The sequence below is a fragment of the Pteropus medius genome, unplaced genomic scaffold (genome assembly GCF_902729225.1).
Source record: "Pteropus medius unplaced genomic scaffold, Ma_sr-lr_union100, whole genome shotgun sequence".
In the NCBI taxonomy this organism is placed as follows: Eukaryota; Metazoa; Chordata; class Mammalia; order Chiroptera; family Pteropodidae; genus Pteropus; species Pteropus medius.
This window is the reverse complement of record NW_024345479.1, coordinates 4,495,182-4,611,288: the sequence shown is the minus strand read 5'-3', so window position 1 is coordinate 4,611,288 and position 116,107 is coordinate 4,495,182. Positions and strand designations below refer to the sequence as shown.

Here is a 116,107-nt window from a genome sequence, read left to right as displayed (position 1 = left end):
ATTAATCAATCACCCAGAAGTACAAGGTGTAGCAAGATGGGTAATGGGAGATTCTGATCTGGGGGTGGGACAAGTTTCCTTTTAGAAGGGACCAGATGAGCTGAACTCTGAATTCAATGAAAGGTCATGGATGGGATGAAAGTACTCTGGGCAGAGTGTCACGGTGTCAGCAAGTACAAATGGCCTGTGGTAGCACATGCGAAAATCTGAAAGAAGGCTAGTGTGCTTACAACACAGAGTGCAGAGGAGAGGGATGCGAGATGTAACCAGGGACATGAAGCAGAGACTAAATCGCTTTGTTCTCTGTCCTCTTCCCTCCGCTATATTACTCTTCATCCCTGTTGATTATTGAGGGAAGGCAGTGTACGGTTCTGTTAAAAAAAAAAAAAAATTCCACCAAGTAAATTTGAAGATCTAATTGGTTTTATTAAGCAATTCATGAATCAGGCAGCATCCCACCTAGCAACTACAAGGGCATGGAATGCTTATAGGAAGAAGGGTGGGGCAAAGGAGCTATTGACAAAAGAGAAGAAAAGATTATTTTTGGGCTGGGACATCTTTTTGGTGGGAAGGGAAAAGGAAGAGTTTTTTATTATACAGGGTTTTTAACCCTTTCTTTGTGGATGGAGAGGGCCCAGATGACAGATTACCTCAGTGATGCTTAACCAGAAAATTCCTGAGAGATTGATTAAGATTACATTTCTGGGAAAGGTTGAAACTGCAATTAGATCAGGCATGAGGCCATTTTGGGCCTGCGTTTTTCTCTTTAACAACTCTGTCCAGGTAAATCTGTTGTATGGAAAAGGGCTGGGCAGGGAAGGAAAGACACGATAAGGGTGGGGAGAAGGTTGCCTTGGGTTGTCTCCATTAGGGGAGGTGAAGAGGAGAGGGAATGGGCCTGCCAGCACAGCCAAGAACAAGAGTTGGGATGGGACAGGAAGGAGAGTGGTCAGGATGAGGCATCTTCAGGGGATTATGAGCCTCCTCTTTACGGTGGAAGCACCTCAGGTCCCAGCTGCCTTACCTGCTAAAGGACAAGACAGAGTTGCCCTGGTGGTCACAGGCAGAACAGATCTTCTGGTTGTTTCTGTCTGACCCTTTTTGGTAAGGTCTGTTTGTTTGTCTGAGTCCCCTCTCTAGATTATAAGCTCCTTGCAGACAGGGTCTGTGTCTTATTCAATATCATATCTCCCAGTGCCTGATGCAATTAATACTTGTTAAATGAATAAGTGCAAACAAACAAATCGTATCGTAGAGGTGACTTGGAGAACAAGGAGACCGTCCCCAGCTACTGGGGACCCAGCTCTGAAGAACTGAGCCTTGATCTATGTTATTGTCAGATTCTTCCAAGGACCAGGATGAGGGTGGGGCACATTCTGATCCATAAGAAGGGCAACTCAAAACTCAGAAACTTTAAAAGCAAGCCATGTGACGTTCTAGTTAAAAATGTAGCTCTGCAGTGGACGGCCTGGCTTACAGTCCTGCTTCTGCAACTTCCTAGCTCTGCAATCTTGGACATTCCATTCTGCCTCACTCTTTTCATCTTTACATCTCACGTAAAATGGAATGAATCGATACAGGCCTGATGTGAGAATGCAGAGAGCTAAGCCTTTTAGAACACTGCTTGGCTCACAGTAAATGCTCCATCAATGTTAGTGATTGTTACCTAGGAAGGAGACAGAACCTTGGTCCCTAACCCCCAGCACAATAACTTAGACCCAGAGCACCTGACAGCACATCTTGCAGAAATGCCTGAATGGGGACACTCTGATGGCCTCTTCCACTGAGCCTACCCACATCAGTCTCCAGATCAGCCGAAGGCCCTTTGCCTTTGTGAAGACAGAGAAGTGCAGACCTCAACATCTGGGCTGACCACCACTTGCTACACAGTGTCCTTGGGCAAGGCACTTTCTTAATGTCCCCGAGCTTCTGCTTTCTCATTTGTAAAAACGGGATCGCTAAAACCAATCTGCCAGGGTTGTTGTGGGCAATATGTGCCCAGCACCCAGTAGGTCCTTCTTCAGGTGTATGGAACTTGGGCAGATCTGCCCTTCTCTCTCATCCTTGTTCCTTCTTCCCCCTACCCCCCCCCCCCCCCCCACCTTGCAAACTGAGCAGGAGACCAAGTTCCTGGATTCCTGGACTTCTTGCCACTAACACCCAAACCTTGGGCAAGAGTTACACCCTCTGTAAAGACCAGCTCCATCCCTAGCTGCCAGAGTTAGGGTTCACTGGGGCACTCTGTCCTTGTGACCTCAGATGACTCCCCACAGGCTCTCTGCCAGAACATCTAACAGTCCTAAGGTGAACCCCACAGGAGGAGAGGGACTTTTGCAGCCTGAGTGCTGGGCGGGGCCTTAACCTACTGGGGGCTGGGATGGAAGTGGGAGGTGGGATTTGCATTCCATTTCCGGCTCCATCTTTAGGCACTTGGCTGATCATCCAACTTGCTTACTTACTGGCACAAAGAGAGGCGAAAGTTTAAAGAGAGATAGGATTGTGTCCTGAAAATTTGAGTGTAGGGAGAACTAGGAATTTCTACATTTCTACCACAAAGGCACTTTGCATGCAGGTCCTGAGAACTTTGGTATTCCCATCTCTGGAAAGCAGACTTGAGCAGTCAGTAAGAACTCCCTATAGGCGACAACACAAAGCCACCTGTGCTCCCCTTCCCCTGCCTCATCAGTGAATTTGGAAACAAGGCTGAAAGGGCTAATTCCATCGAAAGGTCAGCATTTGAATCTAGTACCTCCTGGGGCTTGTGACCCTGGGCAAGTCATGTGATCTGAGTCTTAATTTCCCTGTTGTAAAATGGGGATAATCATGGAGTGACTCAGTGTGAAGATTAAACTAGGAACACAAATGGAATGCAGAAGGGGACTTGTTTCATTCAACAATAAACGTCTAAGGACTACTGTGTGCCAGGGTCTATATGCTAGGGACATTAATAAATAAGTTGAACTTGGTCCCCATCCTCATGTCGCTTACAGGACAGTAGGGATGGCAGACATTGAGAGGGATAGTGCGGAGTAATAGTTAAGGAAACCAGGTTGGAAACCAAGCTCCACCATTCACCAACTGGGTGACCCTGGGCCAGTTCAACTCTCTGTGCCTTGATTTCCCAACAGTAAAATAGGCCATGCACCCAGGTCATAGAATGGTGAGGATTACATGAATTGACATATGAGAAAATATTTACAGCACCTGCTACGTGCTCTGGCAGCGCACACATGATCAGTGTAATAAAAAGAGCTGCGGGATTTGTAATAAGGCAAGAGATGATATCAAGGCTGAGCTTGCCCAGCAAATGGGAGATGTGTGTTCTTGAGGAAGGAGGTCCCAAGAAAAGAGCAGGGTGTGTTGGAGAGCTGAAAGAATGAGTGAAGAGTGAAGACTGGGGTGGGGTGGGGGGCCTGCATGAGATGAAGTGGAACAGCAAGCCAGTTTCAGGAGTTGGGACACTGTGAGTTATTGTCATGGGTTTTAAGGATCAGGTTGGCAGCTTTAAAGCATTCGTTTCCCTTTGTATATGTGGAAACATGACACACGTGTCCTGTTCATTAATGTACCCCCAGCCCCTGGCACAGGGATTAGGATAATTCCTTGCTGACTCTCACTCCCTCTCTGGTTTCCAGCCCCATGGCTTTCAGATCACTCCGGACTTTTAAATTTGCAGGCTGTCTTCAAGAAGTGGAGCAGGGGAGCCTTAGGAAGGACTGACATTAGTCCCAGGCCTGGGGACACCTATATTCTCCCCACCCACACAGCCCCTTTGGAATCCCATGAGTCAGGTGTGCCTGGGCTTGAATTTGGGAGAGTAATTTCTCCTGAGTGTTGTGAGCATTCAACAATGAGTGCAGGTACTGGGTACAGTGCTGATTTGTAGTATGTTCTCAGTAAATATAAGCTTCACCTCTTTCCTTTCTAAACAGAATACCCTCTCCTCATCACCAGGATGGGAGGGCAGAAAGAGGGTAGAGGAGTGTGGCTGGGAACAAACTCTTAGGAAGCAGAGGAGAAAGTGGGTATTTTATTTACAACACCACTCGCAAAGGGGCAAACTGTTCGGTTCTCAACTCACTGTTTATAGGGTAGGGGAGTGGGAGAGTCATTCCTGGCAATCCGCTGTAACTTGTAACGGGGGAAGGGTTCCAAAGGCCGGGACGGGGCGCTGTGACTCCGCCTGCAGGGCAGAGGGCACCTAGGTACGTGCACGTGGGAGAGAAACAGGAATTGCTCTCCTTGGTCTGGGTTATCCGGTGCCTGCCACAGGGTTTATGGACTAAGAACAGAATGAGAGCCGGAGGTGAGGGTGCATTTCTGCACATCTCAGGGATCAGAGCCCTGGAGGCGGCGACTGAGAGGCCACAGCCCTGGCACTCCTGAGTGCGTGGGCGGGGACTTACGCAGCGCCCGGCAGCTGCTCTAATGAGGGTACCCCCCCCACCCACGCTCCTCCAAAGGGCTGCGCTCCCTGCCCACCCTCCTACCCTTTACCGCGACTCCCGATCCCACCTTCGCTAACGCTCTGGGAGCCTTCGGGACAGCCCGGAGGCGTGGCCCGCGGGAAGCCCGCCCCTTTGATGTGCGCCGGCGCCGCGGTGATTGGACAGTCGCTTGTGACGTGCGAGGACTGCGGTGGGCGCGGGTGCTGCGGCAGCCGCAGCGCCAGCCGCGGCTCGGGCTCCGGCTCCCCGGCATTTAAAGGGGACGCGGCGGCGGGCGGGGGGGGATGGAGGGCAGGTGGAGGGTACGGCCCAGACGCACATCATCCACGGCCCTTCGGGACCGGAGGGACTCGTGAGCCGGACCCCAGAAATCCGGGGGTGGATAAGACACCGCGTCCCCTCCAATTCCCGTAAGCACCCCTGCTCCATCCTGAGCCCAAATACCTCAGCTAGCCCCTCTCCCCACTCTTTACTCTCCAAACTCAGCCGGGACAGACCTCTACCGCCGACGCTCCCGACGTGAGTCCTGGGCTCCCCAAGATACGGGAAGGCTGGGGTCCCAGTATGGAGTGGGGGCAGTGTGGAGTTTGAGGGCGCTCTTTACGTGTGTGTCAGTGGGGGAGTTCCTGGGGCGGAGGAATGAATCCCCTTTCTTTCTCCTGCGCTAGGATTGTGCTGCTCGGATAGCCCTCGGTTCCTGACTCGGAAAAAGCCAAAGAATCGGTGCCCCTTTGCCCACCACTAGTCCCCTCGGCCTCCCGAGCTGCGCACCCCCCCCCCCCCATTGGAGCGAAGCACCGCCAGTTGGGGGTATGCCTGCCTTCCAGCCACCCTAAAATATCTCCCCCATTACACATCGGCAGCTGCCACCTCCCTGCCCAGTGAGGATCCCCTCACAGCGGGACAAACCCAGAGGTGACTCCTGGTCCCAGCTTCCTTGCTGGCACCAGGGCTCCAGGTCATCACCTTCAGCTACTCAGGACTGGAAGCTCACAGCCCAAGGGGTCTCCAGAGCAATAAGGGAAGCTTTAGCTGCAATTTTGCCAAGAGTCACCAGAGCCCCCTAAATTCTAATCTTGATTCTGATACTGTGTGGCCCAGGATGTTACCTTGACCTCTCTGGGCCTCTGTTTTTCCTATTTGCTGCTGGTGGTGAGCAAGGAAGAGATTGGTGAAGCATGGGACTGCTGTCTGGGGGAGGAAAAGAACTCCACCTTAGTGTCCGTATCTAATTTCTAGTGATTGATACAAGGAGACCTGGTCTTGTTACTGTGGTATCTCTGGGGTCCTTGTCCTTCCCCCACCTCCATTCTGTACATTTCCTGTGGGAAGCTGCCCTGAAACTGTAGGCTCTGTCCATCCACTAAGAGGAGAATTTCAAACCCGGGGCCTGATTCCTTCCCTACCCCCAGGGGACCCTCCCGTCCAATCCCACAGATGTCATCCAAGAGCATTTGTGTAAAAGGGGCGGGGGAAGCGGGGAGGAATCTGGTTATCCGGTATGGAATCAGGGAGGCAGACATCACTTTTAGATGGGACTAGTTATAGACTCTGTGCCACTCCGAAGAAACCCTTCTCTCTCTGCTCTAGCCTGCAGGAGAAGCTCAGAGATTCTGTCCCATTTTTCTTTGAGGGACTCTTTTTCGTGACCACGAAACGATTTGATCACTCAGGACAAAGCTGCTAGAGGTGAGTAAGTAACCTCTTTAAACATCACTCTCACGGGACCCAGATTCGAATGGGCTCAAGGTCCCTCCAACTACTGTGGGACTGTGGGGGTAGGGGTGGGATGTCACAGCACAGTCTTCTTAGTTTCCAGGGGAAGAAACCCAGGATGCCTGGCTTTCTGCTCTGGGGACTAAAAGAAACAAGGGCAAATTACCAAATAATAAATGTTTAACTGATTTCCCTAAATACTATTAGTAGTGTATGAGAAAAGTAACTATTTCTTTTGCTATGAGAAATGAGAAGTTTTGAAGATGATTAAAAATCCAAATATTCTACCAAATTAGAAAAAGAAACAAGTGCAGAGTAAGGAGATCCTTTTCTATGGGATGAAAGTCAGTCTCTGGGTGGCTGCTAACCACCCTCTGTATCTTTGTATTAAATCCTGCTTTTCTACGTGCCTGGCGTGTCTGTCCCTATTTGCTTTTACAACGGGGGTGGAATCCCGTGACCCTTCTCCTAGCCCCAGGTGGGACATGTGTTACTACCCAGGATTCTGGAAGACTGGAACTCCTTCCAGATAAGGCCTGGGGACAGCCCGCCAACCCTCCAGCACCTGCCATTCCCTTGTTCCCTGTGCCTCCCAACGGTTCCCATCTCTCCTCTCCCAATCCCCTCCCTCTTTTCCTCACTGACTCATTTGGCCTGACCATATTTCCTAATTCCTAGATTAAAAATACTTAGAGAAAAGGCTGAGACACATCCCATCCCAACTGAGAGTTTATAATATATATGTGGTCAGGGAGTGGGGAGAGATGGAGTATGTCAAGATAGAGGGTGATAGAGCCCCTTTCTCTGTCTGTTCCCTGCTCCTGGGATGTCCCAGTCTCTGTCTTGAGGGCAATGGCTTCTCCCTGCTGTCCTGGCATGGTCTGGGGAGTGTCACCTTGACAAAATCAGAGGGGTTTCCAGTGTCACCCATTTTCACCACCAGAGGGCAGCAGCCCGACCTTTGCGCCTTTCCCTGTCTAGTCTCCTGGCTCTAGTGTCTTTCCAGATCTGTTCCAGCTGCCTCTGCTCTCTTATTGAACCCCAGGATTGCGAGTGTGTATGTGTGTGTGTGGAGGGGGGTGAAGGGAAGCACTAGGAGCTGTGGGTGGTGTCCTTTGTAGCTGTGCTGGTGAAAGCTCCACAAAACCAAACCCTATCCCCAAAGCCACATAGCAAAGTCCAGCAGAAATTGCAGTCCGACTCTCCAGTCTACCGAGGCCCTGAAAGCACCAGGGAAGCCAGTCCCAAATCACCTGTGGTGCTCAGGGGTCTGGGCCCCCCAGCTGTGGTGCAATGAGCCTGGTCATCTGCCTCTTGTGAGGACAGAGGGCAGGCAAGGCTGTGGCCAGTTATTTATGAACCAGGTTCTGCCCCATGGGAACAGCATGGCCACGGGCAAGTTATTTAACCTCTCTGAACCCTTCTCATCTGCTGAATTTAAGGGACTATGATGAGCCGTGAGAGAACATGAGTGAAGGTGATTTGTAAACTATGATGTACTGTACACAGAGGTAATGATCATACTAGAGAAAAGCACTGGTTTCAGACGCAGATCTGGTTTTGAGATCTGTCTCTGCCACTTACGGTGGGTGACCTTTGAGCCAGTCAGTTTACCTTTCTGGGTCTCCAATATATCATCTGTAAACTCTCCAGCATCTTAGTGGATTGCTAAAAGGATGCCTAGCAAGGGCTCCGATCTGTAAGTGCTCTGCCTATCTGAGGGGTTGTTTTTACTGAGTCCCTGGGAATCGTTCCTGGGGCTCAGCAAAGGGGATGAGGCTGGGTCTGGGCACCCTCAAACAGACCTTATATGGTTATCAGGAGCTCTGGACGACAGCTAGAGGCCAACAGAGTCCCTACAGGTGGTGCTCAGGGTGATGTACCAACAATGAGCGGGTGTTTTCCAGTTGCTGGCCTCCGATGCCTGTCTAGGGTAAGTGGGTCCCTCCAGGGGTCTGTTAGGATGAGGCCTCAGCCCCCATGTCCCCATCATAGGGTGGGAAGAACCCTAACCACTCCTTCAGGCTTGCTTCCACTAACGGGGATAGCTCCACTAGGGGCCTCCACTAACTCCTAGAAACTTCCATCCCAGTTGAGGGATCCTGATGCTTTACATCCTCAACTCCAGGGACCTTGGGCCACTGAGAGTCCCAGATGGATGTTGCTAAGACCAGAGGGTGGGTGACTCTAGGATGAGGTCAAAGGGACAGTTCTATTAGGGAGGCAGAGAGCCAGGTTCGAATCTCAACTCTGAAATTATGAGCCTGGACTTCAGTTTCACAAGCTGTGCCAGGCCGTAAACATCATAGGAATATTAGAGAGGGGGAGTTAGGAATACTCCAAAAAGAGGAGTGGCTCTGACCAGACTAATCGGGGTGGGAAGCTGGAGGGAGAAAGGCAGTGCGGTGGATATTCTGAAGCTGTGCATGATCTGTTCACTGCTCCTCTGTCCTGTATAGCTGCTGGCAGCCAGAGGTGGCAGAGAGGCTGCTGAGGGCTTCTGCTATCTCCATGTGCTTGCCTTTCTTTGTGCCCTCACACTTGCCCTGTTGTCGCCATCCTCTCCCATGTTTCCCCTTCAACATGGCTCCGGCTCAAGGTTTCCACTTCCTGGAGCTCCCCACCCACACTCTGTCTTCCTGTCCAGTCTGTCTCTATGTTGCCCCAGCATGACTTCCTCCTAGCCTCCTCCCCCACCGCTACCTCATACCACACACCCCCAATGTCCCCACTACCTGTACCCTCCTCCACTGCCTTTTCAGCCACTGCTGCTCTCTTTCCTTTCCCTTACCTGTCTCCCAGGTATGTCGTGGCCTGGCACGGGAGGCTCCTACCTCCTCAAGCCCCACTGCTTCTGCTGCCCGCTTGCTTCGGACTCTGGCAGGAACCCCACCCGCTGACATGGCCCTCCGGGGGAATTGGCAAGTGACTAGTGATGAGCTGTCAGCGCAGGGCCCTAAAACATCCCAGAAAAACTGAGCGCCAGCCCTGCACCCCTGCCCAGAACAATCTGGCTGGAAGCAGCTCCCGAAGAGCCTTCCTGGGTCTTGTACAGTCAAACTACCTATCTGGTTATTCCAAGAGCTAAAATCCAGTTCTCCAGCCAGTGCAGAGGCCCAGACACCTACCCTCCAGGCCTGAGATCTGGTACTCATTGTCCACATGTTTTGGATGGGTCCAACAAGTCTTCCCTGGAGTCTGTTTTCTTATTGTGCACCACAGTCCACAGCCATCAGTCACCGCCCAGAAGAGGACTGTGGAAGCTGTTCCCGTTGGGCAAATGGGCGGTTTCCCTGACTATGTATGTTAGGGAAGAAGGGAGTGGACAGTCCCCTCCACTCTCCCTTTATCCATACCAACAACTGGGGTCACTGGAGGTCTCTAGAAGGTCTAGTTCAGAAACCTCCACAAAGGGTGACCAGTTGGAAGCTGCTCCTCCCTCTTTTAAGCTGACTCTTGTTAAGTCCCAAAGGCCCCAGATGAGAGTAGCAGAAACAGGTGCCAAGGAAAGCCCTTCTGGGTTCAGAGGAGGTTGGTCCTCTGAGAATAAACTCCAGTGAGTTAACTGAGAAGTAGTGCCAAGGGGGTGGGCAGGGAGCTGGGAGTGGGAGCGGCGTCGGGTACTCCCCCAGCTTAACCAGCCTTGGGTCCTCCTCAGGTCTTGGATGTGCCAGCGCCTCTGGCTGTGGCCCGCTAACCAGCCTCTCCCGGGCCGGCAACCGCCGCGCCCGCTCTCGCTTGCTCCCTCCTCCTCCTGCTGCTCTTCTCCCCCCTGCTCCCAGGACGGCGGGATGGCTGCGCAGGGCGCGCCGCGCTTCCTCCTGACCTTCGACTTTGATGAAACTATCGTGGACGAAAACAGCGACGACTCGATTGTGCGCGCCGCGCCGGGCCAGCGACTGCCCGAGAGCCTGCGTGCCACTTACCGCGAGGGCTTCTACAATGAGTATATGCAGCGCGTTTTCAAGTACCTGGGCGAGCAGGGCGTGCGGCCGCGGGACCTACGCGCTGTCTACGAGGCCATCCCCCTGTCTCCGGGCATGGGCGACCTGCTGCACTTTGTGGCCAAGCAGGGTGCCTGCTTCGAGGTGATTCTCATTTCGGATGCCAACACCTTTGGCGTGGAGAGCGCGCTGCGCGCCGCGGGCCACCTCAGCTTGTTCCGCCGCATCCTCAGCAACCCGTCCGGGCCCGACGCGCGAGGGCTGCTGGCACTGCGGCCCTTCCACACTCACAGCTGCACGCGCTGCCCTGCCAACATGTGCAAGCACAAGGTGCTCAGCGACTACCTGCGTGAGCGGGCCCACGAAGGCGTGCACTTCGAGCGCCTTTTCTACGTGGGCGACGGCGCCAACGACTTCTGCCCCATGGGGCTGCTGGCCGGTGGCGACGTGGCCTTCCCGCGCCGCGGCTATCCCATGCACCGCCTCATCCAGGAGGCGCAGAAAGCCGAGCCCAGCTCCTTCCGAGCCACCGTGGTGCCCTGGGAGACGGCCGCCGACGTGCGCCTCCATCTGCAGCAGGTGCTGAAGAAGTGCTGAGACGGCGGCCTGCAGAGGGCGCTCCGGAGAAGAAGGGAGCGAGGAAGTGGGGGATCGGGAAAGACAACCTAGTTTTATAACTCCCTTTTCCCTTTCGCTTTGGTATGTCCCTCGGGGAATTTCTAGAATTCCGAGCTCGTCCACTTGGAGGCTGGGGGAGGGAGGTCGGAGCCGTCCCTATCTATGCAGTTAACACAGCTCCGCTGCCTCCCCCAGATCCAAGGCAAATAGTCATTCTGGAGTCTGGCCCAGCCGGGGTGGTGCGCTTACCGGGGAAGGCAGCAGCGTTTCCAAAAACCTCGTCCTACTAACTGGGAGGAAGGAGTTCCCTGGCAGGGGAGAGAAGGAACATCTCCCATGGCTTTAACTGCTGCCTGGGGCAGAGTAACCGCCCCTCCCCCAGTCTCGGGTCGGGGAGTCCCAGGGCCTGAAATCATCTCGGTTGTACTGGACACCCCATGGAGAGAAATGATGCTCTCCACCGATGGCCCCAGGCCTAGATCTTGCTTCACCAACTGAGACTCCACACTACACCCCCTTTCTTCTTGTCACCCTCCACCGCCCACCCCGTCAGCATCCCCAAAAGAAAAAAAGCCAGAGGGGACAGTTGCCTCTTGGTGGTGGAACAAGGTAGCACACTGTCCGGCTCAGGTCCAGCCAGCCAGGGACCTCACAGCGTGCCACGGTGTCTCCTCTCACCCCAGCCTTGTCTATGCAGCAAGAGACCAGGGACTTAACCAAAGTCACCCCCGCGGGCTGGGCCCTCTGTGCCCCCCTTCTCCCGTGTGGAACAGAAAGCCATGATGTTTTCAATCAGAGCCAGTGAAACCCTAACCCCTCCTCACTCTTTGGTGTTTTAGAGCTATAAAGCAGGTAAAGGGGGAAGAGGTGACTGAGATCTCTGGCGCCGCAATATCATGGGGGAAGGTGGGGGGGTCTCTGCTCTCAGACAGCCCCACTTAAGTAAGGGCGTGGGTCCCTACTCTTGGCGGAGCACCCAGCTCGAGGAATCAAGATTGAACATATAACACGGCAGACAACAGGCAAAAGAACACGGTGTGGTCAATGGTTGCAGAGGGCATCAGCTCTAGCATAGAGGGCAGGTAATGAGGACCAAGGAGATGGGAGAGATACTGTTGCTGGGGATGGGGCTCAATAATTCGCGGGAGCCTTAGAACTGGAGTGCCTTTCTGTCCATCCTCTCTCTGGCCCCCCAGCCCTGCAGGGTAGTGATCAGGAGGTCATCAGAGTTTCATTCAAAGTTGGCACTTGCAGCTGGAGAACTTACCCTCCATGTAATAGTGGTCCTCTCTGGACAAGATCATCAAATTCCTTGGCTTCCAGTTCTTTCCTGTCTGCAGCAGGTCCCTGGACACCTCTCCCCAGGACCCCTTCCCACCACAATGGAAAGGTGCAGATAGCTCACAGCCAAGAGGTGGGCAGGCCTAGTCCAGTCTTGACCTTGGAGCTGCCTTTAGTCTGGGGCTTGAAGTTCACTCAGGGCAGAGCCTGGGTCAGCAGCCTAGAAACCCTGGGACTATCAGCAGCTGGGTCCCACATAGTTTCCTGGGAAGAATCCAGTCCCCTCCGAGCTGACGCCCTCACACCAGCCATTGGAGTAGCGACGGGTGATGCAGATGATGGTTCCCTCAGAGAAGGAGAGCTCGTCGTCCTTCTGGCGGGTGTATGGATACAGTGTCACCACTGCAGGGCAGGAGGAGAGGAAGCTGTGAGATGTGCCTCCTGTCTCATTATGGAGATGCAGGGGCCCACATACTGGATTCTAGCAAGCATCTAAGGGAGAAGGCTGCAGGGGGTACCTTCTCCCAAGCCCTGGGGACCCCTCCCTAGCTCAGTTAACAATACCAGGCTGGCTGCTCTTTCCAGCTTGGTTCTGGAAGACTCCTGAGTGAACATTTGCTCAGTTTATCAGAATATTGGGGAGGACAATAGGCCCATAATGCCTCTGGGATAGAAGAGTGGGGGGAACCCTGGTGGTGGGATCTGGTGCCCTTCAATCCCAGGAGTCAGGTACCTTTCTCCAAGTAGGAAACGGGGACCCAGCTGGGCTCTTCCAGTCCAAGGCCTGGTGGAGGTGGCAGTTCCAACTCATCTACATCCAGGGGTGGAGGAGGGGGCAGGTCCAGGGGCTGGGGTAGTTCTGGGGCTGGGAGGGAAGGCAGAGAGGCTGCAAGTGTGGCACAGGGAACCCCCTCCCACTCACCCCAGGAAACTTCAGTGTTCAAGAGCAGGGTGCTGGAATCTACCCATTTCATGTAATCTTCCTCCAGCCCTTGCCCATGGCCCTTCCACAATGCCTAGTGCAGAGTAGGTACTCTGTAAACACAACCTTTGGACAGTGTAGGGTAGCCAGAATGGCACTAAGCAAGTGACTGTTGGGCAAGTCAATTAAACCTCTCAGACTCAGCTTTATCTGTTAAATGGGAGTGTGCGGATACTGTTAAGGTTAAGTTTGAGAAAATGGATGAGGAGCTTCGAATTCAGGGCCAGGTTATAAAGCAGGTGCTTAGTTATGTTAGTTCACTTTCTCCACTTCCTCTCTCTCCTGTTACCCCTACCTTGGACGAAACGTTCACTGAGCTGGGCCTAATTTGATTCAAGAGGGTGGGCAGGGGTATGGGAAGGTGAGAGCAACCCCATAGTTGAGCTAGAAGGAGAGGGCGGAGCTCCTTACCGAGAGGGGGCATAGAAAATTCCTCCAGCGGAGGGGGCAGGAGGCAGATATCCGGGGCTGGTAGAGGAGGTGGGGCCATGGAGCTGGGGAGAAGTGGGGGTACTGCCTGCGCCTTGGTCGTGGAGACCCCACCAACACCTTCAGCGCTGCTGAAGACCAGAGAAAGAGGGGCTCGGCTAGGTTAGGCAACATCTCCCCCAACTCAGCATCCCCTGCAGCTGGCTCTGCCCCTTTGATCGATCATAAGCCCCGCTCCTGTGAACCCGAGTCTCTCAATTCCAGTAGACACCGTGACAACTGGCTGGAGGCCCCCCTCAATTTCCCCCCACCACTGCCACCGCCAACTTGAATTTGTGGGGCTCACCCGGCCGAGGTCAGGGAAGAGGCAGAGGAGGCTGCGGACAGTTTGCCGTTGGGCACCACCGGGAGCTGCACCGGCTCGGGGATCCGGGGCGGTCTCCTAGGGATGGAAGGAGGGAGGGGGTGTCGCTGGGGAAGAAGGAGGAGGGGCAGCTGGTGGAGGATGAAGATTGACGCCCAGTGCAGAGGTGAGGGTGAGGGAGTAGTTTCAAGATCGAGTGGGTGGTTTGGTTCGCGGTGAGGTCTCACCCTAGGGTAGCGGAGGTGGGTGCGGCAGGCGCCTTGACGCTCTTTCGAGACAGGGTCCCGGTCCGCGACAGCTGCGTGCTCAGATCCTGCAAGGAGGGGGCAGCTCTGACATTGATGGAGACCTCCCTGTAGCCCCCTTCATCCCAGAGAGGAAATGAGAGAGAAGCAGTCGAGAACCGGGAGGGAGAGCATGGGCAGAGCAAGTTCCTACTTCCACTTCCCAGCCCCCTCTCTCACTCCATCCCACCCCACCCCCTCTTGCTCATTGCCTGGGCTTGAGCGCCAAGTCTGCCGCAGGCCCCACGGAAAACCTCAGAGCACAGACGTGGTCTGAAGGCCACTTCCTCTGCATGGCCTCAACGGCTGAGTGGGCCCGTCATCCTACCCTCCTCCCAAAGCATATTAGTGCCCAGAGTGGAGGTCCCTAACTCTGACAGATCTCAACTCCAGCGCAGGGCTGGGGAAGGCATGGGGAAAGGAAAGGACCATGCCATTTAGAGATGTCCTACCTGTCATTTTATTTTTTTATTTTATTTTTTCCTACCTGTCATGTTAGCAGGCCTGTGGAACTGGCTTTGGAGAGTTCAGGGCAGAGAGGAGCAGAAATTTAGAGGAGAATGTGCAAATAACGAGGTGCAAATCCACATGCAAGGGAGCCCTTCTATGACTGATAGGGTTTCCCCAAGAGTGGGTACACAGAGAATAATGTCCTCTGCTCTAATTCACTAGGGACAAAACGAAGGGACTTGAGCCGAGCCTAAAGAATTTAAGTTGGACAATAGGAAGAACTTACTGGTGGTGAGGCCTGGTGACTGAAGGAGAGAGTGTAGTTTCTACTTTTTGGGGAGAAGACATGTTAAGGATATCGAGCGGTCATTTAGATACAGAGGAGCTTCAATCTGACCTGGAATGTTGGAGTGTGGGGACAGGAATTGACAAAATGGATTAAGGTGTGTGTCCTCTCTCACCTCCTAGAAGGAGATGGGCTGAGAAAATGCCAGTCATGCTTCCCTGTCTTCACCATGTCCCCTTCGAGTGGCTGCATCCCCAACCCTTCTCACCCAACAGCAGCTCTAGGGTGACTTCTCAGTGCAGTGACCTCAAACCTCCAGACAGAGGAAGTCGCTATTCTCATGTGGCTGGGGAGCCATTCTCATGCACACCCTGACAACATCCTCCCTTCCCCCTCTTCCCTTCCGCACACACACCCAGCACCCACAGCTCAAATGTCACTCTCAGCAGATCATCTGACTACAGGGTAAAGGCCAAATCTGGAGGGAGGGGTCATGAAGGCTTTTCACGGAGGAGGAGAGGGCTCCTCCTCTAAGGAAGACTTGGGGAGTAAGGGGACCACTTAGGGTGATGGTTTCAGGGAGTGTAGAAAGAAAAGGGCTGCAGGTTGGGACAAGAACGTGGATGTGGACGAGAACTGGAGGCCTGGAGAGAGAGGAGCCATGAAGAAGAAGAAGAGGGTGTGGAGAAACCTCTCTCTACCTTGATCCCGTGGCCAATGTCGTCCAGGCAGCCGAAGTTGAGGGGTTTCCTGTAGTAGGGAGTGAGAGGAGGTAGGCGCTCGGGGGCGATGATTTTCTGGCCGGGGGGCAGCCGCTGGACAGTGGCTAAGGTGCCAATCTCCCTTCGGGCCACCTTTTCCATATGCATGTTCACCATCTGCACGACAGGGTTTGAAATGACAGTGAGGCGGCCTCTGTACAGCCCCTTCCGCTTATGGGTGGAAGAGGGTAGAGGCTTTGGTGTCAGGGGTAGAGGCCATGGGAGTCAGTGAGGTCCAGAGAAAGAGCGAGTTTTGTCCCCAAGGCCAAACAGCATTTGAAAAGAGAGTTGCCAGGGGAGGATGGAGTCACTTTGGAGTAACTTCCTGGTGGAAGAAAATGAGGGTTATTATTAGCTGAGCAGGAACCAGAGGAAAAGAGAAAATACGGCATCTGTGGGGATGCCAGGAAGAGACTGAAGCACTAGGCTGGCCTGAGAGCAGAGGAGGACAACATGGAAGCGACTGAGAATTGTGGCAGGATCAGCTCTCCCTTTGGGGGGATAAATAAGTAAATTAACTTTTCCTTGGGATGTTCTGTGGAGAAACCTACAGCACTGAGAGCGGGGGCACTCAGGTTGTTAGGGCGAGAGGAAAAGACACACCCCACACTGAACATGGGGGCAATGCACAGGCCAGGCTGATGTGTAACTGGATCTGTGCATGTGGTTTATGGGGCAATGAATTCCTCAGCCAAGGATTCAGGAAGGAAGGAGGAGGGTGTGTATAATAGATAGGCGGGGGACACTGTATAGGGCAGTGCGTTTAGGGCTGAAGAGGACCTTGCCAAGCAAGCACTCTGGGTCTATAACGTTTATTTAGTCACTGTCTGTGTTTAGACGGAAACAGGGTGCCTCTTTCCTGGACTATGCAGCCATCGTGATTGGTAGAGACTGCTTTCTACCATGCAAGGTAGAATTTAGAGAAAGAAAGAGCTCTGCCTTCAGGGAGTTCCTAGTCTGATGGGACAGCAAGGCCCAGCACTGAGACATAGGCACAGAGATAAGCTTGGGAAGTGCCAAGGTTCTGTGGCAGAGTCAGGCATTTGGATGTGGAGAAAAGCAGGAAAGAATTTTTTGCTGGAGAAAATGCCCAAGTGGGGCTGTAGAGTTGGAGGCTGATGCAAGAAGCTTTCCCACACCCCTTACCTGGCCCAGCGTGCTCACACGGGCTTCCACCTGCCGCAAGGCGGCTGCCTGCAGGTCTAACATGCGCAGAGTGTGCCCAGCGAGATTGCCCACCTGGTAGGCCACACTGGCCAGGGCCTGGGTGGTAAAGGACATGGTTTCCTCCAGCGCCTTCCTCTTGTCTGTGGCCTGAAATACAAACAGTCCTGGTCAGATGCCAGCACCTTCCACTGATCCTTGGCTGGGCCAGTGGAATAAGAGAGGGTATAGGGAAGGTGGGGGCTAAATTGGGAGAAAGCAGCAACCCTTAGGTGCTTGAAGTGGTTTCTAAATGAATGATGATATAGTAAGAGGAACTCAGAAGACACCGGGAAAGCGAATCTGCAGCCCTGGGGAACGGGTACAGGAGAAGGAAAAGATACCCCTCCTCAAAAAAGCTGAGGATTGACCACCCTCTTGGGGAATAAAGGTGAATAGTAGAGAGAGGAAGGCAATACTGGCTGGAGATGAGATCTTCTTGAACTTAAAACTAACCAACCAACATCAGGCCCCCATCCCAGATCTTCTAACCAGAACCCCTGGGAGGGCGGCTGATGAGTCTATGCCTTTAAAAACTCCCCCAGGTGGATCTTGTGTTCTTTGGTTTGCCCCAGTCTTCCAGTGGATGTTTGGGAAGCAATGATCTGATCCATTTTATAGATAAGGAAATTGAAGCCCAGAGGAGAGTGACTTCATTCATTCATTCATTCATTCATTCCCTCCAGCTTTCCAGTACGTGGAGAATAAAATCCAAACTTCTAACTATGGCCCGTATAGGACCTCACAAGATTGGATCCTGCTTTTCTCTTCATCCTCACCTCCTACCATTTCACCCTCTCATTTACTCCTCTCCAGTCACACTGGCTGTTGAGTTTCTGTTCCTGATCAAACTAAGATAGTTTGTGCCTTAGAGCCTTTGCATTTGCTGTACTTCTTTCTAGAATCCTTAGTACTAAGTCTCAGCTCCTCAGAGACACCTTCCCTCACCATCCTACAATTTACCCCAGCCCCTTCTGTATTGATTCTCTAACATATTTACCCTGTTTTCTTTTCTTCAAAGCACTTAGTACTACCGGCAATTATTTATCTATTTATTTTATTATCTGTCCTCCACCACATACACACAAACACTAAAATGTAACCACAGCGAGGGCAGAGATTTGTCTGTTTTATTCTGGATCCCATCCTGGGATAGTGCTCCCCACACAGACGATACTTAAGAAATATGCATTTGTGAATTAATTAATGGGTTGAATGCAAACCCAAATACTTGCTGGGCATCTTCCCATTGCATTCTGGGTACTGTGCCAGGGGCCGAGCTGGGTCACACTGCCAGTCAGTGATGGAGGAGTGGGCAGGGAGTGACTGAAGAAAGAAGAGGGTTTTTTTAGTCCCGGATCAGACACCATGGGGGCTGGGGCAAAACTTCTCTGGTCATCTGGTTCCCCAGGCAGCTTCCTCATCTCTGGTCGGGTCATGGTGTTGCTGCCCTCTAGCCTGTACCTTTCTCCAGCAGGGTAAGAAGTAAGTCTAGGGCAAGCCTATGGCAAGGCCAGTGGACTGACAGGCAAGGCTACACCATGGAGTCTCCTTGTTAAGAGCACTCAAGTACTCTTCAAGGCCAGGCAGTGGAGAACAGACCAGAACCTATCAAAGCAAAGTGCTCAGAGAGCCTGGGTGCCTCCCATGTAGTCTGAGCCAGGTTTTAGCCAAAGGGCAAACCCAGACTCTCCTGAGCCACCCCTCTTGTCACTCCTCTCAGGAGTCCCTCCCGCCTTTCTCTTCCGACAGCAGTTAAGAGATGCTCATTTGCATGTAATTTACATTTCATCAGCATATGCAACCAATTGCTTTGAAAAGGCAAAGCAATCAACCCAGAATGTTAAAACCAGAAAAGATAGCAGTTCTTGTTCCAGTTCAAGACCTTCCTTTAATAGGTAAGGAAATGAAAGCCCAGACAAAACAGCGACTACTCCTTTGACCTCCACCCTCCCTGGACTGGCATGTGCAATTCATCACTGAATTTTTCCTATCAGCTCAAATAGGAAAAATATCTACTTGGTCCCAGCTCTGGGAGGCTAGAACCTGGGTGCCTACCAACCCCTGGCCTTGGTCTTGGACCAAAGTTAGGTCTCCAGGTCAAGGGTTTGGGATCCATCTTCAGGGCTGACTGTATATTTGTTATGCAAATTACCCCATGGTAAACTCGATGGACCCTGACAGAGAAATCTGCAGTTGACCCCAGCCTGCCCTCCCCCATTCCCCATGGGTCCCCTGACACCTGGTTGTGGTGGAGGGAGTGGGTGGGGGAGGATGGAGGACCTGGGAACCAGGTTTGGTTAAAGAGAAGTTCTGAGAAGTCATGCAAACTCTTCCTAGGCATTTGCTCCCCAGTCAAAGATCCTCGGAGAGGTGAGGAAAGGTAATTGGTTGTGCGGTCATGTAGTTAGTTTTCTTCATGAAGGAAGCAGGCGTCCAGGAATATCGACCTGTGTTAGAGCTTCTGATGCCCTGGGTGTTTTGTAAGGGCTGCTTCACCTCACTAGAATTGATTGTTGTTATGTCTGTGTCTCTCATCCTTCTGATGAATGATGATCATAATAATAAGAATAATAATGATAATAACTGCCATTTATCCTGGCCTCCTTAAGGGGCAGACACTGCGTTAAATGCTTTAATACGTTGTCACATTTAACCCTGTGACCACCGTAAAGGAAGCTATAAGGAAAATTTGCCACAGGACCGATAGTTGGTAGGTGCTGGGGTTGAAAACTGGACTCAGGTATTTGTGCCCTCAAATCCTGTGAGCATACTGTGCGCAAATGAGAACCCACCCAAAAGTACTTTGACATGTGCAGAAGTTACTGAAGGAATGGGAGGACTGCTTTCATCCTTATCGACAGAAGGAGTGCACCTGCCAATATTATGAGAACAGAGCTGGTTTACGAGCCATGTTTCATCTCATGTACAAGTTGGTCATTCAACAACTGCACAGACAGAAATTATACCCTGGGTAGCGTTTTCAGCTAGAGGTTTGGTGGGTGGGCTCTGGAGTCAGAGTGACAGATTCAAATCCACATTCTGCCACAAGCATGGCTGACCTTCGAAGAGTGAGTACTCTGCCTTGATAGGCTTCAGGTCTGTTCTCCACTGACTGGCTTTCTTAACCTCAGCCTCCAGGCCATGAAGTGGGAGTGGTTCTCACCTCACAGGACTGGGGTAAGGACTAAAGGAGGCAATGCAAAGTAAGGGTGCAGAGCATTTTAACTGTTATTATCAATGACTCTCTTTAATCTGCCATTTTCCCCGTGAGCACCTACCTGCTCCTTTTATTATTATTTTTTTCAACACTCTTACTGATCTGCGAGGTCCCTGTGCCTCTTCCCACAATTTGGTTAGAATAGGTTAGAAAAATGAAGTTTTACCCAAGGATAACAGGGTTAGTCTGTAGCTCTTAAGGAAGCGGCGAAAACTGAGGACAGAGAGTCATATAGCACGGCAGGGAGGCAGGGGAGACGACAGGGCTTGGCTTTAGAAGTCAGGAGGCCTGAGCTGACAGCCAGCTCTACTGTTTCCAGGCTGTGTGACCTTGGGCAAGTCACCTCGCCTCCCTGCGCTGCTGTTTCCTCACCTATGAAATAGGAATACTAATATTTGTCGCACGAGGTGGTTATGAGGATCGATGAAACGACAGAGGTGCTCAGTCATTAAGTTTTTCTTGTCCCTCTTCCCTTGATCCGGGAATCTACCTGCTCAGCTGAGACAACCACATAATTTAGAAAACTGTTCTAAAATGCCGCTATCTCTGTCTTTGGCTGGTAGCCTGCCCCCGGCAGTCACGTTGTCCATCCCCCGGCCTCTGCGTCAGACCCCCTCTCTTTAACCCAGCCTAGTCTGACATATTTTCAGTCTCCTCTCTTTCACTGGTTCACCTCGAGTTCATTACAATGTTTGGGAAGTTCTTCTGAAGTCTCACCTAGAGCCAGTCTGAAAATGGAACGATGGCAACAAAATTAGTGTGAGGACAAGTCTTTGGGCCCCGGGGATTGAAGTGCGAGGCTGGGAAGGAGATGAACCTAGGGTGAGACCTGATAACAGGATAGAATAGCACTGCCTGCCCAAACATCTCTGCGGCTTCGGAAGAGAGAAGGGGCACAGTCGGGGCTTGGGTAGCTTGAGATCAGGGTTGAAGTTCAGGGGACTGGGTTGAAGCCAAGGCCTGGAGCAGGAGGATTTCTCTGTCAAAACCCAGGACAAGAACCTGTCAAGATGCCTTCCGCGGTCTTGCCCCGGGGGTGGACCGGGGGCCCCCTGGAGGGGCCAGAGTGTCAGCGGCCTGTGCCCACTCTGCTTACCTGCACATAGTTGTCCTCACAATAATCGGCGACTCGCAACAGGGCGCTGTGGTTGCCCCGCAGAGCCTCCCGGCCCGTGGGTATCTCAAACTCCTGCAGCTGCTGCAGCTCCGCCATTGCCCCCAGCTTCTGACAGGCTCCCCTGGGAGGCGCTGATTTTGTGCCTCACCCTGCCCTTGATTGGTTGCTCTGCCTTCCCTCCCTCTCATTGCTTTTGGTTTCCTCTTCGTGAGAGACCCAAACCTGCTTGCAAAGGGCAGACATGCTCATTCCGGGACAAGAGGAAGTCAGTCCTTGCTCCCTGGGCCCATGCCTCTCTGTCTCCTGCCCAGAGGAAGGGGAAAGCCAGTGGCCCCTTTGGGGGCCCGGCCCCGCAATCCCTCCCAGCAGAGGAAGCCAAGGTCGGGGCAGCTGTGATTGCTCCCTGGGCCTGGGAGAGGCTGTTTGGGGATGGGTGGGGTGGGAGACTGCGGAGGAAGGGGCTGGCCCGCTCTGAAGTGGGAGGTGGAGATAGATTTTCCACTCATGGAAGGGGAGGAAAGGGCAGAGGGTGGGGGCTTCCTTGGGAAGCCCAGGGATGAGTCACCAAGGGACAGGAGAGTGGAGGGTGGAGAGGATATGGGGACCAGTCATGCTGAGGGGCCATGTAGTGGCAGAGCAGCAACAATGGAAAACAGACAATGCAGCAGCAAGAGGAATCAGGCTGTACACCACGAAGATACAGCCAGAGGTCCCCTGAGAAGTGTTATCAAGCCTTTGAAGGGTTCCATGTGATGAAGATCTCATGTGCATGCTCTGTGCCTGATGGAGACCAGACGTTGTGAAATGGATCAAATGTAGTGAGGGACTCAGACTAGACAATAGGAAGGACTTGGCTTTGAGAAGCACCAGGTTCAATTTTCAGATGAACTGGTCAGGTTTAGGAAGCAGCGGTGGATAAATAGAGCACTAAGCCGGCCTCAGGAGGTAAGTGCTCTATTTCCTGCATTAACAGGGGAGCTGGACTAGATGACCTCCAGGATCCTGTCCCAATCTCAAATGCTTAGAGTCCACAGCTGTGAGTGGGACTCGATCCTGGAGCAGGGGGAGTTAGGATGGACTCTAGGCCTCCTTCCTGCCCCTCCCGCCACCTAGGCTGTGACTCTAGAGGCAGGAAAAAAAGAAGATCACTCACTGACCGTATTGGTCCCTTAATATCTGCTTTTCAAGAGGGTATTTTTGTTATTGGATAGGCTTCAGCCTGAGCAGGAGCTCAGTGTCTGTCATCTCGGGTGGTCCTGGGAGGAGACCCAGAGAAAGATCAGGATATGGGTCCTATTCTGGGGATAGGCTGAGGGAGACCTATGCCCAGGGCTCAGAGAGAGGCATGGAGGCAAAGAAGCATGGACACAAGTGTTCGAGGTAGCCATGGGCCCAAGTGCTAACTGGCACAATCTCTTATGTAGATACATTTTTATCGAATGAGTGAATGAAGAGAGAGCCAGGAGAAACTCGTAAGGTGAAATTATGGGGCTCCAGCGGGGGACACAAAGGCTTCTTGGGTGATGGAAGTTAGGAGCTGATCTAGGACTTGCTTCATTGGGATGAACCGCCTCAGCACAGGCTCAGCGGTAGGGGAGGGGAGAGCTTGGAAGAGAAGGTGGGGGAGGAAACCATTAAGGCTAGAGGGTGAGAACTGGGGAAATAGGCTCTAAGCCAGAGGGGTCAGTAAAGGAGTGGGGCTCACGCAGGGGGAAGGGTGTCTGCTCTGGTGGCAGTGAGGGTTTGGAGGCTCAAGCTGATGGAGGGGCTTAGAACCATGAGCCTGTGATCAGCTTAGGCCTCAGAGATTTGGGCTTCCGGGCCATCTGCTTTATCCAAAGACTTTCAGCTGATGAGGAGCTGGGACGCTCAAACACCATCTTGACTGGTCGGGGACAAGTGACTTGAAGTGCACGCTTTTTCTCGGCAGGTGAGAGGGGCTGAGGTTGTCCTGGGCTGGAATATAGTCTTAGAATTATTGAGATTAGGCACCAGACAGGACTTCCTGATAACTGTGTAGTGATGATGGTGATGATGATAGATGTCTTCAGTGTTCATTATGTGCCAGGTAGTGTATTAAAATATTTTATATGCATTATTTTTTAGTGCTCACAGTAATCGTATAAAGTAGGTACTACTATTATACCCATTTTACAGTTGGGGAAACTAAGACTCAAGGAGGTTAAGTGACTTGCCTAAGGCCACACATCTTGGAAACAGCAAAGCTGGGATCAGAGTTGGCATCTGTCAGCTTCCAAAGCCCTTCTCTAAACCACTAGGGTACACTCTCCCCTGACAGGAGCTGGAGTTTCCTGAAAACTTCTACCTGAGTTGTATGTGGGACAATAATTTTGCTTCCCAAATCTTCCTCACTGAAAGAAACTCCTTTTCCCTCCTCCAAGCTCTGATTCCTGTTTCCTCCATAGACAGGTCTTTATCTGAGGGCAGAGGTTGTGCCTCTCCCATCAAACTGGGAGTGTCCTCTCCTCCTGAGCTTAGACTGGAAAACAAACAATGCAGCAGCAAGACTCAGCTTAGACTCAGGATGAAGGGAGGGTGGGAGGATGCGGAGAACATATGGTGAGCAATGAGGGGCATGAACTGAGGGACACGGCAGGAAAGAAGGTAGAAGTTGAGACGTGGAGAGTGCAGAGGAGGGAGCTGGAAGAGCCCAGGAGATTTGCAATTTCATCTACGGAATCCTTTCCAGGACAAGGTCTCTCTAGTGCAAGATGGCCCAGGAGCTCAGCGAGAAGGACCTATTGAAGATGGAGGTAGAGCAGCTGAAGAAGGAAGTGAAGAACCCAAGAGCCCTGGTGAGCTTCCTCTTTCCTTCCTTACCCCTTCCTGTTCCTCATGGAGTTGGGAAAGACAATGGGGTAGTAGAAGGAGCAGGACGTGCCCTTGGGTTGGGGTAGGATGTGGAAAGAGGCTAGGGTTTGACCCCATGGAAATGCATGGGAGAGAACCTCAGAGCCTGGAGGGATCAGGGGTTTCCAGCCCTGTTTCTGGGCTGGGCCTGGCCCAGTGTCCCTCACAGGTATGAGTCAGGCTTTGTGGTTCTGGGCAAGGAACTCGCGTTCCTCTCACACCTGCCTTCCCTTTCATCTTTCTCCTCTCTGGCCACTGTCTCCATCCTGTTCAGAAGCCTGTTTTCTTGGGGCTGACCAAGTCATAGATCCTGAGCAACAAACAAGGGCCAGAACCATATTTTGCTTTCTCACAGATCTCTAAGACGGGAAAAGAAATCAAGGATTATGTGGAGGCAGAAGCAGGAAATGACCCTCTTCTCAAAGGCATCCCTGAGGACAAGAATCCCTTCAAGGAGAAAGGCACTTGTATGATAAGCTGATGACACTGGAGCCCTTCACCCTGAATGTCTGTCCCTCCTTAGCCCCACTCCTCACCCAGAACCAAGTGTCCTGGGACACCCAAGGCACCAAGGAATTTCCACCTTCTCTTAAGTCACAGAATGAGTAAAGATATCTGGCTGCATGCGTTGTGAATCCATTTCCCAACCCCACTTTCAATTCTTTTCTCCCATGATCTCCTCTCCCTACTGGGTACCTGTTGATCCTGCTTGGAAACCTTCTGATCCTCCCTAGGTTGGCAGTTGGCCCCATGAGTGGTGGGTTCTGAAGAGCCTGCAATACCCTGAGGCCCCAGAGGGCAGGCCTTGGGAGACATTTACTCCTCCTTAGGGACCGCCCCCTCGCCCCCACCCCGCCACCATTTCCCCCCCTCTACTCTCTTCCTAGGAAGCAGCATTTCCATCAGAGTAGTTTAGGTTGAGAGCTGGAGGCGGGAGGTCGTTTTTTCCCCATCTCATGTCCGATCTTGTGGTCTTCCTCACCCCAGACGGCCTGATAACAAGAGTTTGTAAGGTCGTGATTTATTTAATATGATTGAGGGTCTGTTGTGTACCGGGGACCAGAGATAGAAGGGTAAATAAAACTAACGTGGCTCCTATTTTCATGGCATTTAGCAAGAGAAGACATGGAACAGTTTACAGTTAAGTCCGTGTCACTATGGGGAAAGGTAAGTCAGGGGTGGTGTAGACACACACAGCAAGTGTAGACATTCAGGGCAATGAACAAGGTCAATGTGAACTATTATTGCAGGCCAGTGGGGGCAAAGGCAGAACAGGAAGTGGTAAAACGTGAGGCTGGAAAGGGAGAGGGGTCAAGTGTTAAAGGACTTTGTTCCAAACTCAGGTAAGAACTTTCTTCTTCGCCCTTAGGACAACAGAAAGCTTAGGAAGGTATTTAAGTAGCCAAGGGACAGGCTTTGATTAGCAGAAGGGAGGCTGGATCTGACTAAGGGCTGGGGGTACAATGAGGGAGAGACTGATTCTTGGGCCTTGTTAGCAGGGCAATTACTACCTAGAGGAGCCACAGGCAGACACTCATGATACAATGCATTCAGTGCAATATCAGAAAGGTCTGTAGGATATGATGGGAACCCATAGGAGGGCTACCTAATCCATATGAATGGGTGTGTTGCACGAAGTCCTGAGCTGAGTCCTAAAGTGTTAAGTTGTAAATGGGTGGATGGATGGTAAATCTGGTCAAAAGCATAGTACAAAGCAGATGCATAGATATAAGAAGGGGAAAAAAAGGAACCAGGTTTGAAAGCAAACATCCATCAGATTGGACTTGTTGGAATGTCAAGAGATAGGCCTAGATCCTTAAGATTTACTGCTGGAGGGGTGGGGTTGGGGGTGACCAGAGAGGTCTAATTTTCTGTTCTAAACAAACTTATCTTCTGGGAGTGAGTTGATAATGTTTTCATTTGGAAGAAAATTGGCTTTTGGTAAGATCAAAAGGGGAAAGTGGAGGCAGAGGGACAATTAAGAAGATGATTATCGGATCAGGGGAGAGGTGGATTAAAGCAGTGGCCATAAGTCTTGAGAGGGAGATAGGGGTGAAGAGTTCTTTGGGAAATAAAGTTTTCAGATCTTGACATTTCATGGAATTGTCAAGGATGAAGTCCAAGTTGATGGCTTGGGAGATTACTAGGTAAGATTGGAAGCCAAGTATCTGAAAACGAAACTAATACAGTGATAACACAGCTACAAACTCACTCAGCCTCCTCTCCCCAGAGGGCCACAGCCCAAGGGCAGGTCCTGCTCCTACCAGTGAGATCATAGGCCACTGGTCAGTATCCAGGATTTCCCAAAGTGTCCACTCCTTTCCCAACTCCGTCCAGACCCCACTTCTGCAACCTAGAATAAATTCAGCCGCCCCCAATATACTGCACTCAAAAGAAGGAAAAGAAGAATGAGAAAAAGAAAACGTTTATTATTTTTTTAAATTTTTATTATTATTTATGCCTACAGCACCTGGTGTTCCTCCTAGGTGGTCTCCCAACCGAGTACTAACCAGGCCTAATTCTGCTTAGCTTCCGAGATCAGACATGGGGCTCGTTCAGGGAGGCATGGCCAGAGACCAATGACTGGGTATGAATCCATGAGCTTCCATGTGTAAAACAGACTTGCTAACTGCTACACTATGGAACCACGTCCAGAAAACATTTAAATACAATAATTCTTATTTTTTTCAATGGGGAAGGGTAAATATGCCATATGACTCCAGCAGTAAGAAAGAAAAAACAGATGGGGGCTACAGTCGCAGGGGTATGAGCCACGTGGCCATGTCTTCCTTCTTTCATCCACCAGTCCTTGTTCTTCTCCCTTCAGGTAGAATCTCACTGGCTGAAGTATTTAGTCCAAAGGAGTGAATCCAACCTTTATTCCTAAGGAGTTTGAACCCTTGGCAGGGCTCTGAGTAAGATAGCAGTTTCTTCTGTTCACCTTTACTCAGGGCATGACACCCCAGGTGTTCTCCTGGGTCCTCCCATACCCTTCCTGGCCACCTCAAAGTATAATCACAATCATAGGACCCCTGAGCCTCGAGGTCAGTCATGGGCCCAACACTCTGACCCCCCTTTTCTGTCTGTTTTCCTAGTGCCAGAAGGAGCCTTAAATGGCCGAAGGGCAATCTCATTTTCCACTTCAAAGGAATTATAATTTCGTGCCCTGGTGGCAGCATTCCTTCCTTGCCTGCTCGAAACTTCACATTAGCAAGTTGAGAAGATGAGAGAGATCATTCTGAGAGCAGGTCACTGATGTGATCTAAGCTGTCCATCCCTACTTCTATCCCATTCTTGAGTTGTTTTTTTTTTTTAGCCTGAAAGAAAAGCACTGTGTGTTGTTTCTGGTTCAGTTCAGAGCACATCCAGCAGCCCTCTGACCGTACTTCATCTTTGCAAAGCGGTGTCTCCTAGATGGCACCAAACTGAGATTTTACCAGGCCAGTCCAAAGCCATCAGTTTCCAGTTGCTGGACACATGGTGAGATCAGCAAATCCTGTCTACATTAGTCCCTTGCCTTACTTTATTAAAAATTCAGTGGTTACATTTCTAAATAATTTTAGATTTACGGAAGAGTTGCAAAGATAGTACAGGGTTCCTATATGCCTTTCACCCATTAGCTTCTCCTATTGTTAACATCTTACATAATCATGATACTTTTACTAAAACTACAAAAATTAACATTGGTACAATACTATTAACTAAGCTCCAGACTTTATCTGGATTTCTCTAGTTTTTCTACTAGTGTCATTTTTCTGTTCCAGGATTCATATTACACCTAGTGTCTAATTATTTTCAGTGGGAAGAACTCTGGGTTGGAGATAGTATGATCTAGGATACCATGGCCATCTAGAAGACATTCCATAGGTCCACAGATGGCGGTGTTGGCAGGGACATGACAGGCAAGGAATACAAATCCAATTTCTGAATAAGTGCCTATGGCTACACTGTCTGATCCTTCCACTGACCTGACACTAGAGAACTATCTGTTTGCCTGGAGGTCTGGTGTTATATGAGAAGTTCAGGGTTGTCGCCATTGCTGGCCCATGAGTGGAGTTGCATTGCCTTGATGACGGAGAAGCTCATGCTGTTCCACTGGTGTATAAGCTCTATTCCTGACTCTCTGGCTGCTTTGTTTCATGAGCCGTACCTAGTCAGCCCCGTGGGGAATAAAGAGCTTCTGTGGGGTGACTTCTGGTAAACCTGTTCGTGACACTTGAATATTTTTAGTCTCTGAGCTCACCCTAAGGGAGCCAGCCATATAGCTCTCTCCAGATACCCTTGTCTTCTGTCCTTCCATTGTGTCCTAAGACCTGGTCCTCTGACCAGAACCTTAATTGCTTCCCAGGAACGAGATAGGAAGGAATTCCTTTCCCCAAACAACTTCCAGTGCCATCCTTTAGAAGGGCAATTCCCAGAGATAGGGGAACCACTGGAACCCAGACGCTCAGATGTGATTAGGAACGGAATTGGGAAAGTGCGATAAGAAGGGAGGAGAGGTGACAGATTGGAGGGATAATTGCAAAGTAAACTTTTTAGGGTTTAGAGATTGATTGGATGTTGGAGGATGGCCAGGAAACTTCAAGGACGACCTCAAGTTTCTTTCTGGGGTGACTGAGCGAATGGTGGTGTCATCATCTGGAAAGCCCTCCCCACCAGATGACTCTAGGTGATTCCCCTAGGCTTCTCCTCCTTCCCTTTTTGTCCTGTTGAGAGTTGCTGAGAGGTGGACATTGATACTACAAAAGTAGGTGACGCTGCTCAAGATGGCTGCACGGATCGAAATGAGAAAAGGCTAAAAATGGAACTTGGAGAACATCAGCACCTCAGGCTGGGGTGGAGGAAGAAGAGCCATGAAAAGGGCCAAGGAGGGAGGGTCAGAGGTGTGAGGACACCAGACAGAGAAATTTTGATGATCCTGAGCAATAAAATGATACCAAGCCAGGAAAACAGAGGAAGAAAGCGGGAATGCTCTTGGACTCCTGATTTTCTGGTCAATCAACATCGAGCCGAGCAATTCTCGAGGTTCAAATCCTATATTCCCTTCTTTCCACATTCACATTCTCTGAAGATTCCTAGGATGGGATTCCCAGGCCTTCGAAAAAGGGGAGGTGAGGAGGGGAACAGTTGACTGTTAATTCAGGGTTCAGCTCCTGAAGCTGGCCAAACTCAGAATCCTTCCTAGTGATCTGACAGTGCAGCCCCACCCACCTTTGATGCCTTTGGTATCTCGTACTTGCAGCCTGGAGGGATGGGTTCTTGTCTGCGGTAAGCAGAGGTTATTAACCAACCATGACCTCAGGTCCTCTAAGAAAGTTAGAGCCTGCTGCCCCACTCTACCTGAGTAAGACCTGGGGACCAGACCAGCTTTATGTGCTGTCACACAGGGCCTCCTGCTTAGAAGGACTCTGTGCTTGGTTTAACACTCTGCTGTTGCTGTCTTGGAATTCTTAATAATATCTTGAACGGGGACCACACATTTTCATTTCGTACTGGATCCCACCTATTCTGTATTTGGCCCTGTGTAAAGAGACAGAGGCCTGGGCCTGGTGGAGGAGGTAGGACGCTTATCCAGGAGTAGAGTTTAAGGTGGTTCAAAATAGCACCCAAACCATTCTACACCCAGCTTCTAACTCTCTACCATTTCTGAGGGTTAGAAGCTGGGGTAGGGGAGGTGACTCTAGGGTCCCCTTGTCCTTCTAATTTTCCTCTACCAGACCACAGAAATGGGTGAAGTGGGTGCATCAGAGCTGAGAAAACAGAAACCAAGGAAGCCAGTAGGGGAGAGAGAGAGAGGCAAAGAAGTTCAGTGGACCAGCCTCTCCCTGCCCACTCCCCCATCTCATCTAATCGATGCAAATTCTTAAAGATTTTATCTTCTACATCTCTCACATGTTCATCTGTTTATCCCTTTGTTCCCTCTGCCAAACGCTTAGTTAAAGACTCATCACCTCTCACTCCATGATTCAACAGCCTCTTGTGGAGCAACCCTGCCCTCCTCCAGCCCATACTCCACTTGGCTGTTAGTATATTCTCTGTGGCTCTCTTGCTTAAATTCTTCTTGATACTCCATCTCTGTCAGACCAAGTAAAGATTTCTGGGTTTAGTACCAAGGCCCTTCCCACACCCATGGGGCCCTACTTATCTCTGGGGCCTCAGCTTTCCCCACTGCTCACCTCCCCTGCCCCTATGACTCCAGTTGAAACACTTTATCATGCTACCCCTTCTTTAGCTAGCTAATTCACATAGAGTCACAACTAGGTTTAAGCATCACTTCTAGTAAGCTTTCCCTGACTCTCCTTTGTGAGTGAATGACTAGGTCATTCAAAATTAGGTGGATTAGAATTCAAGAATTATTAAAGGGTATACAGTGAACAATGCCTTCCTCCTTTTCTCCCCCTAGTTTCCTCCCTGGAGAAACCAATGTTATCCGTTTCTCACGTAACCGTTCAGAGATGTTTTATGTATATACAAACCAATACATATAAATGTTCTCTCCCTTTTTACATGAATGGTAGCCCTCTCAGGCCATTCTGAGCTTTTGTCTGGATTTCTTGTTTTAATCTTACCTAGCTGGATTTCACTTACCTATGTGTCCACATATACTCCTGAGCCTATTGCTTGTCATTTTACAATCTAATTTAGTCTTCAATTTATCAGTCAGGAGTTCAAGCTCCCTAAGGGCAAAAGTCAAGTCTTTTATTTATTTCCAGCACCTAGAACACGGTAGATGCTCAACAAATGGGTGTTAAATGACTGCGTGTTCTATCATTTACAGGCTTACCATGTGCCAGGCATTGTGATAAGTGTCGTATATGCATTATCTCACATAGAAATTAATAAACAAAGAAGATAATGAATGGACAACCTTGGGAATCTAACATAGAGAAGAGGCCAGACTAAACACAGACTAACTAAATACAGTGGTCCTGGCATTCTGCCCTCTGCTGGTGACTCTGGTCAGTAACAACATACTGCAGGCACCACTTTCTGGAAAATGCTGTCCTTGGGGGCCCTTCACTGGAATAAAACCATTGGAAGGATCTCCTCAGACTGAGGATGTTGAGGAGTTGGAGAGAGAGGTTCTCCCTTGGAAGAGAAGGAAATGCGGAGGGGGTTTCAGAGAAGCTGAGCTAGGAGAGGAAGGACAGGGGAGATGGTGGTGACCACCTAAGTGTTTTACTAACTGGCTTAAGAACAATTAGTGAGTTATGAAATCAGTTTGGAGATTGTGACCAATTTTTAAAAAATAAAAACCCAAATATCAGAGTGTGTTTTTACATGTAGTAAAGGTGAATGTTGTTTCTTAAACTTTTGTTTCAGTTCTGTGTATGTGTACTGGTTTGTGATGTAAAACAGATGTACCGAGGGTCTTGGCAGAAGCAAAAACAAAAACAAAAACAAAACAAAAAATGGCAGCCACTGGAGAAATGATGAGAAAGGTCCTAGTGAGCCAAGTCCTGAGTGAGAACGAGGATTCACAGCAGAATCAAACTTCAGAGCAGAAAGAAGGCCACTTTTGTGGATTCCAAGTCCCATGTCAGTGCAGAAAACTTCCACAATGACAAAGACCTTGGAACACCCCAGGAGACTTCAAGGCGTCAGACACTCAGAATTTCTCAAGTCTGTTCCGTTGATGGATGGCTCAAATTGTTAGAAAGTTCTTCCTGTTCACCTCTCTAACTTCCGTCCATGAATTCTCATTCTCTGCCTCTGTTGCAACCCTCTAAGTTTGTATTCTTCCCCATGTAAGCATGTGTTCTTTTCTCAATTATCTGAGCTTCTTTAGTCTTCACTATTCTGGTTGTCTTTCTAGTAGTCACCATTGCTGGGCCTATCGTGAATCAGATGCAGAGAAAAGGACTTTTTGATTACTATTTTACCAGTTCTTGTAACACTGCTATGCAAAAAGCACCATTGTCCTTTTGCAGATAAGGCTCAGAATATTTATTTTTAATTTTTTCCAACTGTATCGAGATATAATTGACATATAACATTGTATCAATGTAAGATGTACAATGTAATGATTTGATCTATACATATGGCAAAATGATTACCACTATAAATTTACACATCTATCATCTCAAGTTATTACAATTTCGGAACATTTAAATTGCTTACCTAAATGCCCTCAGCCAGTTAATGGCAGGATGAAATTTATCAATGTCTTTGGTGACCCTGGAATTGAACCTGATCCTTCAAATGCTGATCGGCTGGCTCAGAGTTAAAGGATCTTTATCCTGAGTCCTCCTCTGTGGACAAATTTGATTTCCTCATCTGTGATCAGGGCAGAAACATGTCTTTAGATAGGCACATTTTGACTTTTTAAATTGAGAAATATAGTACACATTTGGAATAGTGCATATAACATAACATGTATTTTAACAAATTTTTATAAATTAAGCAACCTATGTAACCTCTATCCGGGACAAGAAATATAGAATATACCCCCAGAAGACTACTGAGGACTCTCTCTCTTCCCAAAAGATTTTTGGGATATTCACTTACATGTGAATTATTTATCTGTTTCGCTTAATAGTTTTACCAGCTAAATTTGCAGCTCTAAATAATAGTTAAGTTTTGCCTGTTTAGGAACTCTATATAAATGAAATTATATTATGTATTCTTTTGCTCAATACTACTTTTTAAAAAAGATTCATCCATTTAATTGCATGTAGTTGTTCTTTTGTTACCGTATAGCAGGGGTTCCCACCCTCAGGCCGCAGACCGTCACTGGTCCACAGCCTGTTAGGAACTGGGCTGCACAGCAGGAGCGAGTGGCAGGCAAGCAAGTGAAACTTCATCTGTGTTTGTAGCCGCTCCCCAGCGCTAGCACCACCGCCTCAGCTCCACCTCAGATCATCGGGCGTTAGACTTTCATAGGAGCACTGGTCCCTGGTGCCAAAAATGTTGGAGATTGCTGCTGTATAGTATTCCATCGTGTAGCCTTACTGAAATTATTTATCCATTTTACTGTGATGGGCATTTGAGTTCCTTCCTGTTTTTGGCTATTATGTTGCCAAAAATACTCTTATACATGTCTCTAAGTACACAAATGCTCACATTTCCGTGTGTGCATGTACGAAAGTGAAATTGCTAGATCACAAGGTATGAGTATCTTTAATTTTAGTAGCTAATATCAACCTGTTTCCCACCAATTTACACTCCCATGAGAGTTTATATTATTCTATAGTCATGCTAACATTCAGCATTGTCATTCTGGTGAGTGCAGTGCTATCTCATTGAGCTTTTAATTTGCATTCTCCTGATGACTAATGATGCTTTGTATCTTTTCATATGTGTATCAGTTATTTTTTGTTAAGTGCCATTTCAAGCAGCCAGCAGGTCCTTTATTTGAGGTGTCATTTCAAGTCTTTTGCTTTTTTCCCATTAGGTTGTCTTTTTTCTTATTGATTTTTAGGAGTTCTTTACATAATCTAGAACAAGTTCTTTGTCACTTATGCATTCCAAACATCTTCTCTGTAACTTACCTTTTCACTTTCTTATTGAGGTCTTTGATAAGAACATAGGATATCATATTAATATAGTGACATATATCAACCATTTAGAACCTTTTGTGTCTTAAGAAGGCTCCTTACCCTGAGGTCATGAAAATATTCTCCTATGTTGTCTTCTAAAAGCTTTATTGCTTTTCCTTTCACATTGTCTATATTTCACATGGAATTTATTGCCGTGTTTAGTGTAACTTGGGAGGAATTTGATTTCATATTTTTTCCATATGGACGCCCATTGTTCCAGCATAATTTATTGGAAAGTAGGTCCTGCTTTTCACTGCCCTGTCCTGCTACTTTTGTTGTAAATCACTTACTTGCCCAAGTGCGTATGGGACTGTACCCGGGCTCTCTATTCTGTTCCATTGGTATGTTTGTCTATCCTTTCACTGGTATCACACGATCTCAATTTTTATAGTTTATGGTTGATAATAAGCTTTAAAATCTCGTAGAGCAAGTCTTCCAACTCTCAAGTACTTTTGAGGCTGGGATCGCTCATACACACAAATCCATTCAAACCTTTTAGGAGTGTGTGTGATGGGGTGGGGATGGGATGCTCAGGGGAGAGATGAGAGCGGTGCAAGGATCCTCTCTGTTTCCATTGCATACTCCCAAGGGGCGGGAACATATAACCCCAATGCCAATCACCCTGTAGGGAGATCACAAGTGCGTCAGCAGGCTCCCAGAGGGACAGACAGCTCTCAAAAATCCTTCTTTGGATACCAGTCCGAAGAAGACAACGCTCCATGTTATCCCAGAGGTACACCCTGCAAGTCACGCGCGCCTGATCAGCGCCCAAAACACTGATCCAGGACAGATTCGCCAATACAGAGATTCACTCGACCTTGCTGGTGATCTCTACAGAGGTTCCTGTCCTCGGCTGGGGAGAAGGAGAGCGTGGATACGATGAGAAATCGCCGGCGTAGGTGCCCCGACCCGCTGAGACGAGCTGACGAACGCATAGCTTGACTAAGGACTTTTTTCTCATTGAAAGACACAGACAACCTCACTGCCTGCTGCCTGAATACCAGACACACTTAAGTATCTGATCCACTCACAGCCGGACTGACCCCTCCAAACCACACCCTCCTCCGCCAGCCTGTCATTCCTTCCCGCGCCCCTTGGCTGGGTGAGACCAGTTCATTCCCGGCTTGTAGAGCAGAAATGTATCGCACTCTGCACATTAGCCAATAGCAACAAGGATTTCCGGCAGCTTTCGGGGGCTGGGTCTCCTAGACCCGAAGACTGCCGAGTTGCCCGCCCGAAGTAGGATCCCCGGTATCCTTCGGGTTCCTCCAGCTGTCACCTCCAGCTGTCACCTGCAGGGTAAAGTCGCGTTCATTCTCCCACGTAAACATTAACTTTTCTGCCCTCTCACGCATGCGCACTGTAACCCTCAGGTCGAGCCTGAAATGGAAGAATCTTGAAAGGGAGGGACCCTACCTAAACGGCTGTCCGGCAGGTCACAGGGGCAACGTCATAGGCGGAGGTGGCCGCTGCCGTCAGCCATTCCCAAAACAGGAATTGTAGAACCAAAACGTTTAGAGAGGTCCCACCGAGATTTGAACTCGGATCGCTGGATTCAAAGTCCAGAGTGCTAACCATTACACCATGGGACCTGCTGGCTCTTCTAGGTGGCCGGAAGCCTCCTCAAGCCACCTAACTAAAGCGCCCGGCTGTCTTTTGAGAATGGTAAGAGATGCGGGGTTCGCCTGGCCTGGGCCCTGGGCTCTAAGCCCGAGGCCGTACAGGCGGGCGGAAACGGAGCAACGAGGGCTTCCGTGTCCCTGACGTTTCTGGTCCCGGGGTATCATCTCGTGTCGCCGCTCTTTCTGCTGTCTTCCAAGGGTCCTAGCCCGGTGTCCCCGGAAAGCCTGGAGGGCTGCGAGCTGGCGAGGGCGCTCTTAGGAGAGCGCGACCCGTGGCGATGGGCCAGGCTGGGGGCCGAGGGCTGGCTCCGGTTCCCAGCATCCCAGCAAGAGGCTCGGCGCCTACATCCTGAGCTTCAAACTTGTTTATTTATTTATTTACAAACGAAGTGCCCTAGAAGGGACATCTTGGCCAAGTGGGGAAGGAAGCGGACTGGTACGTGAAGGAACAGCAGTTCAAGGCCCGAGTGCGCCAAGCACAATTTCTCCAGTTCTACCCGCCTAGAGCCAGCGGTGTCTGCACAAATGTAGAACCTTCAAAGGTTCTGTGTTCTTCTTTAAAAGGTGTTTGGTAGGTGGCCCCTTTCAATACGTCAGATCAGTGAAAAATGAAAAAAGGTTTCTTTGGACTTTTTCATAAGCATTAGTAACAGTGTAAACGCGTAATGATAGGTGGGATTTTATATGCCATTTTGACTCAACAGTTTCACTTTTGGAAGTTTATCCTAAGTGACAACTAGGACGTGTCAAGTGTTGAGGATATACTCACCTGTGTTGTTTATGATAGTAAAGAAGAGAAAATAAAGGTCCGTCAGTGAGAACTGATTAAATATTGATATCTATATAATAAACACTGAGCGGGAATTTAAGGGATAAGTTATTGTATTAACATGAAAAGAAGTACAAACCTAAACAAAACAAAAACAAAAACAAAAATCTACTTACCGATTAGAAGGTATAATAAAATCCCACTTATATACAACCAGAAAAGTTGTATACCTATGTGATGAACACTTGCTATTTATTTGTGACATCTGCCTGACTCTTTTTCTTGAGAGATCCAATTTTGTGTGAGTTTGGGTGACAGCGGGGCTGTCCCCAACACAGACATACTCTCCAGGCTTCTGCAAGCCAGAGTGAAAGTGTGTGTCCTTAGCAGGGACCTTTTAGAACTTGTTCTGCTGTTGATGGTGGCTTGTGATACCCAGTGTCAGGGGAGCAGTGATGGCAGCCATGCTATGTCCACTGGCAGCAGATGTGGTATCCCAACCAGACTGTCCAAGATGCTGACCTGGGCTCGGTTCCTGGTTGCCTAGTTCTTCGTTCTTGCCCATTTTCCTGAACTTTGGTCTCTCTCTGATGCTTTGAGCTATCTGACATCCTGCCAGTAAGTCCCTTTTCTGCTTAAGGTATGCAATCTGTTTCTTGTTTCATACAGTCAAGAACCTGCTTAGTCCAAAGCCAAAAAGGTCTGTTGATAATGGTTAACTCTGGAGAGTAAATGAGGGCCTGTTTTACTGTATTGCGTGAAAATTTCTTTTTATAACTCTTGTATATTGTCGGTAGAAACATTAACAATTTTCAATTTTGAGGACTGAATCAAACTCCCTCTGAGGTCCAATGGTGAGGTAAGGGTGTTCTATTAAGGCTCTATTAAGGCTGAAGTGACTTCGTATCAAATTGACTTAATATTGAATGATTTTAGCGTCTCTGGACCTCAGCTTTCCATCTATATCCTTCTTACAAGGGCTCTTTGAAAGCTAATTGAAATTAAATTTTCAAAGGTTACTGTGGAAACCCTAAAGGGTGATGATCATATCCTTTGGAAACGTGTAGGAGATAGTTCTTTCTGTCCAGTATGAAGGTAAAGGAATGATTTCCACCTTTTCCCACTTCTCCCTACTTCCATTCTCTAGTTTTTCTTTTGCAGTTTCCACCATCTTCTTTTTCAGCTTGAGAAAAATCTTGTCAGGCCAAATGAGACCCTCACTGAAACCCCTCTACTCATGCATTCCTCAAGTAGCATTAAAGGATTATCTCTTACAGCTTTTGTCATTACTCGCTGGAATTAGAGGTAATTGTGTCTTGTGCCTCTGTTTCTCCTATCTTTCCTCCCTCTCCTCCTTGGCTGGGCTGTGAATTCCTTTGGGGACAAGACCCAGGACTTGCTTGGGCCTTGAATGTGGCTAGTGCCCTACCAAACATGTTCATTGAACCTCCTTAGAGGGCCAAGGAGAACTTAGGAGAAGGAAAAAACTTTCTAGTTTTTGTTCAGAGACCCTTTAACGTCACATTTATTAATTTTTTTATGATAACAGAGAAAATGGAGATAATATGTAATCTCCCTGCCCCAGCATAACTAGTTTCTTTTAACATATATCCACGGTGCATGCAATCCCAAAGGTGGCATCCCAAGAAGCGTTGAGGACAGATTCTAAACCTCCATAAGGTGGCCCCTGAAGTGTGGGGGAGCCCCCAGCTCTGCCGGAGGTGGGCTTAGCCTGAGGTAGAGTTCAGCCAGAGGGCTGAATTGCAGCAGAGTGAAATGACACCAATGGTTAAGAAAAAAGGACTGAAGTCCAGGATAAGGGAATTTAAGATATTCTCCTAAGTTTCTCGTGAGACTATAATAATATCATAAATGGATAATGAAGGGAATAATGGGTACAATAATGCTTTCCTTTCTTTCGTTCTAGGTGTATAAACTATTAACAGACAAGGCCTACAGATTTATTTATTTCTTCTTAGACACCTACAGTGTGGCCTCGGCCTCTGGTGGTCTTGGTGTGTTGGCCTTGAACACGAAGTCCCCAGAAGTGGCGCAGCCCTCTACGGGCTCGAATTTTCTTCAGTCGCTCCAGGTCTTCACAGAGCTTGCTGCCCAGACCATTGGACGGGACCTGGCTGTATTTTCCGTCCTTCACAACCTTCTGTCTGTTCAAGAACCAGTCTGGGATCTAGTACTGGCGTGGATTCTGCATAATGGTGATTATACGTTCCACCTCGTCCTCGGTAAGCTCATCTGCTCTCTTGATGAGGTCAATGTCTACTTTTTCTTTTTTCTCTTCTTTTTCTTTTTCTTTTTTTGATGCCTACAGCAGCTGATATTCCTAGGTGGTCTCCTATCCAAGTACTAACCAGGCCCGACCCTGCTTAGCTTCTGAGATCAGACAAGATCAGGCATGTTCAAGGTGGCATGGCCATAGCCTAATGTCTACTTTTCTTAACCCCACATGAGCATATCTTTGCCCCACACCTTTAATTGAAGTGATAGCAAAAACTATTTTCCACCTACCATTGATATTGGTGTCGAGTACTCACAAAATGTGCTGGCACTTCTCAGGGATCACTACAGACATGGCGGTAGCCCCAGTGGCAGTATGTGGGCCTCTTGTGGAAGAGCTAGTCGGCTTCTTTCAGCTATTCCGAGGCCCCTCACAGTTAGCTGGGATAGAATCTGCCTTGCTCTGTGTTCTAACCACCCAGGTTAGGTGATATCCACCACAGATCCTCTATTTAGCCTTGGGAGCTCCAGCTGTGCCACACAAGCCATCAGCGCCCCCTTGTGCAGGGTGACAGGTGATGCCCTGGGTCTCCCAGCTTGCCCCACCCAACCTCTAAGCCCAGCTCCTTGCTCTGGACCTCACATTCCCCAGGCTCTGATGGGGGATATTTGGCCACTTACTTATTTTGAACAAAGCAGCATCCACATTTTAACTTTTTCCTGAATGTTTTCATTTTCCCTTTTTAAAATAATTTTATTTTTTCATATTATAAAGGTAAATCATTTATGATAGAAATGTAGAAAATGCAGTAAAGAAGAAAGATTTAAAAATAACCAAAATCCCAACAAGCATTTTTAATATTTGATGTGTTTCATTCCCTTTATAAAAATGCATTTTTACATAGTCACTCTCACTGTATATATAGTATTTTTATGTTTTGCTTTTGCACTTAACATAATAACATGTTACTTTAAAACCATCTTTCTTTTTCTTTCCTTAAAAATGTTAAAAGTATTTAAATGGATAATACATGACCATAATACAAAATTCAAAAGGTATAAAAAGAAATACATAGATAAATAAAATTCCTGACTATAATTTTCTGTTCTTACAGGCAACTTCTGATACTCTCCTTCTAGAGACAGTTTATTCTTATACAAAAGTATATTTACTTAACACCGTGTCTTGAAGATTGTTTCAGAACCGTACACATAACATATATCTCATCCTTTTAAAATGGTATTTTATCGAGATATTATTTACATAAAGTAAAATGCACAAATATGAACTGAAATCACAATTTTACAACCGTGTGACCATTACCTACATCAAAGTATAGAGCATTTTCATAACATTCCTGCAGAAAGTTCCCTGGTGCCCTTTTTCAGTCATTATCTACCCTGCTCCCCGAAAATCACTACTCTGGTTTCTAGCACCAAAAAAATAGTTTTGCCTATTTTAAAGTAGATATAAATATATAGATATAGGTATAACTATATATCTATATGTAGATAGATGACAAAATGACAGATTGTGGTATACTCATACAATGGGATACTACTCAGCAAGGAAAAAAACATATTATGGATATGTAAAGTGACATGGATGAATCTCAAAAATATTATCTTTAGCAAAAGAAGCCAGACAAATGATACCATTTTGCAGTAACATAAATATTTTCGAGATTCATCCATGTCACTGTATATATCTGTAGCATGTTTTTTATTGCTGAGTAGTATTCCATTGTATGAATATACCACAATTTCTTGGTCCATTCTCCGGTTGATGGACATTTGGGTTGTTTCCACTTCGGGGCCAATATAAATAAAGCTACTGTGACCATTTTTGTTCTCGGCAATATACATAGTAATGGAATTGCTTGGTCACAGGGTAAGCATACATTTAAGTTCATTAGTTGCTGCTAAACAGCTTGCCAAAGTGTCTGTACAATTTTACACTCCCACTGGCAGTGTATGAAAGTTTCAGTTGCTTCACGTCTCAGTTAATATGTGGTATTGTTTGTCTTTTAAATTTAGCCATTCTAGTGGGTGTATAAAGAACTCTCCTTGTGGTTTTCATTTGCAGTTATTGATGGTTAATGAAGTTGAACATTTTTTTAATGTGCTCACTAGCTGTTTGGATGTCTTCTTTTCTAAGTTTTTCTTCAAGTATTTTGCCCATTAAAAATTGTTATTTTATTGATTTATAGAAATTTTGTACATATCCGAGATATGAATCCTTTGTCAAATATTTGTATTACAGATATTTTCTTCCAGTCATGGTTGTCTTTTCACTTTCTTAATAGTGTTTTTTGATTAGCAGGTTTTAACTTTGACCAAGTCAAATGTATTCTATTCCTTTTGTAAATAATGCCTTCTGTGTCCTTGCATGCACAGGGCTGGAATCTTTTTCCAAGTGATAGGACATAGACATGAGCAGTTACACAGATTACTTAGTTACATAATGAAAACTTTGATAATCTCCTAGTAAAATTTAAAGAGGGATGAGGGAAATAGATTTCCTATAGATGATTTGTTTGAAGCTGGAGCAGAAAGGCTGAAGGGTATAAAGGCAGCTAAAGCATCCAAGCAAAGGATTAAGAAAAAGAGTTTTATACAAGTATGAATCCGTGAAGGACATTAAATATGGAGTTGTGCGGAAGAGATGAGGTAGAGAAAGGTGACTTCCTGGGAAGCTGGTGATCCTGAAACAGTTACTGGTGTCTAGAATACAGACTATGTGCCTCTTAAGACTGTAGAATATCAAGAACGGAAAATAGTAGGAACAAATAAGGATGTTGGCATAGGTTAGCGACTTCATGCAGTCTTCAGAATGGTCCCATAAGAGAGACAAGTTTGGGGCAGAGGTGCCCTGTTTTAAAGCAGGTATAATATGGTTTTGCTAGGAGTGGCTTGCAATCCAAGTTTACTGGAAGTCCTATAATTTGGAGCCTTTCAGGGCTGGAAAAGCTGAATTCTCTATCCCACTGGAAAGCACCACCAGAAACAGGAGACAGCGGGAATTTGAGCAAAAAGACCAGCCTATGACATTGCAAAGCTTTAACTATTTTCTGCCCACAATGAGTAAAAACCTGGGGGCAAAAACAGATTATAGATGGTCTTTCTGTACCTTAGATGACTGTTTTGAATAGACTCAAGGCAACCGAGTGCCAGATGATGAGCAAGGCTAGAGGTTTGTGATTACCAGAATGGATTTCCCAGTCTCAAAGACTATGTCTAGACAGGATCTCTGGAATTGACTGGGAATGAAAACCTGTAAGTTTTTGAGGTCTCGTTGGCAATTCAATTTCTTTAAAAATCTGACTAATAATAGCTAATGAGTTTTAACTTCAGTGGCCATCTCCAACTCAAGGGATTACCGTATTCAAGAACTACTTGTGGTTGTAACGTGGTCGTTAGGTAGTTTTATTTACTTGAAGCAAGTAAAGGAGACAGGGGGTTCACATCCAAAGCTCTGCCTCCCTGAAGGGAGGCTTAGCTGTTGCTTATACACTTTTTGGTTAATTATATGTTGATTTCTTCTTTGCAGTTGGCTAGACCTTTCTGGTTGGATAAGGGTCAAACTCATCTGGTTACATCAGAAAATACTGTGTTACATTTTAACACTAGCAAGAATAGCATTTAGTAAGAACCACCCAGACCTTGAGACCCTTGTCTTATCTAATAGTGTACATACAGTGCATGTACTATTGCACGAAGTGACTATGCATGTTAAACTCGGAAGAGCTTTTGCAATACAATCTTTATGACAACAATGGAATGAGGTATGTGTGTTCAATTCCGGTTTGGGAGACTAAAAAATGACAGTCTGTATCAACATCTAAGAAATGTTGAAATAAGGTTAAACTGATTTCTTTACTATAAGACTTCTCAGAGCCCTTACTACATCTAATGTAATGTGAATTACAGTTCTCCAAGAGAGAAATACAGCATGCAATATTTTTCAAAATTATTTGACCGCCAAAATATTTTCATTAAGTTTTATTAATGCCTCATAGACACACCTTCAAAGATCCTGAATGACCTTTGGCCATCTTCAGTGGGAAAGAGTGGAAACCGTAAAGGCAGGACTAGACCAATCGTTGTAGAACCTGTGGATTCCTAAGATAACAGAGAACTTTCCTCAACAACATGTGATAGTTCTTTTCTGTTGATGACGTGGGTCTTGAGTAGTCAGTAACTGGTCTCACGTCACTGGAATTCAGTGGCTTGCTGCTAACTTACATTGCTTTTCATGGCTCCTTGGCATAAGGTCCAAATCCAATCCCTGGCATTCCAGAAAGTGTCTTTGTGGTAGCAAGTGAGCCAGGACAACTGTTGTTCTGGCAGACAGTGGACTACTCAGTGCTCTGTTCCCTCCCTCTGACTGCCTGACTCCCATCTGCCTTCTGAGGCTCCAAATGAGCTCACTCCACAGAGCATTCCTCAGCTGCCCAGGCCATAGTGACTTCTCCCTTCTCTGATTCTTTGACCCTGGCTGCCCAATGATCCTAGTAGACTGAAATGAACCAGGCTGCAACCTCCTCAAGTCAAGGACCCTGGGTTATTCACACTGAGTCCACAAGCTAGAACCAAATAAAAATTTGTGGACAACAGTGATCATCTCCAGCATCAAGTGCCACCAAATAACCCTCAAGGACCCAGCAACCCACCATCCTTTTGACTGAGGATACCAACCCATTATATACTCTTTCATGTGAGAACTAAGGAAATGATGTAAGACACTTTATGTGCAGATTCTTCATAAATGGTAAGGAATCATACAAATAAATAATGATTGTTTTTAATATGGGCTCCGTTTCTCTGATCGGTGATTGGTATATTTCTAATGTCCTTTAGCTTTCCACTGGTCTTTCCAATAGCTGAGCTTGACCCATTTGCCCAACCCACTAGGTGGTTTATTGTAATGTTCATTTTTTCAGGAGTCTATTTTTTGGTAGCTTGACCACATGTTCCACTGTTCCAGATACCAGCAACCAGTCAGCCTAGTGCTTTTCTGATGTCCAGGTGCCTTTATGTGGAACATTGGAGATGGTTCTTGAAGTAGTGGAGAGCTAGCTTGAACTGGACTTGGGCATGCGTGTTGGCCCGGTATTTACTGTAGTTCTTCTCTGGGGCAGCCAGCTTCAAATCCGCCAGTAGAGAATGGTTCTAGTGACCTATAATCACGTCTGGACATGACCCCACGAGCAGACTCCCAAGCCCATCAATAAAGAACTCTGCCAAGAGAGGGAAAGCACGAGAAGGAAATGTGAGCTTCAGCCTGAGACCCAGGACCATATTCTAGGTCTGGGGGAGAGTCAGGAGGAGGGGACATAATTTATATCCCTTAGGAGGTTCAGCCACAGGCCCATGCTGGTGAGTTGGAAGGAAATAAATAAGCTCGTTTCTCAGACAGAGATATGGGTAGAGAGACAGAGAGACACAGATTAACTTTCCAGCTGGAAAGAACTGTGGATTCCAGGACTGAGGGAATCAGAAGGGAGAGAGAGGGGGCAGTTAACCCGCTGCAATTTTCTAGAAAGGATTTCTAGAAAATGAGAATAAGAAGCAAGGTGGGAAAAGAAGGAGGGGAAAGGAAGGGGAAGGATGTCTCAGGAATAGTCTGTGGGAGATAAGAAGTCAAAGAGATGGTGAAGAGGGAGGCGAGAGAGACCATAAACTCCCTAATCTGGAGTGAAAGGAGAAGGAAACCCAGTGGTGCCGGCCAGTGACCACGATCAGTGGAGCATGGCCCTTGAAAGAATAAACTTCTGAGGTCAATTTATAGCCCAGCTCCTTTCCTCCCTCCTCCAGCCTCCCCACCTGAACGAGCCACTCGTTGCAGGCGGGGGTCAAAGCCAGCTCTTCGGAGTCGTTCCGTGTGGGCCAGGAAGAAGTTGACAACGCCACTAGTCACCACACAGTTGGGGAAGCCGTCCAGAGGCCGGAAAGATCCTGATCTCCGGTGAAGACAGTCCCCATTCTCACTCTGCTCCAGCAACAGCTTAAACTGGAACAAGTTTCCAAGCACACTGCCGCCTACCTAGCCCATGGGCAGAGAAATCTACATTAGAGAACACAGACTGAACATTCATGTTGCCTCTGCCAGGAAGCTTTACTGGACTGAACCAACAAGAATCACATCCTTTCTCTATTTACCCTTCATGTTACTCTTTTCTTGCTGTTTCAGCCACAGCACACCTTGCTGGGTCCTTTGATCTTTCATTCCTGCTTATCCCAGAAGATCTCCTTGGTAGGAGCAGAAAGCACTTATACCAAATCCAAAGGGCAGACAATTTCTCTGTTCTGCTTACCCTACTGCAAGCTCACTTTTTCCAAAAGCTAACTCACTCTTTTCTATCAGGAGGAGCAGTATTTGGGTGCAGGCAAGAGGCATTCTGCATGCACAGTGGTCTGTGAATGGAGTCTCCACTGTTGGGGGTTCTTGCAGCTTCTTGCAGTTTATCTCGAGCTATCTTCCTCTCATTCTCCGCTCCTGGCTCACCTCTCTGAGCAGCTATCCATTTCCTCACGGAAGACATGTGCATTTATATGTCTGAGCCCAAGCCAGACAGGAGAAGTGAGCACGTCTATCCCTGAACCATCATTAATCATCCAGGGTGGCACAGTAAAGCCTGCCAATGTCCCCCATCACTTGTTCTTTCCTTCTTACTTTTAGTAAATGAAACCTCGGAGTTTTAAGTGGACTAAATTAAGACAGTTTACTATCCAACTAAAGAGGAAATTTTCCTCACTTCCTTTGCAAGGTCTGACCATGTGGCTAAGTCCTGGCTGAAGGGCAATGATTTAGCATGGATGTCTAGATTACATTCTTAAAAGAAAACTGTTTGTGCTTCACTTTCTTGCTCCCCCTTTCTTCTGGCCATGCAGTCGAGCACCACAAGGATGGCAGAGCAACTAGAGAAGGAAGCTGGTTCAGGATGACCCTGGAAGCAGAGTCAGGTGCCAGCTTGGATGTTGACATAAGCGGGAAATACACCTTCTATCTTGTTTATGCTATTGTGATTTGGTCTCGAGAAGAGTAGCCAAGAGATCTCTTAGTCAATCGAGATGCTTTGGGGACTCTCCACCTGGAGGAAGAGTTAACCGTGGTCACAATGCCACTTACCTTCTTACCTATTTTCTTTATTTTTTTTTAAATGGCTTTATATCCATATATCTTTGACATTAAAATTGTATAGAAGTAAGGTGTACAGCCTGATGTTTTGAAAAGATCACTGTAATCAAACTAATTAACATATCTGTCACCTCTACATAATTACCATTATGTATATGTTGAAAAGATTTAAGATCTATTCTCTTCCCAAATTTGAAGAATGCAATACAGTATTGTTACCTATCACCTTTTTCTTCCCTTTTCTATATGTGAATTGACTTTGGATGTTTTTATTACTTTTTTTTTTAAAGTCATCAGGGATATGTGTGCTTTTAAATCTTTGTACCATTTACATCTTTTCGAATGGTGTGGGACAGAACCTGAGCACTGCTCTCTTTCATCTCATGCCGTTTTAAGAAGGAAGTTAGAAGTGATACATAAATACATCATTTTAAAGATGAAACAAGGTGAATTGGGGGTGGGGATATAAATTGCTCAAAGAAAAATCAACATGGAGGCAGAAAGAGAATTCACATATCTCCTGACGCCTGCTGTGATGCTTTCAACCCCAGAGCCGCGCCGGCTCTTCATCTGCTGCATCGGCCCCTCTCCCTCACCTCCTTTCCCTCTCCTCTTCCCTTTTCTTCTCTTTTCTCCTCACATACATTCCCCTCTTCACTTCTCTTCCCTTTCCCTCTCTTGGCTGTCTCCACAGATAGCAACTGAAGTAAAATTGGTAACTCTCTCTTACCACATCCAGTTCCGTTTTCTCCAGAACCTCCACCAACGTCTCAATCTTGGTCTTTTTGTTGAAGAGAAAGTCATCGTCCACCCAGAGAACATATTTGGTCGTGACCTGAGATATAGCCAGATTCCTACCAGCAAACCAACCCTGTAGGTGGAATGAGGTTAGATCAGTGGTTGCCAGCCCTGGCTACATATTAGAATAATCACCTGGGGAGCTTTCTTCATTCCTAATATCCAGGCTACTCTGTCTCAACCCCAGATAGTGGTGGAGAATCACTGGTTAAAGGGGCTCCATGTCTCAGAGACACTGGAAGAAGGACAGTGACTTTCTAGATCAAAGACTAAAAGACCAGAAAGCTCTTCCTTGGCCTTGTGGCCAATATGGATGGATTTCAGTCCTTTTCCATGTGATAGAGTATCTGTGGCTATCCTTCCATGTCCCCTTATGTTGCCTGGAAGATGTTGGAAGGTGGGACACTCTCGTCTGTATAGTATCCATTTCCTTCTGTGTGTCCTTGAAGGAAGGCATGCGAGAGAGAGAGACAGAGAGAGAGCCACTCTAGTTTGAGTGGAATCGTAGGGATCAGAAGTTTCTCTGCTGTTGGATCTGCCTATCAGACACCTCTAATCACTTAGAAGGACGTTGATCAATATCTAGTGTGAGGAAAGGCAGATTAACCACCCCCTTAATACAGATAAGTGAGAGTGACTTGATTTCTCAGTGAATTTGGAGTCAACAGGGGCCTTGGAGGAGAGTCCCACCCCTTCCCTCTCCCGGACCCTACTTCCTTGGAAAAGCCACTTCAGTGCTTCAGCAGCCCCATCCACAGTAGAACTTGACTCTGGGTCCCTCTTGTCCCAGGACCCAGGAGGCTCCCTATCTGGGAAGGACATACCTTCCCAAAGGGCATGAGGTAGTACTCCACATAGTCGTCATTAATTTTCAAGGGCTCCTTGCTGTCGTCAGCCACGATCACGGTCAAGTCTGGGTAATACTCACGAATGCTCCTGAGCATGGTCATGAGCTTGTGGGGACGGAGGAAAGTTTTGGTGGCGATGGTTACCAGGTCTTTGAGCTTCTTCTCTGGGCAAGAAAGGGTAGATGTCATAGCTCTGTCTTTTAAGAAGCCTCAGTGTCTTAGCTTGCATTATTCTAGTGATTTCTTTATGTCCCAACCTCTCAATTTGTGGGCCTCATGCCTTAGTAGGTGCTTAATAAGAGTTTGTTCATTGGATTAAAAAAATAAATATATTTAAAACGTACTCAATTTGTCTTCTAGTCTAGAGGTCTTCTACTGGTTCTCTTGGCTCCACTACGCCATTTCCTGCTGTCAGTTTGAATGCTTCATTGTGTGGTTGCCTGTCAGCACTTCGCTTACATCTACTTTCATTCAACACTAGGATTTGAGATGCACAGAGCTTTGCCCAATCAGTAGGGAATGTCATGGGACCCCCGAAGGAAAAGAGAAGGTCTAAAGAACTCGAGACTTACCCTTGTCATCAACTGAAGCTCCTAGAGAAAAATCTACTTGGACTTTATGCTCAGGAAGACATGAGTGGAAATAGGTCTACTTGGAGATTGGAAGGTCGGGACCAGATTGTCTAAGACCCCAGTATAGGAAGATGGACTAGGAATCTGCGGATCCTGGGAATAGGAGCAACTATAAAGTTGTGAGATGAGGAGTCAAGAGAGAAAGAGAGAGAAGGAAACAAAACAAGCAAACAAAAATATCCTACTCGAAATGAGCTCACCGACAAAAATTTCAAAACACTCGAGAAAAATCAGCATGAATAACAACAGTCAACAAATCTACCGTGTGCAGATGAACCCACTCCAGATATACTGAAAATAATAGGCACCTGAAAATGATTTTAAATGAGAACGTTTAAAATCTTTAAAGCAATAAATAACAGAATCACACATATTAAAAAAGAAAAAAAGAAACAAAACCAGCTATAAAAGTGAATATTTGAATATGAAAACCACTTAAAATTATTGAAGATCAATGTTAAGAACCAAAAGGGAGACATGACTTCAGATATATTAAAATGTTATGGAAAGCATAAAAGAATGCTATGAACAACTTTATGACAAAAAAAATGGCAATTTTACATCAAGTGGATACTTTTATAGAAACATTTAATGTACATATAGATTTATAACCATTAAAGAAACAGAATTATATTTTAACATTTCTCCCCTTTCTCTCACTCCTTCCCATTTACGTTTCACCCTTAATCTCTAACCACCTACCCTACAATTTAGACCAAAAAAAGGACACAAGGACCAGATAAGTTTTAACAAAACTTCAAAGGACATATAATTCCTATTTTGTTACAATTAATTTCAGAAAATAGTAAAAAGGAAAGTAACCAAACTCAATCTATAAGACTTGTATAATATCGATAACTGTGGATTAAAAAGGGGCCACCTACTAAACGAGCTCAGGGGACGCCTGCATGGCAGGCCTTAGAAACTCATAGACTGTAAGTAACCACATAGGATGGTCTGAACATAAAAATTCCTAACTAAAAGTGAGTCGTGGCAGATAATCACATCCTAGGCTTGGAGTTTCCTTGATAAAGGTCAGTTTTTACTTTAAGTGAACCTGTCTATTGTCTTTTTGCATCTAAGATAACATACCCTTGTATTATCAGAGTACTCTCCTTTTCTAGGTCCCTCAAGGCACACCCACTGCACCAGAGCAGGAGACCACAGACCCCCTCATTGTTATCTTGTTCCCAGAATACCATCTCTACATATGTATTATAAATGTTAATTATTAACTATACTGTACCCACCAATGTAAAAGAAGTATGTGTCTCTCCCTTTAAATTTTTATCTAATCCCAGAGATTTCTCCCACTTTGCTTTCTCCCGCCCCCTTAACCTACCACCAATGGATTTCATGTAACCCTGCTACTAATGTATAAAATAAGCTGCAAAACTGCCATTCTCCAGAGTATTTTCTTAATTCGTTGAGATTTTGCTTCCCAGCAGTTGTTGTCAGTTTGAATCAAATAAACTCATTAAAATTCTCTATAGTTTTGAATGTTTCTTACATCCACATAACAAAACTGGGCAAAGACATTACAGGAAAAGATAGTCTCAGTTTGGAATAAAGATGCAAGAATCCTAATTAAAATGGTAGCAAATTTAATTCAGCATTTAATCAAATAATGCATTGCGATCAAGATGATTTTATTCCAGCAATGCAAGAATACCTCAGCAATGGAAGATCAATCAATGTAAATCACTACATGAAACCAATTGAAGGAGAAACATTATTTTAACATGCAGACAAATTACCTGTTAAAATTCAATACTTTCATAAAAAAATAATAATAATAATTCTTAGCAATGAAATAGAAAATAGAAACAGAACAATGCTTAGCAATAGAAATAGAAGGAAAGAAGGAAACTTTCTTACCCTGCTATATCTACCACACTCCTACATAGCAAACGTTAATGGTATAATATTAGAATATTCTTCTTAAAGTCAAGAACAAGCAAAATTGCCTGCTACTGTTGCTACCGTTCAATACTATACTGGAGACTTTAGCCAAATGCAGTTAAAACAAGAAAAAGAGACAAATTATAAGAATTGGAAAGGAAGAGACAAAAATCATCATCATTTGTCTAAGAGACTCTATACGTTAACAAAAAATAGTCACTAAGAAGAGTGTGACGAGGATGCTGTTTATAAGTTCAACATTCAAAATCACCAGTGCTCTATATACTAGCGACAAGTAATTAAAATAGAGAAGAAAAAGATCCAATTTACAATAATAATAAAAATATAAAGGACCAAAGACTAAATTCAATAAAATATATGCAATTCCTTTATAAATAAAATTACAAAATGAATTACTGAAGAACCTATGAAGATACTGTATGATGGAAACTATAATATGGAGAGATATACCGGATTTGTGATTGGGAATATTCAGCTTCGTAAAGTTGTCAGTTCAGCTCTAATTAATTTATGAACTTATGAAATTCAAATCGAAATCTCAAGGGATTTTAGAGGATCCTAAAATACCAATGGAAGAATGAAGGACCAAGAAGAGCTAAGAAAATTTTGTAAATGAACTACAGTCATCCCGAAGTACGGGATTTGTCTCCACTAGACATAAAACCTATTATAAAGAATACTGAAACATTATGGAATTAGCCCAGTGATAAACAGATCAGTGCAACCTAACAAAGCCCAGATTCAGACACCTGCACATATGAAACTGGGTGTGTGACAGAGTGGCAATACAAGCCAGGCAGGAGGAGATGGGCTATTCAATTTTTGGTGTTGGGACAATGTGCTATTCATACACAAAAGTAGATCCCCATCATATGCCACACATAAAAATACCTTCTAGGTAGATCTAATATCTAAATGTAAAAGCAAACATGTGCCACCTTGGTAAAAAAATACAGAAGGATATTATTATGGCTTCAGTGTAGGGAAGACTTTCTTGAACAAGGCACTAGAAAAATAACCAATTTTACTATACTAAAGGATAAGACTTTCAGATAACAAAGACTCCAGAAACAAAATTGAAAGACACACCACGGACTGGCAAAGGTCCACATCTAGAACTTCATACCATACAGTGTGATAGCTTTTATGAAAAGCTCAGAAATGCATAAAATCACACTGTATGCTCTGTGTGTGTATGCACACGTGCATGTGTGTGGAGGAATAGAAATCTACATATTAAATGTACAAAAGCAGAGAAAAGAAAGATACACAGGATTGTGGTAACTGTAACACTTTATCTTTAAAATAAATCTGAAATCCCCAGAAAAGATTTTTTGTAAATTTTCTTGTGCTATTTCTTTTATTTTTGAGATAGTTACATTAAACAAATATTTTAAATCATTGTCCATGACATTTAAAGCTATTTGAGTAATTTATATTTAGAATAGAATTATTTGGATAGAATAAATTATGTTTTGAATATGTAGGTAACATATTTTTTTAAATGTCAAGTGGTTCCAAATTTTAAATATATAGAAAACAATACCATGAAAATACTTTTTCCCATCCCTGTCTCTCAACTATTTGGGTTTCCCTCAGGAAGCAGCCAATATTACCAATTTCTTATTTATTTGTCCATAATCAAGCAATCATGTACATACATTCTTTCTTCCCTCTTTTTCTTTTACATAAATGGTAGCTTACTCTTCACTCTCTTCTGTACCTTGCTTACATCTTAGAAAGCATTTTGTATCAGAATTTAAAAACCCTAACCTTCCTGGTCCCTTCTTCCTCCTTCTGAATGCCACTACATGGCATTTCATTATGTGGATGGACCACACTTGAGTTAACCAGTGCATCCCACTTTTCAGGTTTTTTCCATTGCAAACAATGCTGCAATAAATAACCTCGAGCAAATATCATTTCACACAGACGTAGGTATCTGTAGGATAATTTCTAGAAGTGGAATCGCTGGCCCAAAAGGTATACACATTTAAAATATTAATACATATTGCCAATTGCCTTCAGAAATGTGCTAGTTTACATTCCTATCAGCAGTTTATAAGACTGCCTGTTTCCCCACTCCTTGTCCAATATTTGTTGATTTGAATGTAGTTTTCGATTGCGATTTTCTTAGTGTGATCCTGAGCATCTATTTAATGGCAAAAGTATTGTGTCAAATTTAATTTTTTGTGATGTGTGCATTTTCCACTGGCTTATTAGGTATTCTTTCCTTATTGATTCACAGATGCTCTAAGTAAAATTAAATCTTCGACTCTAATGTGTGTCAAAGATGGTTTTTCCCAACTTGTGCTTTGTCATTTAGCTTTCCTTTTGATGGATTTCTGCCATAAAAACACTTAAAATTTTATGTATTTTATATTTTAGTATTTTCTTTATGGCTTCTGGGTTTTGTGTTGTATTTAGAAATACCTAATACTCTAGGGTTATTTTTTAAATCCATTTTTTCCTACTACATAAAAAATGAGATATTTGATCTATTTGGAATTTTTCTTGGTAAAAGATATGAGATAGATTCAATGTTTTATCTTTCACATAGCTACACAGTTATCCCACATGATTTCTTGAATAATCTATCTTTCCCCCCCTTAATTTGAAAAGTTACTTTTATCACATGGTAGAATTCTGGATTTCCAATTTATTCCATTGATATATCTGTTCATGCTCCAGTACCACTCTGTTTTGTATTACTATTAATTATTAAAATGTTACAGTTCACTAGGGTTTTTTTTTTCCCCCCAATATAAACCCAACCACATAAGTTAAATATAATTAAGCATTATTAGGGCAGTATGTTCTAGAATTGTTTATCTGAAAACAAAGCTTGTTTGTAAAGTTGTTATTTTGATCAATTCTTCTCCTCCATATCAGAAGGAATCTGAATTTTACTAACAGTTCTACAAGATCCCACCATTTAGACTCAAGGACAAGGGCTTTACCTGATCCAGGGTCGTATAACTTGGGTATGACAGGATGGCGGATGGTTACTGGAAACTTGGCCACTGAGGACTTGAACTCCAAACTCACTGGAGGAAGAAATAAGGTCAGGGTGGGCAGCACAGTGTCTTGGTCACTCTCCACACTGCCCCAAGGAAGCCCAGGCGATAGTGGAGTAAAGGTATGATAGAGAATGTGCTGGCTGGGGGTGAAATTGATGACCGTATAGACTACATGACATTCTGGCTCCTGGGGCAACCTGCTGAATGCCTCTTAAACTCATTTTTTGCTCTGTGAGAATCTGCTAGGGTAGAGTTGGCACAGAATTAGAGGGTCTAGACTAAGTTTGACTGCCATTTATTATCTGAAATGCCTTGGGCAAATCACTTAATCTTCTCCAACTACAAAAGCGGGATACTAATACCTGCCCTATTTTACCTCTCAGGGTCACTCTGTGAAAGGAAATGTTTGAAAATCTGAAGGTAGAAAGAACTCGCTCTTTAGTTTGTGGTCGTGCATACTCTGTCCTATGTTTCATTTCTTTTTGTTGGTGTCCTAGGAATGCATCCTGCGCAGCTAGTCAAAAGAGAAAGGGGTGACTTTCATTCATCCAAAAAGAAAGCGAGGCTGCCCTGAGGGTGGCAGGAATTGTTCTCCCAGGAATTCCTAGGGTTGAGGTGGGAGATGGGTTGGGAAGGCGGAGACAAAGCCATTGCCTTTGAGACTAGGAGTTTTCCCACATTCCTCTTTCCTGTTAGTGCCCAAGACAATAAACGGATGTACAGACTGGTTCCGCCCTCTACCACAACTGAAGTCTTCGGTTTTGAGAGCTGCAGAAGATAGAAAGCAGAATCGGATGATTTCCATAATGATCTGTCCTGCATAATGATCTGTCCTCACAAAGAAAAGAGAAAGCATTTCACCTTTCCTTTCCTTGAGTCATTTCTACGGGGTCAATGACAACGTGGGGATAGTACTGGGTACAATAATTTGGAAGTTAGGTATCTAAGCTTAGAAACAGGAACAAGAGAAGAATCTGAAAGGTAGGCAGGCTTCCTGGATAAGGAAGACTGAGAGGGCCAGGTAGTGCTTTTTGGCTCCGTAAGTATTTTCCGTCTAAGGACAGGTTCTCACCCATGTCCACCCTGTGGTGATGGTACACTGTGCTGGTGTAGGTCATGTGCTGGAGGATAAAATTCAAAAGCTTCTGGTCACTGGTTGAAATAGTCAGCTGCTTCTGGCCTCTGCCCCACACCACACTGTCTGGGATGTCAACGAGGGTGTTCAGTGTCCCCAGAGAAGCTGTCAGGATGACCTAGTTTGGATGAGTAGAAAGACACTGAATGCAAAGACAGGTACATATCCGCATGGCCAGCAGGGGGCAGAGCATATTAGGGTGCCCCTGAAAGCTAAGGTCGGGCTCTGCATGGTGTCACTGCTCCAGCCACAGTAGAGGAGAGTCCAGCCCTGGGGCCTGGTGCATCAGGGCCATTTCTCCTATCTTCTTATCCCTTGGCTTGCAGGATACCATTCTTCTAGATTTATTCTTATTCCCACTGACTGCTCCTTTTGACTTCCGATTGCCAATGCTTCCTCCTCCTCTATCCAAACTCCAAGTGGAGCTTTTCAGGACTTGGATCTGCACCTTTTGGTAGAGGAATTCATCCATTCCCATGGCTTTAAATATCATCCATATGCTTATGGTTTTAAAATGTATGTCTGGGACGTGGTTCCATAGTGTAGTGGTTAGCACGTCTGCTTTACACACGGAAGGTCCTGGGTTCCCGCCCCAGTGGAGCCACAGTCCATGGTCAACGGCTATGCCACCCTGAACAAGCTTGATCCCGTCTGATCTCGAAAGCTAAGCAAGGTTGGGCCTGCTTCGTACTTGGATGAGAGACCACCTAGGAAGAGCAGGCGCTGTAGGCATAAATAATAATAATGATAATAAATGTATGTCTGCAGCTCATTTCTTTCTGAGATCCAGCTGCCTGAATGGTTGTCCTGCTAAGAATTTTCACAAGCAGCTCAAACTGATCTTTAGTACTTGAAACCGGGAGTCCTTATGACTTTGATCATGTTTAGCTTTAATTCTTAGCTCTAGAAATCACCTCTCTCACTCTCTTATTCTCTCTCTCTCTCTCTCTCTCTCGCCTCTCCCCTGGATAATCAGTAACCCCCAAGGCAGCAGAAGACAGTAGTCCAGATCTGACTAATAGTCACACGGTCTTGACCTCGGGTAGGCTAATATCTTGACCTAAGTTATATTTCAGCTCCTGAGCCCTTAGGTGGAATGACTCCCTGGCTACTTTCCCGTGAAACTGGACAGAGGAACTCCAGAAAAGACTCAGAACTGTCCTTGAGACTTGAAGAAATGATTTATTACCCTTACTTCACCTCCGACCAATCAGCTCCCAACACAACCACGAACCCCTAACTCACAGTGTCTTGTGATTTTGCCCTATATAATCTGTAACCTATACTCCATTGGTGAGCCAGGTCTTTGAGCACTAGCTCACCTGTGTCTCCGGGCTTGGTGCCATTTACTTAAATAAACCTTACTTTCTTTGCTGCACTCTCTTTTGGCTTTGATGCATGCTGGCAAACAAATCCCCTTTAGTTCAGCAACAAACTGAACTAGTGATTTTTCTATATCAACCTGTTTTCCACCCTCTCCCTGGTTCTGCTTGCCTCATGAATGGCACCTTCGTCCACTCAACTGCTCAAGTCCCCAAATGGAAGTCATCGTTGTCCTGCTTTCCTTCACACCTACAGCTAATCTGTTAGCGAGTCCCGTCAGCTCTACCTTCAAAATGTAGCTGGAATTGGTCCACCTCTCTCCATCCTTGTTGCTACACCCTAATGCTACTCTCTTATCTGGCCATCTTGTCTTCTGCAACAGCCAGTTATCTTTATGAAAAGTAGACTGGATTATGTCACTCCTGCTGAAAACACTTTAGTCAGTCAATGGACATTTTCTGAAATCCAAATTACAGGCATTGGGGAAAGAGTTGTGACTAAGACAGACTCCTGGCCCTCAAGACGTTTATAACCTGTTGGGGAAGAGAGGCAATAAGCATATAATGGTGCATATAAAGTAATTCAGGTACAGATAAGTGCTATCTATGAAGATAATGGAGTACTGAGAAAGTGACAGAGGCAGATGGTGGGGGCTTAGCTGGGCATGTGGACAGAGAAAGCCTCTGGAGAACAGAGTAGCATTGCAGATTTGCTCACTCATCACCCATTCTAACCTCTGTTTTGCATGCAGAGGTGAGAAAACCAAAATGACATTTCCCAGATTCCTTTTTAGTTAGGGTTCTGGACGGATGGGATTTACATCTCACTGGTCAGATATACTTACAGAAGAACTTGATTTGGAGCTATGTTAAGTAGGGAAAGCAGGGCAGGGCACAAACAATCCATCTTGGTGGTGCTAATCCTGACGGAGGCAACACAATGCAGGAGCCACGGCTGTGGCAGCAGCTGCTTCTTTTAGCAGAAGTAGCAGTGTCTGTGGTGGCCTAGTGCTTTGATATGGTCTTCAAAATCCTCCCTGGAACTCCAGCCACTCCCATGGCTGGAAAAATTGTGCGTTCTACAGGCACCCTTCCCCCTCCTCCCACCTCGGACTCATGTCTGATATTTAATCTGGATGGAGGCTCTGTCAAAATCCGAGACCAGCCACCACTGGGGGAAGAGGGCATAGGCAGTGGCCTGAGGACAGGATACCAGGTGCACAAAGAGGCTGGGAAAAGGACTCTTGCCTTATAAATGGAGGCGTCTGGTCCATCAAACCGGAGACCTGGAGGACACAGGATAAAGGACAAAAAATACCATCTGAGAGGATTCCAAAGGCTCTTGGAGGCTTGCACCTTTTTGGCTAACTCCACATTCTTCCAAAGTCCCTTCAAGTGTCACCTCCTACTTAGGGACTTGAAGGAATGTGCTGACACATTCCCATTTTCCCAGGGTTCTGTTCGATGCTTTCCATCGTCCTTCTTAAACCCCAAAAGTTCTAAAACCTCTGATGTCCATGTTCAACTTTGGTTGGGTGCTGCGAATTAATCCAGTCCCTGTTATCTCTGTTACTGAAGAGAAGGAAGCAATGGACAAATAATGAATCATCCTTGTATGAGGTACCTAGAGTAGTCAAATTCATCAAGACAGAAGGTAGAATGCTGGTTGCCAGGGTGTGGGGGGAGGGGTGGTTAATGTTATATGAGTAGAGAGTTCCAGCTGGGAAAATGAAAAAGTTCTGGAGATGAATGTGGTGATGGTTGTAAACCAATACGAATGTACTTAATGCAACAAAACTGCACACTTAAAATGGTTAAAATGGTAAATTTTGTTATGTGTACTTTACCACAGTAAAAAAAAAAAAAAAAAAAAAAAACAGAATCATCCAAAGTGGCATATCATTTTTTAAATTTCTATTCAAAAACACTAACAACTTCAGATGGATTTACTTTAGCATCTATCTCTGTTCTTATATTATGACTAATTCAAGTTCTGATTCAAACATATCCTCCATTCGTGGCCATAGGTAACTTAATAAACTCCTCTGTGAAACTGGAAAAACAATATTTTCCTCATAGGGCTGTGATGCTGAACTAAAAGAGTGTGTAAAATTCCCTCATGGAAAGGAATTTTAATTAATACAAATATTCCACTCCCTGGAGATGGGCTCATGCTTTGCCTGCTCCCATGATGCTGACGGACATCAAAAAGCCAATTATGTTCTAAGATTCCTTGAGGCACAGATTTCTGTCCTCTTCTGTGTTATCTCACAATCCCAGGGAGGTCACGGTTACAAAAGGCAATCCCCAGTGGTGGAAACAGTGGCACTAACATTAAATGAAATCATGTTAAGCTTCTTGCTTGTGCTGAGTCCACAGCAGGTACCCAATGAATGACTGTTCCCTTCCGCTCCCCACTCCCCCCGTTTGCTGAAGAAGGAATAAGAAAGGTGCCCACGTTCTCTCAGGATGGGGATGTACCTACGTGGGATGAGGGGCATCACCTCCACCCCAGGAACCGGGTACCCGAAGGGGAGGTTGGGAGGAGCCAGCAGGGGCGGTGGGCGGGGAAGCCCTTCTCTGTAAGGAAACAGAATCCTTAGCAACTGTCCTGACATCTGTCCCTGGTTAGTTCTTAAACTAGTGCCTGCGCCCAGAGCCTTGTGCTGCCAGTGAGGAGAAATGGAAAGTAGATTGTTTCCATCTCCCCTCCATTCTCTCCCCATCCCTTATTTCCAGCCTCTAATTCCACAAAGGAATTGAGGCAGTTCACAATAAAACACATAAAAAATAAAAAAGCACGACCAGCAGAAAAGAAGAAACAAAATAATCAGACCGTATGGGCCAACCCAGCGGCAGTAGCCGAACGTCAAACTCACATGTGAACTTCCTGGTAGCCAGGGTATAAAATGATTGCCAATCAAAACTCTGGTCTTATTATCAAAAGAGAAAATCAGACCAACTCCTGAAGAGAAGTAAAAGTTTTCCTGGCACTGAACAAAATTAAAATATATCACAAGAAACTTTTTATGTGAATGGTTATTGTCTCGATATTTTTTAGAGCAAACACAGTGATGATTTTCAGATGGTTTTGTTTTTGTAGCAAACTTCAGTCAGGGACAAATGAGTGCATAACACAATCCAGCAAGACCGATTCTTTGAGGGACTAAGGTAACATAGTTGAAACGTAGCCTCCAGGGATCCAGTTTAACCAAGGATATCACTTAGATCACCTGGAAGAGAGATTAGACTACTGTAGTGAATATTTGTGGAAATATAAAAAAAGGCATAATATAAAAAAGGACATAAATAGGCAATTGACAGAAGAGGAAATACAAATGGCTAATAAATAGATGAAACACGCTTAGCTTCAATATTAACCAGGGAAATGCAACTTTAAAAAACAAATACCTTTTCATTAACGTTTAAAATTTTGTTAGTGAGTGTTGAGTAAGTGGGGGTAAGTAGGGGGTATGTAAGGTACTATGCTTACTCACTCTTAATGAAAGGGTGAATTAATATAGGCCTTCTCAAGGGCAATTTGGCATTATTTATTAAAAGTAGCAGTGAGTGTATCCTATTATGGAGCAGTTCAGGTGCTTGGTAAGGGGAGAAACACTTGTATGTGTTGGAAATGAACGTCTTTATACATAATGAAATAAAAACAATCTAAATATGATATAACATGATTATTTAAATTATATAAATAAAATAATAAAAAAAAGTTTTTAATCTAATATCTTTCAATAGAGGAATGGTTTAATAAAACTCAAGTGTATTCATATTCATAACTGTATAGTAATTAAAAGGAATGAACAAGATGTATAGATAGCTCTTAAAAATATTTAATGAAAAAGCAAATTTCAGAGTGATTTGTTCTTATGTACCAATTACATTAAAACATCACACAAAACTCTAACAGTATATGTTTATATGGACATATACACACATAAATATGTGTGTGACTCTCTGTGTTCATCTCTGTGTAATAATATAAGAAATAGTGTGGAATAATATATACCAAACTCATAATGGCAGATTCCTCAGCTGGGTTGGCAAAGGGAGCATATCATATAAGGAAGTGAAGAGAATGGGGTTGAGGGGATTGGTTCAAGATGACTTTTTTAAAAAAGTAGCATTATCCATGTACTACTTTTTAATTGAAGTATAATATGGAGCTAACACATAGGATCAGATTGACCAATCAGACTCCCATGAATTAGAAATCTTATCTAGTATCAAAGCTCCACTAATAACTTCAAGAGCACACAGAGGTCTTGGGCATCCTGGGTGGATCCCTGGGTCATGCCTTCCCACATCAGACATGCTCTCTCTGGCAGAGAATAATAGATATGATCTCCAAATGAAGTCTTGCTGGATTCCTTCACAGAGCAGGAAGCATATAACTTAAGAAGCATCTCCGTTGTGCACCTACAGAGAGGGGTATAGCTTATGGGACATCTGCCAAGGAGCCAAAGATTCTGGGTTACTTACTATATCTGATCTCTTTGGCTGAAGTCCTAGCTCTGGGAGCACCCAGTGTAAGGAAAGAGACATAGGATCTGTATGCATGAACCTTCCAGTCTGATGGAGGACAGTTTAGTTCTTACAGAGCCCTTAGGCTGATGGGAGAACTACATTTCTGTCTTCAGGAGCCACCAATCAGATGGAAGTATCAAGACACAAGGCTTAGCTAGGCTTTGGGAATGCCCATAGAGCAATGAGCTCTGGAAATTAATAAAAGGCAGTGATTGTCAATCTGGTAGAGTAGGGTGTGGGGAGAGGAAAGTCACAGACTATCTGGAAGGGCCTTCTCAAACTATACCCCTTCTATGACCTCCCCTCCCCCATTATCCCAGAAGAATCACCATTTGCTGTTACCAAAAAGTTGTAGAGTGGCCTACCCACCCAGGTATGCTGGAATAGAACAACTTTCGGGAACCACTGACCTAGGCCAATCAGGCTAGTACTTGTGGAACTGAAAGAGGCAGGTTTCCAGCCTGAAGATGCTACAGGAAATTCAGAGGAAGAGTGTGTGGGACAGAGAAGTGGAAACAATCCTTCTCGACAGGTGTGTTGTGTTAACAGGGCTGAGAGGAGCTGGGCAGGGACATGGTTAGCTCTGGGGGTGTCCTTGTCCGCCTCCTGGCCTGAGAGCATGTGCCCTCTCAGCCAATATTTATTAGAGATGTAATAGCTTGGCTCACACCTGTCTTGCCAGGTAGAAACCCAGGTCTGACTCCTATCCATCCAACAAGATCCAAACCTGCCCCATCCAAAGAAGGAGCCACCAGACTGTCAGCAGTGTCTAAAAGAGTGGAGTGAGCAGCAATGGAGGTTTTGCATCTGAGTGTAGTTTATTCAGAGTGTAGTTAAGTTACAAAGGGGAGTTCCAGACTGAGAGGAAAAGCATGAAGATCTTGAACCCTTGAGGGTTGAGGTGAGGAAAAAAACATAATTAGCTCCAAGCAAGATCTTCCTTCCTGAGCATGCTGGATGAGTAGCAGAACACTTATCCTAAATATGGGACCTCTTGGATACCTCAAAATTGGCTAACATGCTAGCCATTGAATGTTGGTACCTTAATGCTTGGTCTAGCCCACTGTCCACAGCTAAGCTTGGAGACTTTATGCGAAAGGCAAAATCTTGCCCACTTGCTTCCATCAAAGCTGTCAGGCCCAAGATAGGTCACTCCAAAATATCCCACAATGGTATATTGCTTTGAATTAAAGTTACTTGACAAGTAGCCAGTGCCAGAAGGGCATCTTGACTCTCCCTGAATTCAGAAAATAAATCTCTCATATGAAAGATGTCCTCCCCTCCCACCTCCGCCCCCCACCTGGAAGACATCCCTATCACTAAACAGCTCAAATCCGAACAGTCTATAAGCAAACCTTGTAACTCCCTTACTAATTTACTACCCAAGCCCAAATCTTGCTTAGAGTCCTTTCTGCTGAGCACTAACTTCCTTTCTCCTGTCGATTTCAAACAAATTTATTTTTAATTTGTCGAAAAAGTATAAAATGGTTTTTGGTTTGAACATTTCTTTGAGCTTCATTTTAAAATCTAAGCATCACAGTATGATTCTCTTCTGCGCACATATTAAATTGGTTTTACTCCTGTTACTCTAGTCTCGTGTCAATTTTATTGTTGGACCACCCAGAAGAGCTTGACTAGAAGGGAAATTATTTTTCCTCCCCTACAAGGGGAGGAAAAATATACACACACACACACATACACACACACACACACATACATATATGTGTATATATATATAATTTGTAATGTGCTGGAGCTGGCTTGTACTGGCATGGGAAAGCCAACTGTTGAATTTTCAGGAATTTCACAAGCCAGATGTTAAACATAGCCATCAATAAAATTTAAATTACATATACTTAAAATGTAATATAATGGGGAAAAAAGGTAATAAACACTCAGAACTCATCAATTTCTAATTGCTTTACTACATTTTACAAGTATCTCTGCTCTCGAGGTTATTTGCATATATTGTACCTGTATGGTGGAGATATTATAGAATGGTGACGGACTGTGTATATCTTCCCAACTCTGTATGCACTGACGTCGTGTCAATAGCTTGAAATCAGCCCTTGTGTGATTGATTTTTAAACCACAGAAATTGGCAAACACTGAAAAACACTGTCAAAAGCCTCAAAAACCTGTTATTAAACATTTACCACTACTGTTCATACCTCTCCCCCAACATATACAAACACACCTACACACACACTCTCACACACAAATATTCACTCCACTTTTAAAAACACAAATGGTGGTATGCTGTACAAATTTTCAGTACCTTGCTTCTATTTTCTCAGTAAATGAGCCACACCCAGAACTCTGACCAGAGTCACATGTCACTTCATGCCTTATTAGTCATTCACTTCTTGACTGCCAGGCCCTGTGCTAAACTGGGGACAAAAAGAAAATGAAGCCCCATTCCTGGGAGGGGGAGAACCAAGACCTAGACTCCAACAACCAGAATACTAGAATCTTGTTCAGTAACAGAGATGAGGCCAGCTCTGAATGTCGCCTTCTTGACTGTTTCTTTTTAATTCTCAGAGCTGGAAACTGCTCTCTCTCTTAGGATCTGCATCACTCTCTCTGACTGCTATTATAACCTTGAGCTCTTGAGTCCTACCCAATTTGCTGACTACATTCTATGGGCCACAGACTTCCCACATTCACTCAACACAGGGTTCGGGCACTGTGATTATGGCGACCCGTGAAAGCTGTGATGGGACTGGACATGACTCTGGGGGAGGGTGCACTTACTGTATCCTCTATTATATTGTAAGCTCATTGAGAGCAGCATCTAGTTCAGATTTCTCTTTGTACCTAATCCGATGCCTTGCTCAAAGCAAATACCCAGTGTGTTTCATCAGCTATTTGAGAGATTTGAGGCACTGGTAGGAACTGGATGTCTCCCAGCCCATCTAATTCTTTACTTGCATGAGACATGGTTCACATGGGTTTTATCGTTGAGCCGTTTGTTTTTGTTCACACAAAACAATACAGTGTTTATATAATACCATACCTGAATTGCCAGGTATAATATTAAGAGAGGTGGAGACACCCACAGGTGAGGGAGGAACAGGTGAGGACATGGCCGGCAACTTGGCCTTCTCTGTTTACAGTCAGTTCCTTTTTATAATTTCTTCTCCTCAGATCATACTTCTTCCCAATAGTCATCCACCTCATGTCCTCCCTATCTCACCATCTCCAATCTCATGTTCTCCTTTCCCCACCATGCACCTCCTACAGTTTGCACACCTGAGGCATTCCCTGCTAGAGACATCCATGACTTCTTTCTCTCAGCACTCCCCATACTACCAGGACAGACAGAGCCATAATCTTACATAAATGTGCCAGTGTTTCCCCTCACACTGTCTACTTATTCTACAGACCCTTGTTGACCCCTACTCTGTGCCAGGCACCTAGAGTCCTCAACTACAGAAAACACAAATAGTGGTGAAGAGAGACCAGGAGAGTAGGAACTGTGCCGGCGGAAGGCAGATAGAAGGAGCATGGGAACAGAGAACCACCCAGGCTCTGCTTGGCACGAGAGCTTATCACATCAAGTTATGGTTATTTATATACTTTGCTTATCTCCTCTACTATCCTATAATTTCATTGAGTCTACAAACCTGATACAGTTTTAAACTGATACATCAACTCATGCTCACAACAACTCTAGGGACTATTATTATCGCCATTTACAGAGGAGGTTAAGCAGCTTGCCCAAGGTCACCCAGATGGGACATGGAAAGTGCGGGACCTGAATGCCCCCATCTGCCTCCCTTGGCAGCACCGTTAACTACTGAGCCCTAGTGCTCCTTACATAGCCAGATGGGACCAGGGTTCAAATCCATGCTGGAATCACCTGAGTATTCCTCTGTCTTTCTTCTGGGAGTCTTTCATTTGTATGTAGTTTGGGGAGTAGTGGCGGATTCCCCAAATCAAAACTAAAAGGACCCAACTCACCCTTTCTCTTTCTTGAATCATGACTTAGGCTCAGTCAACTGAGCACTAAGGTGGTGACCTGGGGACTGACTGCTCATCATAAAGGCATAGAAGACAATTGTTTCAGCAGAACGAACATTTACCTTCCACCTGACTACTCAACAGGTCTCCCTGCCTTCTCTATACCTTCCATACAATTTATTCTCCACAGAAAAGCCAAAGTGGTATTTTCTAAAAGTATCTCAGGTAATAAGTAATTCGCCACTTTTTAAAACTATTCGGTTCCTTGCATTACCCAGAAAGCAAAATACACACGCCTGGCTTATAATGCCGTCCTGACTAGCCTGGCTTCTCTCTGGGCTCACATATCACCAGCCTTCGCCTGATGTACTAGGCTCCAAGAGCCATGGCCTGCTTTCTTGTCATGCTTCCATCAGGAGAGATCCACCCTGACTTTGGGTCCTGCATTAACTCTCCTTCTGGAATGCTTTGTTATGGGAGACTATGGTGAATTCCTGCTTGATATCCAAATCAGAGTTCAAAGTCAACTTCCTTAATCATCCATAAAATGTTATGTCATCAAGTAGCATTCTACCACAATATTTTAATTTACATCTCCATATAGCACTTATAATCATCGAATATTTAGGTGATTTATGTATTTCTTAATGTATTTTGTATTGCCTGTGAAGAACTATAAAAACGATGATATTAATAATAAATCACAGGTAGAATAATAGGTAATATTTTTGCAATGCTTCTATATGTCAGTTACTAGTTCTTTGTATGTTAATACAATTCACTTTACAATAAGCCTATGAAGTAGTTATCTCTATTTTTCATGTAAGATATTGAAGTACTATGAGGTTAAGTAACTGGACATCCAGCTTGTTCCAAAGTTCAAGTCCTTAATCACGGTGCTAATATATATATTTTAATTATAACATGCCTTCCACTGTAGCTCAGAAATAATTGCTAAAGAAGAAGGAGGAGGGTTAGGAGGAGGAGGAAGGGCCTGCCCAGCCCTTCTGTGCTTCCTTAGACTTTGATTTCTCAGCCTGGTCATCCAACCACCTATGGATTTGGTGAGGTTCCGCCATCCCTCCCACAAATCCCCTTTTAATATATATGATAGCCAGAATCAATTTATGCTCTTTTCAGCCAACAATCCTGGTCAATACACCCTGAGTGTTTCACTCTGAGCCTTGCACACAGCAGGAGGACAGTATGTCCGCAATATAAATGCATGAGATAGTGCAACTTAGTGAGACTACAAAGTCACCTGCTGTGATGGTCTGGGTGGGGGAGGCTGTGTCACCAACACCACACTAACGTTTCATATCGCCTTCACTCCTTTGATCTTTTTTCGTTATGAAATGTTTTATATATGTGAAATTTTGTAAATCTTCATTTAAGGGCTATGCCCTCAATTCTCTTTCCTTATTTTATTCCTAACAGTTTCTCCCAGGGACCCTGCAAAAGTAGGAGCTCCTTCCTTCTCTCTTCAAACCCACACCCTCAGGACACAGAAGAAAGAGCTTTTGCTCTTCCACAAGACCCAAGAGTCCTCATAGTCTACATCACCTCCTCTGAAAGTGTTCGAATTCAGCCTGTCTCCTCGCTTTCACTGCAGGGAGGTCTTTCCGGTCGTAGGCATCCTGAAAGTTGTAGCCCTGATGTTTGGTGTCACATTCGCACTGTTTTTTCGGGAACAGCCTAAAACAAGCAAGAGAATTGTGAACATTATTGGGTGGGTGGGCCGGTGGTGAGAGGGAGCCTGAGGCCTGATCCAGTGTGTCATTCTGAGGTTCTCCTTCCCCATCCCTGCTGGGCTAGTTGGGTTGAGACTCTGGAATCTCAGCGGTGGCTCCTGACAGAGACACAGGGATGGGAAGAAGATCCCTCTCTCTTGAATTATCCCCTGCACCAAACTTCTTTAAACTTGAGAGTCACAGGAATGCCAGTGGCATCTCAGCCCCACCAGAAGAGGAGGCCAGAAGGACGGAAAGGCAGCATCATTCCTGTAGTTTTCGTTAAACGGACCCTCCAAAGTTTTAATGGACTTAGCTGGGAGCTGTAGAGAACAGAGACTGTGCCCTGAATACCAAGCCCTTTTCTGGTCTCACAGTTCGGAATCACTTTATCAGCCAGCACAGGTTCAAGAAGATAGGGAACCATCTGTAAAATGGGCGGAGAGGAGCATGAGAGATGTCAGGCCAAGTTCAAAGAGAGAGAACATGTGATATCTCACCAGATCCCATCGTAGGTAAAGAGGTTCCTGAGACGTTCTTCAGATAGAAGCTTTGGCATCTGGACAACTGGAGCAGGACGAGGGAGCTCTGTTTTGAGGTTGAACTCTTCATAAAGGTATACATTTCCGAACACAACCAAAAGCATGCCAGGTCCTAACATTAGGCAGGACATCTTGCAGAGCCACAGAAATCTAGAGTTGTTGGGGCACAAAAAAGCAAATTCCATTAAAACCTTTTGCCTTGATTATGCATTAAATGACTTGATTATGTAATATGTATGGGAACGTAACTTGAAGAAAAAATGTAAGTTAAACCTCTATCTTATACTATTTACCAAAATTGACTTCTGACAAATAAAAAAGAATCAAGTCACAACAAAGAGACTCAGAAATATCACAAATAAAAGAACAGGCAAAAATATTCTGAGAAAAAAAAGAATAAAATTTGTAATATTAATGTCAGCATGGTTGAATTCAAGGCAAAAAAAAGTATTAAATAAAACATATAGGATCACTTATAAAGATCAAATGTATGATCCACAAAACAGAAGAAGTAGTCATGAATTCTATCCACTAAAATAATAGCACAAAGTACACAAGGCAAAAAAATGGCAAGATAGAAAAGAAGAAGGATTCAAAATACAAAAGTAGTCATAGGTTCTAACATTCTCATATCTCCGTCTTTAACAGGTCAAGTCTCAAAAACATAAAACAGCAAAGCAACTAAATGACAGAATTCATATTCTGTGAAAGAGCTCTTAGAACATTTACAAAAATTGGCCACATACTTGGACACAAAAATAACTGTAAAAGAAACCTTTCAGATCATGCACTCTGACAGCGCAATTAGTAACCTACTAACAAACTCCCTCTCCCAACAATGTGGAATTTTTAAAAAGCTTTCCAAAGCAACTCTTGAGTCAAAGACAAAAGAAGAACAGGAATATAAAGATAATAGATACTACATACCAAAACTATGGAACACACTAAAACTATACTGAGAGAAAAAGTTGAAGCTTTATATACAATTTCTAATCACAAGACAAAACAAAAAAAACTTAAGTAATCAAGTAAGAAGTTTGAAAAAAGACAACAAAATGAATATCAGAAATGCAGAAATAAGAACTTAATTACAGTGCAAATAGAAAGTGGTGAGTTAGAAAAAAACCTAAAATGATATAATTACTAAATCTGAGCACTGAGTAAATATATTTAGAGATAGCTGCCTATTTTATAACCTCTTTTCTCTGAGACTTTTCTTCTGACCCACAGAGGTGACACTCACCAGCCTAGTTTATATTACATGGTACTCCCTGGCCAAGGACTATTAAACCAAGGGTGAACATTTTGTCTGAATTGGGCCAATCAGCTAGAATTTTTTCCTACGAATTGGGAACCAGAGATATTGATCAGCTTATCCTGGTCCCCTGAACTGAGAAGAAAGGGGAAAAGAAAAGAAGAGAGTGAAAAGAAGGTGAGAGACCCAAAGAGAAGCCTAGATCTCGAAAACCTGGAACAAAGAGACAACTTCCTAGAAATACAAAAATGACTTAAACAGACCTGTAAAGTGGGGAAAAAAAAAAACAAAACAAAACAAAACCTGAGGAAGCTGTCAAAGGCCTGTGTACTCTTCCTTTCAGCAAAGCCCCAAATCCATGTTTCACAAGTGAACAACTCCAGCCTGGTTTATTAAAAAAACAGCTTTACAGTGATGCCAATATAAGTACTTACGAACAACGATATAAATATGCTAAATAAATGCTAGCAAATAAAACGCAATGATATGTTAAATGAACAATTCCCCACTAACAAATGGAGTTTTTCTTGGAATGCAAGAATGATTCAATGTTATGCAATTTATTAATAAATTTCACCAACTAAAAATTCAAGCCACGAGAAAAACTAATACAATTATATTGACAGATGATTTTAAAAGCATGTAATAAAATCCAACATTTATTTTCAATTTGTTAAACATCCCTTGTTTAAGAAAGGACCTAGAAGAAATGATGTCACACTAATAATTATGAACACACTTTAAAAAAACTGGAATGATCAGGTGGTCACTACCTTAACCAAGTGACTGAACTTAGTTTAGCATCACTAATAGTGAGACAACCTGACAAAATGTTCCCACTGATGTGGTACGTTATGAAGTACACAATCATTTATGGAGTATTAATGCCAAAAATGTTTAACCAAAATGTAATAAGGCCTCGAGATCTAACTTCTAGTTTATAGGAAATAACAGGGGAAAGATAAGCAAACCGGAAAACACCATCAAGAACAGACACATCAGGATATGAGACATTCTACAAGCCTACTGACCTGGAATCTTCAAAAGGACAATGTTATGAAAAAAAAAACAAAGTGGAGACATGGAGATGGGGACCGCTTTTGATAGTTTAAAGAGACTAAGCAGATCTAACCACCAAATGCACTGTGTGACTTTCATGGGATCATTGTCCCCAAAACGGTTACAAAAGACATTTGGAGGACAATTGTGAGTATTTGAACATAGGCTAAATGTTAGATTATGTTAGGGAATTATTAATTTTTTTTAGGTAAGATGATCCTATTATGATTATACAGGAGAATGTTCTTATTCTTAGAAGTACACTGAACTATTTAGGAGTGAAGTGTTAGGATGTCTGGACTTTCTTTCTATAGCCATGTTTCCCTGAACAAACCTGATCTCGTCAGAAGCTAAGCAGGGCCGGGCCTGGTTAGAATTTGGATGGGAGACCACCTAGGAAGACCAGGTGCTGTTAGGTGTAAAAAATAAAAATAAAAAAATAAGGGATTGTAAGCTGACAAATTCCTTGCAATCTGTGAGGTCAACCAAGGGTTGCCTCGCCAAGAAAAAAAAAAAAAGATGTCTGGAATTTCCCTTTTAAATGGTTTGGCCGTTTGAAAGAGAGGAAGATAAAACAAATATTTATTGTTGGATCTAAGTGGAGAGTGTATGAGTATTCACGGTAACATTCTTTACGTTTGCTTTAGTTTGACAATTTTAAAAATACAGCTTTGGGATTTATAAACAATTAAATAGAAATTCCTCAAGCTAAATAAGAAGAGGTGGATAACTTTCTTAACAAAGCAAAAGATTTATATTTCAAATCAAAAGCCAGCATTATGTTTAACAGTGAAACACTGGAAAATTTCATTTTAGACAGAAACAAAATAAAAAGACCCACTACAGTTATTTAACATTGTCATAAAGCACTAATAAATGCAGTAAGATCAGTTTATGGAATAAAAAAATATATAACAAAAAGGGGAATAAGAAGTCTAATTATTTACAGATGAAATAATTGCATACTTGGAAAACTAAAATGTATTAAATGAGAAACCATTGGAAATAGTAAGATTTTAGTGGGGTAGCTAGTTACAAAATAAATATATTTGTTTAACTAAAAAAAAAAGCAGCTTTATTTATAATCATCAAAAACAGGAAAATATTTTAATAAATAATTATTATTCTTGTCATCTAATTACCACTTACTATGTCTAACCCTCTGCCAAGAGCTTTGTGTACATTATCTCATTTAGTTCTCACTACATAATGAGGTTCTATTACTACACCCAGTTAACAGATGCATTGGCTGAAGCTTAAAGAGGAAAAGTAAATTGCTTGGTTAATGATGGATGCAGGATTCAAAACCAGATCACACTTTCAAACACCACACTACTACCCAGTTTTTTATAAGCCAAAAAATATAATGCAAAGAGATCTAATTCAATTTAACAACACAAAAAGATAGAATATCCAGGCAGCAGAAACTTAAGAAAAAACATGTGGACCTATGTGGCAGACAGACTATTAAGGTGGCCCCCAGGAGCCTAGTCTCCTGGTCCTAGCAAAAGATTCTTGCTGTTCAGCATTTAAAATGTGCTTCTCATTTGTTCTATTGAAATTCCTAAAATCATGCAGTTTGAGTTATAAGTCTTTCTTAAATCTATTCTCATGCCAGAATCTTATTAACATATAAGAAATTTAGAGATTAAATTACCAAAATACTCAGCTCAATACTTGTATATTTTTAGTATCATATAGAATTAAAATCCCAGGGACTGTGAACATCCTAGATCTTCTGTGGTTTATCCTTTCGGTCATTTTAAATGTTGAAAGAAGGGCCTATGTGGTTATCTGCCTTCTCATTTTATGTTAAATCTCCCATATTTGTACCAGTATACACCAGTTTGAGGCAACTGCTGGATTTTTGTTGAATTTTAACCAAATCTTACAGTAATTTTTGTCTTTCTAGAAATCTCATTTTGTGCTGTGAGAGAAAACCTCCATTTTGAAAATCTACATTGTAGAGAAGCACATCTTTAATATCTTCAGATTAAAAAGTCTTACAGTTAATTGAATGTTTGCATTTGGGGTATAACTTTACAGGAAGGGCCTGGAAAAGAATAAAGCTATTAAGTATATTTAGTAAAATGTTGCCTTTGTCTTACACAAAACATGTAGAATATATACTTTAGTAAACATCTTTAGAAGGTAGCGATGCTTTGTTTTGCAGCTAAAACTATATTTAATCATAAAGTTTCTGAAATCTTATAATGTTTTTATACGTTGGAAGTTGCTTACCACTATTATTTTTGTTTGAAGTGTGATTGATTATTTTCCTTTTCTTGCTAACTTCTCTTAAAAAGTGAGTTTCCGGAGAGCGGGAAGATGGCAAACTAGATAAAAACAGAATTCGTCTCCTCGCAAGACTGCATTGAAATTACAACCAAATTATAAAATAATCAATGTGAAGAATCACCTGAAATCCAACAGATCATAACACCAGACACCTGATAATATAAAGGAGCCACATGAAAGCCAGTAGGAGAGGCAAAGTCCCGAATCCAGCTGGACCCACACTCCCTGGGTGGTGGAAGATTACTGGGAGGGAGAGTGAGGTTGCAGAGGCTCTCCTGAAGGAGAGGAGTATCCTGGTCTCATTGAGGGGTTCTCCAGCACAGTGTCCCAGCCCGCCCCACCTAACCTGCAGACTGCTCGGGGCAGGTATTACTGGATGGCTTCCAAGCCCTGCTCAGAGTGATTCAGGGCCAAGTAGTCACAGCAGGGCCATCGCTGAGAGTGGAGTTTCTAATCCCAGCAACAGCGGCCAGTGCTGTGAGCAGCATTTCAGAGATAGGGTCAGGCAGATCACTGCTGCCAATACGAACTTGGTTGGATATCAGGGGACATGTGGGCTAGTCCCAGACAGCAGCTGGTCTTGCTGTGATTTGGGTCTTCTGTGGGAACTCACAACAGTTACCAAATTTGCAGCCAGATGGAGGCTGTATTGATCTGACTGCCATTGTATGAGAACTCACCCCACCCTACCCACAAATTGCTCCAGGTGGCCCATTGACAGTGAACTGCCACAGCCCTGCCCTTCCCCTCCCCTGATCTCCTAATCAACACAGACAAAAATCTTTGGCTGGCATAGGGTGGGCACTGCACGGAAATCAATGGCAGGCAGAACTTTGCTGCCTGCAAGACTTGCAATTTTGTGTCGGGGAGTACAGAGGTCTGGGGGAACACTCCTGATGGCAGCTGGTCTCACTGTGATCTGGGTCTACAGTAGGAACGCCCAGGCATAGAAGTTGCAGCAAAACTGAGGCTACATTGGCCAAACGGACCTTGTCTCCCTGAGATCGCACTTCAGCCAAGCCACAAAGTGCCTGCAGCCCATTGACAAGCAGTCTCTTGTGCCCTGCTTGGCTCTGGGATTGAGCAATTAGCGCAAGCAACAGACTTTGGCGCAGTGAGAGCATTTCGAGGAAAGCAGTTGTGGACAGACCACTGCTGCGTGTATGAGCTGCAATATCTCTTAAGGGGATTATAAGGGTCTGTATTGGCCTGATGGCCTTTGACTCCCTGAGCTCCTGCCCCATCCAGTACATAAAGTGCCTGCTGCACATTGATAGGCAGCTGCCCATGCTCTGGGGTAGCACATTTAGGCCCAGGGTGGGCAGCAGTTGACCTTGCTACGAGTGGAAACTTGTACAGCGAGCTACAGAGACGGCATGGGCACATAAACTGACACTGCAGTGGCAGGGGGAAATTTACTCACTAGACCCAGGAGACTCCCAGAGTCCCTGCGCCACCCAACACGCATATCACCCAGAGGCTCATCCAGTTTCAGGGACTTACAGGTATCTGATAGGCAGTATCAGGCCTTGAGGAGCACTGTTCCCTCTGCTAAACTGCCATTGGTCAGGGACAGGGGATAACCGAGAGCTGCCTACAGCACTATCTCTTCCGCTTACCTATAGATCCAGCATAGGCAACAACCATCAGCGTATCGCTTTGTAGTTCTCACTAGGTAGCCCTGAGCAATCAAAAGCAGCAGCTGATCTTGGCCTACAGGGGAGCCCCTCCCAAGGGGTCACAAAACCAACGCATCTGGAAGCTGGCACCAGATCACAACAGAGCAATTCCTGACTGGTTCCAGTAGTGATACACACAAAGTGTGGTTGCAACAAGAACACAAACCTGCTCGGGCAAATCCCACTCGGTGGGGTCAGCCCCCACACAACAACTCTTATCCTGAGGGTGCAGCCAATTCCCACAATTAGTCAGCCTGAACATTAATCCAATCAACTGATCTACTAACAACAAAAAGTTCTGGCGACAACAGAAGATCACACACAACCCACACAAAGGTGATGTCCAGAGCTCCCGGCACAAGGGATCAGGGAGAGTGCACCACTGGACCACACAGGACACCGTCCACATTAGGCCATCTGGCCAAAGCTGAGAGACAAAACAAATATTCCTGTTGCATAGAAACAAACACAGAGAGGCTAATAAAATGAGAAAACAAAGAAACATGCCACAAATGAAACAACAGGAGAAAACTCCAGAAAATAAATTAAATGAAATGGAGGCAAGCAACCTACCAAAGACAAAGTTCAGAATAAAGGATACTCAAGGAACTTATGGGGAGAATGGATGAGCACAATGAGAACCTCAACAGCACAAAAAATGACATAGAAACCATAAAAAATAACCAGACAGAAATGAGGAATACAATAACTGAAATGAAGAATACACAAGAAGGACTCAACAGTAGATTGGACGAAATAGATCAAATCAGCAAATTGGAAGACAAGGTATTTGAATATACCCAATCAGAACAACAAAAAGAAAAAAGAATTTTAAAAAATGAGGATAGTTTAAGAGACCTCTGGGACAACATGAAGCATAAAAATACCCGAATCATAGGAATACCTGAAGAAGAAGAGAGTGAGCAAGGGATTGAGACTCTAATTGAAGAAATAATGACAGAAAACTTCCCTGATCTGACAAATGAATTAGACATACAAGTTCAGGAAGCACAAAGAGTTTCAAACAAGAATTCAAGCAGACCCACACCAAGATACATCATAATTAAAATGCCAAAGGTCAAAGACAAAGAGAGAATCTTAAAAAGCAGCAAGAGAAAGGAAGCTGGTTACTTTCAAGGGTCCCCCATAAGAATGTCTGCTGACTTCAAAGGAAATTTTGCAGGCCTGAAGGGAATGGCAAGAAATATTCAAAGTTATGAAAAACAAGAATCTATAACCATGGATACTCTACCCAGCAAAGCTTTTGAATAAAATGGAAGGTGAGATAAAGAGTTTACCAGACAGGAAAAAGTTTAAGGAATTCATCACCAACAAGCCAGCATTAATAGAAATGTTAAAGGGTCTTCTGTAAAAAGAGAAGGGGTAAAAAAGAAAATAGAAATAACAAATATGAATAATAAAATGGCAATAACAATGTATCTATCAGTAATCACTTTAAATGTAAATGGATTAAATGCTCCAATCAAAAGACATAGGGTAATCGAATGGATAAGAAAACAAGACCCATGCACATGCTGTCTACAAGAGACCCACTTCAGATCAAACGACACTCACAGACTGAGAGTAAAGGGATGGAAAAAGATATTTCACGCAAACGGAAATGAAAATTGGGGTAGCAATACTTGTATCAGATAAAATAGAGCATTACATAATAATAAAGGGATTGATAAATCCCTTTACTTATACGCACCCAACATAGGAGCATCTACATACATAAAGCAGCTATTGACTGACATAAAAGGAGAGATAAATAGTAATGCACTCATAGTAGGAGACTTTAACACTCCATTGATACCAATGGACAAATCTTCCAGGCAAAGAATCAACAAGGAAACAATGGGCCTAAAAGATACACGAGAACAGATGGACTTAATAGATATTTTCAGAGCATTTTACCCCAAAGCAGGAAAATATAAATTCTTCTCAAGTGCACATGAAACATTTTCAAGGATAGACCACATGTTAGGACACAATCAAATCTCAATAAATTTAAGATTTAATCATATCAACTGTCTGATCACAATGGTATGAAAATAGATATCAACTACAAGAAGAAAATTGGAAAATACACAAACACATGTAGGCTAAATAATATGCTACTAAACAATGAATGGGTTATTAATGAGATCAAGGAAGAGATCAAAAGATACCTAAAAACAAATGAAAATGAAAACACAACAACTCAAAATTTATAGGACGCAGAGAAAGCAGTCTTAAGAGGGGAATTCATAGCAATACAGGCCTACTTCCAGAAATAAGAAAAAGCTCAAATAAACAATCTAACCTTACAGTTATTATTATTTTTTAATTTATTTTTTATTTTTTAGGCAAGGCAACCCTTGGTTGACTTCACAGATTGCAAGAAACTTGTCAGCTTACAGTCCCTTATTTTTTTACTTTTTACACCTACAGCACCTGGTCTTTCTAAGTGGTCTCCCATCCAAGTACTAACCAGGTCCATCCCTGCTTAGCTTCTGAGATCAGCCGGGATCGGGCTTGTTCAGGGTAGCATAGCCGTAGACTAACCTTACAGTTAAAAGAACTAGAAAAAGAACAGCAAACAAAGCCCAAAGTGAACAGAAGGAAGGAAATAATAAAGATCAGAGTGGAAATAAATGAAATAGAGTCTAGAAAAAATTCAAAAGATTAATGAAACCAAGAGCTGGTTCTTTGAAAGGATAAACAAAATTGACAGACCCTTAGCCAGATTAAATGGTATTCTGATGAACTTTCAGAAAGAGAAATTAAGAAAACAATCTCATTTACAATTGCATCAAAACCTATAAAATACCTGAGAATCAAATTAACCAAGAAGGTTGAAGACTTGTTTTCGGATAATTATAAGTCGTTAAAAAAAGAAATTGAAGAAGATGCAAATAAATGGAACCATATACCCTGTTCATGGGTAGGAAGAATCAACATTGTTAAAATGGCCATACTACCCAAAGCAATCTATAGATTCAATGCAATTCCTATCAAAATACCAATGGCATTTTTCAGAGAGCTAGAATAAATAATCTTAAAATTTATATGGAGCCATAAAAAACTCTGAATAGCCACGGCAATCTTGAGAAAGAACAACAAAGTTGGAGGTATCATACTACTTGATATCAAACTATACTACAAGGCTACAGTAATCAAACAGCATGGTACTGGCATAAAAACAGATACTTTGATCAATGGAACAAAACAGAGAGCCCAGAAATAAATCCATGCCTATACGCTCACTGAATATATGACAAAGGAGGTAAGAATATACAATGGGGTAAAGATAATCTCTTCAATAAATGATGATGGGAAAATTGGACAGATACATGCAAAAAAAGAAGCTGGACCATCTTCTTACACCGTATACAAGAATAGACTCAAAATGGTGTTGAGTTTTAAATGTAAGACACGAAACAAAACAAAAAATGTTTGTTAGAAGAAAACATAGGCAGTAAACTCTCTGATATTACTAACGGGAATTGCTTTTCAGATAAATCTCCTTGGGCAAGGGAAATAAAAGAAAAAATAAACCAATGGGATTACATCAAACTGAAAAGTTTTTGTATAGCAAAGGAAACCATCAACAAAACAAAAAGACAATCAACTGGGAGAAGATATTCGCTAATACTACATCTGATAAGGAGTTAACATCCAAAATTTATAAAGAACTTATACAACTCGACAACAAAAAAAACCAAACAATCCAATTAAAAAATGGACGGAAGACCTGAACAGATACTTCTCCAAAGAGGAAATACAGATGGCTAACAGATATACGAAAAGATGCGCAAGGTCGCTAACCATCAGAGAAATGCAAATTAAAACCACAGTGAGATATCACCTCACACCTGTTAGAATGGCTCTCATCAAGAAATCAAAAAACAAGAAGTGTTGGCAAGGATGCGGAGAAAAGGTTACCCTCATACGTTGTTGCTGGGATTGCAAATTGGTACAGCTGGTATGGAAAACAGTATGGAGGTTTCTCAAAAAATTAAAAATGGATATATCTTTTGACTCAGCAATTGCACTTTTGGATATTTTTCCAAAGAAAAACAAAACAATAATTCGTAAAGATCTGTGCACTCCAATATTCATGGCAGCACCATTTACAATAGCCAAGATATGGAAGCAACCTAAATGCCCAACAACAGGTGATTGAATAAAGAAATTATGGTTCATATATACAATGGAATATTACTTAGCCATTAAAAAAAATGAAATCCTATCATTTGTAACGACATGGATGGATCTAGAGGTTATTATGCTGAGTGAAATAAGTCAGACAGAGAAAGATAAATACCATATGATTTCACTTATATGCAGAATCTAAGGAACAAAAAAAACAAACTAATCAAAAATAGACTCACAAATGTAGTGGAGAATTTGGTGACAGACAGAGGAGGGGGGTTGGGGGACTGGGAGAATGGGGTGAAGGGTTAAAGAAGTACAAATTAGTAGTTGATAGTTGGGCACAGGGATGGGGAGCACGGCAGAGGGAATGCAGTTAGCATTAACATGATGACTAGGTGGAGGGCCAGGGGAGGGAGGGAGCAATTGGGGGGATAGTTTTATGAACTATATAGATGTCTAACCAATGTACTGTATATGTGAAATTAAAAAAAAGAAATTTCTCTTCAAAGTAATAAAAAAAAAAGTGAGTTTCTGGTAATCTATTGAATAGACATCTAATACACACCTGTTGAGCTGTGTGACCTAATATTTGGATACTTGATAATTTGTTTTATTATGTAATTGACAAAATGTGATGTATATTGACATTAGTTCAATCATATATTTATGCTGTCTGGAAATGCGTGGTTTTAGTTCTTTGGGAGAAATAATTTTTCAAGTGTTCACTCCCTTGTAAAACCCTACTGTGAGAGCTTAAACATCTAAATAAATAATGAAATGCATTTCTAAAAAAAATAAAAGCAAATGGCTGAATATACATAGAATATACAATATGAGTTCTTAAAAAAACTGAAACTATTGGATTGTATATCAGAGTATAGGTAGAGTTAAAGTGTATAGTCATAGAAAAATATCTGAAATGACACATATCAGTTGTTAATTGTGGCCAATGCTAAAAATCAGATGATGGTAAAGAATCCTGCAATTAACATATTCTTTTTTTGAGGGAATAAGAAAAGGTTTTACCAAAAATCACAACCAACATATTCTTGTGTCAGCGTATTCCTATTCTCTCTCTCTCTCCCTCTCTTTCTTCAGTGATCAAGTATTAATTTTGTCATTGAACAAAGAAAGAATTAAGAATTAAGAAATGGAGATAAATTTCTTATTCTTGAAAATTCAATATAATAACGACATAAATGAAACCACAACAAAATTTTTTAATTTTCAAAATGACTCTAAAATTTATCAGAAATAATACAGGAGAATAGCAAGAAAAATATTATAAATAAGAGGGATGGCTGTACGCTAGGCCGTGCTACTGCTAAAGAATAAAACAATTAAAAAGTAACAGCTATTAAAAGCATGATACTGATTCAAGAATAAGCAAATGAGTGGGAAGAATAAACCAAAGTCCAGAAAAACTGGAGTATATACAAAAATTTTATGTGGAATTTTCACTTTTTTATATATTTCTGTAACATCCAATTTTCTAAAATAGTATTCAGAAAAAGACACTTGATTAGTTGTACTTTAACTAATCAAGTTAGAGAACTTCTGGCAGAAAATAGACCTTCGCTTACTCTTAGTTGTTTGACCATTTGATCAGACTTTACTCAGCTAGGAGTTCTTTTTAGCAAACCTAGTTCCAGCTAGAGACAGCATTTTGTGCTGCAGTCATTAATAGGAACTGTGTGGTTAAAGATTACCAATAAAATGTTCAACAGCGGAATTTTTATCAGATAACTACAAATGTTCTATACTGTTAAAATTACACCATTTACATGCTTAAGTGAGAATGTTACAACTATAATTGTATGGGTCTGCTATTCTGATTGGACCATATCTGAGAAACATTCAAGAAAGGGCCAAAATCCCATTACTAAAAAGTCAGTGAGAAATAAAGAAATGAACCAGTCATCTGTAATCAGCTGATGGCAACTTGTTTCTTCAAGCCAGGTACAGCTGTTTAACCCTGCCAAGCAGTTCTTATACTCCAGGTACAAAGCTTTGCCACCAGGCAGAAACTGGAGAGCAGCCTAGGCCTGAGTAAGAAGAAGGCAATCCTCCTTGCCCTGAGGGACGCCTGTACCACAGCAGGGATGGTCCTGATGTCAAGCTGCCTCTGCAGGCCATCGAAACCAGTTAGTCTTGATTTTTCTTTTGCCTAAGAAGGAAGTCTCATGATTTCTGTGTACTTTATCCCACTAATCTCTTTGTGAATTATGATACCATAGAAACATCTATAAGATCAAAATATGTATGCATCAGATGAAATATGATATTCGCACAGTAAAAATCAACAAGGAAATAAAAGTGATAATATTGGACTACTGACATGGTTTTTAACAGATATGAGAGCAAAGCTTTAATCTTAATTCATTTATGAGAAAAACATGAGACACCAATTAATAGATGGGCACAGAGTGTGAAGAAATGACGGATCCAACAATAAATAATACAGGCGAGCACAGGAAAATATTTGTTCTCACTTGTGAATTAAGAATATTGAATAAATATTAGAATCCAAGATCTACCATGGATGAAGGTGGGGGTAGGGCGTCTGGTGAATCCTCTTTGTTTTGTATTGGAACTCCAATGGGCTATACCTTGGAGAAAGGTGAACCAGAATCAGATAAGCACTCCCAGGCATGGCCAGTAGGCTTCACTTCAAGTGATAATTGAAGCGAATTGAATTCACCACCTCTTGAAGTGAACTGAAGTGATCTACGTTGACAGTGCACTCAGTGCCTAGCCAACTCAAACATAAGTCATCTCTGGTGGAAGTTATCCCAGAACTCAGATTATTTTCACAAACTATTTAACAACAACAATGTGTGGCACATGTGGAGATACATTTTTTTTTAAATGAGGAAATTAAAACAATAAAAAAGCAGGGCTTTCGATATTAGAATTATCAGACACCTACTGTAAAATAAGTATCCTTGCTCTCTTAAAGAACTGTAAGTTATGTTGAGAATTTTAACACAGAATTGGACACTATAACAAGAACTAGATTGAAATTTTAGAAATAAAAATAATTATTAAAAACTCAGTGGATGAGAATTTAACAGATAATTAGACAAGACTGGAAGGCAGGTCAGAATATAACAGCCAGAATGAAAGGTAGAGAAACAAGATTTTAAATTATTGAAAAGAAGTAAGGACATAGAGGATGCAGTGAGTATCGGAGCATTGGGGAAGAGAATGGGGTAGAGTAATATTTGAAGAAAAAAATGGTTGAAAACTTTCAAAACTAATGAAAGACTTAAACCCACACTTTCAAGAAGCTTTATGAGCCACAAGGAGGAAAATTTAAAAATTAACACATACCAAAGAACAACATAGTAAAAATGCTGGAAATTAAAGACAAGGGACAGTCTTAAAAGCAGCCAGAGAAGAAAAGAGAATTCTCTTCAAAAGAAAATGCTAGCTAACTTTCCAACAAAATATATGGGAAGCCAGAAATATTGAAATATCTTCTATACCAGCAAAAATATACAAGAATGAAGGTGCAATAAAGGCATTTTCAGACAAACAGCATTTGAGGGAATTTGTTGCCAGCATATTTTTACTAAAGTAACTACTAAAGGCAAACTGTCTTAAGATGAAAGAAGAAAGCAAGAAAATAATCATTATTACTGATGACTACTGAAAATAGTTCTGTTCTTTGGGAGGGTGTTAAAAATGATCAACTGATGATGTTGAATACGATAGAATCGCCACTTCTTCAGGAGGTCAAGACATTTGTATTCCAGCACCTAGTAGGGTTATCACGTAGTAGGATTATCAAATATTCATTAAATGAAATGTTATGAATAAAACGTCTCACACAATCAAAAAGCACTGGCTTTAGGCTTAAATAGAGCTGAATTCCAATCTGCTCTATCTAATGCATTTCTCAGGGAACTTAACTTCCTCCATTTCTGCAACTGTAGAGAGGGCATAATGAGAGTGCTTTCTTCAAAAGGTGCTGCTGTGAGCACTACTGAGACAATCTAAAATAGGAATTATACATAACAAATAAGAGCTCCATAGTGTAGGAAAGGAATTTACCCTCTACTGTTTATTGAATTTATTGCATGGCCTTTGATCATTTACAGCCTTGGGTGGGTAGGGTGTGTCGGGGTACCTCATCCTCTGTACAACATGTACTTCATTTTAATGCTTAGAAAATATAATCTCGAGGAAACATTTTTGCATTTTCATGAGATGACTTCCTTGTCAGTGTTAAATACTTGTCAGCTCTAGTTTTGAAAAATACCAAGAAAAGAAACTTTGGGGACAAAAAGGCACAAATCGTATTTCTGATCTTTCTTCGTAGTTTATAAACTTTAAAGTAGACCTCCAACTCTCCTTTCCCCCCGTTAATCATTATGCTATCCTATCTTAGGACAAAATCAAAACTACCCATTTCAAAATCAGATATTTTTTTAATGAAAAAGAAAGCTTAAAAGGCAAAGAAAAGTTTAAAAGAAGTTTCTTCTGAGGGAGGAACTTTAGGTCCCCCAAAGTCACACTGGCCAGCACCTTTAAGATGTAGAGATATAAGGTTGGCAAAGAACATTAATTAAAACCCAGACCTCTTGTGCATGCTTTCAGCTGTCCAATTGGGCATGAAAAGTCAGGTTTGCAGAGGAGTTTGCAGCTTTAAATTCAATGGCACCTGTTTGGAGGGTGGTGCCAGGACTTCCCGGTTACACTATAAGGAAGGTGGGGTCGGGGAATACCCGGGACGGAGACCGCCGGAAAGAAAGCTTTCCCCGGGGACATTCGATGGATGCAAAGGCTGCCTCCCTTCCCCTCGCTCCGCCACATCCTGTGTGCAAAGTATGTTTAACGTTCATAAAACATCCTCTCACCAGCATGTTTTTACATTTTCACGAGATAACTTTCTAGTCGTTGCTAAATGATGGTTCTAGTTTTGAAAAATACAAAGAAAATATTTTGGAGGTAGAAAAAAAGACACGAAATGTATTTCTGATCCTTCTTCTTAGTTTTTAAACATTAAGGTAAACCTCCAAGTTTCCTTTCCCGCGTTAATTATTATGCTTACCCTTAGAGGCTCTTTAGTGCCACATAACAGACCCTCCGCCTTCAGGCTGTGCTTGTGGATCTGAAAATCGACTTTTCCAAAATGCCCGACAGTTCGGGTGTTTTCTGAAGCAGCCTCAGCTCTCCGACAATCCAGAGCCCGCGGCCCCACCGCGGGGAACCCATGTTCCCGAGGCGCTCGGTCCCGGTCGCGGGAAAGAGGCCCCTAACCTGAGTCAGAGCCTCCGGGTTCCAAGCCGCGAGACCCGAACCCTGCGCTCCCAAGCCCGCATCCCACATTCCCTGCCAGGAAAGGCAACTTCCACATAGAATTTTCCAACTGGAAAACCAGCGTTTTCTGGGGGAACAGCAACATCCGTATGCTTCGTCCCCTTCCTGCTGTCCCCACCTACATGGGGGACGCGCTGGACTTTATTTAGAGAGCAACCGTTGCCTCCCTCTGCCCTGGCGTTGGTGGCTCTCAGATGGCGCGCAGGGCTGGCCAAGTTTGACTCCCCACTTTTCTCTGCTCTCGGCGACACTCACCTGTACGAAGTCATCCTGAATCCCGCCGCCTCGAAAGGACAGAATGGTTGGAACCGCGTTGGGAAATCCCTCTCCGACTGCCCCGCCCTAGCACCTACCCTGGCAAATTATCTGGGAGCATGGCAGATGAAGGAGGACGCGAGAGGTCCCGGAATCTCACGTCACCACTAACCCCCGCCCAGCTCCTGGGTGAGCCCAGCTTGGCGCTGTACTTCCGACCCAAGACGTTGTTTTGAAACGACCGAAACTCGCGGCGAACAGATCCTCAAACGGATGAGGCAGAAGCCCGAGCATTTTCTGCCCCTCGGACGTACAGCATCCAAGCGGACCAGACTCCACGGCGTCAGTGGTCGGAGGAGGACCGCGTGGATTTAGCGGTTTATCCAAACTTCCAAATGGCGAGGGACAAGGAAAGGCTGGACAAGGGCACGGCCGCGTGCCTGCTCTCGGACCAGGGCGTGCAGCTGCACCCGCGCTCCCCTTCTCCCTCCCGGGTCATCCTCCCCGAGCTGCGGGAGCCATCTTCGCAGCGCGTTTGAACCCCGGACTCGCCCCGCCCGAGGGTTGCAGTCCGGCTCCCGCTCTGCCCTTGAGACCTCCCAGCCTCTACCTAGGACCTCTTCTTCTAAGTGGGTAATCGGACTTCTAGCTTCACCTTCAAGATCAACAAAATCCCTGCGCCCACCTCTAGTGTCCCTACCACCATGCTTACCATACTATGCTAATATGGCCCTTCCCTTACCTTTTAACCAGCCTCATGACCTCGCCCGCCCTTCACACTTGGGTTCGCCAAGTTCAGCCTTTGCGCCGCCTCCACCCTCCACCACTTACTCCACTGGAATTTTCTGGCAAAAGATGCCCGGAGGAAAGCCAAGTGGGTCGAATCCCTCTAAAAGACCTGCAAAGCCACTTAATGCTTTTGTACCTGGAAGAGTAAGGTGAATTTCTACTAAAATTAGCATTAGTAGGACCATTTTCATAAGCCAGGAGGGGTGCTGGGAGCTTTCCTGTGGCTCATCTCAGGGGCGATTGTATTGTATTTTCCTGTGACCTAGCCTAAGTCGCAAACAACATTTTTAAAAAGTAGACAAAACGATGGCATGCAAAATGACCAGTGTTCCTATGTGTGTACAGTATGTACTTAATAATACCCCGCTGTGTCCCAAAAACGATTTAAGAAAGAGATACATAAAATACAAGGTCATGTAAATAAAAGAGAAAAATGAATCGAACCAAGTAAGTCTGCAGGGAGTAGAAAGAAATGCCAGAGGAATCTACAACCTTGGGGTAGGTGAGTCCCAAATGCAGCTCCCAGCCTCTTGGCAGCCAGCAAAAAGCAAACCCTGCTAGAGGGGAGCTCTGAAGTAGCAATTGCTGATAACTATTTTCTAGAAACAGCTCTGAGAGGGATATTATGCTTTCCTGGTCAGCAAAACATTGTACTTATCGTGTCCATATAGTAAAAAGATACCATTGCTTACAAAGGGTTTTCACAGATGTGACGACCCAGCTTATGAGAGATTGCATGACTTTTTCCAATTTTTGTAGCCAGCGGAGCTACAACTTGCACCCAGGAGTTGTGCTCTTAAGGCCAGTCAGTGCTGGTTCTACTGTACACTCCCCTGCCTCACCAGCTCTATCAAAATGGGAAAACTCTTCCCGTGACTTTGAAGTGGGGATAGGGTTAATTCAACCATAACTTCTACCTCATGGAAGTGTTGTGACCAGTGATTTCAGTTCAGAGATGAATTATTTGTGATTTCTAGTGTCTCTGCCAGCTAGAGGGTGATTGTCAGGAAGGGAAAGTTAGCTAAGTGAGGATGTGCTTGCTTTTTTTCCGTTTGATTAACTAGGAGCTCGAACACCAGTTCCTTATAGCAAACTATGCTATAGCTCCTGGGCGTCAAGACCCAGAGACAAGCAGGTTGTTTGCTGCTGCCTTGAGAGTTAGAGAAGAAATGGCCCCTCGAAGACTACCTGGAGCCCTGAGGGGAGCTGGGCCTGGGCACATCACACTCTAAGTGCTGTCTAGGGTCAGCCAGAGGTAGCCTCTCCTAGTGGGTGACCTCAAGCTTTTTCACTGTGGCAGGTTACTATTTTACCACTGTAATAAAACCTCCACTTCTCCCGCCTGCAGACCCATTTCTGGCTTACTTTAACAAATTGGCCAGTTCTTATGTAACTTGAATTTCCTCTACACTTAATCATTTAGGCCTCTCCCAGCTGGCACTGGTGTCACTGAACCAAAGGCCAAATTTTTTTATCTTTGACAATTGGGCTCTAGTCTACTTGTCCCTTGTGGAAGAAGCTTCAAGTGACCCATAGAAACTCAGCTGCATATCCTGGGCCATATCTGAGTCTTCCAAAAGCTCATGGTCTTGGAGACTGGTTAAGCCAGCTTTGCATCCTGATCTAATGAAAACAGCACACTTGGCCAAGAGGAAGGGCACTCAGGAGAGAAAGAATTCAATTTATTTCTGACATCCTACTAAAGTGCCTGATAGTCACTTCTGGCTCCAAGGAAATGCGGCTATGTCCTATTCATTTTTGTACCCACAGAGCTGTGCACAGGAATGCTCAGAGCAGGCATAATCATTGACTAAGAGAATGATTTCCTTGAGTGGTGAGATTGTATTCTTACCCACATAGCCACTAGCCTTTCCTCCTCCCCAAATCTAGTCCTTGCTGATGTTCAATAAATGTATGTTGAGAAAAATAAGAAGATGGGGGTTCAACAGTTCAGAGGACTGAAGTAGGAACAAAAATCCCTGGTATTGGTTTGCAAACTGGCGCTGTACCTGGAGGGCAAAAAAAGACTGAAGAAAGAGGCAGATTGGTAGATGGCAGCTTTAATAAACAAGGGAACTTACATGTGAGGCTTGTCTTGGGCAGTCAAGAAGTGTGTCATTGATGTGAGCAAAAGCAAAAGGAGCACAAACTTGAAAGCCTGCAGATTTCTTCTCGGTTGCCTTCTGAATAGTCTGGATGCCTTCTAGAGGCAGTAGAGTACACAAGTTAAAAGATGAACTCCAGAGCCTGGCTCTCCTCCTGCCCCTTACCTGCTGTATTGACCATGGGCAAGTTATTTAACATCTCTATGCCTCAGTATCCTCAGTCGTAAAAATGTGGGTAATAATAGCACCTACCTCATGAGGTTGTTTTAAGAATTAAGTGAGTTAATACATGTAAAGGTGCACTCAAGTCCTTCAAACACAAAGTATTACTAGGAAATAATACTTCCATAGTAAGTGTTAGCAATTATTATTTGAAGGGTAGCTTTTGTACATTGAAAAATGTTTGTGATCACTAGGGTTTAAGTTAATATTAAATATAATGAGTCACAAGCATAAGCTCTATATTTAATAAACAGACTTATTATTTGTGGTGGAAGAAATTATTGGTTCCAATACTTCACTCCCCTGTAATAGGGTTATGCATCACTCTTTTGCCATGGTCTCAGGATGGGCCATGCCCTACATCTTTGGGCTTAGCTGTAACATTTACTTTAGCCAAACGGATGTTAGCAGAGGCTAAATATGTTTATCTGGGTTGGCTTTTTCTCCTGAGTTCCAGTGATCTGTCATTAGAAGAACATGCCCCAGGTAGCTGTTGCCCCATTCAGCCTTGGCTCCAGAAGAAAACCCAGGAAGCAGATCAAAACCAAACCTATGGCCTAGAGCCAAGCCCAGCTGACTAGCAGTCTATAGCAGAGTCACCCAGTTGAGCCCAACTTAGATCTGCTGAACCCCATAGTTGATCTTTGGACCCGAGAGCTTGAGGATAAATGTTTCTTGCAAACATTGTTGGGGTAGTTTTTACTATTGTGGCAAAAATCAACTAAGACATATTTTACCAATAATAAAACCAGTAAGTTTTAATCCTAAATTCCAAAGGAAACATCGATTAATATTTAAACTTTCTTAAACAATCACATGCCTCAGTCAATATCAACTTCACAGGTGAAAACATATGGCTACTCAAAAGGGTTTGACTGAAGGAAGTTAAATAAGGGACTATTTATAGAGATGTGGGTTTGATTAAGGAAACCAACGTGGGATGGTGAAGCCCTTGGCAGCTGTTCTCTCCTTTAGGGTGAAGGACAAGGTGTGGGAAAAGGAACATTTGAATCCAGCAAGAGCTGTGGCCTTAGGTAGAGGAACCACAGCCACTGCCAAGCCAAAGGAGGGAAATAGAGGAAGAAATACTCTGTTCTCTTTCTTCCTCCACTTTCTAATCTCTTGCTAGTTTCTCCCATTGACTAAACCCAACTGGAAACAGGAAGACAAGGAAGCATGAATCATACAGACTGCAGATGTCTTCCTGGAGCACGGGACAAGGCAGAGAAGTGTGGAGGATAGTCTGGAGGAACAGTATAACCAGCACACAGTCTCGTTCACAACTGGACCAGTCAGCATACAATAATAGCTGTTAAGAGGCAACCCCTAAATCTTAGTGGCTTAACACAGTAAAAGTTTATTTTCTGCTCACGCAAAGACCATGTGGACATTCTTGGTTGGGTGCTTGGTGTCTCTACTTCAAAGGGTAATTCAGGGACTCAGGATCTTTCCATCTTGTAAAGACTTCACCCTCAACATGTGTGACCTCTAAGGTTACCACTCAATAAAGAGAAGCTCATGGGAGAGGCAAGCCAGATACCTAATCTCTTTGACCCAGAGGGGATACATAACTTCTACTTCCTCCCACAAATTATAGCTGGTCATCGAGTCCACCTAACCACAGGGGGTCTGGGAAATGTAGTCCCAGGCTGGGCAGCTAGTTCTTGGCAATAACCCTAGCAACAAGCTACAGTGGACTTCTAGCTTTTTTGGTGGTAAGATAGCCTTCTTTTCCATAACAATATTAATTAAGTTTCTTAAAACATGTCTAGTTGCATTCTCAATGGTAATATATTCATATTCATATTTTTTCTTCTTTTTAAGTACTTTACTTGTCTGATTTGACAAACAAAACTTCTCTAAGTACTTTAACCACCCAGGAAAACCTAATTAATTAAATTGATAAAATATAGTCAATCTGAAGTTCTCTGAAAACATCTCATCACTATTTATAAACTTAACACAGTCTCATACATTGCTCTTAAAAATCACAAGTCTGGAATCAATTCCCCAGTTGCTTTCTAACAAAAATCATTCCTGGATATGACAAAAAAAATAATACAATGGATTTCATTTCTTTTATCATCTTTATATTTAACTCTGAACTCTCCAGGAGTTAAAATAAACTTTGTTACTAAGAAAACAATTTCACTCGACCCAACAATAGTAACTAAGATTGCCAATTCAGCAGGCTGAGTTGTTTTTCAGCTGGATTTTTTTACTAGATGCAAGACTTGACTCTCCTAGATTTAAATAAGTGCTTGGCCAACTGGGACTTTCAAATTTGTATCCTATAATTGGGAAATTCTTATGGACTTATCCCTTGGAGTCCTTGCTACATCATTACTTGACTCTTTCATTAATTTTTAGTATATTGAAGTCTTCGCTCTCACCAAATTTGTGTTTAATTTCCTCACTTCTTGGATAGATTTTGCATTTCTTTCATTTTCTTAAGGAACAGTAAGTTAAAGTAGTGAAGGGAATAAGAGCATGGACTTTGGAGTCAAATTTCTGTCTACTTTATAGCTGTGTGACCTTGGGTAAGTCCCTTAACTACTATGTGCTTCGGTAACTTCATCTGTAAACTGATGATGATAATAAGACCTAATTACAGGCTGTTAAGAATATTAAAAGACTTAATACAAGTAAAGCACTTGAAACAGTGCTTGGCACATGAGTAAAAACTGTCTACTTATATATACTTATTTACTAACATTTTAAAAACTTTCAAGTCTATTTAATGCTATTTTATTTACTACGTCATACCCTTATGTACCTCCATCAAAATGTCTTTACATTCTGTGTTCTGTTCACATTCTTCCTCTCTTTCTAGACATAAATGTGCCTGAATGTACTTGCATCTCCTCGAGTCTTTCTTTGGCATTGCACAATGCACAAAAGAAAAATGTGCCCCTTGAGTGAGATAAGACAAATGAAATGGCTTGAGCAGCAGAGTATAAGAGCTCAGTGGCCCTGATCTCAAAAACATCATTCTAGACTTTCACACTAATTTCATTTCTAGAATAAACAAGGAATGAGATTCTTCTCCTCAAAGACAAAGAAAGACTGAGGTGGGGAGATAGCTTCTAGGATTCCCACAATGTCTTTTTTTTTTGAATGCAAAACATCAAACAAAGAATAACCTTTCAATTCAGAATGCCTGGAATTGTTTGGAATCTATGCTGGTTGATTTTGTGTGTTTACTTGACTGGGCCATGGGATGCCCAGGTATTTGATTAAGCATTATCCTGTGTGTGTCTGTCAGGGTGTTTTTGGATGAGATTAACATTTGAATCAGTTGACTGAGAAAAGCAGATCGTCCTCCCCAATGTGGGTGGGCCTCATCCAATCTGTCGAATATCTAAATAGAACAAAAAGCCTGAGCAAGAGAATTCTCTCTCTATTACTGACTGTCTTCGAGCTGGGCCATTGATCTTCTCCTGCTTCAGACTCAGAATTAGACTAGGTGTTAATTGTAGCTGAAAAAAATCTTAATCTTGGTATGACCTTGGAGTTTTCCCAGCTCTTTGATTCACATCTATAGGTAACACACTAGTCATGGAGTAAAAGACAAAGAGGCATTTATGAGACTCCAAAGTTGCCAGTGGACTATCAGCATCAGTAGAGTGGAGGTGACAGAACTCTAAGCCAAGATGCAAGAGACCTGATTCTGACTGAAGCTCCAGCTGCGCCCTTCTCTGTGTGTCCTCAAGAAGGTCACTTCATCTCTCTGGGTCTCGATATCTACTCTTTTCCCTATAATATGTAGAGATTCAAAGTCTCTACCTTCTCCTCCCACCAACCTCCAGGATTAGGATAAAGATAAGAAGAATAAATATTAATTTATACATTTACGACATTTTGCAAGTGATTCAAAGATGAGAAGTGTATTTACTATACTAGAGGAAAGAAACAAGACCAAGGAAACTTGGCTCTCTCTGGTAATGACTGAGCCTATTCTGATGAAATTAGCAGGGATAAATGTCAAGAGGGACACTCAGATGCAAAACATCGTTGTCCCATTACAGGAAAAGGGACCCAGCATAATCGTACCAACTGTGAAAAAGATGAGGGAATTGGTGTCATTTCTAAGTTCATTATGAATCAAGAGTGGGACCTAGTGGGGTCACCCCTCCTACCTATAGAATAGGTCCCTCACCTGTTCCTTGAGTCAGTCCCTCCATGTCCCCTTCTCAGGGCCTCATCCTGTCAATCACCTCTTTTATTTTCTATATCTTCAACTTCTCCCTCTCTACTAGACTCTTAAAGGCATCTTTAAACATGTCCACCCCTCTCATTATAAAAGAATAATCTTCCTTACTTGTTTCTTTCGCTACTATTCTCCTTCCTCCCAGCACAGCCAGATTTCTCTGAAGAGTTGTCTATACTCATTGCCACTGTTCCCCCACCTGCATTATGGACTCCATTTTGCAGTGTCACAGAAATTCCTTTTGCTAAAGACCAATGACCTTCATGTTGGTAAGCCTAATGTACGCTCTTCAGTCTTTATCTTTCTCAACTTCTCAGCAGTGTCCTCACAACTGGAGAGTGAGGTTATATATACCTCCTTGTGCCCAACTGTTGATGAACACACCACATAGAGGAGATCGCTTTATTCTTCCCAATTTTTCACCCGTGCTTGCATTCATGCCCTTTGTGATGTGACTTTGCAGTTTCTTTCATAGAGGTGGAGTATACTTCCCCACTCTACTGGTATTGGAATTGGCCATGTTACTTGTTTTGGTAGGAGAAGAAGTGATATTGTACTAGAATGAGTTTGGGACTTCGGAGACATTGCATGTTTCTAGTCACTTTGCTGTGCTGCTGCCATTGCCATGAGGAGGTGGGGGGAAATGCTCTGGTTCCAGAAGAATGAGAGACATGTGAGCAGAGCTCCTCCACCTGACCCATTGACATGTCAGCTCAAGTATGATAACTAATGCTTACAATTGTATACCATTGAATTTGGGGCTATTAGTTACACAGCAATAGTAATCTGATATACCATGCCTTCTCCACAAAATAGCCGCAGTCTTCAAAATTAGTCTATAAATTAAAGCTGTTCATCAATGCCTGACTTAAGACTCTTCCTCCATTTCTCTTCTTCCTATATTTTAGCAAGGTGAAGAATGGAAGGTTCTGGGAAGAAGACATGTCAGCTCTTGGAATTTTATGAGTCTCCCTCATTTCCACATCAGAATTTGTGATCTAAGATCTGTGGGTTTGGACCTCACAGGTCGTGTATTCAAATATTATCCCAGCTTTTTAGTTCAGGAACTGCCAGCTGGAACTTAAAATAACTGAATTTTGTTTCAATTTTCTATCAATGGGTATCCATTTTTTTTCTTGGTTGGCATTTATGATCATACATTCCCAGAGGTATTTATGACTGTAGATATTAACACAGTTTCTTATACTTCTGAAAACAATGAAATGTTCATTATTAAATTCTGAAACCCTTTTCAACAATTTCTATTGTTTTCTGACATGTGCCTCCCTGGCGCTGGTCTAAGAGTTCTATTAGCAGCAGTAGCTTTAGCCATCTTTCAGAGCTAAGTCATCTATAAAAATCTTATTTCTAAATTATTCCATCTTTCTAATGCTAAGCTAATACAGTTTCTTAGTGAATTTTCTCCAATCTGTAATCTATTGATGAAAAAGTGTCGGGGAGAATCTAGCATTTAAGCACTTATAAGAAAGCCGCTGGAGTCCCAGCCAAGCTGTCTACATACCAGGCAGCAAGAAGCAGTATCTGTTAAAAATTAAGATCTTTTGCAAGAAACAGAGACTCTCAAAAGTGTGGCTTGAACAAATTAGAAGTTTTGTTCCACTTGTATAAAAAGAAATCCAGAGGAAGGTAACCTAGAATTGGGATTGCAGTTTTACAACACCAGGGACCCAGGTTCCTCCAGCTCTCCACTCTGCTATTCCTAGGGTGAGGCTTTATCCTCATTCTCACATAATGGCTACTAAGAGTGGAGCCATCAACTCCACATTCCTGGGAGGCAGGGTGAAGGAGGACCAAGTACAAAGAGCTGAGATTGCCTGCCAGTTGAGTCTTCTCTCCTTAATAAGCCAGTGACTTCCACTGACATCTCATTGGCAAGAAATGTGTCACATGACCATTTCTAACTTCAAGATAGGCTGGCAAATGTGTTTTGTGTGTTCTTTTTAGCTGAACCTATTGACACCCTGAATAAAATTGAGATTCTGCCATGAATAAAGAATGGTTATTGGAAGGCACCTCACAGTCCCCAACACACCCAGAAAAGATTTTGCCCTTTGGACTTGGGGACACATATAATATCTCAGGGAAGGAGCTGGTACTAATTCTCCTACTGGGAGATATCTACTTTAAACCCAAGACAGGGCTTGAATTTAAGCCCTTTGTTGAGCTTTACTATTTTTCTATAAAGCTAACTATGAAAATTTTCTTGATTAACAGCTGTCACAAACTGACAATCTGAGTTTGCACTGCTTGCATGTGGAAATTCCCAGCTGACAAACTAATGTAAAAACTGGTTCAAAACAAGTGAATCTTGTATGACTCCAGAAAAGGAAACTATTCAAAGTTACTGTAATAGGACATATTCCAGGATAATAATGAGGCTTCCACAAGAAGAAACACCCAGAGAGAAAGACTCTCCCAAAGATAAACTTGTAAATAAAAATTATAAAGTATGTAAGGAAACCCAACACGTGAGAAATAGTTAGCAAATGCAACAAATTGTGAACTAGAAATAATAAGACAATTTGGAATAGACTTTAAAGTGAGTGTGTGTTTGCATTTTTCAAAGGGAATAAAGAAGGCACTGTATCCTTAAAACAATGCCAGAACGTTACGGGAAAAAAACAGGCAGATTCGAAAAAGATTCAGATAGAAGGTTTATAAATAAGAAAAAGCATTAAAATGAAAATCAGTGGACAGATAAAAACAGTTTGGACTTAGCCCAAAAGAGATTCCCTGAACTGGAAAATGGCTCTAAAGAAATTCTCCAGAATGCCTCAGAGACAGTTAAAGAACTTGAAAAAAATGAGAAAAAAAAAAAAAGAGTAAGAGACATGAAGGTTAAGTGAGAAGGTCCAGAAGACATCTAATGAGGGTTCTATCGGAAAAGAATAGCAAAAATAGAGTCACAATATTCCAAGTCAATGGCTAACTCTTTGAAATTTGAAAAGGACACAAAAGTTCTAAGCAAGATAAATAAAAACAAATCAACATATTGTAGTGAAACTGCAGAAGATCAAGGATTAAAATAGAAGACTTAAAACTAACAGAAAAAGAGACAAATATTAATAGGTTACTAACAAGGAAATGATATTCAGACTGGCAGCACCCCGTTTATCAACAACAACACATGTCAGAAGATATTGCAATTTCATCTTAGAGGCCCATGGTGACCCAGGTAGAGCTGAGGAAAAACATCTGTCAATTTAGAATCTTTCACCCAACCTAAAGGGTCAGGTGGAATAGATATTTTCAGATTTACAAAAAATAAAAGGGGGTTTTCAACCCCCAGATCCTCTCTAAAATACCTACTAAAAGATGTAACTGAGTGAAGGAAAATATTCTCAGGAGGAAGCTAGTGGAATACAATGAGAAATAGTAAGATTATAAATCAATAAAACAAACTGTATGTCTAAATAATTATTGATTATAAATAATGACTAAAATATGTAAATATTTGTAAATTTAAGTATTAAAAAACAAAAGCACAAAAGCATGGAAAGGGAAAGTTTGGAATGCAGTAAAAAATAAAAAAACAAATATATACATACACATACATACTAACATTCTTGTCTTGCTCAGAGGAGGAGAGAGATAAATCAACATTAGATTTTGAAGGAGAAAGTATAAGGGTTAGGATAGCTGTTGGCTCCTGCCCTCTAGTATTTCTGTACTCATGGTTTGTTTCTTACTTGAGTTTTGCCTCATTGCTTTTTAAACATGTTAAGAATGTGAGTTATGTTAAGAATTCAAGAATAATAATTGAAATTGTAGACATAAATGAACAGAGGAGGTGGGAGAAATGAAAAAGAAAAATTTTCTTAATCCGACAGAAGTGGAAAAGCAGTAGGGAGAGGGGTAGGTAAAAAGCACGGTGATCCGAAAACTCCAAAAGATGTTAGAAATATGTCCAACTATGTTAAAAATCATGATAAATATAAGTGGACTAAATTCATGTATAAAAGACAGTCTTTCGATTTGAATTTTTTTAAATGAGCTATGCGATCTTTTTTAGACACATCTAATAAATAAGACAAAACAAAAAGGACACAATCAGGTTAAACATTAAAAGATGAAAAAACATTTACTAACAAATAGCAAACTAAAAGAAAACTGGTAGAGCAATGCTAAAATCAGACAATAAAATTTTAGACAATGAATTCTGACAGGGATAACGAGTAATATTTTGTAATGATAAAAAGAACATTCCTACAAGCATAGATAGCAATCGAGAAATCATCTGTCCCCCTATAACAGAACCTCAAAAAAATGGAAAGAATTATAAGAAGAAATTGACAAGTGTTCAGTCATAGTTGGAGATTTTAACATAAACAGTTCAGGTAGACAAAATTCAATTGAGGATTTAATAGAATTCAACAACCAGTTAACAACCTTGATCAAATTTATGTGTTTGTGTACAGACACAGACACATAAAAATATACCCTAAGATGGAGAATGCATACTCTTTTTAAGCTCACACACGAATATTTACAAAATGGACTATTTACTGTGCCCAAAAGAAATCTCAAAAAAAAAAAAATTGGTGACTTATAGAACATATTTTCTAACCACAATGCAGTGTAGTTAGAATTACACACACACACCACACACACACACACAGAGGCCAGAAACCCTTCTCAATTTGGAAATTGAGACATACTTCTAAACAAGGCATGACTTAAAGAAGAAATCTCAATGGAAATTGCTAAATATTTATAAGTAAACTATGGTGCAGTTCTGGTTTTCATGCTGAACTACAGAAGGAAAACACCATGAAGTAGGAAAATTGTGGAAAATCTCCAGGAGTTGAGGGGTTGGTGCAAGTTATAGGACAGTAGTTCTGGCTGGAGGCCAGAGGACTGAGGTTGTATAAACTCGGAGAGGAGCTATTGGTGTTATGCCATTGCCTTGGGACAAATAGTATCTGCTCTACACCGATGGTGAATCATAGCTAGTCCAGGTGTTCTCAGGAGTCAAAATCAGAGCAGCACGGTTACAAGTGAGAGGCTAAGAAAAACAAGGGGCTGACCAACTTAGATAAGCAATTCTCTACTTCTCTCTTTTTAAACCTCCAGAAGGCAGTTTCAGCGTCTAGTTCATTGAAACCGTAACTACGCATTTTGATGAGAACACTCCTGCTTGTGCACTAGGACCTTCACATCCCTAAATTCAAGATCATGAGGGAGGGGAAGTAAAAATTATACAAGCAGTCTATTATGGAGAATCCATAATAGACTGTGTTTCCCCATCCCATGCATCCAGGCTAAGGGGAAAAAGGCAGCATAGACTGGCCACTAGTTTAAGGTACACACCCTTTAGACCTAGGCAAAAAGGGCCCCTGACTGGGGCCCTGCACTTCATAGGTCCTGCTCTATTTCTCCTAGTGGGATGAGGAGTCTGGACCAAGGAGCTGTACCAACCCAGAGCCCCCACACACCCAGGACATTCTGTCGGTGCCCAGGACCCCGGAATTTACTGCCCACTTTCAGAGTGTGCACAGGCCTCTTGCCTAGGCTTGTGCCACTATCATCAGTGTATACACCCCAGGCTCACAGTGACCAAGGGCTGACCGTTTGCAAGGATTTTTATACAAATTTGTGGAAAGTCAAAATCAGTGGTTGGAAAGGGAAGAGGCTAGGACATGGGCTGCAGCTGGGGGCTGGCTTGCCATGCACTACAGAGATCCAAACACTTTAAATTCGAGTTCAAGTTTCCAATTTGTTATGAAGGTGTATTTGTTAAGGTAGGAAGGTAGAACATATTGTATTTGACTGTTAGCCTGATTTTTAACTTTAAAATATTTAGACCTGTGGTATGTCTGTCTCTACTTATATTCTTGCCTTAGCCTCACAAAACGTCAGGTGTGGGGCCATATACTGTATGAACTCCGAAGACACAGGTGTTTTCTCCGTTAGCATGTAACTGAGTCTTCAGCAGGCTCCACTGCTGTTCTGTCAAGCCACTACTTCTGTGATGGGGACACTCGTTAATACTAAGAATTCTGGGAGCATGAGCCTATAGTCATAATTCCTTCATCATAAATGTGTGCTCTGGTTGGCATTCCACATTTTATGGGGGACACAATGGTGATGGATGAAGCATTCTATTGAGAGTGGGTGCTGACAGAACCACTGAGGTTAGGGCAGGCAAATTCGTACCCAGATGTGTCTTATCCCCATGTGGACAAAGCACTGCCCCTCTATGATGAGAAAGGGTTCAACGAAGTTCATTTGCCTCCAAGTTGTCAGCTGATTCCCAGGGAATTTCAGGAGCTTGATATTAGTCTCTGCTGTTGGCAGGTTGGGCACTCAGCAGTGGCAGTAGCCAAACCAACCTTGGGAAGGGAAGACGTGTCTCCACTATAGTCACTTTGTACCTGGGCTCATTGAACAAGCGGTAGGGTAGCTGGGCAGGGAAAGCAGACTCATGCCTGGAATATATATCGATCCCAGTTAAAATAAATTGCCCCCTAATGAAAAGGGTCTGATATATCAACCTGCCTCTGAGTGGCGGATTGGTCTCCTGAAGAGATGGTACCATATTGAGGGCTTAGCCATGGTTTCTGCTGCTGACAGGTCAGACATCCGAAGGTAGCAGCAGAAGCTAGATCAGCCTTGGTGATGGAAGTGCACACATAGACTCATGCATAGCTGCATCTCAACCACCACGGCTATTGTGCTCATGAGCCCTTTGGCAAGCATTGGGAAGGCGGGGGGAGGACAGAGGCTAACTGACATCCGTGAAGGAGTTAGTATATCCATCTGGTTGTCGAGTAACTCTGAAATAGATGCCCTCTGATGGTTATTAACAGAAAACAAATATATGCACACTAATGCCCATTCCCATAGGTCCATCTAACGTAGGGAGGAGGCAAGAGAATTAAAAATGTTCATCAAGCCATATTCAGAGATTGCAATGTGCTGATCAACCCACAGCCAGGCCAGGAGGACACCTTCAAAACGAAAGGGTTACTAACAACACATTCTCCACACCTGTGAAGGGGAAACAGGAGCCAAGAGTCATTCCCTCTGGCTAAAACCATGGGGAACTTATGGATTAAAGGCTGGGAACTCCCAGCAGGCCTTTCACTCTACATATTCTTACCTTTTCGCCCTACATACCCTTCCCCTTCCTCACTGTATGTCCATTCAAAGGAAATGGGTTAACGTCTTTTAAACAATAACTCACAAGAACTAAAGAATGATATACAAATTGCATTCCCTGAGCACGTCCCCTACTCACCGTCTTTCCAAGTTTCTCTTGGTCCCTCTCACTCTCCGCCTCTGAGAGGAGACCATACTCTGTCTGTGGAGTGTGACCCCTTTTCTAATAAACTTTCCTTTTGACTCTAACGTTGGCGTGTGTGTCGAATTCTCGCTGCGCTCTCTGCCAAAGGACCCTCTTCTTCTCTCAGTGCAGGGCTTGATCTCCCCCGATGAACTCCAGGAAATTTGCCTTGTCCTGTATCACATCCACACACTTCTCCAGATCTCTTTCCTCTGGTCTTGCAATCATGCTCCTTCCAGGCCCCAGACCATCCAGCTAAGCTATTCTTTTATCCAGAAGTTTATGTATATCTTAACTTCTGACCACTTTTCTGTCCATACGAATTTGAAGACCATGTGAGGATTTGGGAAAAAACTGATTCTGCCATTAGATACAGCCAGACCGTATTAGTTAGCTTTTGCTACATAACAAACCATTCCAAAACTTCATGGCTTAAAACAACATTTTTATTTCTCATGATTCTATGGGTCGACTGTGAAGCTCTCCTAATCTGGACTGGCTCAGCTGGACCTGGTGCTGAGTGATCTTAGAGACCCTCACCCACGTGTCTGATTGTTGACAGGCTGAGCAGTCTAAGGAAACCTCAGCTGGAAATGCTGATCTCTAGTCTCAGTTCCTAGCAGGCTTCTTCTCTGAAAAGGAACACCCCACCCTTTGTCTGTCTTTGCAGCACCCACACAGTGGGAAACATGGGGTCAGGTCAGAGACAATGGTCCTTGAGAATATGTTAAAGAATTTCAAGAAAGGTATTTGCCTCAGAGGTGGTTATTACTGAACCAGTAAAAAGAGACAAACTGAAGGAATAAAGAAAGTGCAAAAGGTTTGTGGAAGTAGTAGAAGGTCTGTGAAGGGAAATTTTGAAAGGAAACTTTGTGATGGGAAAGTGTAGGAGAAGGTTTGTGAAGAAATTCTGAGGGGAAATTTTATGCAATAAAGTGAAACAAGGTTGGAAATTTAAATGCCGAGAGCAAGCCGATGCAAAAAAAAAAAAACAACAAAAAACTGGAATTCTGTTTAATGTTCTTTAGACTATTGGGCTGATGCAAATGTTTTGAAAAAGTTTTCTGGGAAGAAAACTAGGATTCTGTATTTTTTCAAAATAATTTTAGTGTTTCGCGTTGCTTTAACTAGGTTTCTAGGACTTTAGAGAATATATTAACACTGGCCTCTGTGCCTACTTCTCAAAGGAAGCTCCCTGCAAATGGGGGCTGGGGGAGTTCCACTAAGCCAACCAAAAATTTTAAGGAGGGTTTCTCTGAGGAGTATAGAGTCACGCCGACCTTGGAAAAACTTCGTATTCTTCGTGAGCTTGAATGGCCCACCTTAGGGGTAGGTTAGCCCTCAGAAGGGACTTTAGACCTCCCCACAGTGAGAGCAGTGTATTCAGTAATGACAGGGACCCCAGGATATCTAGATCAAGTTCCATACATAGACACATGGCTGCAGACCGCTACTATAGTCCTCCCTTGAGTCCGGTTCAGCACAAATAGGCAAGGAGAGAATAGGGCATTTGAGGTACGCCTGGCTAGGCGAGAAAGGACAAGGAGGCGCCAACCAAATTAATTCACCCAGGGGCCCTAAAGAAGTTTCTATGTAATGACCGCTGTACATCCCAGTAGCCACGTCAATCCCCGCGAGGCCACTTTACTATCAATTGCCAGTCAGGCCTCTACCATCAATGTCTTTGCTGCCCCCTACCGCCCCAGAGCCCTGGCCTCCCATCTCGTTCAAGTTCATGAGATCCCCACTACAGGGAAAATATCTTGAAAAGTCTAAATTAGAGGTAAAGACTGGGGCTAGGAAGTCAACAAATGTGTCAAAAACAGCAGAGATTCACCAGGAAGTAACTGACAAACGGGGAAAGCAGAAGATGCCCCTATTGGCAGCTGCATTAGGGAACCCAGGTTTATGCAACGGACGGCTGCTCTCACACGGCAGAAAGAAACCAAAAGGAAATTATGCCGTAACCAATGTATCTTCTGTAGAGAGATCAGCCATTGGAAGAACGAGTGCCCTCATCACAGAGAAACTGTACGTCTAAAAGGGCCAGAGAATTTAAGACATCAACCTGAGCCAGTCGTCAAAGAAGACTGGCCAAAGGACAATCAGACTAGGAACAGTCGCTATAGAAGTAGGGGGGCCAATCAATGATTTGTATAGTGGACACCCAACATCATAGCCGTAGCCGAACATCAAAAAGGAGTAAGTTTCGAAGGGCAGCTGAATTCTGTCAGGTCTGAGTGCTAGGTTTAAATGTAAAGGTCCCCCATACCGTAATTACATTAATGAATAGTCAAGAACATAAACAGCTGACCAATGCCAGAATAATTTATTATCAGGGACCGCTCTGCGAAAACCACGAGTCCATCTCAAAACTGTAAGTACATTAAGCCCCGCAGATTGCCTTGGTGCCAGAGGTCTTTAAGGCGTCCAATAACTGGACCTGGGCAGAGAAGGAAGCAAAGTACAAAAGCGCGCCAATTTTAGCTGCCATAATACAGGGACCATCTTGAGGTGACCTTAGGCAGTAAAAACCTTGCAGGTCTGGAAGGCCTCGATCTTGGTTGGCCACGAGTGGCGTTGTCAGGACTGAGACAAAATCAATGTGCAAATTGCAAAAGGAAGGGCACTCAAAGGACGAGTGTTCATCCAGCCCTAGGAAGCTAAGGACAGGTAAACCTCAAAAGCCCTCTCCCCACATAGCAAGCCTCTTGCAAGGAGTTGCTCTCTCCTCCAACAATGGAGGCACAAGTACTTACAAGCTCCAGTCCTAGAAAAATCCTCCAGGATCACAATGGTAGAGACTCAGGTCACCCTCAACATGGTGAGAAGGAAAAACTGAATTTTTACTAGATAGTAGAGCTGTCTACTCTGCCCTCACCCTGCCCATGGGCCTCTCTCTCCAATGCTAACTGCACAGTGACAGGAATAAACAGTTAGCCTAATGTAAATTTCCTTTCCCATTAGAGACCAGGATTAGCAATGAAGTTCTCTGTCACACATCTGGACTAGGGTCCAGTACGGAAGGCGCCTTGTCTGGGAAACTAGGACACAGCCAAAAATGGGGGCAGCCTCCTCACCCACCACACAATGCACATTTGTGGGGGAACCTAAGTCTAAACCATTGTAGACTATCTGCCTCTACTTCAGGGTTTCCTACTAGCAGGCCAACTTCTTCCCAGGAATCTGCTAAAAGTCAGCTCTTGAGGCAAACAGAAAGGGCCCCACCCGAAACTCAGGAAGGATACTACTATAACACCAGCAGAAAATGTGTAACGTTTACTAAGTGTGCTAACTAATGTTTTAACATTTCAGATAATACGACATTGAACTGCAGCTCCACTACTTCTGTAGGGTATGCAAATTACTCACTAGAGAGTTTCTTATTAATGGAAGAACTATTCTTATGTTGAAACCAAAACCAAGGGAAGAATTTTCTTACAGCAACAAAGCGATCAACTTCATCTTAAGCTAGTCTCAGATATGAGACCCATCAAAAGAGGGAGGAAATGAAATGGGACATCTCTTGTAGAGTTAATCTTTTTAGTAAACCTAGGTAAGTTTTCTTCCCTCCTCTCTTTAGGAAAAAAGATCCTTTCCCTCAAATCCTGATAATTGCCCCAAACTGGTGACTCAGATCCTCTGGCTATTGATAAGGGTCATCAGCCCATTGTTAAGCAGAAATGGTGTTAAGCCATGCAGAGCCCTTAAAGTCTGAGCGGGGAGGGGACCTCAACCCTTCTAGCAGGAAGCAGATTCAGAAGAAGAGACTTCCTGTCCCTCAGCATCCATACTAATAATAAGGGGGGTTATGGCTCTTAGAAAGGAGTGAGGCAGGAAAATTAGTTAAGGGGTTTCTAGGTCTGCCTGCAAAGACACTGAGGTCATCCTATCTCAGAAGGGGTTTGCTGTAATTCATCATGCATCCCAAGGCCTTTAGGCTTCTCGCCTTACAAAATCCTTTTCGGGAGACTCTCCCTCCAGCGCAAAAGGCGGGAAGGGTGAACTGCAACCATGTTAGCAGAAATTTAGGAAAAATAGAGATTTAAGGGTATTCAGTCAGTAGAAAAAGAAATTTAGTAAGTTCTGTGTTAGGATCTGGCTGGCAGAATTAACTTTTTGAAAAAGGTTTATACACAGGTATTTGTAATAATTTGGAGTCATAGTGTGGTGGCTGAAGAATGACTACTTGAGATTTAATACTTGTAGGAAAATTACTGTTTGACTATCACCATGGAAACAAAAGGCTTTTGATCATAGAGACATAATATTCTGATAACAAGCTTTCTGCTTCTGTACTCCCCGTCTGCACACCCCGACCTATAGGTCGACAGGTAGTGAATAGGAGAAAAATAGACCTTTGTGTTCAGACAGAATGAAGAATGGGATTTGGGGCTTAAAAACCCTGTACCTCTACATTTCGGGGCTGCTTAATTTGGGGTCTGCATATCCCTGGCAGACCCAGCTGGCTGAATAAAGAGTGTGATTCCTATGACTCACTAATTCCTGGTGGTCCGTGTGTCTTTCAGGGGCTGGCGGCTACAACATTTGGAGGCCCCAGAGAGAGCTCAGGGAGTGGCCCTGGGATCTAAGACTGGACCGGCCTCCAAAGCGGTTGCTGTCCCTGTTGCGGATTCAAAGGAGTGGCTGACCTGAGACTTTCCAGGGCCCTTGAATGCTGTGACGGGTCAGTACAATCGTCAAGGATGCAACCTTTAGGACACGCTCTTTGTTCCTGGTCCCGATGAGAATCTGGAATCTCCGAGGCCTCGGTGTCTGCATAAAAGGTACCTTCCTGTTTCTGTTGACCGGTCAGTGGGGGTCCGTGGAGAGACTGGATGCAGTCATATCTCCCGGACCGTGGCCAGGCCGCGGGACGCCACCTCCTGTGCCCTGTTGTCAGGTTTTGTTTATTGTCTCTGGTCTTGTCTAGGTTGTAGGTGGTGGACTTCTCTGGGTCCACTTACACCCCGGTAATTGTTCTTGTTTGAGTGTTTGATTGTTTTTGTCGGAGTGTCTGTTTTGTGTTTTCTGCGCAAGCGATGGGGGGAAGCCCGAGTTCACAGAAGACACCCTTGGGTTGTCTCCTGCGACATTTCAGAGAAGGGTTTGTAGAGGGAGCTGATTATGGCATAAAGTTTTCTCCAGGCAGACTGAGAACATTGTGTGAAGTCGAGCGGCCGTCTTTTGGAGTAAACTGGCCTCCAGAGGGCTCATTTGACAAAGGTTTGGTGAGGAATGTTTGGAAGATTGTCACAGGAGACCCGGGACACCCCGGATCAGTTTCCCTACATTGATCAATGGTTAAATCTTATTCAGAATCTCCCTCCTTGGCTCCGCCAGTGTGCCCTCTCTCTAGGGGTGCGAGTTTGAGTTGTGGGTACCCCTAAACAAGCAGCAACTGAAACTCCAAAACAGCCCAGTCTCTCAGTCCTCCAATCTCCACCGGAGGACAATGACTTCCCCTCACCCTATAATCCAGGACAACAGAGGCCCAATAGCACCGCCTCACCTCCCCAAACGCGAGCAGGTAACCCTTATGGGCCTCCTGCTCCTGCTCCGGGTGAGGCACCGGCCAATACCACTACCCCGGTCATTCTTCCCTTGCGAGAAGCACCACCCCAGGGGCATCACACTGACAGGCCCTTTATGATTTACATGCCTTTCTCGACTAGTGACCTGTACGACTGGAGGGCACAGAATCCGCCTTTCTCTGAGAAACCCCAAGCGTTAATGGGACTCTTAGAGAGTATCTTTCAGACTCACCACCCCACCTGAGACGATTGCCAACAGCTTTTAGTTACCCTCTTCACTGCGGAAGAACGTGGCGCATACGGGTGGAAGCACAAAAGATAGCTGCGGGAGGGAGGAGGGTGGAGGAAGCAGGGGAACAGACTGAGGAGGAATTTCCCTCCACCCGCCCAGACTGGGGACACAATTCTCAGGCAGGGAGAATGGCATTAGATCGGTACCACCAGATTCTAGTTGGGGGAATTAGGATGGCTGCTCGTCAGCCAACTAACCTTTCTAAGGTAACTAAAGTTACACAGGGACCTCAGGAATCCCCCGGAGTGTTTCTTGAATGGCTACAGGAGGCATACAGGCTATACACACACCCCCATTGATCCTGAGGCCCCTGAAAACCAGCGGACAATTAATGTAGCCTTTGCTATTCAGGTAGCCCCTGACATCCGGCGTAATTGCAGAAATTAGAAGGTTTTGCAGGGATGAATATGTCCCAACTTGTTGAAATAGCCCAGAAGGTGTTTGACAACAGGGAGGTACCAGATGACCTCAAACATGTGGCTAAAATAATGGTAGCAGCCATGCAGGAGGAGAGATCACGGAAGACAAGGGCAAGACAAGGGGGATCAGAAAGAGGCCCACATAAGGGTTACACACCCCTAGAGAAAAATCAGTGTGCCTACTGCAAGAAGGAGGGCCATCGGAAGAATGAATGTCCTGAGAGAAATGCGAAAGACCAGGTAAACCACAAGACCTAGTCCTTGTCACTGAGGAAGAGGACTGACGGGGCCGGGGCTCCTACACACTAAGCCCCCAGGAGCCCAGAGTTGCCATAAAACTTGGGGGCAAAACTGTTAACTTCCTGGTGGACACAGGGGCTACTCACTCAGTGTTACTCGACCCAGGAAGACCAATCTCCAAACGAAAGACCGCTGTCCAAGGGGCCACAGGTAAAATACGAAAATACCCATGGACCACTGAAAGGACTGTAGATCTGGGGCGAGGAATAGCGACCCAGTCTTTCCTCGTAATTCCAGAATGTGCAGCTCCACTTCTTGGTAGAGACCTACTCCAAAAGCTATGGGCTACTATTACATTTGGAGATAGTACCCCTCAGATGTCCATGTCTGCCCCGTCAACTATCTTAATTACCTGTCCTCTATCCGAAGAGTACCTACTCTACGAGAAGGAAGAAAATGTAGACCCGTCCATGGGGACATTACTAAGCAGACTCCTGGTAGAATATCCAGGGGTATGGGCTGAAAACAATGCCCCAGGGTTGGCTAAGCACCAAGTCCCGGTAGGAGTGAATTTAACTGCTACTGCGACCCCTGTCTGGGTTAAGCAATATCCGATTGCCCAAGATGCCAAAATTGGTATAAGGAAGCATATCCAGCGGCTGTGGGAAGCGGGGATTCTCGTGCCGTGCCAATCGCTGTGGAACACTCCCTTGCTCCCAGTCCAGAAGCCTGGTACTCAGGACTACTGGCCAGTACAAGACTTAAGAGAAGTGAACAAGAAGGTTGAAACCATCCGCCCGACTGTACCCAACCCATACACTCTCTTAAGCTTGCTACCTCCCGAGAGAACTGTTTATACCGTACTAGATTTAAAGGATGCTTTCTTCAACATTCCCTTAGCCCCTAGCAGCCAGCCTATCTTTGCCTTTGAGTGGACAGACCCAGAGGGGGGATTCTTGGGCCAACTGACCTGGACGCGTTTACCACAAGGATTAAAAAATTCTCCTACCCTATTTGATGAGGCCCTAAGTGCAGATCTTCGACCTTTCCATCAGCGTATTCTTGACTATACGTTACTCCAGTATGTTGATGATTTATTATTAGCAGCTGAAACCGAGGAAATCTGTCTCGCGGCAACCAAGGGACCTGCTCGGCACCCTAGAGGCATATGGGTACCGGGTCTCGGCTAAGAAGGCCCAGCTATGCACCCGATAGGTGACCTACCTTGGGTACACACTCAAAGGAGGAAAACGGACTCTATCCCGGCAGAGGATTGAAGCCATTCTTCAGATTCCGGTACCCACCACCAAGAGACAGGTAAGGGAATTCCTCAGGGCGGCGGGCTATTGCAGACTTTGGATTCTTGGGTTCACAGAAATTGCAAAGCCCCTGTACTCAGCAACAGGAGGAAATCAGCCCCTCAATTGGACAGAGACAGAACAGAAGGCCTTTGAGCTTCTCAAGCAGGCACTCCTATCAGTCCCAGCCCTTGCTCTTCCAGACATCAGCAAGGGATTTCATCTTTTTGTAAGTGAGACCAAGGGAATTGCCAAAGGGGGCCTAACCCAAATGCTAGGCCCGTGGCGCCGACCAGTGTGGCCTATCTATCAAAGAGACTAGACACGGTGGCCTCTGGATGGCCACCCTGCCTACAAGCCATAGCAGCGAAGGCTCTCCTAGTCAAAGAAGCTGACAAACTCACCCTCGGGCAAAGTCTAAACATTACTGCCCCTCATGCAGTAGAAGCCCTTCTCCGCAGTAGCCCAGAACGATGGATGACTAATTCCAGAATCACTCAAAACCAGGCTCTCCTCCTCGACCAGCCAAGGGTCAGCTTCTCCAAAGCCACTGTCCTCAACCCAGCCAGCCTGTTGCCAGACCCAGACTCCCAGACCCCCATTCATAATTGCATAGATTTCACTGATGCTGTGTGTTCCTCGCGGCCAGACCTCAAGGACTCCCCTCTGCCTGAGGCTGGTGAAGTTCTGTTCACGGACAGGAGCAGCTTCATGCTAGAAGGTAGGAGGTATGCAGGGGCAGTGGTCGTAACTCTAACTGGCACTGTCTGTTCACAGGCTCTTCCCCATGGGACTTCTGTTCAAAAGGCCGAACTCATCGCCCTCACTGAGGCACTAAAATGGGGAAAGGATAAGGCAGTCACAATATACACAGACAGCCGATATGCCTTTGCCCCTGCACATGTACATGGAGCCATCTACAAGGAAAGAGGGCTTCTGACTTCAGCTGGGAAGGACATCAAGAACAAAGGGGAGATCTTAGCCTTACTCAAAGCCATATAGATGCCTAAGACTCTTGCTATTGTTCTTTGTAAAAGGCATCAAAAAGGGAAGAGTCCTGAGGCTGAGGGAAACCGATGAGCGGATGCAGAGGCAAGAACAGCAGCCACAAGGCCAGTGGGGCCCCCACCACATCTATTGACCGTTGTCCCTTACCCAGAACTGCCTCCGTCTCCAACCTATATGGCGGAAGAGGACATATATTTTCAGGACAAAGGAGCCACTAGGAACCAACAGTGGTGGTGGACAACCCCAGATGGAAAAATTGGGCTCTCACGGGCCCTGGGAAGGACTCTCCTCCACCAATTACACCAGACCACACACCGAGGGCGAACTAAGATGCTGCAAGCTTTAGACCCCTACTTTCACTTGGTCTCACTCACAACTGCAGAGGAGATTGCCTCACGATGCCCAGCTTGTGCCAAGTTAATCCAAAGAAGGGGAAGATAGAAGAACCTAGGCATAGGGAAAGAGGAACTTATCCGGGGGACCACTGGGAGGTCGATTTCACTGAGGTAACCCCAACTGTGGGGGGCTACAAATATTTACTTGTTTTTATAGACACCTTTTCAGGATGGGTAGAGGCCTTCCCCACCAGGAAAGAAACTGCCTTAGTAGTTACTAAGAAACCACTACAAGAAATCCTCCCTCGATTTGGTCTCCCTGGAACTGTAGGGTCGGATGACGGGCCAGCCTTCGTAGCAAAGGTGTCACAGCAATTGGCTAGCTACCTAAATTTGCGATGGAAACTCCACTGTGCCTACCGGCCCCAAAGTTCGGGCCAAGTAGAGCGAATGAATCAAATCCTAAAAGAGACATTAGTCAAGTTAGGATTAGAAACTGGTGGGACGTGGGTAGAACTTCTCCCCTTTGCTCTTCTCCGAGCCAGGTGTACTCCATATATTAATGGATTTACCTCATTTGAGATTTTCTTTGGAAAAACCCCTCCTTTAGTACCTAGAATAAAAGATGAAAAAAAAGCAGAGTTACGTAACCTTGTCTTACTTAAGTCTTTACAGGCCCTTCAAAGTGTACAGGAGGAGATTTGGTCCCAGGTTCGTGCTGCCCACTCAGCTCCGGAGGATGGACTTCCCCATCAGTTTCAGCGTGGGGACTCTATGTGGATCCGGAAGTTCACTTCCAAAGGACTAGAACCCAAGTGGAAAAGACCCTTCACTGTCTACCTGACGATGCCCACCGCAGTTAAAGTAGACAACATCCCATCATGGATCCATCACTCCCACGTGAAGGCAGCACGAGAACGGACAGCTCAGGAAGACGGACCCTTAAGACTAAGACTCAAGTGTACATAGGTCTAATCCTTTGTCTCTTTGGTCTAATCCTTTTTTCCTCTTTGGCCCAGGCATACAGAAACATACACCAGCCTAGAGTGTGGAAACTTATAGTAACCGAAACCAGTGAGATTGTTGCCCAGAACATCACCAGCCACAGGACTCTAGAGATCCGAGTGTACTTATGCCGGCTTGCCAGAGATCCCCTCACCATTGCAACGGCTGGACACCAACTTGGATCGGGATCTTTCATAGGTAGAGCTTTCGTAGGGGGTGGAGCATACTTAGGCTACAAAGGGGGACCTGGCTGTGGCATATTATCGGCTGAGAAAAGCCTCTTAGGAATAGGGCTCTATATTTGTCTTCAAAGAATATCTGGCAGCATGAGGAATAGGGGACTCAACTGTGAGGGAAAAGGCCAATTTTCTTGTGCTAACTGGAGTTGTGAAACTATCTCTACTATGGATAATTATAAAAAACAGAATGATAATCATATTGGGTTAATAAGAGGACCAAGCCCCTCTACATGCTCTCTTGGGTCTTGCAATCCCCTCATAATCACCATCAAAACCGGTAGCCTTGGGGGACAACACTATTGGCTCACGGGACAGACCTGGGGTATCAGATTGTATAAAACTGGGTATGATTCAGGATTATATTTTACTATACAGGTTAAGGACCCTCCCAGGAAAGCTCACCCTATAAGGCCCAACAAACCACTTCTAATTCCAGGACTACTCCAAAGTCTTACATCTAAGAGAACTCCTGTTTCCCAGGCAACCCCGACTCCGGCTCTAGCCTCTTCAGGTAGTAGCCTAACAGCTATTAAACCCCAGGCATTTGACCAGCCACAACCAGAACCCGAAGGAGAATTAATAACTATGTAAACAATACACAAGGTCTTAAATAAGACCTCCAGGCATTTGACCAGCCACAACCAGAACCCGAAGGAGAATTAATAACTATGTTAACAATACACAAGGTCTTAAGTAAGACCTCCCCAGACATAGGGCAGGATTGTTGGTTGTGCCTAAACCCGAAACTCTCTTATTATGTCGGGGTAGGAATCCCCTAAACCTGACTGAGCTCAGCAGCCCACATGACTGTGATTGGGAAACTCCTTGACTCACCTTGGGAGACATACAAGGAAAAGGAACTTGCCTGATTTCAAAGAGTTATTCCAAGCTGTTGGCACAGTCACCTTACTTCGATAACTGTAATCGTACTATCGAAGTATCTACCTCAGGGAGTAAATACTATAAGGCTCCAAATAATACTTGGCTAGCATGTGATAGTGGGCTCACTCACTATGCTGTAGCTCTTCTTTTCAACTCAGGTGAGGCTAATATTTGTATCCTAGTCTTTGTGCTCCCCCAAGTGTCCCTTTACAATGGGCCGGAAGGCAGACTCTGCTTCTTCCATCAGGACAGGTTACAGAAACGGGCCGTACCAGTCTTAGTACCCCTTCTTGTAGGATTCGGAATAGTGGGCTCAGCAGCGGTAGGTACTACTGCTCTTATCAAGGGAGAACATGAATCATGTGAAATTGGAATACAGATAGATAAGGATATCAAGACCTTAAAAGACACCATCAGCAGGCTAGGACTTCAAGTTGATTCACTAGCAGAAGTAGTCCTCCAAAATAGAAGAGGTTTAAATTTATTATTCTTAGAACAAGATGGGTTATGTATGGCTCTCGGTGAAACCTGTTGCTTCTATGCCAATAACTCTGGAGTAATTAGAGAAAGCTTACGACTAGTACAGAGAAATTTGGATGCCAGGGAAAAACAGAAACTAGAATCAAATAACTGGTTTCATAGGATGTTCAATTGGTCACCATGGCTAACAACTCTTCTATCTGCTGTAGCTGGACCTTTAATCATCCTTCTCCTTTTGTTAACTTTTGGCCCACGTTTCCTTAATTTCTTGTTTGCATATATAAGGAAAAGAATTAATTCCATTAGACTTTTAGTATTACAGACTAGAGGCTATGAGCAAATTCCACATGAAGAATCAAAGATTTGATTTTTGCTAAGGCCAGTGGGGAATGTGATAGCTAAAGAATAACTACTTGAGATTTATTACGTGTAGGAAAATTACTGTTTGACTATCGTCATGAAAACAAAAGGCTTTTGATCATAGGGACATAACATTCTGATAACAAGCTTTCTGCTTTTGTACTCCCCGCTTGCACACCCCGACCTACAGGTTGACAGATAGTGAATAGGAGAAAAAATAGACCTTTGTGTTCAGACAGAATGAAGAATGGGATTTGGGGCTTAAAAACCCTGTACCTCTACATTTCGGGGCTGCTTAATTTGGGGTCTGCGTACCCCTGGTAGACCCAGCTGGCTGAATAAAGAGTGTGATTCCTATGACTCACTAATTCCTGATGGTCCGTGTGTCTTTCGGGGGCTGGTGGCTACAACAATAGTCAGAAGACTCAGATTATAATTGGCTTATTTTCCTAACTATTATAATATAATTCTCATTTAAAACATAAATTAAACTTTAGAAAGAACCCCCATCCTTCTAGGGAATTAGGTCTACCCCTTTTAGTCAGAAGAAATATGGGTTAAGGATTAGAAATAGGAGCCATTCTAGCCAAACTAAACAGGCTCTCACATTGTTATATCAGCAGCTCTCACTGCCATTAAAGTTACAGGTATTACTCCATGAATCCACCACACCTGGGTAAAGAAAACAGCGTCTCCAGAGAACCGGGAAACTTAGACTGCAGAACATCGTCTTGATCAGCCACTCTGGATCACGTTCCGGAGGCAGCAGAAAATCCACCAGTGATCGTCGGACCTTTGTGTTCGGCCACCCCCAGAAGCTGGTCAGTCTACGCACGGCAGAAGCTTGAGGAATTTCATCGTGGGGCTCCTTATAATTGAACTTTAGGAAGAAAATTGGCGAAAAGAACTGTGAGCTATGTATCCATGTTACCAAAGGAGGTCAGAGAATGTCCACTACCTCAGTTTTCTATAGCTACTGTGAATGACGGTGCTTTTCATATATATATTCCAGAGCTGCGCTGGACATGGCAGGATTTACCACTTGCTGGACGCGGCAAGTGGCACCCGAACAGGGACCTGAGTACGGGAAAACGTGTCAATAAGGTAAGGTGAGGAGACTCCCTCGGGAAAAGCCTACACCAAAGAGTAGAAGGGAGAAGATACAGATCACAGCCTAGTAAAATTCAAGAAAGCATGCGTGTTAAATAACTTTTAAGGAGTAGGCTGTCATAACCAGGAGTAAAACATAGGACAAGAGTCAAAGAACCACACAATGTTTTTGTACAGATGCTTAAAGCTATACTTAGGACTAGGGACTATAGTCTGCATACTCACCAGATTCAGCAATTTTAGATCTCATATAGGAAACTTGTCCCTGGTTTCCAGAGGAAGGAACTATAAATAGTTAAACCTGGGAAGATTGGGACGCTACTGAATTGATTCCCACCCGGGCAAGGTCCGAAACTGGGTGGCCCCACATAGGCTTTACTAGATTTGTAGAAACAAGGCCTACAATCGCCTCCCCAAAAATTGGGAAGGAAGCTGTATAATTAGCATGACAAAGCCTTCCTCCTACCTCTGATAACAGGAGAATTGTTTGGTCACTCGGTCCCAAAAGCCCTTGCCGGGCATGGTGGTGCGTGCCCGTAGTTCCAGCCACTCTGGAGGCTGAGGCAGGAGGATCGCTTGAGCCCAGGAGTTCTGGGATGTAGTGCGCTATGCCCATCGGCATCCACACTAAGTTCGGCATCAACATGGTGACCTCCCAGGAGCGGGGGACCACCAGGTTGCCTAAGGAGGGGTGAACCGGCCCAGGTCGGAAATGGAACAGGTCAAAACTCCTGTGCTGATCAATAGTAGGATCGCGCCTATGAATAGTCACTACACTCCCGGCCTGGGCAACATAGTGAGATCCCGTCTCTATTACAGTGGGTAAAAAAGGAACTCCAAATAGAGGACTGGAAGGATGAGTGGCCCCCGGAACACATAATCCAATACTATAGGCCTGCCATTTGGGCAAAAGATAGATCTTGGAGATACCGTACCCCCATTTACATGTTAAATCGAATGATCTGACTGCAGCAGTTACTAATAAAACCAGGAGAGCCCTGACCCTCCTGGCACATCAAGAAACTCAGATGAGAAATGCCATCTACCAGAACAGGTTGGCACTAGATTATCTATTAGCAGCAGAAGGTGGTGTATGTGGGAAATTCAATCTCACCAACTGTTGTGTGCAAATAGATGACCAGGGCCGGGCAGTTGGAGATCTTGTCAAACAGATGATGGGACTGGCACATGTGCCCGTACAAACATGGCATGGATGGGACCCAAATAACCTCTTTGGAGGTTGGTTCTCCACTTTCAGAGGCTTTAAAACCTTAATTAGAATATTATTCCTCCTCAGTACCTGCCTACTTCTACCTTGCCTGTTGCCTCTTGTTCGGACAATTACCTCCCTTATAGAAGCTACAGTGGAGAGAAAGACTACAGCAAAGATCCTTATGCAATAGAATTTTTGGTCCCTGGTCCAGGGAGACCAAGAGGGAGATCAGGAAGATAGTCAAAAAGGTGATGCCCTATAAAAAATTTAGATGAGCATCAAAAGCAGGGAATGATATGGAAACATAAAGAAATCTAACATGGCTACTGTGTCCCAGAGGAATTTTTCCGACCTCTTCTCTCTGGAACCCTACCTTTCCCCGCCCGTGAAACAAAAGACTGTCAAGCATGCGGAAGTAATCAGTGTATAAATCTACCTGCCTGCCTTTGTTCGGGACTCAGACTCTGGAGAGTGACTCCTTCTGAGTCCGCCAGTGTAAATAAACCTCCTCTGATTCTTAGTTCGCTAAGTGCTGCTTGTTTCTTCCAGGTACTCGGGCCAAAATCCGTAACATAGCTGCAGGCCAAGTTTAGCTTCAGCCTGTACCCCTCTGGGGCCACCTGGTAAGAGTCAGGAAGTAGTCCACAGGTGCTGTGCTTATAGTTGCTTCAAGAGGCCACCCCAGAAACCAAGGCCAGGTGCTACCAGTGTGGGGTTTGGAGCTGCTCAGAAAGGGACACAGGACACACTGAGGACACAGCTAGATGTGGCTTGGGTAGGGCTGCAAGTTGGGCGAGGCAGAGTTTCACAGAATCCTCTGGGTGGAACGACCTATCCAGTTTGATGATGTCTCATCTATGCACGCTGGGAGCGGGGAGGGTGCAACAGAGGAACAATGGATATCACCAGCACTTCTGTCCAGGACAAAGCCCTGCCTCCGGCCCTCACTCCAACAACTCAGTGTCCTCCTGTAAGTCCCTGTTGCTTCCCAAGCAGCCAGTCCAGCTGGTGCTCAGAGTGAGCGAGTCCATTACTGCGCAAGTCTGGTGGCGGACATGACCCCTTTAAAAGGAACGTCTGTAGCTGCCGGCTGCAGCTGTGATAGCCTCGGTCCCACTCAGCTGCTCGGACCGGGCAGCCTCGCATCTTCACCCCTCCTATCTTCTACCATTGCAGAGTGATTTCTTATTTCTCTTACTAGTTATAGGGCTTCTGTTCATCCAGACCCCAGGCAACTCTGCTTGCTGTTTGCTCCGTGTTTCTGTTACAACTTTGGTGTGTCGCAAGAGGAGATGTACAAAGCCTTTATCATCTATGCCATTTTGCCCGGTCTCTAGAATCTACCTCTTGATGGGAAGATTGGCAGTTATAGTGCAAAGGGGTGTGCCTACAGGAACTAGAGGAAATTATGGCAAGTATTGCAACTACCACATAGTTTTAGGACAAAGACTAAATCAAGGGTGTGGCTATTATGCCCTTTTTAAAGACCTCTGAAAGGATTAAGGTAGTTCCTGTAGATCTAGTCATCTAGACAAAGACGTTCCTGGAATGATTGTGTAGAACCACAAAAGCCTGATATCCCTGTTATTAAGTATTTGACATTAAGTTTAGAGATAGAAACATGAGAATTGTGAGCATGGTTTTTAATTCATGAAATTGTCTGAAATCAAATACATAGAAAATATTCAGTTTTGAGAGAGCTGTGTTAGCAAAGTGCCCCCAACCTGACCTGAAAGGGATGGAGACGTAAAAGGATTGCTATTCCCCCAACTTTCTACAAGAAGGAGGCTAACAAAGCTTTTCTGCCAACACGGAGGGCATACTGCCCCTTCCAAAGTGACCAAGGAGGAGGATGAGAAAGGAAGAACCTTGTGAAGATTGAGGAAGATCTAACAAGAGGGACGCTCGGTGGTAAATACTCCACTGAGAACATCATATTGCCAAATGCAATGGTCTCTTCTCTGTACTATGTCTTCTTAGGAGCTTTTAACACAGTTGACTGTTCCTTCTTTCTAGGAACCCATTCTTCCTTTGGCTTCTTCCCCACCACATCCTTCAGGTTTCCCTCCTACATCCCTGGCAGCTGCTTTCCAGTCTCCTTTCCCAGCTCTTTTTTCTACTCAAACTCAAAATGTTAGAGTTCCCCAGGGTCATTGCTGAGACTCCTTTCTCCAGCTATATAGTATCCCTAGGAAATTTTATCCAGACCATGGCATTGAATACCATCTTCATGCCAATGACTATCAAATCTACCTCTCCACCATTTTGCTAACTTCAGACTTACGGCAACACTGCAATCCAGTTCTGACACTAACCACCCAGAGTTAGCACAGTCTCCACAAGTTTAAGGGCACAGTCTCCAAAACTATCCTCATTTCACATACCAAGTTCAGAAGTGTCCAGACCACCCGCACTTCTGACCAACTGACTACAAATTCAGGGTTACCACGCCCTCACCTTCCAGATTAAAAAATTTGCTAGAATGACTGACAGAACTTAGGAAACTCTATACTCATTATTACAGTTTTATTAGAAAGGAAATGTAACAGGACCAGCCAAATGAAGAGACACATAAGGCAAGGTCTGGGAAGGTCTTAAATGCAAAGTTTCTGTATCCTCACCCATGGGATCAGGACACTACCCTTTCAGTATATAGGTGTTCACCAGTTAGGAAGCTCAACGAGTTTTGGGTATCCAGTATTTTCACTGAGGTCTTATGACATAGGTATAGTTGATTGAATCATTAGTCATGTGGTTGATCAACTACTAGCCCCACTTCCCTCCCTGGAGGTTGGGCTGATATCACCTTGTTCAAAGCACCAAACTCTAATCATTTGGTTGGTTTTTCTGCCCATCTACCTTAATCTCATATTAACTTAGGAATGGTCCAGGGCCTCAGGAATAACAAAGACAACATTATCACTTGAGAAATTCTGAGGATTTAGAGGTTGCCTCCCAGGAACCAGGGACAAAGACCAGCCAAATTCTTTATTGTACAACACTTACATATCGAGTTGTCTATTTGACACAGCTAGATGTGTACTTGACACTTGGGTGTCCAATGGGTATCTCAAGCTTAACGTGTCGAAAACAAAACTCGTGAATTTTTCCCTAACTTGATCATACCCCAGTCTTCGTAACTTCAGTAAGTGACACTACACTATCTTCCAACAAATTTCTCAAGCCAAAAATCTGAGAATCATCCTCAGATGCCTTTCTGTCTCCTTAGTGGGCCAAGCAGCAAAAAGAAAAATGACAACAATGAGTTGAAACACATGAATTGTGTTAAAATTCATGAATTCCTAAAGATACTTAAAAAAAAAATCTTTGGCTTTGGAGAATGCTTGGAAACCAACTTGTTACTCAGAAAACAGGTAAATAAAAGTAAAAATTTCAAGCACTTATCCTGTCTTTCCTAGGTGAATTGTTCCTCAAGGCAACTAAATAGTTGATGAAGGTGATTATTATTATTTTTTTATTATTATTATTATTATTATTATTATAGAAACATTGTAGTTAAAAAAAAGGAATGTTAGAATGAGAATATCACAGTTTTGTAATCTCTAGTGAAATAATGAAATTAGGCAGTAATTGCAAGCTCCTGCTAAAAGCATTCAGTGAAAAGCTGCATATAGTTTCACTTTTATGCATGCATAATAGTAATATATGATTAAAAAAAAAACAATGTCTAAAGTCTAAAAAGGATCTTTCAATAAAATAAAATTTCTAAGCAATAGGAACAATGTCAAAATTCTCAACATTGTTAGCCACGAGAGAAATACAAATCAAAACCACAGTGAGATATCACTTTGCACCCACTAGGATGGCTACAATAAAAAAGACAATAACAAATATTGATAGGGATATGAGAAATTAGAATCTTCATATGTTGCTGGTTGGAAAGTAAAATGGTACAGCTACTTAAAAAATAGTCTGGCGGTTGCTTGAGAAGTTAAACAGTTACCATACGATTCAGCAATTCCATTCGTGGGTATATAGCCAAAGAAACAAAAACATCTACACAGAAACTCGTATAAGGATGTTTATAGCCTATTACTCACATATATATATATACACACACATACATTATCCATAATAGCCAAAGAGTGGAAATAACCCAAACTTATGAATGGATAAACAGCATGTGGTATATTCATACAGCGGGATATTATTTCTGACAATAAATAGAAATGAAATACTGATACATTTACATGAATGAACCTTAAAAACATTATGCTAAGTGAAAGACGCCAGTCATAAAGGCCACATATTGCATGATTCCATTTATATGAAATGTCTAGAATAGGCAAATCTATAAAGACAAGAAGTAAATTAGAGGTTGCCAGGGCTGGAGGAAGGAGCAATGGGGAATGACCACTAATGAAACTTCTTTAAAGAGAAGGATGAAAATGTTCTAAAATTAGATCTTAGTGATAGATGCTCAACTCTATGAATATACAAAAACCATGAAATTGTAGACTTTAAATGAGTGAGTTTTATGGTATGGAATCATATCGTTATATGGAATTATATTTCAATGGAAGGGTTACCAATGAAACAAAAAGAAGCAACCATGGCAATATATTAAATAATGCTGCATCCTACAATCGATGTTATTTTAGCATTGATTAAATGTAGTAGTTTGTTTTCTTAATTATCAAAGTAATCCTGGGACTTGAGTATTAATATCATTCTCTTATAGGTGAGTGAACAGCCCTTTTCCCGGAGTTGAGGTTAGATTAGGTGCCCATACTCTACCTGGGGAGAGGATGAGTGATTGCAAACCCAGGGTTAGGAACCAAGGTCACGGCTGAACCTAATGGGAAAGTAGAGCTGATTTTGACCCCAGGAGAATTAGGCAGGTGCTGATTTCTTCTAGACTGAAAAATAACTTAGTTGATAGTTGAAAAAAATGGGGCCGAGGGCAGAGTATAATGTCCCTAAACTCAGTATTTTCCTCAGGAACCTGTCCGGAGCTAACTCCTCTACTGAGTAAATGGTATGGGATCTGCAGCCCCACCTCCAAGAGGTTAGCCATGGGTAATCGCAAGGCTTCTCAGTTTTCCCCTGGTAGCAGCACCAGCTCTGACTCTCCCTGGGAACATTTCACTCTTCTGTCAGAATGCTGCAGCCAAAAAATTTATTCCCTCCTTTTGATGCAGGAGCTCTCCTGTTAGGCATGGCTGGGTTCTGTCTTAGGGAGAAGCCTGCAGATGCTCTCACAGGCTAGCAGTGAACAGCAGACAGCCATTTGGACAGTTTCTGGACCCTCATTTTAAGCGATGAATTGATACTAGGTTAGAATTTTGGCTTCAGA

At 44.1% G+C, this 116,107-nt stretch overlaps 4 protein-coding genes, 1 non-coding gene and 3 pseudogenes across 11 annotated transcripts; 3 read left to right on the top strand and 5 right to left on the bottom strand.

Moving 5' to 3' along the window:
- The first annotated feature begins 3,843 nt into the window (after positions 1-3,843).
- PHOSPHO1 (phosphoethanolamine/phosphocholine phosphatase 1) lies at positions 3,844-10,734 on the top strand. Of its 5 annotated transcripts, none has more exons than XM_039873772.1 (4): positions 3,844-4,967; positions 6,039-6,137; positions 7,986-8,097; positions 9,823-10,734. In XM_039873772.1, exon 4 carries the CDS (start codon positions 9,830-9,832, stop codon positions 10,703-10,705), a length of 876 nt encoding a protein of 291 aa, XP_039729706.1. In that variant the 5' UTR covers positions 3,844-4,967; positions 6,039-6,137; positions 7,986-8,097; positions 9,823-9,829; the 3' UTR covers positions 10,706-10,734. The 5 variants fall into 5 exon arrangements, with proteins under 5 accessions (XP_039729706.1, XP_039729708.1, XP_039729707.1 ...); XM_039873774.1 differs by having other exon boundaries at positions 3,845-4,967; positions 9,947-10,734; XM_039873773.1 differs by lacking the exon at positions 3,844-4,967 and adding an exon at positions 5,231-5,258.
- A 1,492-nt stretch (positions 10,735-12,226) lies between these two features.
- ABI3 (ABI family member 3) lies at positions 12,227-21,512 on the bottom strand. Of its 2 annotated transcripts, none has more exons than XM_039873770.1 (8): positions 21,083-21,512; positions 16,710-16,877; positions 15,504-15,680; positions 14,010-14,095; positions 13,765-13,860; positions 13,401-13,546; positions 12,741-12,872; positions 12,227-12,409 (listed from the first exon to the last, which is right to left on the bottom strand). In XM_039873770.1, exons 1-8 carry the CDS (start codon positions 21,197-21,199, stop codon positions 12,246-12,248), a joined length of 1,086 nt encoding a protein of 361 aa, XP_039729704.1. In that variant the 5' UTR covers positions 21,200-21,512; the 3' UTR covers positions 12,227-12,245. The 2 variants fall into 2 exon arrangements, with proteins under 2 accessions (XP_039729704.1, XP_039729703.1); XM_039873769.1 differs by having other exon boundaries at positions 13,401-13,549; positions 21,083-21,510.
- A 1,098-nt stretch (positions 21,513-22,610) lies between these two features.
- Positions 22,611-24,756, top strand: GNGT2 (G protein subunit gamma transducin 2). Of its 2 annotated transcripts, XM_039873776.1 has the most exons (3): positions 22,611-23,033; positions 23,814-23,919; positions 24,330-24,756. In XM_039873776.1, exons 2-3 carry the CDS (start codon positions 23,836-23,838, stop codon positions 24,453-24,455), a joined length of 210 nt encoding a protein of 69 aa, XP_039729710.1. In that variant the 5' UTR covers positions 22,611-23,033; positions 23,814-23,835; the 3' UTR covers positions 24,456-24,756. The 2 variants fall into 2 exon arrangements, with proteins under 2 accessions (XP_039729710.1, XP_039729712.1); XM_039873778.1 differs by lacking the exon at positions 22,611-23,033 and having other exon boundaries at positions 23,665-23,919.
- Positions 24,757-35,033: 10,277 nt separating this feature from the next.
- Positions 35,034-35,105, bottom strand: TRNAQ-UUG (transfer RNA glutamine (anticodon UUG)). The gene has a single exon. It is a non-coding gene; the product is annotated as a tRNA-Gln (tRNA).
- Positions 35,106-38,224: 3,119 nt separating this feature from the next.
- On the bottom strand, positions 38,225-38,343 carry LOC120611361 (uncharacterized; annotated as a pseudogene).
- A 3,785-nt stretch (positions 38,344-42,128) lies between these two features.
- B4GALNT2 (beta-1,4-N-acetyl-galactosaminyltransferase 2 (SID blood group)) lies at positions 42,129-81,912 on the bottom strand. The gene is given in 11 exon segments (XM_039873767.1): positions 42,129-43,379; positions 43,966-44,185; positions 46,011-46,151; positions 46,903-47,090; positions 52,442-52,528; positions 53,574-53,754; positions 56,207-56,244; positions 57,444-57,538; positions 65,024-65,155; positions 65,691-65,882; positions 81,744-81,912. Coding segments are annotated over 11 exon segments (1,494 nt in total). The 5' UTR covers positions 81,758-81,912; the 3' UTR covers positions 42,129-43,173.
- On the top strand, positions 54,250-54,368 carry LOC120611360 (uncharacterized; annotated as a pseudogene).
- Positions 74,448-74,566, bottom strand: LOC120611367 (uncharacterized; annotated as a pseudogene).
- Positions 81,913-116,107: the final 34,195 nt, after the last annotated feature.

Excerpts from the sequence above, each read along its gene's own strand:
- PHOSPHO1 (XM_039873771.1), top strand. The coding sequence starts at position 7,975 with ATGGTTATCAGGAGCTCTGGACGACAGCTAGAGGCCAACAGAGTCCCT. Across the intron at positions 8,098-9,946 it reads GCCTCCGATGCCTGTCTAGG|GACGGCGGGATGGCTGCGCA; the intron begins GTAAGTGGGTCC and ends CCCTGCTCCCAG.
- ABI3 (XM_039873769.1), bottom strand. The coding sequence starts at position 21,199 with ATGGCGGAGCTGCAGCAGCTGCAGGAGTTTGAGATACCCACGGGCCGG. Across the intron at positions 14,096-15,503 it reads ACATTGGCCACGGGATCAAG|GATCTGAGCACGCAGCTGTC; the intron begins GTAGAGAGAGGT and ends CCCTCCTTGCAG. Across the intron at positions 13,861-14,009 it reads CCCACCTCCGCTACCCTAGG|GAGACCGCCCCGGATCCCCG; the intron begins GTGAGACCTCAC and ends TTCCATCCCTAG.
- GNGT2 (XM_039873776.1), top strand. The coding sequence starts at position 23,836 with ATGGCCCAGGAGCTCAGCGAGAAGGACCTATTGAAGATGGAGGTAGAG. Across the intron at positions 23,920-24,329 it reads TGAAGAACCCAAGAGCCCTG|ATCTCTAAGACGGGAAAAGA; the intron begins GTGAGCTTCCTC and ends GCTTTCTCACAG.